Genomic DNA, 143727 nt, shown 5'->3' on the forward strand with positions numbered 1-143727 from the left:
GTAAATGCTTCATGTGACAGGCAACTCTCAGTTGAGATTTGAATTTCAAGCTACATTACACCATAGCCTCGCCGGGAGCTAGGGGGATTGTTTTTGCCTATTGCAGACCATCTTGGCAGAATAACTCGACTTCATATTGGTCCCTGTCTCCCAAAATCGGTATGATGTCCTGCCACTCAAGCAGTGAAGCCTCCTCAGAGACACATGCATAAGCATAATCCCTGCTATGGGCTTCCTTCCCATACTATGACACTGTCACATTATGTCTTGTGACTGATACTGCTTTGAGCTGACAGGATTCTGGGTCTATGCAATATTTTTTGCATGATTGTACTGTTCTCTTTTCCAACACAGACATACTAGGAATCCTTTTTAAAATTCAGAATATCACATAGTCCTACATGTAGGGAGGGACTTCCCTCTTTTATTAACACCGTACCAGCTCATTTTGATCTTCCACTATCCAGCCAAACACACCCTCCCCTTTAATGGTCTCATTACTGGACTCTTTTATTTTTTTCTCTAAATGGGACGATCCAAAATGAAAACCTGCTGTCAAGCCAATCCAAGTGGCAGGCAATAGCTGCATGTCCCAAGAGATTGTTCGCCACATGCGTGCAGTCGTGCACCATGTTCTAGAGTAATGGGACATGTTCTGCACACATGGTTTTATGGCTCTGTAGCCTGAAATACTTTATGGCAGACTAAAAGGAGTTATTTTTGCAGTTGCTCACCATTCATGGCCCATGTCATTACCATCATGGAGATATTTTGAAATATGTTAATTAAACATTAGTTAGTTATCAAATTAGGCATGCCGTTTTGCTAGTCTAATATCCCTGTCTTCTCCTACTACAGATTTCACTGGCATGGAATGAGGCTGGGATGAGGATTTGTGAGGGTAATATCTAAGTTCCTTTTTCAATTTTTCTCAAGTCCTTTATCTGTGCTTATTTCCCCATGAATTGCAGCATTAAAACACAACATAGAAAAACCCAATCTATTTCTACAAGCTGACAAAATAGGTTAGATGAAAACAAAAACATAATCCTGTTTCTCATTTTCAGGGAGATGACCTGCAGGTTAGTTGCTCTGGACGCTTTAGATTAGATCTATATTTTCTCAAGGGTGTGACAGGCATAACACAACACCACAAGTGAGAGGATGAGCAGGAATGATGTGAAATGGCAGGCTACTGTGTCGGCCCTTCTGACTGGGCATGTCCACATCAGGGCTTCTCCCTGGCTGTCAGCAACGATGTCGTGTTCCCCTCAGCTGCCGGTGACGGTACAGAGGTCCGGACAGTGGCTCAGCGGCTAGTTCATTCAGCCTTCTGATCCGTTCTTCTTCCCCTGACCAAACTGGAGTGCCACGGTCTCTGTGCCACGGGTGATAGCTGTCCCCGACACATCACCACAGGCTCCTTGAGCGATTCAACAGGTCCAGGTGGATGATGCGCAGGTCTTGGATATCGATGAGCCAGAACTCTTGCTCTCCAAACCCCCGTCTCTCCTGTCACCATGTGTCACTATGTGACCAGGCTCGTCACCCTGCATGCACAGCAGTGGTTGGTCAGCCAGAATGGACATCATCTGGATGGTGGAGGGCGTTGCTCAGTCTATCACGGTGGTGGCTAAATCTGGCAGACTTCCTCTTCCTTCTCATTATTTTGATCATCTGGCATCTTGCTATGCCCCCACCTCCTGGGGAATAAAAAGGCACCACTACTCTGGCAGTGATGCCTTCGCCTCTTGTGCCAGGTGGGTGGCCGCTTCTTCATTACTCCGAGCTGTGCTTGGGCAGCTTGGCATGGCCGGGGCACTCCAGGGGCAGCTCTGGTTGCTATGGACAGCTGGCTTTCTCCTGTAGTAGAATCGCCGTCTCTGGGGGACGACAAGGACACTGTGTGTTGAAGCCATCAGTGCAGGCCAGGTAAGTTCCTTCTGTAACAGCACTGTCTTCTGCCAGACCAGGCCTTCTAATCAATAGCGGATAAGCGGCCAGCTCCAGTTTCTGGAGTTCACTTTCCATTCTTCCCACTTATGAGATTGATGTGGTGAGCTAGCTAGAAAGAGATCTCAGCTATAACATGACTTTAATGCCCCATACACCACACAGCATTAACACACACATAGGGGGAGTACAGAAATGTGAATGAGAAGGACAACAACATCAACAACAACAACAATCCATTGCCATGCCGCATGCTGATAACTACAGTAATCTCATGCATATGGACATATTTCTGGGCTGCTTCTGTTTCAGCTATCTTCAAACAATATTTTCTTATGGTGCTATACCATAGTGGATATACACATTAATTCATATTTTACAAGCAGTGCACTTCAACCACTTAGTATAAATTAACCACATGTTAAAATAACCTCTTGTTAAAATATATTAATTGATCAGAAATATGATACCCAGACATGACTTTCTCCGTGATCTATTCCTATTAAAATGAGTTAATCCCAGTAGTGACTATGAAATTAGAGAGATAAATTAGCTAAAGCAAAACCAGACAAAATGCAATTTCTACTTTTTTTCCACTCTCACCTCCTTTCTTTTTGAGCCGGAGTGCTAATCACCATGCTCAGAACTCTAAGTGGGTTCCTATCATCTGCTGCCGCGTCCCTTGTCCTTGTGCTCTTGTCATCGAGCATAGCATTGCTTTTGGCCTCTCAGACCACCACCTCCTCAATGGAGAGGAGAGGCAGAATAATCACCATGGTCATTACCATTATCATCATTATGTTTTTTAACCATCATTAGCCTGGAAACAGAGAGAGAGAGAGAGAGCAATGATGCTATGTCTGAGCATCAAAACATCGCTACAACCAATTTGCATTGATTATGAAAAATGTGTTATATGTGCAATGGATTATTGTGTACATCAGTTTGTCTTGGACTCACACTGATGCTATGCCCTTACATTTTCATAAATGTCAGAGATCCTTGCTCTTTGCTTTCCAATCACAAGTTTTAAACTGTGGTTTGAGTACCTTCCATGATAACTGCATCATAAATAGCTATTGTTACTATTATTACTGCACACAATGATATCTGTGTGTGATTCATCCTCTGCCCATTACACCACAGTAATGAAACACATCAATTATACATTTGCATTTGAGCAGCTCCCTATGGTGATTGCACTAGATTAGTACATTACACAGTCTCAGTGGGCAAGGACACTTCCTCTGTCTTGTCAAAAACAAAAAGGGACACTGTTCATTCGGGGCTGCACACTGGGTATATCTTTGCTTAGCATCACTGATTTAGTACACATCAACATTTAATAAACAGGAATAAATAGAAAATAAATAAATAGCTTGCACTTTATTTACATTTATTTACATGAACAGAGGCCCTCGGTCATTATACCCTCCGCACAAATGACTGATTTCTGATTTCACCAAAGGCCCTTTTTAAGACCGTCCTTTGGCATAAACAAAGCAAAGGCTACATTTGCATTGCTACTCTAACACACCACATGACTCCAAACTAAGTTGTGGCATTCACGACGCTGTGGGCTGACTTGGGGTGACTTTCCGAGGTCCGAGCCACAGCGTACCTGTGAATTCCCCTCGAGCCATGCGCTGTCCACAAGTCCAACCGTGGCCACAATTTCCCCCATGTAGTCATGGTGGAGGCTGAGCAGCTCAGAGGCTGATGATATTAGTTTAGTAGTGTGGAATAAAAGTGTCTCGGGGGGCAGAGAGTGAGTGAGTCACTACCTCATCCCTGACCTCAGCCAGAGTCGAGTGATGTCACGACACAACGCGTCGGAATCTCTTCCATTTCAGAGCATCGAGGGACCGACTCATACTAGGCAATACACCTTCCCCGTTTTCCAAACGGACGAGCGAATAGATGCTATTTGCAGCCCTCGGCTCGGCTGACATGCAGCGCTGGGAGTTTCATGCAACATCTACTTCAGTGTTGATATGCTGTCATCAAAAAGACAGCCCCAACTCTTTTATGCTATTAATATTTTTGTTTATTAGACATCTGCAGGATGAGCCTCAAGAAAATGTATTCCTCCTGTGTAGTATATCGGCCACACAAGGCATACAATTATGTTTATATGGTAGTTAATAATTTAGCAACTATTAATAAATAAGCATTTTGTGCATATTGTACAGAAAATAACTCTCTCCAAAGATGTTCATAGACATGGTAAACATTAGCTTCAGTTATTAGCAGATAGACCTATAGATCTCCATCTCCATACATTGACGGATCATAAAGATGTTTTAAATAACTGACCGTCTAAACAGCTTGCTTACAATGCTGCATGGACAGTGGCTGATATTCAGGCAGCAGAGATAATCCAGCTCTATTACTATGGCTTCCTCCACCATAGCATTACTGTGGTCTCTTCTCAGCGTTATAACAGTGGTAAAATTTAGAGAGTTTTTAAACCAGAAATGTCCTCTGCTACTTTTAGCCTTTTCTGTCCTTTCATTGTCAAGCATAGCACAGTAAATTGACTGTTTTTCTTCTGTATATTCAGTAAGCAGCCAGTCGGTGGTGTTTATCCTAGCTCTCACAGGGGTCATTTTGTAAGAGGAAATAAAATCACTGAATTTTGTGTCTTTAGTCCACCCAGGACTGTTTCAGTTTTCTTTTTATTGTTGCAACTTGCAAGCCAGCTCATGTGCATAGTCATGAGTCTCCCGTGGATGTGCTTGTGAAATAAAGGTTTGCTTTAGTAAATACAACATTCATTGTGCATTAATTGAGTCAATTAGATCCAGTAATTAACTTTGCATTATGTTCATATTACGCAAATGGCATCCCTTGTGATGCTTCAGTGTACCATGATTCAGTGCGCCCATTATGAACACTTCCCCAAACAAACCCTACCGAGGGAGAAGGCAGCTTCTTCCAAAGTGGGCAGAAAAAGGTTCCGGAAGACAGAGCACAAAAGAGGCTGTACACAACCGCCTTCCAATACCATGATTCTTTTGTCTGGTTATTTTTAGTTGTATCTTTTCTTCTAGCATCTTGAAAATGTACATCCAGTCATGCAGTAGCTTTTCAGGACAAGACAGTCCAAGCCTAAGTGGGCCAACAGAATGGGAGAAAGACAGCAAACACTGTCACTTGGGTCATCTAGGGACCTACAGTACACGAGCATGTGTTTAAACACATGAGTATCAATTATCCATAACAGCATCATGCTTAAAGTGTGATGCATGACAGTGGAATTATCAAGGTCAGCACTTCCTCTACCCCTGGGAGCCCATATTCTGACACTATGTGTGCATTCGCTGCATAACAAGTCACTCTGGATCAAAGCATCCGCTAAATGACTACATGGAAAATATAATATGAAATGGAATGGATTAGCATAGAATCAGGGAGGCCGTCAGTCTAGATCTGTACAGTTCATACAATATTAAAGACAGAGGAGAACTGTGGAGGATAAACCTGTTAGTCCACACAGAGGGAGCTGCTTTCTGGTACATCCTCATTGGTATTCAGTTTGTCAAAAAGAAAGTGCTTTCGATCTAACAGATCTCTCCAAAAACCTTTTGAGCCACCTTACTGATTTGCCCCAGGGCCTTGTCCTGACCCAGTAAACATGTAACAAAATCGACATCAATCATCCAAGGTTTCAAAAGATAACACTGAATGAGGCTGAGAGTCTAGCAAAAAAAAGTTTTTTTCGGTAATTCACCCGGCCATGATATGTGCACATATCAGGTATTTTTTTGTTATTATTCTGGAAACTCCACTTAGTTTAGTTCAATTCATTGTAATTCATGTCACATCTAAGTATACCCATTGGCTTTTTTTTCTTAACAGTAGAGCTGCAGACTTCTTCCCTCGGGCTGAGTGAGACTCGTGTGCCTACACAGAAGAAGAATGTGGACTACTTTGGAGATCTATCATGTTTGTCATTGAGGGCTAAATGTGATGAAACTACTACTACTACACTCCCACTCACACCACCACTGCTTACCTGCCACCACCACAACACAACACTTAAGGCCATGTGCCTATACCACAGCCGGGGTTTTCAACATTTCTTTTTCATGAGATGTTTCGCCTCAAAAGATATACCTACTCTGCATTTTTATCGCTTGCAGATGTTTGATCGCACCAAACATCACATGAATGAAATACTGCTGACTTGTGAAATAACTAGTAAGCCCTGGATATGTGATGTGACTAAAGTCGGTGTGTATAATTCCAGCACTGCTGTCGTATCAGAGGAAAGACCACAAACTGCCAGCCCTCTCTGCCCTGCCCTGCATAAAAACTATGCCACAAAAATCTCTCAAGAGACAGACAGGGAGCAGAGCAGCACATTGGGGAACTCTATGCACAGCTCCAGAACTCAACACCTGAGGAGAAAAGAGCCATCAGTATGGATAATGCGACTTATTGCTACTCCACCGACTACACCCCACTAACTACTACTAAATCCACTCGCAAAATGGCGCATTCCACTACCATAAATATGGGAACCTCAGAAAAGGTCCCCAAGGACTACTTGATTTGGTCCCTTTGCAACACTCTGTATGTCAACTTCTGTTGCCTTGGATTCCTGGCTCTCGTCTATTCAGTAAAGGTCAGTCTTGTCATTTCTGTTACATGAAGTAGTGACTACAAAATGATAATGAATGTCTCGTGGAATACTGTGACAAATATCATTACAATGGATATTATGGGGGGAACATGCCAGTGATAAGCATATTTCACATTAACTGGGTTGTGTCTCCAGGCTAGGGACCAGAAGACCCTGGGAAACTTAAGAGAGGCCCGGGAGTGCTCCGAAAAGGCCAAGTGGTATAACATTCTGGCATCCGGATGGAACCTGTTGGTGCCACTAGTGCTATTGGCCGTACTGGTGCTTCTGCTACTTTACATGAGAAGCAATGAAGGAGCTCTTCCATTTTTTGGAGAGCATGGCTTGCAGAGCTTTTTCAGTCATTTTCAGTAGGTCAATCTGTCCAAAAATGAAAGATAACAATTCAAGTGAACATCTCAGAAATGATGAACATCTCAGTTGTTGTTTTTTTTTCTTTTTGTAACAACTGTTTCTTAGTAAAAAAAATAAATATATATATATATATATATATATATATATATATATATATATAGAGAGAGAGAGAGAGAGAGAGAGAGAGAGACCAGCCTTTCACTTCTGTAATACACAGAGAAAATGCTTGAAATAAATCGTAATCTTGGTAAGTTTGATTCTAATGCTGGGTCAGTCTCTATTGCCTGGTATGTATCCAAGTTCTTTTAAATTTAAACCTATGATGAATGGTAAACTGTACAACATTGTTTATTTTCCCCTTAATATTTAACGTTTTCAGGATTTTTTTTATTACAAATTATATTCCGCCTTTCAATTTTTCATAATTTGTTGACTGAAAGTTTCTTCTTTTCTTTGATCAAAAGGTAACATGAATGCAAAGTACATTCCCCAATACGTACTGTAGCTTAGTTGTAAACATGGACTGGCACCATTGTCATCAGTACTACCATTGTAACATTGTATCCTCTGAACGGAATGTGACTGTCTGATGTACTGTGTTCTTATCTATGCTTAACGTTCTATAAATTGATAAACACTTTTGTTTCAAAGGAATTTATTCTTTTCTTTTTGCTGTCCTTGGGCTATTGTTGGGCTTACAACAAATACATGAAGTATTTTTTGTTCTAACTTCCTTCAAAGCTTCACTGCTTTGTTTTGTTTGTAGCCACACCCATTCTTGGTACGATATTTAACTGACCTTAATTGTAGGCCTGGTTGCCAGCATACTATTTTTTCTCATGCCATGGATTGGTAGCACATGTAACTGCCTTAAATTAGTAGGTTGAGACCAAAGAAATGGTCTGAACTTAGACAGGAGAACCATTTCTTTTTTCAGCACTGTCTACAGCAGATGGTTGATTCCTGAAAGCAAAATTACCATAGTACTAAAGGACACCAGAGCTGAATTCATGTTCTATCTATCTATCTATCTATCTATCTGATGCAGGATACAACAGCAATGCTGTTGGCTGGCAGCAGTCACAAACGTATTGCATGTTGTACCCGAAATCCATAAAGGCCCTCCTTCCAGTACAACATGTGCTGGCAGTAGCCTGAATGTGCAACCAAAGAACCAAAGCAGCAAAAAACATCACCAACAAAGCCGCCTTACTGAACTTGCTTGTTGAGCATGTCTCTCTCTCTCTCTCTCTCTCTCTATCTCTCTCTCAAGGTATCAACAACAAACAACAAGCATAGGCTATATAGATTATACTATGATCACTGTGAGCTTTGAAATTTGATTTAAATGGCATTTGGGCAGAGATGTTGTAGTGCTTTGGACAGTTATAGTGCTTAAAACAATGTTGTTCTGATAGCATACATTTATATAGAAGTAATGCAGTAATTTACTGTAAACAAAACCAATCGTAGGCTAGAAATGCAGACCAATGAGAAACGGGTGTTTGATAGACGTCTAGACTGCAGCGTAAAGATGAAGAAATGCTGCTCTCCTTCGTCACTCTAGGGCACTGCAACCAAAATTATTCATATTAATACGTACCAATAGTACCAAATTATAGGGTAATTATGTTGATTTAGATATAAAAATGAGTAGGCCTATGACTTAATCTCCACAGAGACCACGCAAAATATGATGTTTTAATTTGCCATTTTCACGTGCATAATTAATTTTCAGGTCTGTAATTACTTCCAATTCTTTTGCCTAGAGACCGGTTTTTGGAATGCATATCTCTGACAAAACTTCCTGTGTGTGTGAAGGTTACTGGGATACATTCAGTGAATTATTATCCGATATCTGCTTGCATCTGTTAAAACAGCAATATCTACCCGACAACAGAAGCTGTCACCGCCTGTGAGCCATGTGACCTCAGTGGAAAAGAAGCGCGTCTCTCTGAATGAATAGAATAGTTCTCCAGACCTCTTATGAGTGACATGGCAGGCACTCAAGGTCATGCAGACGTCGACAGTAGTAGTAAAATTGATTGGAGAATTTCACAATTCATAACTCAACAAAATCCCCCAAATACCTTGGTAGCACACACAAAACACAGTTAGCTTTGCACAACAACTTTCCACGCCATTACTTAAATATTTTCGTTTTACGAAGGAGTCCTACGCATTAATTTAAGGGATCATCCCATCCATTCAAGCCCATCAGGTAGGCTACCTTTTTAATGATGTTGCACGTGATAGAGGTAGATTGCTGTTTCCCTTATCCCTCTTCGGCCAGCAGTTCTTTCACTGCTTGGAACGCAGCGATCAGTGTAGGTTGTAGCGCTCTTAGGAAAGCATATGGCATAGCCTATATTTAATTAAAACCATGGTGTTGCTTAGATCTGCATGGTAACACAGGCTAAAGTATGTTTTGAACTACTTTGGACAGTTTGGTCTCTCTACACGCACGATAAACTATATCGTAACAATTGCATTGGACGGAGGCGCGTAACAAGTGAGTTTACAGACGGAGCTGGATTCTGTACCTTCCTCTTCTCCGCTCTCCCGGAGCGCTTTCGCAGATTAAGATATGTCCTCTCCGACAGGGAATAACGCAAACGCTTGGAATATAGCGGGGTCGTCCATACCTCTGCAGGGAAGCACACCGTCTGAGCTGGAAATGTCCGAAAAGACATCTAATGCATTATATGACACTGTTCAATCTGGGACTCCTTGTAGCAAGAATACCCTAACGATTCCACAAAATCAAACTACCATGGGGAGAAAAAAGAGCATTGAAGACATCACTGTCCGCACAGTGGCGGGCCAACGACGGGCATCCCACCTGCATGGACTTAACCTCAACCCCCGGATGTCTGTGTACAGTACCACTCGCCCTGTGCTCACCAGAGGTTACGTCCAAGGACGCGTCTACAACTTTTTGGAGAGACCATCCGGGTGGAAATGTTTTGTATATCACTTCGCAGTGTAAGTCTCATAATGATGTTCTACTCATTTGTGAATTTGTTCATAACTACTCTTCAAGGTTTGAGTTGTGAGTTTCAGGTGTAGCCTATGTTCAATATCGAACCAAGCAAACCGATTGTTTTATATTTCCCTTTCGGATTAATGAGTGAAATCACTTGCATCGTACTGACTAGTGATTTAATTTGAAACTGGAGTCAAAATGTCAAAAAACTTTCTAAGAAAACATTGCTAACAAATACACCAATGGCTTTATCATTACAGCACAGGTATTAGCCATCACATGCAGTGTATGTATTACAGTAATGGCATGGATTGTCCTGACGCTTTATATAGGTAAATATGTTAGGTGTCCATACAGTTCAGTGGGGGGATTTGTAAGTACATCTGTGGTAGAGGAATGTTCAGAATGAAGTCCATGCTTGATGGTCATACCGTATCTCTCACAGGACAGGGGGTGATAGCAAGCGACTAAACTTGGCAGCTTGACGGTCCTGTGGAGCCAAAGGGCCTGTCTGGCCTGGCCACCCTGTGACTTGTTGGTGTTTAAGAGCGGTGCCAGCAGAGTGTGAGTGTTCCCTCAGCCAGACTGCCAGCCGGAAACTTAACAGAGGCATGAGTCAGTGGTACAGCCGTGATGCAGTAGTAGGGAGAGTAACCGGCACAAGGCCTTGGACATAAACACCAATGACCATTTTGGGAGCTTGGTAGATGTGCCATAATATTTATGAATGAACTGAAAGTCTATTATCGTAATTTTGCTTTGGAAAGGGAATATATGTTTGCTCAACACAGTAAAATTAACATTTGTTTTCCCAAAGTATTTCCAATATGTATGCATGTGTGTGTGTGTGTGTGTGTGTGTGTGTGTGTGTGTGTGTGTGTGTGTGTGTGTGTGTGCGTGTGCGTACGTGCTTGTGTGTGCGTGTGCATGTGGTTTATGACGTGTTTGCGTCCATGTGTATATGAATGGTTAGGAGAGAGCCAGAGTTTCGGCACACACATCTGGTCTGTGATGTTTGACAAAAATAGTCCTCAGAGGGGTCAACAACATCAACATTACATAACCCAATGATGACATTACAAATGGTGGTTTCCTATCCTCTCTCCTAACCTCCAACATGTATCACCCCAGTGGCAATGTCATAAAATGTATCAACATCTGCCGTCAGAAGAAGATCCTTGCTGGAGAATGAGCAAAGGAAACATTGCCTTTCGCCTCAGTGAGTGAGAGTGGGAGGCTAGCAGGGCTAGCCAAGAATGTGTGCTGCCTTATCGCTCTTCAGAGCTTCAGAGGGATATAGGGCCCTTTATCTGGACAGCATGACCTCTTCAGACTTCTGTGGTGTGTGTGGGCATGACAGCAGAGCCTACCACCTACTTTCATGTTACACTCATGTTTACGACCCTCACCACCAGTGGCACGAGAGATACACACAGAAAACTGGAAAGCAGAAAATGAGGACATCAGAGAAAAAGAGAAAGAGTCCATGAGCTTCAGTCCCAATGGCAGCTGTGCCCTTGGGTTGTGTGTGTAAATGCTGCAATGACTAAAGTCTAGCAGGGGGATTTTGTTGTCTGAGTGGAAGGTACTTGGACAAATGGTACCAGCACAGGTGGGTGTAAATGATCCCCCTCATCAATAATGAATAACTATAGAAATCTGCTGCCATTCAGCTGGGATGCATGCTGGTTAAGCCATGTAGTGACATAGGAAAGCTTTGTCACTGCAAGACACACTGACTTCTCTTTGACTTCATGTACAGTATGTCGTACAAAGTAGACCAGTCTGTCAATACAAGACAGCAGGTAATACATCAGTTTAAACTACTTTCATGGCATGGCACTGGCCTATACATTTGGAAGAATGTCAATTGTGTTGTTTTTATTGTTGTTGTTAATACAAGCGACATCCAAACCAAGAATAATAACAGCAATAGAACAACAACAATAGTCATAATAATGTCAGTATTGGAGGAGAACGAGCTAAGTGAAGACGACTTCCTTCCCTAATGAGGAGAATGCTGCTGGTCCAGCAGGTCTGATGGTGATGGAGAGCTAGTTGGTTTGTATGGTGTGTGGATGCTCACTCTGCCCAGGGCAAGCAGCCTGTTTGTTTTCAACCCACACCCCTCCCTCAAAGATCTTACTGAAAGCTTCAGTGAAAATGAAAGGCCAGTTCTCTTTGTTGCACCAGCTGTTGCCTTTCATGTGTTCAGTTTACCTTTTTCTGTCTGCATGTGAATTATCACTTGCATATAATGATGATATGCATATAATAATGTTGTTTAGTGCTGCAGTGTATCCCAGTTGCTGTTCAGTTACTAAGCCTACATAAAGTTACTATATTTATTTAGAATTACACTCATCATAGCCTTATCTTTGCTTTTTGAACTGTAATGTAGTTAACCTACATATGTGTGTTGGTGTTACATATTGCTGCCCACTGTAGCCACTATCCCATTTAACTAATCGTTTACCTTATCTTCTGTAATAGGCTATCCAAACAAATTAATGGCAGAGTAAAGGTGCAAGTGTGTACTTGAAATTATTTATGACTGTTCCTCACTTCTTTTTATGACTGTCTGTTTCTTTGATAGTCTAAGACATTAATATATTAAAGACATAATGAGTGTTCCATAAATCACAAAATCAATTTTTGTCAGTTTGTCAGTTTTGTTAAGGATGCTGCTGATCTGATGTTTTAAGTTTCCTACAGACTTCACTATGTATAAGTGATAATAGATAATACAATATTTGTGTCTTTATTCTTTGAGATATGCTGTTTAAAAACCAATGTGTGTGTCTACCAGTGTACCAGTGTGAGTCTACATTGGTGGATATGTGTGTGTGCTCACGTGATCATGTTGTGGCGGTTGTGTGCAGTTTCTGAGCTCACATGCGCTGTGGTGGCGGGTGTGTGTGTGTGTGTGTGTGTGTGTGTGTGTGTAGCTGAACTCACGTGAGTGTTGTGTCGGTTGTGTCTGACTGTGTGTAATACTGTAACTTCTGTGTCTGACTGTGTGTAATACTGTAACTTCTGTGTCTGACTGTGTGTAATAACTGTAACTAATACTGCACTTCCCTCTCCGTCCTTCTTCTTCTCCCACTTTCTCCTCCAATCACACAAGACCTATTCTCTCACACTTTATTATATTTATGGGCCAACATATTCAATGTTTCCCATAGCAATGATACTGCATCATTACCATTCATGCGCCAGCAATGTGTATATGTACTGTAGTGTTCTCATCCTGTTGTTTGGAGTGGGGGCTGTGCTTTCTTGATCTTAAGTTAAACGTAAAGCATAACAGTGATAAGATTCTGTTTACTCTCAGTTATTCCTGACTTAAACCAAAAGTGCCTGAGTGCAAACCTAGTGCTTTCATCCAACCCTTATTTCAAGTTCATATGCTTGCCTTATCAGCTGTCAGAAACATTTGGGCATATTATATCATAAAGAGGCCAGCACGTGCACGTAACTTTTGCTTCTAGGAAAATTATTACTCAGGTGAAATGGAAATGTGTGCACTCATATGTGTTCTGCCAGATCAGCCGTGTCCAAACAGTTCAGCCTATCTTTGAAAAGGAAACAACTTTATCTCAAATGTATTGAGGAGCTGCTGCAGATTGTATTGGTTCAGGCTGAAAGGGGCAAGTGACCTTGCTTGGAGAGTGAACTTAGTGATGTGTTTGACTTCAAGAACAGCTTGAGGGCAGCCCCCATGGACTTTCCCAGCTTTCCTATTTATTCTATGGTCTGATTTGCACTTATATTAGAGTTTATAGCAGACACATATACTAATATGGTTTGTTTGTTTAAAGTCCACTTCGATGTATTTAGGCCTGTTATATTTATAGGATATTTATAGTTTGAAATTTAGAACATTGTTATATACTGTAGATGTGTGTGAATTACACATAGTCAAAATATATGGTTAACCAAGTACTTTGCCTCGACATGCTAGAGGTGTAGACATTTGGTTTCATTTTTCCATGCTTTGTTGGTATGACCTCAGGTTGCATTGTCCACTTGCATTAAATGTCTCCTACTTCTGTTTCCAAGGTAATGAGTGTAGCCAGGCCACTGGGAGACTGGTGGTGAAACGGCTGATGGTGTTCAGCAGCTAATTGTTTGTTTTCTCCCTGGCAGGTTTCTCATTGTCCTGGCTTGCTTAATCCTCAGTGTGCTTTCCACTATCGATCAGTACCAGGCCTTGGCTCATGGAACACTCTTCTGGGTGGTGAGTGCTCCCCCTAATCCGCACAGTGTCCATTCACTGCAAAACAGGTGGAATTTCCTCTTCTGTGCTCAAGGTCAAACTCTGCTGACATTCAAGAGAGCTGTTGAAGTGCGAAACCTGTTGAGGTCTCTGTGTGTCTTTTCCCTCTTGTGTGCTCCAAAATGTGACCAAGGAATCATGATTCAAGGACAGATTAAGATCTTATCTCAGCATTGTTCAAATCTGATTCGAGGTCAACTAGATTTCGTGCTGGCAGCGTTATTGCACTGATATGCCCTATTTCTTGCTGACCAGTAGAGGGCGACCAAGCACTACCTTTACCAGAACCGTAGTCTCTATCAGTTTTTGTAAACTGACCTGAATGTGTCATGTTTACAGAGTATTTTTAAATTATGAGTTATATGAGTGCATGTGTTTTAGTTACCTCTACTCAGGTGGTCTGAAATCATCCAAACTCTCAGTCATCCAAACTCAACTCTAGAGTCTAAAATCAACGTTAACGTCAAAGTGTCTGCAAGTAGACTATTTTAGACACAGTTAATAGTAACTGTAACCAATAGTGTAGGCCACTAATGTGATAAGAAATTATGTGATGTGTCTAACCTTTTACATATGACAATTTTTCAGGGAAATATATGTGTTATAAATATTTTAATGAGTGTGTTTGATAAGGTTCAAACTATGTAAGGGTATTGCCATTCATTCCTAAAGTTGTTTTGAGTAGACATTTGAACAAGCAAACTACTAGAGGAAACAAACCAATAAACAAACATTGTTTGATAAACATGCCTAATCACTGCAACGTGTGGCTTTCAAGGGCAACCTGCAACAATACCCCATCTCTGAGAACAATAAGTCACTGAGTCAGTGTGAGTGATATACAGTTTGTTTATATTGGGCTCGTACCCCTACCCCTACCCATTTGGTGTTAGAATTACTCAGTGATTTCTGATTAGCTCAATACTGTAAATGATTGCAGCCGTGGTGGGGGATGGGGGGCGGTGGCAGTGGCAATTGTACTTGAGACAAAGGGGGATTTGAGCGACTCACAAATCAGCGACTCTGAGTGCCAGATGCTGGGATTAACAGGCCTCGTACTCACAATAATTTGTCTGTTTGTGTGGTAAATCTGCCTTTCTTCAGTCGGCGGAGCAGAGACAAAGGCCAGGGCTTGGACGGAGGGGGTGGGGGGGTTTGGGAGGGGGGTTCGTTTGTGGCCCCTCGCACAGCCAGCGAAAGGCAAAAGCAAAGGGAGGGAGATTAGGGGGCAGATTGAGCGAGGCTGGGGTTTGCCGGTTCGAGGCGCACAAGGTCAAAGTGCAAGCCAGCCAATGGCTAATGGGATTAAAGCAGCACGGTCGGTTCATTAGGCAACGCCCAGAATCACAAGTTAATCTAGCAGACTCGGGGCTTGGAGCAGGGCAGCCCCTGCAGGGATTAGTCAAGCCAGGGCCAGGAGTGGCCTGCCTGCTTTAGAGGCTCCAAGCTTAACCAAGCCTCACAACAGGTGTCCCCCCTTTTGTGCCACCGAGGCGATTCCGTCGCCAAATGTCATGAATCAGACCTCAACAGATCGCGTTTCATCAGTGAGAGATCTTACAGTGAGATTCCAGCAATGAAGACGTTATGTAGTGTTACAGTCCCAGACGCTGCAGGCTGTGGAATGCACACGTGTGGGGTGTTTAAAGAGCACTGTCTGTTCAGTTCCATTCAGTGCTGGCAGGATGTGTTTGTACTATAGCACTTGACCTCTGATAAACTCCACTTTGACCGACAGAATGTTCACAAAGAAAATACAGCTCCCATCCAAGCTCCCGCCAACATACTCCTCCACATTCTCCTCATCAGAGCCATAGTGCACTGACTCAAGCACTTTCATTTAAGATTTCTGCTTCTCTGAAGTTATAGTGGGTGTTTGCTAGGGTAGATAATTTTTCAAGTTTTCAATTGCTAATACTGATACATAGTAATTGTATATTTAGCTAATTATAAGACAATGCCTAATATTACATTATTTCTCTTGCTCTTTGCTTTTATTTAATTTAAGATAGTGGTCTAATTTTACTAAAGATTTTATTATGTTTTAAAATGTTGATTGTAGATTGATAGCGATCTGTCAGAGTTGCATGAATTTTGACATTTATACTTTATTTATTGTAGTTTGCTTTAATGCTGTAAGTGGCATCCCATTTCCAATTTAAAGCCCCTTCTGAAGCCATATGGTGATCCCAATCCCCCTGATCTCTTTTGAGCTAAAGATCATTGAGTACAATACTCTCAGCTGGATATTTGCTAACTACATTAAACTGACCTGGGTCACCATGTTTATTGCCCTTCTTTATAGTCCACTCGACCTCTAGGCTTCAGCAACACATTGCACTGTATTAAAAAGAGGTCTTTAGAGAGGAACTCATTTAGAGTCGTGCATATTTTATAACTATCACAAGGTTGAACTGTTAAAGCAGGACGCACAGTTGGGGAATTCCCCTACAGCTATTAACGACAGGCATGGATAGGTCATTCAATTTGGAAGCTTTGACATGGTCAACATGTTGTTTACACTGTCTCATGATGCTCCTTTGTTATTCAGGCAAATGATCACATTATGGCAGGGGTCATAAATCAGAGTTAGAAGAAGTTCAAATGCTAATTATTGTTAATGGGAATGCGCAAAAGCCATTTTCAAATTATCCATTGACCCACTTTTTAATGACTCACATTTCACTATGGATGTACAGCACAGAATTAGTTAGTATTCATGTTAGTATAGTTTTCCAAAGGATTGCTGTAGGGTCCTGTTTTTGACAATTGGCATCACACACACACACACACACACACACACACACACACACACACACACACACACACACACACACACACACACAAATACCAAATACACAGTTAAGGCAGCAGTGGTGCTGTGAAGATTAGCAGCTCATTGAGGATGTCTGCTCTATCTGAAGGTGTGACAGAATACGTGTAGGGTTGTAGAGAGTGACATGTCCAACAGGATGTCCTTGCTGGCGTGTCAGGCTCTAATGAGCAGTGACCCAACACTTGTGCAAGATAAACGTTGTCCCACTGCGATAAAACAGCACCAAGCCGTCACCCAGGAGAAGTCTCACTCCTTCCCCCTTCTTACAGCTGCTCTCACGTCAGTGACGCATGCAGAACTATGTTTCCTCAGCGTCTTAGTTTGCAAGTGAGAGAGTAATCATCACTGAGACAGTTAAGTGGCATGACTTCCTGCCCCCCACAGGGCAGGCATTGGTTCCATCTATCTCTGTCCTACAGGGAGGGGAGGTTAGGATCCAACGCCCTCCCCAGCTCAGCTCTGTCTGAAGGGTGTGGGGGGATTAGAGTTGGAGATGCTTTGGAAACCAATTTCAAATACACAGGAGACATGATACATTCCTAGTGCTATAGGCAGGGGATTTCACACAGTAACCAATCAACATTCAAGCCTATTTACCGTCAAAAACAACAACAAAAAAGCCATAAAGCTAAAGAAAGTGTTTCAGAGGCTGAATTTCAGATGTGTTTGAGACCTGAAACATTTTCTGTTTAGTCTGTCAAGCCATTTTACAGGATAATCAACCTAAATACTTTTCTAAATACGTTTTTTCTAAATACGTTCTTTAGCTCTTTCATACAGTAATTAAGAGAATAAGTCGGCCAGAAAAAAAGATGAATACAACTAGAGAACTTTACAATTTGTTGTCCATCTCTCACACTGAACACAATCTCTCATGTCAATATCATGCCTTCATAGAGCACATAAAAAGATTGATTACTTTTGGTCAGCCATTCCCTTTGTGTTGCCATCGCAACCCCCTGTGGTCAACCGACTGCTGCCCAATCCGCCCTGCTGCAGGTTGGATTGGAAATCACATTACCACGGCAACCCGGAGAAGCATTGCATCTGTTGCTTGATTTCCTGTACCCCCCCCCCCCCCCCCCTCCCCGCATCCCCTCCACCACACTCTTATGGCCAGAGGCGCCCTCTCTCTTTGTTGGCCACTCAGACTTTATGTCATGACAGCTGGCCGGTGGGGTCACTATGTCACTGGGCCAATGAGGTGGACGCTTCACATTTTTAACATTGAAATTAGCCCCATTTCTTTTTCTGGATTTAATGGAGCTCCAGTTCTCTCCACATTTGCATAAAGGACACAGTGATGCCCCTTGATAGCGTTACCACTGAAGACGGCTGGCAGTGGCGTAACTGGAACAGACAAAGTTATGTGTAGCCTTTCATGCCTTATATGCCCTGTGGCACCAGTCGTCCCTGTTGCCCTCCCTCTGTCAGTGCGCCCCGTTCTGCATCTGTCCACTGCTTTGTTTGGTCCACACCCTGTGTCGACGCGGCACACCAGGGCAGGTCCTGTTGCGGCTGGCCATTCTGAGGAGAGATTTGGACAAGCTAACCTTTGCTGCCCGTCTGCCCCTCTCCAGACGAGGCTCCCCCCTTTTCCCAGGCTGCTTGTTGGGGGACCTGGCCACCCCACCACCACCGCGCTCCCCAACACAGGGGCTCCCTGGCCAAGCTCATAACTCATACTTGTCTGAGGGTCTTCAGCGCTCAGTGGGGCCCTGGCCGGCAGACACCAAGGTCCCCATTGTTTGCCTCCAGCAAGTGGTTCAGCTGGGGTGGGGGGTTAGTGGTGGCTGGCCATGCGGGCGTGCTGGCCTCTCTGTGGTTTCACATAGCCTCCTGTCAATACTGTCTCCACGACTTCATCATCGTCCTCTAGGAAAGATCATTTCCATTATCACTAGGATATTGGTTCTGTTTGTTTTGTGTTTATGTAGCTGTCTATTCTAATTTCTCTCCCTCCAGATGTACAGTATGGTGCTTTCTTTAGTGGTGATGATACTAAACTTATTTTGGTTTTGCCTTACACGAGTAAAGGGTGAAATACATCTGTTATCTTGTAGTTGTATTCTTGTCAGATGTGTTGTTAAACCCGAAATTTCATTAAATATGCTGCCAATCAAAATCATTTCTTTTTTTTTCTCCTGCTGGGCAAGTCTGGTATTCCTAATTGAAATTCAAGTTGTCAGTTCATTATTGACTGTCACTGATAAAAATCGCCACAGGACACATCCCGGCATTTCATTATCAAACAAAACTTATTGTGTCTTCTATCTTCTAAACTCTACCCCAGACTCTGTCTTTCAGAAAGGCGCATAATTTTGTTTCCCTGCAGGAAATTGTGCTTGTGGTGTTTTTTGGCGTAGAGTATGTGGTCAGACTCTGGTCAGCTGGATGCCGGAGTAAATATGTGGGCGTCTTGGGAAGGCTGCGATTTGCCAGGAAACCCATCTCCATCATCGGTGCAGTACAACCCAATTACTCCATTATGGTTTTCACAGCATTTCCTCAAACTAAACGTAATGCTCTGAAATTGCATGCTGAATGTATTGTATGACTACCTCTTGTTCTTGTGTGGTGCTCGTAGACCTGATTGTGGTGCTGGCCTCTGTCGTTGTGCTTGCTGTGGGCTCCAATGGCCAAGTGTTTGCGACCTCTGCAGTCCGGTAAGTGTGCTGCTGACCTCAGCTGGCTCACTGTGAGTGCGGTCAGACTGATAGTGATGGTGGATGTGCTCACTCCAGGGGGATTCGCTTCCTGCAGATCCTGCGGATGCTGCATGTGGACAGGCAGGGGGGAACCTGGCGCCTCCTGGGCTCTGTGGTCTTCATCCACCGACAGGTTGGACCGCAACGCTTTGAGCCACACTACCACACTCTCCACATCACTACAATGCTCCCGTTCATATTATACTTACGAACATCTGAAAATGAATCAACTGAATAGGACCGCACCGATAAATAGAACGTCAGAGCATGTTTGAGCAACGGAGCATTTCTCTGTCTGTTTTCCTGATTGTGTGTTTTTTTTTGTTTTCTAGGAGCTGATCACTACACTGTACATTGGTTTCCTAGGCCTCATCTTCTCCTCCTACTTTGTGTACCTGGCAGAGAAGGACGCAGTGGACAGCAGCGGCGTAACAGAGTTTGGCAGCTATGCTGACGCTCTCTGGTGGGGAGTGGTAAGAGTCCTCATCCATCTCTGTCAAGATAATGAAGTTTACATGAGCCAAGCCTTCTCTATAGATAACCCTGGCTTATTTGTTGTATGTAATGTGTCTTATATCCAAGGTGACTGTCACAACAATAGGTTATGGAGATAAGGTTCCACAGACTTGGATTGGGAAAACCATTGCATCCTGCTTCTCTGTCTTTGCCATCTCCTTTTTCGCCCTGCCAGCAGTAAGTTGATGCATACATGTATTGCATTGTACGCTGATGAGAGTGAATGTGTCAAGCTTGCAAATGCAGAGCATCCCAGACATCATAACATGCTGAATGCTGAACACATCCTGGTAGATGGCCTCTCATTCACCCCCATCCTTATTCCTATGAGGAAGGAGGGACTGTTAGACATATCGTAAATGACTACCATATGATGGTGTGATTGTTATTGTATGTGACTAGTCAGCCTGTTGCTGTGCCTCCGCAGGGGATCCTGGGCTCCGGGTTCGCTTTGAAGGTCCAACAGAAGCAGAGGCAGAAGCACTTCAACAGGCAGATCCCAGCTGCTGCCTGTCTCATCCAGGTTAGACCGGCTCAGAAGCCATGATCACAGATGCAGGCGGACATGTTTGTTTCCCCCCCAGACATACAGAGTGCCGTCCTGAGAATCTTCATCTGTCCCTCTGTTGCTGTTTCAGTCTTCCTGGAGGTGTGTTGCCGTGGAGAATCATGACTCAGCCACGTACAAGATGTTTGTCAAGAGGAGGCCAGCGCTCCCCAGCTCCGCAATTTACAGCCCAAAGCCCAAGAAAACGGTACTTACTCAGCAGCAAACAAATAGTTTTCTTCAGTGCTACCATAATGATAGTAGAACAGCAAATGCCATTCTGACAAATTGATTGACTAAACTTAAAGCAAATATAATATAGTATACAGTGAAAATTAAGGATTTTTGAAGTGATTGATTAGTGAATCCCAATAGCATAATATTACAGTAAATATTCATACTGTGTAAACAGTATTCAGAGTTGTAAGATACCAAGTTGTCTGCTTTTTTGCCTGCAGGTAAAGATTAAGAGGAAACAGCGCAGCACGGAGAAGGACAACGGTCCCAGTTCTCCCACTGTGCCCAGCATCACCTACGACTTTGATGACGGGAGAGACGGCAGTGACGTGTACAACACACAACAGTCAGGTAGGAGCGCCCGTGTCTTTGACTCTGCATATGTGCCTGCCTGCTCTTATGCATTATTATGTATGTAGAAATACTGTGCATGTAGACTGGCTACAGTGATGCTTATGGGATACGGTCTATTCTGTCATTTGCTGATGATTTGCACTCTCTCTCTCTCTCTCTCTCTCTCTATTTCTCTCTGCTGGTTTGTTCCTTGCTCAGTGGGAACTCCTGCTATGAGAAGATGGGGTGAGCTGCTGCTTGTGTCTTCTGCTGCATGCTTCCTCCTCCTCACTTCTCTCTGTGGCCACAGCCTTCTTCTTTTCGTCATTATGTCCGTCCGCAGTTCTGTGTCTCGTGCCTTGTGCCCTGTAACTGGAGTATGTGAACTAACTAACCAGTCATCATGTGCTGGAGTTTCATGCTACATAATGCTGCTGTTGTTTTTGTTTTGTAAATCCGATTACAGAAAACTAATATAATCCCTGTGCTGCTCTGCAGTATGTTGTTCAAGGAAGTCCAAAGGGGCATAATGTAACATTTTAGCTAAACCAAAATGAGTGACTATATAATTGATGTTTTTTAAATGCCCCAAGACCAGTTAAGCCCACAGGAAGCCCTGCTAGTAGACATTTTCACCTCTTCCTCATCCTTCTCCCCTTCCTCCTCCTCCTCCTCCTCCTCACATGTCGCTAAATGGGAAGTTGTAATCCAATAGGAAGTTGTTTAAATTGTTTGAAGGGGTCAGTGGTGCTGGGTCAGTGAGCCGGTGGTCTTCACAAATAAAACAGCGTGTTTTTATCTCCATCCTCTCAGACCGGCAGTCATCCTGGACCTCCATTTCCTCTTTCCAGTTCTCCCCACCCCCAGGTAAGGAGCCAGCCCACCTAATCCATCACACCAAGCATATCCACGTAGTTTGTTTACAACGTTGATTGTAAACATTTCTAAGAGTTTTAAGATTCTAAGTGGTGAAACGAATTCATGATTATCTGTAGCTGTAGTAGTTTTTGGTCATATGTGCCTTTGGTTGTGTGTGTGCGTGTGTATGCTGTGTGAGTGTATGTGTGTGTGTGTGTGTGTGTGTGTGTGTGTGTGTATGTGTATGTGTGTGTGTGTGTGTGTGTGTGTGTGTGTGTGTGTGTGTGAGCAGTGAAGAAGAGCTCAGGGCTCCTGGAGGTGCACTCCCCTCCCCCACTCCAGAGGAACAGCAGCTTCCCTGATGACCTGGAGCTGGAGGCAGACATCCTGCTGCTGCCGGTCACTCATGTGTCCCAGTGAGTGTGTCCTGCTCAGCCACATCCCATCCCATCCCATCACATCACATCACAGTGGCTCCTGTCTGTCTACCTCCTCTGGGTTTGCCTGGAATCTTGTGCTGTTTGATTTTTTTTATGGCTAGAATGGTATTTCTTTTGTCATGGTTTGTTGTAGCCACACTGCTAATTGGTCAGTTACTGGAAGGAATAAATACCATGGTGTAAGAGTACTTGTTATTCGCACATTCAGCCTGTTACAAACTTAACCGTCATGGTGTGAAAAGGCATTACGACAGTGTGTGGTTTTGAGTCGTTTTTCCAAAAATAACACAGAGTTAGTACAAAATAGTCTTTTGGGATTCACATCTTAAATTAGTGTGTGGTGTGTGTGTGTGTGTGTGTGTGTGTGTTTGTGTGTGTGTGTGTGTGTGTGTGTGTGTGTGTGTGTGTGTGTGTGTGTGTGTGTCCACTCTCTCCTGGAGGGGGGGGGGGGGGGAAAGTGGCCGATAAGGGGTCTCTTCCTGCCCCTGAGGACTCTCCAGAGCAGAGCTGGCTAATGGGCCCGGGTGTGGATTGCATGCAGGGGTGCCATTAGCAGGAGGCCTGCGCCCCATTAGGCCTCAAACACGTGGAACAACAACGGTGGGCCCGCAATGTGCCCCCTGCTTTCTGAGTCTGCTTACCAAAACAAGCAGGGCCTGCCTGTTTATTCTTCCCACAGAGGTTAAGATGAGGAACGTCTAACATGGAGGAGCACGTTGCAGGCTGCCACCCCCCTGATTTTACAGGGACTTAAACTGAAATATTTTGTGAGTGTGTTGTGTGCAGCCTGTACCACAAGAGGGCAATGGAGATGAATTTCTGATGGAGCAGGGACTAATGGACTGTGACAAGGCATGATTTTAGGGAAGAGTTTTTTAGTAATCATAACAGTTCTTTGAGGCCTACCTGAACATATTTTTGAAAATAATTTAAAGAGCCTAAATGGCTTTAAGAATTATGAAAAATGTTTATTGCACACAGAAAGGGTGCTCTATTGATCATTTCCCACAGTGGTGGAGATAGGATTTAATGATAAACACATAGCACGCTCATGAGCATGAAAAAAACTGCACTTAACATCCTAACAATTAAAAAAGACAATTTGTGAATTTTAGACGTACTCTTAGCCTCGGCGGCCTCCCTGATATTCTGCAATGGAGAGAAAGAGAGCGAAAGAGAGGGAGAGAGAAAGAGAGAGAGAGAGAAAGAAAGAGAGAGAGAGAGCGAAAGAGAGAGCAATAGCTGAGCTCATGTGGAAAAACAGCAGAGATAGGAGATAAGTGCTGATTGCCCTGCTGAGTGACGCTCAGTTGGATTCCTCTATCGGAATAATTTGTGTCCCCATTAAACTCCTCAATGGGAGAGAGATGCCATTTATTGCCCCGGGCCAAAAGTGGAGCTCATCAGCAGTGAATGCTTATTTTTGGGGGTGGCTTGAAGGGGCATTTTTGTATGGTGCTGAACTAAAGGGCTGTGATGGATGATCTGGATAGCTTTACTAATGGACGTGATAAGACGGCTGTCATGGTAATGGAATGCCTTTCTCTGCGCGGTATCAGTTCATCTTTGCGTCTGGGGCTGCTCTCCAGCAGCAGGAGGAGATGCTGGCCCACGTCCGTCCCAGGCCTGGCCGATAGAGAGAGAACGAGCTGTGATTGAGAGGGCTTAAGATCTGCTGCTTCCTCTTATGTGGTGAACCAGGAGGAACTGTGTTTTGTTCTGTTTCGATATTTCTCTGCTAACTGAAAAACGGATGTTAGATCCTGGTGAATATACTCTATGGTCAATAACTTGCTGCTACTGCAAATAAATGACAGCTGTAAACTATTACGGATTACCAGGAAGCTGTTGTTGTTGTAGTTGTCATTCTGAAAGCTTCCACAACAGAGAAGGAAGAAAGAGAATTACAGAAGAGAAAATATCTAGAGAAGGAGAGAACTGAAAATATCTCTGGACTTGCTTGGGCTCTGTTAACAACAACTTTTTCATTTCATTCATCCACTCATACTTGCAGTCTTGGTGGATTAATGGTCAATTTTTAATTATGTATGTGTTGCCTAACACTACATACTTTGATCACATTGATCATAATCATTTATGAATGATACACATTCATGAATTATTCCTCTGTGATAAGCCATCCAACACAATAATTGTGGTATATTTATATATGTTTATATGAGTTTATACTATACTACAATACTCTAATTAAAGCACCCCATTTAAAAAAATGACCACTCCTATGGATTAAGAGACGGAAGTTTTTTAAGAGACGGAAGTTTTTTAGTCATCCACTCTAGGCTGTACCATCAGATTGTTGTTGGATGGATAAATCCATTATTCTGTTTGTGTTATGCTGTATTTACAAAAATGAATGTTTGTGTTGTTGTTTTGAGATTCTAGGACATTCTGTCTAAATGCAAGTCCAAGACCCAAAAGAGCATGAGTGCTTATCTTAGCATAGAATGACATGTCAGGAAATCAACTTTAAATTGCACTCAAGCCTTTTCCTATGTGCTTTATGTCCGTCTGGGAATGTCTGAGGGATTGTAGCTGAAGCCACAAATCAAGCCTCCCATCCCCCCCCTACCCCCCCACTCCACCATTTGCTTTATAAGTTGTGTGGGACCTGAGCCATGCCGTTCTTGATCTGTGTTCAGACAATTTCCGGCAGTCTGCTCCATGTCTATTTGTGAACATGGCTGTAGGATTGCTACAAATGCCTCTCCTGCCACCCGTTCCATTCAACACAACATCACAGGAACCCTTAACTACTGTTTTTATTTTTTCTGTTTACCAAAGAACTGTTGTTGCTGTGTTTTCTCTCAAAGATTGTTGGTACTATTGAAGTCCTTTTTTTGTCAAACAGAGAAAAAATACATTGTCCCTCTTTCATGTGCTGGGCCTCTCTGGAGTCTGCCAGGGCTGATATATGGTTAAATGTTTAATGGGTCCTTGTTTAACCCGCACTAGGATGCGAGCTGTGTTTCAGAGTGGGCTGGGAACAGCTGGGCCTCTCCCTTGTACTTTTGTGTGTTTGTATTTGCATCTCACCAGCGCGCTGAAAAGCCGGGTGAGGAGTCCCCGCTCGTCCTCTTCTGTCCGCTCTCAGGCGCTGTCCATCTCTCTGCGCAGCTCTTTACTCCTGCGCTGACCCCTGACCCCAGCCTGTTGACTCAAGAGGTTAAAGGAGCACAATGGGCTCCTCGTGCCTAGAGCTAAAAGAGAGCCGAGCTCCGATGCGCTGCGCTGCGCTTGGAGTCGGGGTGGGGGTGGCTGTACCAAGGGCTCAGCTTAGCCTGCGCAACTGTGTATGTGTCAGACAAACACACACTCACACCCTGCACTCTTCTACCACTGACAGCCATTGTGGTCTGTGAAAGAAGAGAAATGTAACCAGTCGGACCAAGCAAACATTTGCTAAAAATAAGAGAGAGAGAGAGAGAGAGAGAGAGAGAGAGAGAGAGAGAGAGAGAGATATAGAGAGAAAGTTTTCTCTGTGCGTGTGTCTCAGCTGTGGGTTTTGTTGGCTTTTATATGTAATACACTTTCAGTGTGGCAGTGGCTGCGCGGGGAAGGAGAGGAAGTGTTGGCTGAAAAGACAAATGTATGCCACAAAAAAAGAGAGAGAGACTTCTAGTGGCAGACTATGCCTAGTAGAATGGCTCTCGGCTCTGGTGAGCAGACAAAGGGCCATTGTCTCGGGCCCTACACACGCCAACAATAGGCTGATTGACAAGCACCCCTAGCCCAAGGGCTTCTGGGAGAGGGCTGCAATGGCAGCTTTGTTAGTAACACTCTTATTGTAAGAAACAATCACCATAGCGCAAGCACGTCCTGCCATGTCATGCAAGGGTTTTATCCACATTATTAGAGATCTAGACAACATTTTTTTAAACTCATAGACTATTCCACTTTCCATTCATTTCATGTTTGGGTGGGTGCTGTCAGAGAGTTAACACAGTTTAATTGAACCTTCATGCTGTAATTTACAGTGGTTCAGTGCCTTTGAGGACTTATCTGAACTTGAGGTAAAAGAGGTTTTCCTCATTTGCAATATTATGCACTCAGACGGCTCTGCAGTGTGCAACAGTTACATGAGACCCTTTATTCAGCATTCAGAGTGCAACAGTACACTGTCTGTGCTGCACATCAAAGGTCCACTGTTCACATAATGTTTGTTCTCTTCACCTTTCCACATCCACCCACGCAGTAAGGCCAATTTACTCTACCCTCGCATAGCAGACATTTGACTGGGCACAAAAGTATAGCTGCAATGCACTGTACAGATCAGTATCACAGAAACACATGATGTGTTGTTTTAATGTAAATTCACAAGTCAAAGCAAGTCTATTTATATAACACAACGCATACACATTGGTACTTGAAAAGATAAAAGAACATGGAAAAATAAATGAAAATGAAACACTAAAAATGTTTACTTGTATTAAAAGGGAAACTCAGGGGCCTTGTGACAGTTGAAAGGATCTACGGCAAGAGTTTCTGAGAAATGAGGCCCTCTAATGCTTTGGTTTTGTCTTCTGTCAGCACAAGTGTCTTTATTTGGCTTCCCCCTCTTCCTCTTCAACCGTAATTGCATTTAGTTAGTCAGTTGACCCTAATGAGGAATATTGCTGAAAACACAACAAGAAGAACAGGAAAGAATACAAACAAGAATATCTCAAGAATAGAGTTTATCAAACTCTTTCATATTTCATGTTCATTTACATCAACATTAGATGTATTATTTGTGTAGTATGACTCTGATGATTCCTCTCTCTAAGTACCTGTAAAATGTTTCCACGTGTTTGTGTGCTGGTGTGGTGTACCGTGTGTATGTTGATGTGTGTCTCCGGGACAGCTGGGTCACAGCATTCCTTGAAGGCTGGAGGAGGCAGTGGCAGTGTTGTGCTCGGCTGGAGTTTGTTTAGCCGCTGCATTGTGCACTAGCATGTGAAGCAGCAGGCGCCAGACGTAAGCCGTTTAAGGTTTGCCACTGGATGTCAGAGGAGGCTCGGGATTCTGTGCAGCGATTCTTAATAAAGATATTTAATACCATCTGTCAGAGCACAGGCCTTTGATGATGCAGATGAAAGAGTGGATCTCCCGGTGTGAACCACAGGCATCACAGCCATTGCCTGCAACATGAGGGGAACTTTGGAAGTGTGTGTGTGTGTGTGTGTGTGTGTGTGTGTGTGTGTGTGTGTCTGTGAGTCTACATTCTCCTCCCCTGGCAAAAAAGCCAAGGGTCCTGATGGTATGCTGTCATACTGTCTTATGTCCAGCTCCTGGTCAATCATTATCTCTCATTATGGCTAAAGGGGGTGGTGAGGGGGAGGGGGCCTATCACCGAAGGCCACTTATTAAAATGTCATTGAGACATTCTAGCCTGGAGATGGAAAGGGCAGATAGGGGAGCTTTATTGCCCCAGGACCCTCGGCTCCATGGCTGCGGTGGCTCGCTGGTGGCGTTAATCGGCTTGTCGCCCCTCTCTCCCGCCCCAGAGGGATATTCTTAGAGGGCTGCGACGCGCTCGGGGCCTCCTGGCGGCTGGTGCCATGTGCAGGGGCCCCTGTGGCTTAACACCGCCGCGCACAAAAGATCTCCACTGTTGCCTCATGGTGACAGGGGCAAGGGTGCAATCCTGGCGAGGGGTCTCTCCCTCGGAGGAAGAATGCAGCTTACAACTTGTCACATGATGGTGCTCACCCGACGTTGCGCCCCTCTCTTCAGGAATGTATTGATTTTGCAGTTTTAAGGTCAATTAATTACACATTTGGCGTCTGGCCTGGTGTGGGCCACTGGGCTTTCTTTGGTGACTTTGTTGACAGTTATATCTGTTGCTACAATATTTATGTACAGAATGTACATTGTAAAAGCGTTGTGAGAACTACCAAAAGCGTTTTGAGAACTACCAAAAGCTTTGAGCCAGTTTGACCTTGCGGTCACCATTTGCTACATCCACCATCACAGAGTGTGTCTTGTTCATGTTTTCTCAGGCTTGGTGAGGGTTAATCTTCGGTGTATCTCGCCCCAAATAGAGATAGCCCTGCAATTGTTTTCTTTCCTGTTGATCTGGCCCTGATTGCTGATGAGTGGTCTGGGTGGGGGGAAGGGAGTTTCAGTGTCGCTTTTGTACCGAGCCACTCTCAAAACAGCCTCCTCGGGCGCCTCCCACTTAACCTGATGAGTGCAAACAGCAGTTTAGGTAAGGCTCTAATTGAGGTGCCCGTGTTGGGCTATAAACTTTATGCCATGCCCAAACAGATGATAGTGGAGATGAGACTCTGGAACCCCCTCCCTGTCATTTGGTTATATCAGCAGCATATCTGCGTGTTTATGTTTTGCCATTTCCTTCCCCGTGGTGCCCCTCTGAAGTGTCTGTTGTGTTTACTGGCCCGTCCAGCGGCACTGCCAGTGGGGCTCTAATCAGCCCTGGAGATGCTCCCAACACGGCCTTTGTTTTTCCAGCCACGCCCCGTGCGTGAGGGCTTTCCTAATGAGGAGCGAGGGTGGGATTGGAGGGGTGGGGTTGGAGGAGGTGGAGGACAGACGGAGGGAGCTCTCTTACACTCGGGTGTTGATTGCGCTTGCGGCATGGCTGCTTCCTGCTTCATCGCGCTGCCGCCTTTCATGTGGCTTTTTCGTGTGCAACTGTGAGGTTCATTGTCAAGCGTATTCCGCTGTGTTAAACGCCAGCACGCAAGCCCTGACCTCTGCTCTAGGACGCTTGTCTGAAGGGCAAGGTTGGGTGCTCTGCTGGTGTTGATGATGTAGCCACAGCGTTTCTGCCAGTGGAGAGAATGGAGAAATGAAGCAGAATAGCGATGAATTGCTCATCATAAGCTTACTGTCATTCGGATTAAAGGCTTAACTAGTCAAGCAAAAGTACAACCCCAAATCAGAAGAAGTTGGGACGTTGTGTAAAATGCAAATAAAAACAGAATGTGATAATGTACAAACCTTGTAAACCCATATTTAGCAGCAAAAAGGACATCAAATGAAAATGTTGACTATTTCATGGAAAATATGTTAATTTTAAATTTGATGACAGCAACATGTTTCAAAAAAAGTTGGGACAGGAGTATGTTTACCACTGTGCTGCTTCACTTCTTCATTTAACAACATTCTGTAAATGTATGGGAATTATGGAGACTAGTTTGAAATGAAGTCCCATTCCTGCCCAATTTCAGTTGCTTAACAGTATGGGGTATTCTTAATCAATTTTCATACCCAATCATGTTGCCAGTTACCCTAATAAGTGTGAAACATTCCTCATTTTGTTTTCTTTATCATCACACAACTTTTCCAGCATTTTGTTGCCCCTGCCCTCAACTTTTGAAATGTGGTATAAAATTCAAAATTAACTTTTTGATTTTTTTAATTTTCCATGAAATAGTCAAATTTGTCATTTTTAACATTTGATATGTTGTCTGTGTCCTTTTTGCAGCTAAATATGAGTTTACGAGATTTTTAGATTATTACATTCTGTTTTTATTCACATTTTACATAACGTCCCAACTTTGGTTGTATTATATGAAGTCCACTAAGGCTTTTAAAGAGTCATTAAAAGGCCAAACAAAACCGCACAACAACAGTATTACAATCACATAGCTCTCACAATCTCTCCAAAATGATCTCCTGGTCTGGTTAAAAATAGGCCAGTCTGAGGGTGGTCATGAAAGTGAGTTTGTGTCTGAAGTAATGGAGCCAGTGTGTTTAGTATGACTTATGAATCAGGCCTCTGGAAGGCATTTTAACTATGGCTCATTTTCCAGACTCGTATTAGCTTTTACTTTGATGGACGCCAAGGAGGTATGCAAAAATGAAAACACAGTGGTTTGTTGATAGACAATGACGGTAAGATTGCTCGGTTGCTCGTAAACTCTGTGTTTATGGAAGCAGAGGTCTCACATAGCAGTCATGGCTTTGAAATGGACAGGAATAAATCACATTTGCTATCTCAGAAATGTTAGTGGCCCATTTATGGAGAATTCTGTTGTGCTTTGCAACATCTTTAAAAGACACCAACTGAGTATTTAATGTACATGATGAACATAGTTATTCATGCTGTTAAGTGATCATATGGTCATAACTCAGTCTTTCCTGAAGTAATAGATCAGAGTAAGATTCCCTGAACTACTATTACTGAATCTCAGAGTTTAATCGTTAAATTATTAACTTTCATCATTACAATATAGTGAATTATTTACCATAGACAATACTTAGTCATGAACCATTTAAGTTAATATTATTAATGATCTGTCAAACTGTCATTGTAATACTGAAGTAGTTTGGTCATGTGTAGCTGTGCATCAGCTAATCATAATCAAGTTAAATGGAATGCAACAGTCTACTAGTGTAATAATCTTCTTGAAACATCGTCATGAGGGAAGATGCTGTTTTGTAGTGATTCAAATACCATGTCAGCTGATGCTTGAGTCTCTGCTCATCCTAATTAGTTTCCCTGTGTAGGCGTTAGGTGTCATTCACACTGTTTACATCTCTCCACGGGTGGTTAACGCGACTGACACATGACATCTCTGAGCATGTGTGCTGTGCCTTTCACATCTGCCTGCCACTCACACAGAGCGGATAGCACAGTGCAGAGGAACGGGGGAGGAAAGAGGAGAGGAGAGGAACGGGGGAGGAAAGAGGAGAGGAGAGGAGAGGAGAGGAGAGGGGAGGACAGGAGAGGGGAGGAGGTGTTCTGAATGGGACGTGCATGGGGAGAAGAGCAGGCATGGTTTGCGTTGGCTGACACAAAGGACAGGCTAATGACCTTCTTGAGTCCTGTGTCCAGCATCACTGATGCCACCCCCCCAAACACACACACACCAGCAGAGGAGGAACTGAGGTGGCAAATAGCCCTTACCAGAGGTGGGACCAAGTCACTGTTTGGCAAGTCACAAGTAAGTCCCAAGTCTTAGCACTCAAGTCCAAGTCAAGTCCCAAGTAAATACAGAGAAGGGCAAGTCGAGTCCAAGTCCAAGTCTCATCAAAGCCAAGTCGAGTCCAAGTCCAAGTCCCAATCTTTTTCAAGTCCTGAACAAGTCATCAGGTACTCTTCACTTAATAATGGCATTATTAGACTATCGATCATAATTTTAACACTTCCATCTAATCCACAGATTTTTTTTTTTATAAATACAGATTAAAATATGTTCAATGTTTCTGTCTTGAAATCTTTTACGATATATGCATGCGCATACAATATACACATGTGCATACCTGAGTAATCTGTACAAAACGGATAGCTACATGACAAATAAAAATATTGTTTTTCCAAATTTCGGAGCCCACTGTAAGGATGAGTAATAATTTGACTGATGGCATTTCACTGCGCTAGGCCACAGATTTGCCTGCAAACAATTTATTAGGCTGTCTGCCAGTGGCGACTCATAAGGGAAGCCAAGGTCAACACTTTTATATTATTTAAAAGATAATAATGACACAGTAATTTTGTTTTAAAGTATTCATTTCTTAAGAAATACTACACATTTGATGCTGTTTATCTCATTTGTAAATGGTGCACTGTCACTTTAAGCCCATTGTGTGCCACTGTCCACACATTCTCATAATGATCTTTTTTACCAGCTCCATTCCTATGGCTAGTCCACAAACTCAAACATTGTTTGTGCCACATGAATAGCACAATATTAACAATGATAAGCATTATATTAAGTTGGCACAAACAGCTTTCATTCCTTTGGAAATAGATGCATGTATGACATGATGCTTGCTTGACATTTTCTGTTTGCAATTAAATGTGAATTATGAGCCTGGTAGCCAGTAGCCACCTAGCTAGCTGAGTGGAATGCGTTTCAATCGGCATATCAATGTGCTTCATGTAAACAAATTATTGAATAGGCCTACTTCAAGACTCACCATTTCCATTAAACAAAGGCAAAGACAACTCTTCATATTCTTGTCCACTTTCCAAATCACAGTGAGTGCAGCCTATGTCATAGTGACCTGGATCTCATAGTTTATAACAGTAGTGAGAACCGGATAAATCCGCAATTTCCCCTAATCTCGTATTTGTTGCCTTCATGATTTTCTTTTATACGTTTCTTATATTTAAAAGAAAATATCAATCATCATCAACAATGACAAGCCAGCTGGAACCTGCCACTCGTTTTCTCTCCCTCTCGTGCGTGCTTAGATGGGGTTCTCAATTAAATGGAGTAGGCTAGCAAAAGTTCAAGTTGGATCTTAATGGAGAGGACTCGAAAAGTATCATCTTTATGTAACATGCTGTTGGTGCATTTTGACATTGTAAACGTTCTCTAACAAGAGTGCGAATCAGTTTGCAGTAAAGCTACTAGTTATTAGCTAAATGTTGGTCGTTTCTCTGTCTCTTGGTGCCCTACACACAGTGCGTAACGCATGTGGGGGTAGCGGCAGCACTGAACTGTGCTCTGGACTGGCCGCTTGTCTCCGCTATTTTTTTTTTTTTTTAGTCGCGGAGGGAAAGCATCTCTGGGGTGACTGGTCCACGATCAGGAAATTTAGTTTTTGACTCGAGACATGTCAAGTCGTCACAAGTCAAAGAGGCAAAGTCCGAGTCAAGTCTCGAGTGAATAGTATTCAAGTCCAAGTCGAGTCGCAAGTCATGCCGAATTTTATCAAGTCAAGTCTGAAGTCATTAAAATCATGACTCGAGTCTGACTCGAGTCCAAGTCATGTGACTCGAGTCCACATGTCTGGCCCTTACACACTGTACACTGGAGAAGCTTCCTCTACAACACACACACACACACACACACACACAGAAAGTCCCAGGGGGGCCGTCCCCTGCAGTTAAAGTTTGGACAGCCATGCGGTGAGGTGGGCTTTGTGCTGGTGCCAAGAGCAGATGGTGACCCCGTGAGGTCATGAGACCATGGTCGCCACTCGTGCAGAGCCAGGCCTGGAGCAGGAAGCACTACCCGCGGGACAGATGGGCCCGTTCCCATGTCCTGCTCCCTCTCTCTCTTCCTCTCTCTCCCTCCCTCTCTCTCTTCCTCTCTCTCTCCCTCTCTCCCTCACTTGCGCCAAGGCAGGGAGGCAGTGGCGGGGATGTGCCCCTGCTCCCTCCACACTCCGCTGGAATCCCAAACATGCCTGGCAGTCCAGCTCCAGAGAGCGAAATATGTGCTGGCGGTCAGGTCTCGCTCGTCCGCCCCCCCCCACCCCCCACTCCCTCCATTCACTCTCTTGTCTCCTGCTCTACAGATGAACCCATCTGGATATTATGAGTCATGATCAGAACAATGTGTATTTTTATGCCAGAATTTTACAGGCACAGGAACGTCTGTGCACTTTGAAGGCATTGATAAAAAAGCAAGCAGGGAACTCTCTTTGTTTTTTGAGTGCTCTATCAAAAGCATTAAATCAAGTGGTACTTTTTAGCACTGTGTACTGTTGCTGAGGCTTTTTCATATGGAGTCAACTCCATGCTCATCCACCATTCCAAAGCATACACTTCTATGCTCAGTGGGAGTTGAAATCTGGGGGTTTCTTCATCCTACAGTGAGCCAACAACTTTCCCGCCTCACAAGAAGGTCAGACATGCTTTCCAAGACACCTGTGTTTCACACATTGTCTGTGCAGTGTTGTCCGACTAGATTCTCTGTCGCTTGTTTTCATTTGGCATTCCTTTGGCTATGTGTAACTTTTTTAGTGGTTCCTCTTTATTTGTTCAGATTGTGGCCTCAGATAGCACAGTGTGTGTGTGTGTGTGTGTGTGTGTGTGTGTGTGTGCCGGGAACACAACAAGGACACCCGGCTCACGCAGACAGACACATATCAGCGGGCAGTCATCATCAGAGATAACACACACAGAGACAAAGATGGAGACGAAGAAAGAGGGTGTGGGGCTAAAGATATGGCAGTGATTCTGGGTGTCGTAGAAAACAAATTGGCTTGATTGCAGGAGGTTCAATCTCAAAAGCCCCAGAAGCCTTTATCAGAGGCCACAGTCACAGTTTTGTCTTACTTTGTGAACATTTCTAGTGATTTCATTTTTCTCACTTATCCTTTTCTCAGTTTCTTTCATGTCTGGTGCTGGAGATTCCGAGGTTTTCACTTAGGCCGTGTTCTTGAAGGCGCCAGTCAGAACACCAGCAGCACATAAGTGCTCCACTTTCCACTGGCGCTAATCCACTCAAAAATGTCACGCAAATGAATGGTAAACACCACATCCCATTTCTGCTCAAGAATGCCAGACCGACCTGTATACACAACAGCCACCTCAAAGGGGCATTTGGAGAAGCGGGGTCTCCTCGTGTTATTTCAGTCAGCGTTTCGCTCACTCACACTGCATGGGGGGGACAAAAGCTAGGGAGGAGGACGTCGAAACCTGATCCTATGAAGTAGTCGATCGTCTCTCCTTACCCCCCCCCCCCCCTTCCCTCCCCCCAAAAGCAGCTCCCACATCCATTAAGTTAATGAGCCCTGACAGCCTGCAGTCGGTCTGCTGCTAATGGTCGTTAAAGGCCCCGTCTTGAGCACGTTCTCTGAGGAGGAGCTGACTGCCTGGCTGGCTGAGTGACTGGCTGTGCTGTGTGCTCGGTTGTGGCTGAGGGGGCCGCTCGTGTTTCACAGCCCATACATCAAAGCCTGACAAGGGCTGGGACGAAAAAAAGCCTTCCCGAGCATGGAGACGTGATGCAGTCAAAACAAGATTAGGGCTTTCTTCATGAAGAAAATGTATCGGGTGCAACACTGCAATGCAGAGCGGGCCAAACCTGAAGCCTAAACATCAGGGCCTCCCCCCTTCACCACTTATCAGCCTGAAGGGCCCACTGTCTGCAGGAGAACTAATTGGGTTCCAGGTGAGCTTATGAAGAGTAAATGTGAATTTACTAGTATGTAGTTCATTCACTGGTAAATCAGACATGGGCTATAGTGGAGAGACTTGTGGCACGACAATCTGTATTGTTATTTGACCTACATGTTTACAGGCTGTGTAGGCACATGTAGTAGGCTGTCTCTCAGCCCTGCGTTTCCAATGCTTGATAGAGGCTTGTCTGACTTGTCTTGGCTAATGGATGCTCTAACCTGGTAGTGACCTCCCTACATGGAGCAGTCCTCGCTGGTGCCATCTGGAGTGTCTCGGAGTCCCACCTGAGGGGCTTTTCACAGCAGACGAGATTAGCTCGCAGGTGTGCGCTTAGCCAGATGGATGGCATGTGGTGCACAGGGTGAAAGTGAATTTGTCGAGAATGTAAGGACTGTATGCCAGTTGCACCAGGTATCATGTATATGGATCAGATTCTGTGCCACTGTGATCGCGGGGGTCGACTTATATAAAATTACATTTACATTACATTTATCTATTTAGCAGATGCTTTTATCCAAAGCGACTTACATAAAGAGAATTAAAATGAACACATCTATTTTCTCTGATGTTTAAATATAAGCAGACTCCCCAAAATGCTGTAGTTGCTCATATTAACAGTATTATATCACTCTTGTTCCTGACAGGATGCGGGACTCTCACAGAGTGGCCATTCGTGTGATCCTGCGTATGAAGTACTTTGTGGCAAAGAAAAGATTTCAGGTGAGACCAAACACATTTGGGACTGTGCTCTTACTTTTTTTATTTGATACCTTCATTTCTCTCTCCCTTCTCCAGCCATCATTTGTTTTCAGACTCCTTTTTCTGCCATTCCACTCCTCATCCCACTCCTGTACACAAACAGCATACCCCTGGGCACACACACACACACACACACACACACACACACACACACACACACACACACACACACACACACACACACACACACAGTGTTTGTCATGTGTCACCACCATGTGACAGCAGCGACGCCGTGGTGTTTTGCAAACAGAGCTGGAGTGGCTTAACATAGATCACTTTTCTGTTGTTTACAGCAAGCACGCAAGCCCTATGATGTACGGGATGTCATCGAGCAGTACTCTCAAGGCCATTTAAACCTCATGGTGCGCATCAAGGAGCTGCAGAGGAGGTAGACACCCTGTCTCACGCTGCCCCACACTGCCCTTCAGGGCCTCAGAGTAATGAGGCAATTATCTGCAATTCCCAACAAGTACCAGCCTCACTTTGATGGATTTCATGAAATATTACTTGAGGGCTTGTGGAATGGAATTAAATTACATATCTGAAACTCCAATAGTATATGAGACAAGTCTGGACTTGCTGTAAATAAATATTAGGTCAAGATCAGGATAGATGTCTGGTGGTAGTGCCATGCTGTGGGCTTCTCAAACCTACACTTAATAAATACAGAAAAACATACTGTAGTCTACAGAGGGTGCAAAATGCTAGTGTATGGGGGTTACATTTTTGAGTGATAACATGCCCTAAACGCGATACTTTGTTCTTGCAGATTGGATCAGTCACTGGGGAAACTGTCTCTGTTTCAAACCAGTTCAGGTACCACCACATCTCTCCCTCAAATTCCCCGTCTGAGGGAGGTCATTAGAAAGGCCTCAGGCCCAGATACCAGTGGAGTCAGATGTGCTCGTTGGGAATCTTAAAAGCAAAGACGTCTGAGCATTCTCGTAACTCAATGACTTAATCTTGCATTAATGGTAATTGGTGAATGTAGAGAAGAAAGAAGACTGATAGCAACATGTTTTTCTCCATTTGAATCTGCTATTAAGACTTGCTACTCTTGTTTGTTAATCTTCCTGATAAGTGTGGTTAGAGAAACCTTGTCCATTTAAGAATTTTCCCACTTTCTGTAGAACGGGCTAAAGACAAAGGCACCAACACTATTGGCTCCAGACTCAACAGAATGGAAGATAAGGTAAGCTCTTCAGGAATGAATGTCATCATTGTCATTTAACCTTGTCTGAAGAGTTCCACATTTTTAACCGGTCAAACTGCACACAATAGCATAGCACAGCGTAGCATACACAAATTCTGTGTGCAAATTCTAAGTCAACTCCTGAGATCCCGCATAAGGGAGGCATAGAGGAACCTGAGCATTAAGAGCCCAGCCAGCTCTATCCTCCTGCTGGCAGCGCTCCATTATTGAGATCATTCTGGCAGATGATGGTGACTGGAGGTACCAGCTACTTGGATTCTCTAAATCTTGAGTGAGACTCCCCTATAATCAAGAAACTTACCGGAGGGTAGTGTGGTTTAGCCACATTGTTTCTGATTGTACAACAAAGGTTCCATGTAATTATATCATGAGGCTAATTCCAGGTTGTCATACAATATTAACTTACTCTGCACACTAATATTGTTATAAATGCTGCTGTCAAAGTTTTCTATTAAAAATATCATGTAAATGTATAAAACACTGGGCAAGAGTTAAAAGTTGATGAAAACATACTGTAAGCAAAACCATGAGCTTTATTCCTATAGAGAACATTATGCAAGACATATAATATTTAGCGTATAATACCACTTAAAGAGCTACATATGGCACTGAAATAAACTGTTCTTTTTTACTTTCAGTGGCATATTGTTTTATAATATACTGTACATCCCAATGAATTACTTCTGCACTAGGTGCAGGACCACTGTGAGACATGTTGGCCACTAAGTCTGTCGGTTACAGTGTATGTGCAGAATTACAAGTACATTCCCAGGGCTCTCATCAAATCCTATGAAAGGAAGGAATTGTGATGTGATGAAGATTTCCCGACAAGAGCTCTCTGCAGTCATAATTACCTCAACCCTTAGATACTGATGCACCAAGCAGAAGAATTAGCCATTTCCTGTTTACAACAATTTGCAGATTCTCGTGATGGCAGCCTGAGCAGTGAGACAGATGTAGGAAAGATACGCTCACTGTGTGACATGCAAATAAGCACACATATTTACTGTAAATAGACACTGTGTCTACAGATTTATTAGACGATGTTTGCAAAACGGTTGTACCACTGGACTAATGTTGTTTGCTAAATGTTTTTACTGGCTGACTACAAGGAGCATCTACATTTTCCATTGCACTGTATAAATGTTTATGATAATACTGTATAACTCAGTAACCAAACTTGTGTTTGTCATGTTTACCTCTACTGTATTTTCTGAGGCACTGTGTCCTCTTGATTTCTGCTCATGTGCCACCCAGAAGCATTACATGTTGGTACACTTTGGTTGCACGGCACTGTCGTAAAAGCATGCACAAGCTTCTAATCTCTTGTGGATACACTCATAGCATTGTCCTTCTTTAAGCAAGTTTTTTCTCTGGCTATCTGTCTTTGTGCATCTCTTTCATACACACATGGTACACACAGATGCAGTATGGTTTAGAGATAATACAGGCTACAGTTTTCTTTTGTTTACATACTGAGAAGCTTGAAAATGCCCTGCGCTGCAGTTTTGCCTCTGAGTGGTGTTTTAATTACAGGGTAACTGTCTATGCCAAGTTTCACTCTTCACAAACATCAGCCGCTCATCCAGACTTTAGTTCATAATGTCAAAACACTTCACATACATCAGAAATTGCTTGATGGATGTTTAAGGGTTGCACAACTGACTATTGAGGTGTCAGTATAACATACTATTGAATGGAGGAGTCCCTTGGCATGAGTGGAAACTTTTTTGGATTGGACACATGAGTCCTAAGGCACACACTAGTGATGACAGGAAGTTCAGCCCAAATGGTGTTCCCATCCATTTGAGGTAAACAGGAACAAACAGGCAGGGCTTTGTACAAACACCTCCCAGATCTGCTTTATATGCAGCCACACTTTTTGGAGGGCTGAGCCTTGCTCTGACCCTATGACCCTAATCTCATGTCACTTCATCAGATCAGCACATGAAAACAGCACACAGCAATTGTAAATTAAACTGCTGTGTGTGTGTGTGTGTGTGTGTGTGTGTGTGTGTGTGTGTGTGTGTGTGTGTGTGTGTGTGTGTGTGTGTGTGTGTGTGTGTGTGTGTTTAGTGCTGGGGAAAGACATTGCATATTGTGGCAAAATGTTTTCTGTTTTCCACTCTCCCCTCCTCTGTGATTTTGGCTGGGCATCACATTTTATTTATTGATATTTTCATATATTTTAATATATTTTAGGCTCAACTGTAGGTGTCTTTGAAATGGATTTCACTTTTCAGCTCAGTCCTGTGGCTTGGGGAATTTCAGAGCCCAGTGCTGGCAAGCAGACCAGACTCCGCAGTTTCATGTCACTGGCTTGTTTGTTGTCCCTTTGTGGTTTCAAGTGTGTATATGTGGAGATGTTTGTCTGTGTGGGAGAGCCCTCATGTGTTTATGTTTTAGTATTTGTTTGGGGGGATGGTGAGAGCATATGGTGCTGGGTGTGCAGTCGGCTGGGTCGGCCATCTCTGGTGCTCTGGAACAGGACAAGATGTTCTGGAGCGAAGGCCTACTGAACACATATACACACACACACACACACACACACACACACACACACATTTAGGAATGTATAGTCCTTTGTTCACTTGGCTTGGAATCCACACAACACCCCAATCTTCAGCAAAAGTAGAGATAAAGGCCACACTATCTTCACAGGACCTTGTGTAAGATACTGTATATTTTCACAAAGACAGATTTCCAGATGCGCCCGGAACAGATGTCTTTTCTTTTTCTTCTTCTTCTTCTTCTTCTTCTTCTTCTTCTTCTTCTTCTTCTTCTATCTCTATTCCAATGTTTAATTTTTAAGCATAGCTGAATATGCCAGGTGAATATGTCCTTCGGTAAATACATTTACACAGTGATTTTAGAGTAGCCACAGTTGTCTAAAACAATGAGCGTAAAAAAGTAGACACTCACTACTGTAACCCCCACAGATCACGCGCATGGACCAGACGCTCAGCCGCCTGGCCGACTCTCTCAACCTCATGCTGGCCGGCATGGGCCAGCAGGCAGGGTCTAGCCGCCGGGGCAGCAGACAGGAGGACAGACTCGGCGTCTCCCCTCACACCCTCAGCGGCCCCGCGCACGCCTACGACCAGCTCCCCGTCCCGCCGGCCCCCCCCTCCAACGAGGAGAGCGCCTGAGGCTGTGTGAATGACGGGATCTTTGCCCCCCGGTGAACCCTGTGTGTCAGACGGCGTAATTAGCACAATGATTAATCAAATAGTGTGAGAAAATCAGACGCAGTCTTATGAAATCAGATGCCTGTAAGGATATGTCATATGGAATGTTTTTGTTTTTGTTCTTTGATCAAGTGCTAGCCCAAAATGTGAATACATGCTTTGTAATGCATTTGCATTCATATATGTTTAAGAACCTAGGTTCTGCCATATGATGTGAATGATGTATAGAAATTATATTTTGTAATGACTGAATAATGCCTATGGGAATGCTCCCAGTGGAAATGATTTGAGATATGTAATAACAGAAATAGACATATTCACAAACCTCTGCCTGCATTGTGTGCCTTAAAATTACCCGATTGCCTGAAGACTTTTTAAGTTGTATGTTAACAATTTAAGAAACTATACTTTGTTAAGTATACAGAGAAATATCATTGAACCTCCATTTTATCTGTGAACCTTCTGTTGACAACTAATTTATAGTATTTCAGTTGTAGTTTCCCCCACATTTTCTCTATACAGAACTAATAAAATCATTGTTTGTTCTTTATAGAAATTATGTGCAAATGCAATGATGATTTTCATTTCTTTATAAGTTAGAATTTAATATTTTGATGGTCTAATATTTTGCTGAATTATGTCACTGTTTCTTGTAGTTATGTGTATTAAACTCTGTGATTCTGCTCTCACACTCTGTTACATTATGTTCATATATGTTTTGATATCAATGAGCTTTCAGTTCATTTGAAGTTATAATGACAAATTGCTTCCAATAGCAATAAATTCTGTTTCCCAGTTCCATCCCTTGCCATGTATCTCTTTGCAATGTAAGATGTTTCATCACCAAGACTATTCTCTCTCTATGTGTAAGATTTGATATGAAGATTTTGTACTCAGTGTGGGTTGACACCTACTGCATAAGGGAAAAAAACATGCTCAGTTTAGTTCTGAGATGATTCCTTTTACCAAATTCAATTTACGTTATAATCCACCTACTTAATTTATTTGGGTATCTTTTTTCGCAGAAGATAGAAACATGCACAGCCATATTGCACCAGTGCCACACCATCACAACTCAGTCCTGTGCAGCACCTGAGGCCAGAGAAAAAGAAGAGCAGCGGTCCAGTGAAAGAGCGGAGCTCCAAGAGAGCCAGAGCAGGGGCCAGAGCAGCAGGCCGCGCGTCCTGGCAGCCGTCACTGGTGTGCAGAAGTGCTGTGGCGGGGGCCTGAGCCATGTGTTGGCAGATAAATGATAGGCCTTTGTTACGCGTTTAAAAGGACAGCATCGCCGCCTCATTCACGGGGCCCGCTAAGCAAATGCGAATGGGTCCAAATGGTATTAATTCAAGCTAGTGAACCCATAGAGGTGTACCCAGCCTTGAAGGAGACGTTTGCCAGGATCTCAGAGATGTGTGAGCCAAGCGCTCATGAAAAGAAAAAAAGCCATGTAAAAAAGACAGAGGGACATGGGATGCTTGTGGAACAGATAAAGAGGTGACAGTAGATGTGCTGAATGCTAACAGCACTGCTCAGAGAGAATCTGCTGACAAAATCACAACAGATGAAGAGGTTACAGAAAATCTGCAATGTGTGTTTTATGTTCTGTGGCCAATGTGTGTGTGTGTGTGTGTGTGTGTGTGTGTGTTACACTAAAAGGTTTTATAATTTGCAGTAAGTATGTAGCAAATTGTGGCCATACATGTTGAACTGATATGTAGTAAAAGTTCAGTGATTCATGCAATACTCTAGGAAATGCCTTACAGTATTTCTGAGTAATGATGTTCATGATCAGTGAATGGAATGAATACAACACAACACACAATGCTTTAGTATCACAGACAAGTTGGACTCATCCTTGAGCTGAATTCTCCTGTGTATTGGTAAAGTGGACATGTGGCAAGACAGCGGCTGTGCTTAAAAAGTCCCCTGAGTATTAAAAGATAGCTCATATGGGGTGGAACATGCCAGTAAAGCCTTCCCACAGGAAACACATGACAATCTGGAGCTCATTATCTTGGTGTAAAGCACAAATGATGAGGTCTCAAACAGCTGTGGATGAGCATGATGCAACTGTTTGTTTAGCAAATTAAAGAAGTATATGGATCAATAACTCGATAGATGAGCAGAGAGAGAGAAAGCATTTCATTTTCCAATATTTTCACTAAAAGGTTTAGGGGTGTAAATGTTCACATAACCTGTATCCTTAAGCTAAGTTAAATTGGAATGCCACATAATATACACGTGCCACTGATGTTGGATGAGAAAAAAAAAGCTTATTAAGCTTTTAAAATTAGCCTTGTAAGCAGACATGAACTTTAAATGAGCCATGAACATTTCATTTAAACTGACAAACCGTCAAATCTTTTGATCAAGTTTTTTTTCCCTTTAACTTGTCAAACTGTTGTCTCAGTCAGTTTCTGAGATAATGACAAATCATTTATCAGAGAGACTTTTGAATATTAATGGCAACAGATATAACTATTAAAACCAAACATTATTTTAGCTCACTCTTACTTAAATTATAAGAAACATTTATTGCCAAAAATATCTGTACAAAATGTGGCTTTGTGTCTGTTATGGTGCTTCTGTGAGGCTAATGCCATTCAATGCCTAAATGGGGGTTCCATTTCAGATTCTCTAAATTCACCCACTACGTTCATAAAAATAGGGTGCTGCAACACCAAGTACTCAAATGCATTAAAAAAGAACCAGCACGCAAAAACATCTCAGTTATATTTATAGTTTTTGGCCCAAGCAGCACCTTGAGACAAATCACCCAGAGATTAAGGTTTTATGTATAGAATCACACATTCTTTCTTGTGTGTGTGTTTTGCCAACCTAAATTTAGATCTGGTAATTTTTCTGATTCAGCAGTCCCTTTTGGTGGATTTAAATGCCTATTAAATGCTAACTTCTGGGCATATTTGAGATGGAGAGAGATTTCTCCAGCTATACAATGAGATGGATGCAGATGGGGTGTGGGCAGATGGCTGGCTTTTGTAGGTTAATGCACGTTGTTGCCAAGGGCTTTAATGGTGTTTGTAAGTGTTTCTGAAGAGAAATTGTTGAGTGGGGACTGATAATGAGGGCTTCTGTATGGACAAAGCAGGGTTCCTAAGGCACCTGCTTCGTTCATTATGGAGAGAAAACGGCATTTAAAAATCTCCCTATAGCTCGCAGCTGCCTTCATTCTCAGAATAGGGGTGGGTGTTGCGGTTAGCTGCGAGAACCTAATTATTTGTTTTATTTTAAGTGTAGGTGCTCGGCCAACATGGTCCTTTGTATGATGTAGCTTATATTATGAAAAGTTCGAGCATCACAACAACGTTGATTGCAAAAACTTTGGAAGATTATTAAATGTAGGAACCTATACATGAATCATGAAGCAAACGACAGCGATATGGGACAAAATAATATTTATTTCAATATTAATATAAAAGAATAAAAATAATTAAAATCATATAACAAAATATAAAATAATTAAAACCAAACCTCTCCGCCGATTCAACAAACTGTTTACAAACATACAGTACATAGAACACATCAACAAAGGTTGAATAATAAGAATAAATAAAGTTTAAGTTAATACATTTATAAAGAAAATAACAATTAAATAGGAAATAAACAATACAAAACGCGCTAACATTTAATTTCCATCGCTACGTCTCAGCCACTTCAAACTGTCTTTAAGACACAACACTATAAGCAGCAGTGCCAGTGTTTTGCTACATTTATCTGGACTTCAGGGTCCCGTTCACCGTCCATCCTCCTTCTGGTTCTTCGGAGTGCCATTCATCTGCGCTGCAAATTATGAACTCCTGACAGCAAGGCCTCTGAAGATGATACACATCATGGTTAGTTTAAAAGCCTTCTTGTAAACGTTATACCCCTACTATCTAAAATTCAATAGCCTGAAATAAAGTAATAGGCCTAAATGTATGACAGTCTATTTGAAATTGGTTTAGGACAAAGGCATTTGACTTCATGGGTATAAATACAAATTTAAGTTCTACACTTGAAACATGACGTACCTTTATCGTATTCTTTTACGAAGTGTTTGTTCTGCAGAAACTGGAACACCAAGATTTGGTGATGTGCATTCTGTTTCCTTTCCGGCATATGTGCGTTTTCTTTTGTGGAAAAAATCTGAAAGAAGAACAACAAATATTTAGGATAAGGTTAGGGGTAAGTTCCAAATGCCAGAATTTCATACGAATACTTAAGGCATTATAAGGTTGTTCCTACCTGTGACTTGTGTGGAGCTCAATTTTGACGAGTCAGACGATTGTGTGTTTTTCCTGCAAACAGAAGGTGTAGACGGGCATCCCTTACTCCCAGAGTTTACATTTTCATAGCGGTTCTCCTGGTTAATCCCACTGCTGTTAGCAGAGAAAACTCTCACGTTGCTCGAAAGGAGTTCGTTACACACTGACACCTTAGCATCTTTATAGTCCACTGTTGTCGATTCTGGGTTTACTATTTCATTCTCTGATAGACCAGATTGTTTTCTCCCGATTTTCAGACAATCCCGATAGAATGCAGGCCCTATTGTTGATACATCTTCCCACGCGTAATGGCCTGGTAACGGTGTGTCTTCCTTAAAATTAAAATTCCAGCGCCTCTGATCCCGTTCAATAATTTCTCCGAGTTTTCCTCTCAACTCAACGCTTAGCTCGTCGTGATCAACCGGTCCAAATAAGTTCCGACAAACGCCGGTACGCGCGTGCAAAGGGAACGTTCGCCTCGCAACGAGTCGTTCCAAAGTGCCAGAGAGCTGCACGTTTGACATGATGAAGTATAAGTCCGACAGAGGCAAAATATGAGAGGGATCAAGACGATAGTCCCAGAGATACAAATCCTTTCTTATGTGTTTTCCTGCTTACTTCAGTCCCACCACTGTAGGTATCAACAAACATAACTGAGACTCAACCATACGTATTCCTATTTAAGGTTTCAGTGCGTTTGTGTGGGGTGCATTTGGAGAAATCCACCATTGGTCGAAATAAGCCCCGCCCAATAACAGCCTCACCCCTCCCGTGATTCTTACTGAATAAGAATGGTAATTGTTAAGGTGCCAGCAGAGAGGGTTTTATGATATGAATGAAGTTCTATTATCTTAGCTTAGCCTATGAGAGAATTGCCAAGTTTAAGCAACTTCTTTCGTTGGGCACACAACAACGCCAGCCTATTTGAATAGATTCATCCTGTTTCACTACAGTATTTCTTTTGTTGGAAACAGAAAGAACAATCATTAATTAAAAATCATAATCCTCATATTTCAAAATAAATAATGCACTTTTGCAAAAATAATGGACTAATAGCCAGTAAATAAAAATATCTTTATTATCAATAAATTACGGTGTAGCCTATTATATATGCTACAGGTGACTATTTTAAACCCTGCGAGGCGCGTGGACGTAATGCATTATTTTAAAGAGTTGTAATGCCACCTAGTGGACGAGTGAGATAAATACAGGTTGTCATGTGCGCCAACACATTTACCTAGACAGTCGGCAATTATTTCGGAACTCGGAAGTCTTTCTTGGGTGGTCGGACGTGTAGATTTGCGGTGTGTGTGTGCGTGTGTGTGTGCGCCTGTGTGTGTGCGTGTGTGTGTGTTAACTAATTGTACTTTAAAAATACCATCAGCCTTAATGTAGGCTATGGCTACACTCAAAGAGGAAACACCGCATTGGTTGACCAGGGAGTGGTCAAAATGAGATGACGTCTCCCACTCCCAGGTGAACTTCAAGCCTGATGTAGTAATAAGATAAAGGCCGCTGGAAAGAGGACCTCAGACAAATGCTCATGAAGCATCCCACATACTGACCTATCGCAATGCAAAATCTGGATGAAAGTCCCTTGGTGAGTTCTTAATTTATTGATTCCTTCATTCCTTCATTCATTGCATTTCTTCACCTCTTCCACACTATAGTTGGTTAAACTAGCGGCGAAGTAGATGTGGCATTTTGTTTAGAGCAGAAGGCCTGTTTCTGCTGTAAATGTATTTTGAATGGTCTTAGTTAATGGAGGCTATACTCTATAGTCAAGTATAAATCTGTGATGTGATTTGTGTGAATTCTGATTCACACAAGGCAGGTAGAGTGTTTTTACTAGTTATGAATAATGCTGAATAATATGCGGCACAGAGAAAAGTCCCATGCTCATGATCTCACACAGTAGTTCATTCCCAAAATGGGCAATTATACAGTTTATAAATATAGAGAAAATATCATCTCTAGGGCCTTCAGGCATTTCTAGTGCTATCATTAATGGCCCCATTATGCTAAGTTCCTGTGCAATGGCAAGCACCTACATAATACAAAATAAGAGGCATGTTACATCATTTGCTTGAAGTATCTTAAACAGTAATGAAAGACTAAATACAGATAAATGTATTATCACACATATTTTGTGATAATACAATCAAATAAGTGACTTTGAACAAACTTAAAAAATAAAGGGAAAGGACATTTAAACTGTAGAGGAACCATGTATGTATGTACATATGTATATGTGTGTACAGTATGTATGTATGTATATATGTATGTATGTATTTATGTATGTACATGGTTCATATACTCTCTCTCTCTCTCCCTCTCTCTCTCTCTCTCACACACACACACACACACACAGAAAGACACACACATAACCTATGCAATGATGTAATTACTATTCCCGAATGCAAATATTAGTTTTGCATGACGATTGGTTGCTGAGGCATCTGTAGCTCACACATCCTGCCCTATTCCCTAGTCAAATAAACTCACCTCAACCCTGCTGCCCCTTTATCTAAAAGGCTCGGGAGAGGTCATTTCTCATTCCAGAACTACTGAAAATGAGATTGTGTACCACACTGGCTGTAGCTGACATGGGAAATAATGATCCCAAAATAATTGCTTCTCTGTAAATGTATGGTAGTATGTGGTTGTGGCACAAGGTACAATGAGGTGTAGCTGTAGGCTATTAGTTAAGCTATGCTCTATGCATGTTCCATTCTGTGGTGAATTGGAAGAAATGCCCTGGGTCTTTATCAACTTACTGTCAAAGTCTTAAACTAAAATACCTTACCTACTACCCACTTATGGCTTCTCATTTATGACAGCTCATTTATATGGTACACTGACTTGTAATAGGAGGAATGGTGTCTGACAGTGCAACTGAGTGCCTGGTATTTCACTATAATGTCTGTGTACTGTGCAGGAGCATGACTCTTATCGTCTCTTTTGACCCGCTGGGTTCCCCTGGGAGGGTGGTCCGATAGACTTTTGTGGCCTGCACACTGAAAAGTGATGCTTAAGGTGTACCCAGTATGTTGAAAATTGATGCTAAGACATAAATACCAAATCTTAAATCATGTCGCCATTAAACCATTTGTCACCATTAGGTTTATGCCGGATGGAAGTGAAAATGTCTTTCCCATGGTGAAAGAATTCTGTATGTATGTATGTCTCCTTTATCATTGTCATTTCACCATACTGCCATGTATAGTATGAGAGGTGTGTACTCCTTCGTGGCAAGGGTTTCAGTGAAATGAGATGCAAATTGCCCTTCAAACTCACCAGTGGAGGAGACTAGACAGAAATGACAATATTTGCATGTGTGTAGAGAATGGAAATAATGTCTGGATTGCACACAGAGACAAGTTCTGCAGCATGTGGTCATCTGTCACTTGTGTCCACTTATCATCCATTTCAAACAGTTGATAACGCTTGTGCTCTTTTTGAATATGACTGTGTGACTATGTGCCCTGTGCCAGCAGCACCTGTTGCAGCCCCGCAGACAGTGCATACGATGTGGAGGAGAGCTGCAGGTCACACAGGCACAGAGGTAAAGAGCAGAGTGAACCCACATTCATGGGCCTCAGGATGGGAGAGCTGCAATGCCAGAGTTACTAACTATGCCTGTGTGTGTGTTTTTCCTGTGTCTGTTGGTAACTATGCCTGTGTGTCTGTTTTCCTGTGTCTGTTAGTAACTATGCCTGTGTGTGTGTTTTCCTGTGTATTTTAGTAACTATGCCTGTGTATGTGTTTTCCTGTGTCTGTTATTAACTATGCCTGTGTATGTGTTTTCCTGTGTCTGTGCCTCCTAGCAGGACTCTATATATATGCAGGTGCTACTCTAGACATGAGATGGCTGAGGAGAGACTGGCACTCAGAACTCTAGGCATGGCGAAAAGGGACATGCAAGAGAGGGGCCACTGGGCAGCAGGACGGGTTGGGGACATTGATTTTGTTGGATCCAGCCGGACCAGAGGAAAGGTAAGCTCTAGACCAGTGTGCATGGCCCTGTCTGAGTTTGGATTGGAAGAGACAATTGCATTATTTGTAAATGATGTTAAACATGTGGTAGAATCTACTAGATATACCCAACATTTATCATGACCTTCACTTTTAGAAACGTTTGTTTGTGAGAACTTTTCTTCTTCAATTACACCTCAATGTCTTGAATGTAATAATGATGAATGTTTGTTTAACAATATAGTCATTATATATACTATTATGCAGTATACTGCAGCTTAGTGTAGTGTACACTGTAGTGTTACTGTGTCTGTCTTTTGCATACAGTTTGTGCGGGTGCGCAGCTCCGCAGATCCTGCTGATATCTATGAGCTGCTCACAGAGCAGTGGGGGCTTTCCCCACCCCACCTGGTGGTGGCGCTGGTCGGGGGGGACGAGCTGGCCCAGATGAAGCCATGGCTGAGGGACACAGTGAGGAAAGGCCTTGTCAAGGCTGCTCAGAGTACAGGTGTGGCTCATACAACCGTTTACATTTTTACACAGAACACACTGATATACAGAATACAGAAATGTTTCAACTTCAACCTCCATCAAGAGTTCAGATGCAAAACCCTCTAAATCCGTCTGACCACTTTTCTTTTAAATTGGCTTTTTTTTATCAGGCTCTTTAGCCTCTTATAAGTCTTTGCCTACAAATCGATATTACAGACCAGGAAGAGAGTGGTATTTAGCGGGTTTTAAAGCAAAATCATTTGATTAACGTATGCTATATGTGGAGAGCATCATTATTTCATTTTTGACGGAGGTGGTGTTTAGAGGGGTTTGCACCTGAACACTTTGTTATGTTCCATTGTGGTGTTCATTTGCAGTTCAGCTGTCAGTCACACATAATGCAGGAGTCAGGTGTATCAGGATTTCTATTGGATGTGAGAGTTGAATGTATATTCACTCTTACACTGTTTAAGTTCCTGTGCATGTGTCTTATGCACCACCAGTGGCAGTGTTGTATAGCTGATCAACTGTATCTTTCCATAGGTGCATGGATACTTACCAGTGGCCTTCGCTTTGGCATTACCAAACACCTTGGACAGGCTGTGAGGGACCACTCTCTTGCCAGCACATCCTCCAAAGTGCGTGTTGTGGCTATAGGCATTGCACCATGGACCATGATCCATAACAGAGACATGCTGGTCACTGCCAGAGTGAGTCGTTTTCTTGATTCTATACACTGCTTCACAATTAATTTTTATGATTTTGACAAGCTTTTAACACTAAATTAATGAATGCCTCAGGGTAGTGGAATTGTGTGTAAATACCATCACTTTAGTTCAAGCCCTCAAACCACCTTCTGACTATTTGCTTAAATACTTAAGATATACAAATAATGTCCCTCCTCCTTTTTGTATTGTTCGGATTTCATCTAGTTCTTTGAGCAGTAGGCTACAAATGTATAGCTGATCTAAGGAAAGAGAGAAAAAAGTACTATACAGAGAAATTCTCACATGCTTCAAATGATATCAAAACTATGTGAACCTCATTAATAATATATTGAATAGGAAAAAATCAGCAGCATCTGTACCTGCAGAGATGCGTGGGAAAGAGAGGCTTTTTTCAAACCCCAACGAAATTACTGATGGTTTTAACTATTTTTTCGTTAATATTAGCTCTGATCTGGCTTCCAGTATATTGCATATTGATGAGAACCCTTGTCACTTGATAAGGGGGCAATATCCGTCTCTCAATAACTTTAGTCCTCCAACTGCACAGGAAGTTCTTGATACCATCATGGGACTAAATAATTCTGCGCCGGGGCATGATGGTATTAAGAGCTGTTTTATTAAAGAAACTGCTTATTATTTAGTTATGCCCATAACCCATATTCTTACTCTTTCACTTAACTCTGGGGTTATTCCCCATGATTTAAAAATCGCCAAAGTTGATCCCATCTTTAAAACAGGTGTGGCGGACGACTTTGGAAATTATCGACCTATATCCATCCTGCCTTGCATTTCTAAGTTATTAGAGAAATTAGTTTACACAAGACTATCCAAGCACTTAAAGCAACACCAAAGAGTTTTTTGTACCTTAAAATAATGTTTCCAAAATCGTTTCAGTGGTTCATCAACTTGTAACAGGGTGAACGGCACTTCTGCATTCGCTTTGCGGCCCTCTATCGGCTATAACCGCACTATGTAAGTTTGCCAGATCGGGTAGCGGGTCTGTAGTTCGATGGAATGAGACATAAGAAACTACAAATTTGACTTGCATCTGATGTCGCAATACATCGTACTTTCATAAATCGTGCAACATATTCTACCTTGTCTGTGGACATCGTTATTTGCAAAGCTGGTCCTGGATAAACAATATTGTGCGTGCGACAGAGGGAAAGTTATTTGGTGTTGCTTTAAATGAGAACAACATTCTATATGAGCACCAGTATGGATTTCGTAAGAAACACTCGACAGAACATGCGTTACTCCAGCTTACCAATATTATCTCATCTGCCATGGATAACAGGAAGTATGCCATCGGGATCTTCCTCGACTTAAGCAAAGCATTTGACACTGTCAATCACAGTGTTTTGATTGACAAATTAAATAGATATGGGATTAAGGATATTGCCCTGAGCTGGTTCTGAAATTACTTAAAAAACAGAGAACAATATGTATCAGTTAATGGTTATAATTCTACCAAGTCCAGAATTATTCATGGGGTGCCACAGGGATCTATTCTGGGCCTGTTATTATTTCTGATCTATATAAATGACCTAGCCATGACCTGTGAACAGCTTCTTCCTGTATTATTTGCTGATAATACTAATCTTATAGCAACTCATAATGATTTTAAGTATTTGATTGACAGTGTAAATGATGAATTATCTGTTATTTCTAAATGGTTTCAACTTAATAAGTTAACGTTAAATGTGAAGAAATGTAACTTTGTGATCTTTTGCAGCACAAATAAGTCGTACCCCAAAGAGTTAGCTAAAATATTTATCAGTGGAGCAGAAATCATGCAAGTAAAAGCAACACAATTCTTGGGAGTACTAGTAGATGAAAGACTTAATTGGACAAATTATATAGACCTTGTCTGCAAAAGGTCCACAAAGATGATGGGTATATTAAGAAAAGTCTGTCCTCTAATTCATCCCTCTGCTCACTTAACTCTTTACTACAGCTTTTTGTTTCCATATTTAAACTACTGTAACATGGTCTGGGCAGCTTCATTTCCAAACCATTTCAAGAAATTATTGATTTTTTTATTCAAGAAATTATTTCATTTTTTATTAATTTCTCTATTCTACCTATTCACAAACTGAATACTTACCAGATCTGTTTGTTCATTCACAAGTTAATTTACAGTAACCAAGATCTTTCGGCCTCCCTTCAATCTTTCTTTACCCGGTCATTAGACATACATTCTCATCACACTAGACACAGCCACAATAATAATTTATTTGTACCCTTCACCTGCTCATCCCATCACCAATTTAATATGCCATACAGAGGCCCCATACTATGGAATGGATTACCTCCCCCATTAAGAGCCATAGCTTCCCACTCTCTCTTTAAAAAACAGCTTAAAAACATCTTCTCCTGTCATGAATCATCTACTTAATTCCTGCCTGCTTCAATTCTTGTCATTATACTATCTAACATTTCTAATGAATCTTTCAAATCCATACATCTGCCACATCTTCTTCCATCCATTTTGGATGATTTTTGTATTTTTTTCTCCTGATTTCTGACATTGTCATTGATTATATTTGTACTTTATCTCCTCTCATGGTTTATTTGTCAGCCGTACATGATTAAGTGTGATTATTGAAAGGGGTGGAGCTCTGTACAAGCCCACTGAGCTTCGTTCCCTCCTTGCACCATTTAATGTTAATGTGTGCTAAATAAATAAACTAAAACTAAACTAAACTACCTGTATTGTAGCCATGTTTAATTCTGCACATTCCTTACCTATATTACCTGTATTGAAAACCTTTAACATAGTTGTCCTCATGAATGAATGGAGTAATACTATTGTTGGTGTTACTCCTCCAGCCAGATCATCCAGTCAGCTACCCCACAGAGGACCTGCCACATGGGGCAGTGTACTCCCTGGACTGCAACCACTCCCATTTTGTCCTGGTGGAGGAGGATCCCCAGCATCCAGGGGCCACCAGTGAGATGAGAGTCAAGCTCCTCAAGCACATCTCCCTGCAGCGCACTGGATATGGGGGTAAATAAAGGTTGCAGATTTGGTCTGAGTAATTCTGCTGTAAAATGTATTCTAAAATCCATGTAGGCAGCCACGAATGCCAGGTGTGTGGTACACCACAGACACACTTGAGAATGAGATGCAATGGTATACAAAAAGCACAACTAAGGCAAAGAATAGGAACCCCATCCCCATTTCCAGGTGCTAATACTGGTGTGCTCTGTAGGTACAAGCAGTTTTGAGATCCCAGTGCTGTGTTGGCTAGTTCATGGAGAGCCAAAGATCCTCCAGGTTGGTGCTTTCTTTTAATTAGTGCAGTAACTTCCATGAGTTAATTACATCCCCTGATTGAGCTAGTTTGAGGAGTCTCCTGCTGTCTTTTTTCCAACAGAGAATGTTCAAAGGCATTTTAAATGCAACCCCCTGGTTGATACTGGCAGGGTCAGGGGGCGTGGCAGACATCCTTGTGACGCTGATTAATAGAGGATGCTGGGAGGCTGACATGGTGCAGGAGTTGCTGCAGGACACTTTCCCCAATGGACATCACAGCGCTGACATCACTTCCTGGGTAAAGCTGGTAAGCCAGACACTAATTGCAACCCTGAAGAAGATGCCAATAAAACACTTGTCCCATCAGAATGTTTAAATTAAATTAAATCAAATTATAATAAAATGTCTATAACAATGTGTTAATAGATTCAGAAGATACTGGACCATGGCCACCTGTTAACTGTGCATGACCCCGAGCAGGATAGCTCTGAATTAGACACTGTCATTCTCAAAGCCTTGGTGAAGGGTGAGAATGTTGTTATATTCATGCATATCTCTTCTGCTGTACACTGACAACATTCCAACAGATTTTTTAATTATGAAGACAATGAACTGAGTCCATCAAACTTGTGTATTTGTCTCTTTAGCTTGCAAAAGTCAAAGTCAGGAAGCTCAGGACTTCCTTGATGAGTTGAAGTTAGCAGTTGCATGGAACCGAGTAGACATTGCCAAGAGTGAAATCTTCAATGGAGATGTGGAGTGGAGGGTACAATTACATTTTATTCATCACTTATAATAATAATAGTATTTATGTTTATTTTTCCTGTATACTTTTTGTTTCCTTAGCACTCTGCAGTTGTCTATCTAGATTTTCTAAAATGTATTCAAATCAAATTTGTTTAGTAAACATTTACTACACATCACTCATATCTGGTTACTCTTCCCTCTTTTGCAGGCTTGTGACTTAGAGGAGGTTATGATGGATGCCCTAGTCAATGACAAGCCCGACTTTGTGCGGTTGTTTGTGGACAACGGGGTGAACCTGGGGGAGTTCCTGACCTACGGGCGCCTGCAGGAGCTCTACTGCTCCGTGTCGGAGAAGAGCCTGATCCACTTCCTGCTGCTGAAGAAGCTCCAGGAGAAACAGCTGATCCTGGCCTCGGCCCGCGTCCCCGGACCCACCTACTCAGAACAGGGTGACCGCCGGACTCGCTTCACCCTCCACGAGGTCTCCAAAGTCCTCAAAGACTTCCTCCATGACTCCTGCAAAGGCTTCTATCAGAAGCTGCCAGCTGTAGGTTTACTTGCTCATAAATATCTGAATTACCAGTCGAGGATAAAACGTAATCTTGTTGGTAATGAATTGTTGACGGGTAATTCTCCCCATAGGAGAAAGGAAGCAAAAGTCGCCTCTTTCAAAGTCACAAGAACCTTCCAGATATGGAGCAGCGCAGTGAGAACCCCTGGAGAGATCTTTTCTTGTGGGCTATCCTGCAGAACCGACAGCAGATGGCCAACTACTTCTGGGCTATGGTGAGCACCTCTTTTGCATGTCTGTTGCTTCAAGATAATGTTCAAAAGACAATCTTATCTTCAGAAACATTATTCAAATGAAAATTCTGACAGACTACGAGGTATGCATGATGTATGGCCTTAATATTGAAGAATGCGCAGTGCTGCGTTGTCTGTACTGAAAGTGCTCAACTAATTCACATTTCTGTGCCTTACATGACAAAAGGTATGTAGAGTATATGTACAGTAAGACCCTTGTGTTCAATAGGGTCCTGAGGCAGTGGCTGCAGCTTTGGCTGGTTGTAAAATTATGAAGGAAATGGCCCACTTGGAGTCAGAGGCAGAGTCCGCACGAAGTATGAAGGAGGCCAAATATGAGCAGTTTGCACTGGGTGAGAAATGCACATTTCAAGCCAATCAAACTAGGACATGAATGGTTGAAATTAGTGTGTTAAATACATCAATTTTGCGTACTGCTTTGCACTATACTATGTGAACCTTAATGGAGCTATATAATAAATCCAGATTACAGATATGAAAACAAACTCACAAAACCACTGAAACTGTACTTTCCCCTCCAGATCTCTTTAGTGAATGTTACTCCAATAGTGAGGACCGTGCCTATGCTTTGCTGGTGAGAAAAACTCAATGCTGGAGCAAGTCCACTGTCCTTACGCTGGCAACTGAGGCAGATGCCAAGTCTTTCTTTGCCCATGATGGTGTACAGGTAAAAATGAAAAACATTACACCACAGAGTGCAAGGGGCTGTGTCACAGCAGAAGAAAGGACTAGGCTTACTAACACAAGCTTTACACTGGATCTGAATTATAGCAGTCACTTTATGACAAAGATATCCCTCAGTGTGTGGGTTAGTTTCAGAAGTTAGACAGCCCCCTTCTGGAGAAGAATGGTACCTGCAGCTCTTACCTTAAGAGACTATGCCCTATTACTACCTGCATACATAACACCTGTATTATCTGTTACACATATCACACATGAGTCATGACATATCAAATATTGCAGAAAATATGTATGCCTCGATTGTGCCTAGTTGGCAGATGCCCTAATATTTTCCAATATCAGGGCTACAGGACAAGGTTCCAAAAGTGTTGTCGTTGTAAATGGTTCCAAAGTCTCTCTCTCAGGCTGACTCACACGCACTGCACTAAGGTACAGCAGTCAACACGCACAGACTTTTAAAATGAATTAGTGATCAATGGACCAACATGAAGAATGTAGAGGGATGTGGGTTTTGGATGTGCACAAAGGCAGTTATTACAAGAATGCATATTCTTGAATATATTTCCATTGCATGATTATAAATCTTGCAGACCTTTGAATGTTAATCTCTGTTTGTGAAATAGTTCATAATGGTTTACAAATCTTGTATGGCCTAGGCAATGTTGACTAAGATCTGGTGGGGAGCCATGACCACAGATACGGCCATCTCCAAACTAGTCCTCTCCTTCTTCTGCCCTCCTCTCATCTGGACTAATCTCATAAAGTTTAGGTATGTTTAATCTGCGGATGTACAGCAGTATTTTGTCTTAATCTCTACAATGCTCCTTTAGTCTGTGCTCTACTCCACATGTGCTGATGTGTTTTAGTGATGACGAACTGCAGAATCGAGGCCGTGGTGAACAGTTCGGAGAGCTGGACAGCCTGGACACAGAAAAAGCCCTACTTCTGTCAGATGAGGACCCTCTGTAAGCAGCAGTAACTTACAAGAAAATGTTTTAGGATTAGCACAACAGTTATAACAACTATATAAGTTTAGAAATTATGCAGGTGGCACAATGATATTTGACACTGAAATATTCACCAAATCACATTCATTTACTCTGGAGATATGACTCCACAAACAAATTTCAAACACTGAACATATGAAGTGAAAGATAAAATAATAACTAAATTTGACACGTCTCTGTCTCATAGCAGCGTTGCGGCCGTGGGCGGCCGTAGCACAGAGAGCAGTGGGGCGACGTGGAGTCGCTTCCTCCTGCGCCGCTGGCGTCGATTCTGGAGCGCGCCCGTCACCGTCTTCCTGGGCAACGTCATCATGTACTTTGCTTTCCTGATCCTCTTCACCTACGTCCTGCTCCTGGACTTCCAGCCCCCGCCCCCCCTCGGCCCCTCGGGGGCAGAGATCATGCTCTACTTCTGGGTGTTCACCCTGGTGCTCGAGGAGCTGAGACAGGTGGGAGAGCGGCTGCAACTCTGGCATCGGTTTCTCTCTCGTCTTCCTTTACAGTATGCAGATATGCAGTGATTTACATCAGACGCATAGTGAATGCAAAATGTAGCAAATGAAGACTATTTCTATTAATATAGAGGAACGTTTCTATTAATATATATCATTGGCCAGTGTTACATATTTATAATGGATTCATAATGTACTTTTCATAGTTTGGACACAATGTGGTGACTGAATGTTCAAAAAATCATGTGACTTTGCCTCCTTACACAAAGGCAAAGGTGATTTCCAGTGACAGCACACTCCCTGTGTAATAGGGAACTTGAAAAGAACTTCCCCATACATAACATTCTGGATAGCATCCAGTGAGATTCTACAGTAATTTCTCTCTCCCCCCCCCCCCCCCCCCCCCTCTGTCTCTGTCTCTGTCTCCCCCTGATTCAGAGCTTCTTCACCGATGAGGACACCAGCATCCTGAAAAAGCTGAAGCTCTATGTTGAAGACAACTGGAACAAATGTGACATGGTGGCCATCAGTCTCTTTGTTGTGGGGGTGTCCTGCAGGTACTTCATTGCATTTCTCTTTCCCCTTTACTTTCCAAATAACCCTCCCACACAGAGAGATGTGTTAGTATTACAGTATGTATAAGTGTGTGCTGCCTTATTGATAGTAGCAAGTAGGTGGTGTTCCTTTTGAAAGACAAATGACCTGGGCTATCTTTATCTTCTACATCCAGGATGGTGAACAGTACATATGAGGCAGGGCGGACTGTCCTTGCATTGGACTTCATGGTCTTCACTTTAAGACTCATCCATATTTTTGCCATACACAAGCAGCTTGGGCCCAAGATCATCATTGTTGAGAGAATGGTGATTCTTTTTTTTCACATTTGCTTTACTGTCATAATGGAAAAATATGCCTTTACCACAACACATTCTGAGGTGTAGCTTTCCAGCCTCATTTGTAAACAGAAGGTACATGGCGAGCTTAGTCTTGGTGTCTCCTCCGCAGATGAAGGATGTGTTCTTCTTCCTCTTCTTCTTGAGTGTGTGGCTGATAGCCTATGGTGTAACCACACAAGCTTTGCTCCACCCCAACGACCATCGCTTGGACTGGATCTTCAGACGAACACTGTATCGCCCCTACCTCCACATCTTTGGTCAGATACCCTTGGAGGAGATAGATGGTGAGTCATAATTCATATCCATTCAACAAAGTGTTTCATTCCCACCTTTCCTGAAGATTTACTCACTTGTATTTACTAATTTAATCAAGGGACAATATAACACTCTTAATTGAATTTGCCTGATTCAATGACAATATATAAACACTCTAACACACATTTGAAAGAAAATATTGACTTATCAAAGTGAATATTTTGCTGATGGCAGTACAAAAACACATAACTGTCTACTAACCTTTGCTGTTGGACAGCGGCCCGCATGCCAGAGACTAACTGCACCACAGACGTAGGGGAGATCATTAGAGGCACCCTCCCTCCTTGCCCCAACATCTATGCCAACTGGCTGGTCATACTGCTGCTGGTCATCTACCTTCTGGTCACCAACGTGCTGCTGCTCAACCTGCTGATTGCCATGTTCAGGTGTGGTGGGGGGGGGGATTCATCCAGAAACACACAGGAGCTGAAGAATGTTTTGTTTTGCTTGACTTATCTGAACTCCAAATGGATTGCTTAATAATGACGTCCATCTTACAGAGAAGCTAGACCAGGCGTTTAACTGAAGCATTCTGTTCGCGTAGGGTTTTAGAAGACTGGTCTAATTTTTTTTTAATTTCCGCGCCGCTGTCACTTCTGGTGTAACAAGTTCCACTCATTTTAGTTTTTAATTGTTGCCACAGGCGCAACATGAACAGAACACTTGAGTTATGTAACCGGTGTAGCCTCCCTGTTAGTCAACATGCATCACTTGAAATCTCGGTTTGACTGTGTCATTTTGTTCCGTGATGGCCTTCATTCTCGTCTTGACCTCTCCACCGCAGCTACACCTTCCAGGTGGTACAGGGAAACACGGACATCTTCTGGAAGTTCCAGCGGTACAACCTGATTGTGGAGTACCACAGCCGCCCTGCGCTGGCCCCTCCCTTCATCATCATCAGCCATCTATCCCAGCTGCTCCTCAGCGTGTGCAACAAGACCGAGTCCAAGCAGGAGCATCTCGGTCAGTGGACACTCCGCTTGATTCCAGTTAGAAATCTATAATATTTACATATACATACATGCAATGCAGTGAAACTTTATAATATAAGTATATGAGATACATGTAATATATTTTATTTGATATAATATAATATATAGTAATATATTTTATAATAATATGTATTTTCACATAAAATTATATTTGAAATCAAACATAAACTATATTTATGAAAGAAAAGGAGAAGGAATGCTTCTCTGGGTCAAAAAAGTTGAGGCACTCCTGATAAAAATAAAAAGCCTTTAATCAAAATTGGCTACATGCCAACGTGTTTGAACAGGGCATAAACTATAATCCTAAACTACAGGGCATAAACTATATTTATGTTTGTGTGCAACTAGAGAGAGAGTTTCCTCCAGTACTGGACCAGAAGCTCATGACGTGGGAGACTGTCCAGAAGGAGAACTATTTAGCCAAACTGGAGCGCCAGCACTTGGAGAGCAGTGAGGAGAGACTTAGGAACACATCCTCCAAGTGAGCTTCATTTGATACAGTGTCCAGAAGCACAGCTGACCTCTACTTAAGACCCTCTTTTTAAATATGGTTCTGTCAGTGGATTGTGAACTACATGAAAGCATTTTGGATAAGGTTGAAAATACTGGAGTAATAACCTTTAACTTTATACATTTCATATTTTCTTTCTCAGAGTGCAGAGTGTACTGAGGACTGTTGAAGCATTCAAAGAACAGTTCAAACGTCTGTCATCTATGGAAGCTCAGGTATAGTTTGAGTTGTGTGTAATTGAAGTGATTTTGTCCATTGTTTATGACTAAAACTTGTATTAGTAGTCTCTGTGCCAGACCAAAATGAATGCTTATGACAAACCTTAAATACTTTAGGTAAAATACTGGATTACTGACTGTTTCGCTCAGAACACCTCTAAATTGGACAGAGACCCTGCAAAGGATCCACGTGAGACCTCTTATCAATCGCACAGTTAATAATGTTGGTTTCATATAGGCCTTCGCTAAAGCAGGACTCAGTGTAACTGGACTTGTGTATGTATGTTTGTGTGTGTTTGTGTGCTGCTTTGCAGGTTCTAAGGGTAGCGGCCCCACTGGTCCACAACCACAGCAAAGTGAAACGGTGAAAGAAGAGAGAGGGCACCTGGGATATGGTGCCAACAAGAAATTCCCCTACATCGATGAATAACGGACAGTTTTTGGGCAGTTCATGTTGATGGCAAGGGATTGCAACTGCATTTTGGGCACATTTCCTGACATACATGTACAAAATTGCGTTGGAATGTGCTGGAATGCAATATTAGTATACAGAACATAATGAATTTACCAGAAATCCATGGCCTTTCACTGCCAAAACACTTAAGTATGCATCTATTACACTTATATTGACAGGAGTTGTCGTCGCCTTGAAAAGAGCCTTCTTTATCCGTGCTCACTTAAAGATGAGGTACTTTAGCACAAAATGTTTATGCTGATGTATTTGCTAAGGAGATGATTTGATATGTTTATATTGATATTTTTTTTCAACATTCTTATCTTTCGTTTCTTGAATATGATTTAGTTTAGATTCAAATTAATTTCAATTATTTATTTCTATGGGTATTTGTATGTAATCTAATAATAATAATAATAATAATCATCATCATTATTACAGTCTTTACATATATATCATCATAATTTTGACATAATAAATCAGTGATATGGTGACCTGAGTAAAGTATTTTCCATTTCTCCAAATCCATTTTTGTCGTCTCCCATGTATGTGATAATGTTTTAATTTAAATATTCCTCTTCAAGTAGTTCATACTACTCAAGAGCAAAGCAGCAGCTGTGCTTTCAGTCCAGTAACAGAGGTATTACAAATGACAGTCATTCTGAACTTCTCTGGAAGAGGCACTGTGAATGAAGACACTAATAACAACTGCTTCCTTTTTCAAGCTTCCCTTTTTCACACACTCTACGCAGGCTTCCACAGACTTGCCTGTCTAATAGAGTTCAGAGGTCATTTCAATAATTCACCTATTTACGTAGGCTTGGACAAAACACATGACATGCTTCAATGGGAAATTACACGTTTCCCCCTTTAAGCTAATAGATAACCATGCAAATGCCGCTATTAATTCACAGAGCAAGGATAAGCTGTCCACAGCCTGGACACGCAGTTTCCAAAGAGAAGCTACTCTTGGTATGGCTTCAATAGAAAGTGAAACACTGGAATAATAGTCAGTTTCAAGACCCATCACCGTAACAGTGGTGTTCACTTGACTGATTCTGACAGGATGACCAGCAAGAAAATGCTTGCTGTTTATCGGATGACACAGATATAAGCCAACGAACTCCATTTGTGGGGGGATAATAGGTAAGTCTTGCAATGACTTTGCAACACTTCCATTTTTGGGAGTATATGATGAACAGGTTATTGTTACATATGCCTTGACATTATGTGGAGTAATTGCATTTGCTTTATTTGAGCCTGAGCATGAGCAAATATATGACAAAACATTTACAGAATGTTGCACTATATACACATACATTGTTATATAATACATATATAACAATTGTACACCATTAGATTCAATTTCTGTATGCATACACTTTGTATACTATTAATATTTGTATGCATTCATGTAGGTATATGATGGGATAAGATATCCCTAGTAACAGTGGTAAACTGACCTTCTTTCATGCGCAGCCATGTACATTGCCATGATAATAAACACTCAGCTCATGTTGCAATAGTTTGTATTTCTGTTCTTAGTAACAGGAAGTTAGTACACCACAGGAAGTGGACAGATAAACACCAAACCCACCTGCTACCGTTCATAGGAGCACTTCAGTAATCTCAGCACTATGGCACTAAAACACAAAAAAGAAATGCCTCACTTAATTAGCTGAATATATATTTAAATGATAATTGATACAATACAATTAACAACAATTTAATTTGCAAAGTAGGTTAATCTAGGAACTGTATTGCACAAACATCTAAGAAGAGTCTTTCCTAACCCGTGTTGAGGATGTTACAATTGTGGCTTGATATTGTCTCATTTGACATGTATACGCTGCAGTAGAATGAGTAAAAGACAGCATCAGCACAGTCGCTTGAGCGCTCCCACTCTGAGCAGTCTGCCCAGAGCCCCTCAGAGCCCCAGCACCAGCGTCATGAACAGGTGAGGCAAACAAACCCGCTCCCACCCAGAAAGGGACGCACTCCATAAATGATTAATCTGAAGGGGGTCTCAGTATGGATATTTTGTTGCTTATTAAGATATTGTACGGCCTCTTTTAACAACTGTTACTTTATATCTGATTTAAGGTATAAACTATTTCAATTCATTTATTTCTTGACTCAGAAAGTCAGTATGAACAGTATTACAGTGATAGGTACAGAAAAAAGAACAGTAACTTAAAAAAAGGAAGTGCTCACTTTTTGACACTTCCTAAAAATGTTCTTGTAATGCTCTTGTAGTGTCTGCGGAGCTGTGATCAAAGTGTTTCAGGGAGAAGCATTGCAGACCAATGAGCTTCATGCTTTAATGGAGAATATAAGGTAACAACAATATACGTAGTCTGACACATCATAGGCCTAAATGATTTCCAACTCACATTAACAAATCAGAAAAAAAGCATCACTGTCACACATGAACAACACATTTAACTGAATGGCTGTATCTGTTCAATATTTCAGGTGGCTCCTAAAGACTGAAATGGGCTCGTTCATCACTGAATATTTCCAGGTGCTCATTGAGATTTACATGGTTGTATCTATATGGCACTACTGTAACTTATATGTATCATCTTCTGTGTTTAGAACCAGCTCATTAACAAAGGTTTGGCATATATAGCTGCCAAGCTTCAAGGATGTGAAGGTGAGTGCTAAAATCACATTACCACGTCATGGAGTTCTAGTCTCGTCGACATTTTAACTCTGACTTTTTCACTCAGGTGACAGAATGCTCCTTGTCCTGTCTGAAACATGGGAGCAATTTTTCACAGAGATCCTTCCAACACTGCAAGCCATTTTCTCTCCACTGCAGGTTGCCACCCAGACATGAAACTTTATATGTCACCATTGATTGCAGGAGTTCCTCAAAGACAAGTGTCTCATTTCTGAATCACTGTTCCCAGGGCCAGGAACTGACAGTCAGGGAAATGGCTCTCCTCAGTTTCAGAGATCTTGTGCTGATGAAGCTCCCACTGCACGAGCTGCTGCCACAGGCCCCAATCCTACCTCTAGCTGCCATAACGCAAATGCTCCTTGTGTTGCAGGTCTGCTTGGGTTGCATTTATTTCTAAGACACAACCAAAGCCTACAATTTGTGATCGATCATTTCCTGGTTATATTTCTGCACTTTTAGCCTCACAATATTATTTTATCATTTACTATTTTCTAGGGTGTTCATGAGCCCAGAGGCCTGAGTTTGCACTACTGCAAGCTGGAAAACCTAATTGAGATGGTGATTACTCCCTACCTAAAGAACTGCCTTCACAAGAATCACACCACCAGCTGTACAAGTAAGATTCCTTATGAAAACAGTTGACAATTCCCAATGATTTCTTTCCAAACTGCTGTTCATCACAAATATTTCAGATTATGGAGAGAAAGAGACCTACATTGCAGTTTTTCATTCCTAAAGGGAGCGCGAGGCACTCACGAGTAGCAGCACCCCTGGGCCCTCCAGAGATCCAGATCACACAGTACCTCTCAGACAGCTCCCTGCTGGACCCTCTGCTGGAGCAGGAGGGGGAGGTCTACCTGGAGCGGATGGGCACCATGCGGCGCCACACGGTGGCCAATGCTCACTCTGACGCCCAGCTGCTCACAGTGCCTGTAGCGGGCAGCTGTGTTGCTGGAGAACCGCATCTCACAGTGGCAGAGCGGGCCCCTTCCCGCATGAGCAACACTTTTTAAACGTCGACCCAGGACTTTCCAAAGGCTGTGTAGCCAAAAGAATTCTCTTTCTGTGACCTACGAACAGGACTATTTCAAAACACCAGACAGTGGAAAAAACATTGAATTTATTATTAACTCAGCGTTAGTAAACAGTGACACTCAAAGCATAATTCCAGTGTAGGCACAGTGTCGTGATTTCTTTTCTGCAAGATAAACCCTGAAATTCAAGTTGTTGAAAATAAAGGCAAAGACAAACATAGTACATTAGTACCACAATAGTATATTAAGACACACAGGAAAATAGAAATGAAGTCCACAACAAACAGGAATAATCTCTCATTTAAAATGAAAAGTGCATGAGACCAACTTCTTTGCTGATAGGTGGCTTTAAGATTGCTTGTGGCTGGATTACATCATGTAAGAATGATTATTTTTAATCTAGGAAGGTTTTGTCATCAGGTCCTTCTGTATAACCTCACAGAGCACAATTTCATGACAAGCACAGAGAGATGGGTCTCATCACTAGGGCTTTAAAATAGCATATGAGTGTGTCTCTCAAGTCTCTGATTAGTCCTAATACAATTCATAAGACAGGCCCCAGTTATGGCATCATAATAATACATTACACAACAGAGGTGTAAAAGTCTGGCTTCAGAAAGTAAAAGTCCTACCATGTATTGTTTCTACCTGTGCATTTAACACAGGTGATTTCACTAATTAGCTCATCTATCTGGCTGAATTGTATTTATTAGATTCAGCTGATTTAGTGAATGGTGGGAGCAAAGATGTGGCCAGACTTTTACAACTCTGGCTGACAATGACAAAGACAATGCTGTTAAATATTGAGGAACATAAACACAACATAACAAATCTGCTGCACTACAGATCGTAGTTAGCACAGATGGAGTATGAAGATAAAGAAACACCACCATGGGCCATAAATAACATTCTACTGCCTATGGTACAACTGCATTATGTACAGCAGACACATCACACAGTATGCAAAGGACCTCACGTAAGACTTTCGTATTCCTGTGCCTTTGTTCTAAGGCGTTATTGACCATTAAAAACAAACAAGCTTACATGAAGCTTCTCAACGCATAAATAAACAAACACAGAAAATAAAGCTACAGACATTGCTGTCCAAAGACAAGAATGGCAAAAGAAAGAACCTACAGTGTGGATGCAACCACTTTATAATGGCATGTGAAGGGATGATTTCCCTGTGCATTGTGATCTTTTGAAGGGCCTTCTGTAAGCAAAATTAATACATCTCTTTTCTTCATGATGACATCATACCATTAAATCAATCTGCAAGCAAACTACAAAAGCAAAAAAAGTTAAGCTGTACCCTTTACCAATCATGAAAGAGATACTCTCCTCCACAGATATCATTACTCTGTACAAAACCCTGATTTGAACCATTGTTACTCCAGAAAGAAACAGCAAATAACCTGTGAACGACAAATTTGTAAAGTCAAACTGTAGATATATTCAGTCCAAGTACAAAAACTTTCAAGCTGAGCCCAAATGGAGTGTCTTTTGGCTTTGTAGAGCACATGTACGTGCATGATTCACATCAGGGACACCAGCACAGCGAGTAAAAAGAATCTCTCTAGTCTAGCTTCTTGCAAAATGCTTTCGTGAGCAGTTATAAGATAATCTGATTATACGAAAGGTTCTTCCATGAGGCCCAATGCATGAGAACAGGTTACTGAAAGGCGCACATGTCAATAACAGGCTTGTGCAGTACTAGAATGTGTGGGAACCATGGGGTATCATGGGCAGTATTCTTATATATGTTAAAACAAAACAAAACACATTCATTCATTCACTCATATTTCATGAAAATATCTGATTGTATTTCCAAATCTAGGCAGCCGAGGAAAACATATTTGAAAAAATGACATTGCACACATAAAATCGTGAGAAAGGCAAACATCACAAATGCACCGACACATTGGGCTTCACTCTTGGGCTTAGTCTTCCAGAGTACTTCACAGCTGTTTTTTTTTTTTTTAAATTATAATGGGATCCTCTCTGGACGTCGTCTTGATTGTGAAGGAAGGATGTCGGTGGAGCAAAATGCTTAGCAGAGAAGCAAGTTGTGGTTTTAAAAATAAAATCCTGTTGTGCACCAAACACTATTGTGAAGAATCAGTGAGATGATGGGGTGAGCAAGACAAATGTGTTCCCATTCAGACACTGAACCAATGATGACAAGGCAAGAGTCCAGGGTAGAGTGAACCATTTCCTCCCATCCCTGCCAGTAAGGTGCATCTTTATATGGACAATGACAGTTTGACACAATAGAGAGCATGGCATGAACACCATTTTACTTTTGCAGAGTTCTGAATTTTGATTCATCACATTGATGGAGAAACCAGCAAGTTGTGGCCTCGGTGATCTTTGCGTTGAGACAAAATATCTGGATGTTTCAATCAGAAGAAAGCTTAAAGGGCTGCACAGGGTGTCAAGATAGAAATGATTCCCGTCCTCAGGAAAATGCTCCATTTCCATCCTTGGTATGAATGGCAACAAACACAACACAGCTTAGTGGCGGGACTCTCCAAGTCTCCAAAGCTTACGCTCATCCAAAGGCCATCGCAGAGACTCTGCAAGGGCAGGTTTCAGAACTAAGATACCGCTCATTCACTTCCACAAACTGAGCCAAACAATATCGATCACTAGGTCATAAAGCATCATTGAAGGGACCCTATGCAGTTTTCACTGTTTTCTTGCTTTTTGCTCGCAGTTTTCTCTACAGAGCTCCCCCTACAGCTTCAGAGTATATATTTTACGACAGTTCTCGCTCGGTCAGTCTGTCGTTTCCTCTTCCCCTGTTCCTCCGACAACGGTTTACTCGCTTTCTGCTTCTTTTCGCCAGCTCTGTCATGACGAATGTCTGAGAAACTCCATTGCTGCCTTGTTGTAGCCGGTGCCTGGCGTGTATGTGTGTAGTGCCGTAAAGCAATTTGTTACATCGTGAGACTGCAACACTTTCTGACTCTAAGGCTGGCGGCTCATCGGACCAAAGTTGGTTTTTACGCTCACATAGGGGGAAGCAAGATGGCCACCATTCAACCCCGAAAAAGTCATATAAACATTCCAATGACTCCAAAGCTGTTAAGGTAAATTAAGCTAAAAAAACTGCAATTCCCCTTTAAACAAACATGTTCTGTCCTTACAGACAGTTTCATGAGCGTATAAGAGACAATTGGATGCACAATCCCCATTATATTTCCGTTCCACATGATTATAATGTAGTAACACATCTTTACAAAACACTGATACAATTGAGAACTTGAGACATTTTGTGGATGATGTCCATCCATCAGCAAGTATGCACTAGTTTTACTTACTGAGGAACCAAGCAAGTCTTCCGTAGTGAGCCAACACCAGCCAGACATCTCTCAGGTGTACACTCTGACACAGTCCCATTTCCACTATAGAGACCATTTCAGGTCACCAAGTACACCTACAGTAACCAAGCTAATGTCATCTCTAGATGTAGGTCATAGTAACCAAGCTAATGTCATCTCTAGATGTAGGTCATGTTGAAGTATTAAACAGTACTGTAAGCATTTTTCTTTGGTCCAGGAACTGGGTGTTGGTGAAGCTGCTGATTGATCAAAATGAAAGTCACACAGAATGACAAAAAGTGTTGATCATTATATCTAAATACCAAATGGCTCTTGGGAGATAATGAACAGCTTTAACTTTGCATTTAATCACCCACTCAACCTGATTGATTATTTTTGCTGACAAAGGCATTCACTGCGTCACTGGTTCAACTCTGGCTTGTGTGGAGATGAGGCACAAGACTACTTGCTTGTGCACACATAAGGCAAGGCCCCAAAGGAAAGTCACACTTTTTAAGAGTTAAGACACATTATTTCCACTGTCCTTGCAATCTGTGAAAAAACGACACGGGGAAATCTTTTGGGAAGTCCAGTTGTTTTCACATCCATGAATAGTTAAAAAGCTGGTTGCAGAAGCAACTATTCCCCCCCCACTATGACTATGTTGACATACCTATTTAGAAAGGAATTTAGATCGTAATGTTTAAATCTAGAATGAAATATTTCGAGTGCCTTCTGTTTTCTGTGAAACACATACTACATTCAGAACACTGGCACAGTCATGAAGAGTACTGGAATGGAGTTTACGGTGTGCGTGTGCCCTCGTGTTTTCACAGAGAGGGCTCGGGTCCGCGGGGCTGGATGCCCTCTCGACGCAGGTAGGGGTCAAAACGCGGCATGGCCTCGCAGCGCACCAGCATGGTGTCATCGCGCACAAATTGCTTCTGCTGCAACATGCTCAGGTGCAGGAAAGTGATGTAGCCAAAGCCCTTAGGGTTCTTGTGAGTGGTGGGCCGCTGGAACGCCTGGAGGTCTGGTTTGGTGTCCATCACCTCCACGTGGTGCTGCCCTTCCGCTTGGTCCAGGATGGCCAGGCGGATGGTGCCCTGGAAGGGCCACGAGAGCTGGCCGTCAAACTCCCCCTGCATGGTGTGCACGAACAGGGAGATGTAGTTGGCACAGCGGGCGGCGCTGGGCGTCTGCAGGTGTAGCCGCAGGCACAGCTTGTAGCCGGGCCGGCCGGTGTAGAAGCCGGGGCTGTGCAGGACGATGGCCTGGCCGGCCTCCTGCTGGCGCAGGTGGTTGGAGAAGCCCTCCACGCGCCACACGTAGATGCCCTGGTACTGCTGGGCCTCCAGCTCGCGCACCGTCCCCTCCAGCGAGCACAGCTTGCGCCGCGTCTCCGACAGCTGGGTGGCCTGCTTGTCGTTGTGGATGGCCAGCTCGCGCAGCTGCTGGTCCTGCAGCACCAGCCGGCCCTCCAGGAACTTCACCGTCTCGGTCATGTTGCGCAGCTCCTGTGCGCACTGGCACGGCTCACCCCCCCGGGCACCGGGCCGCTCGCCCGCCGACGCACCCAGCGCTGACGTGCTGCACCCGCTCAGGCTCTGCTGCCGCAGGTACTCGGCCATGTAGCGCATGTGCATCCCAGCAAACTCCTGCATGTGCTGGGCCAGGTCATTCCTCTGCATCTGCAAGACAGGAATGGACAACAATGTTCAAAAATATGAAACAGACACAGAGATTAATATACACTCAAGCAAGTAGGACGGTTTTTTTTTCCCCGCAGTGCTCCTGATTGACCTACCCGGAACTTTCGTGGTTAGTTTTATAAATAAGATAACTTTACGTGAGCAAGCCACTGGAAAGAACTGAACGGCAAAGTGCACTCCTCCACACCAAGTGGAAAATGCAGAGTTACAACTTTGGAATCAAAGATTGATGCCATTCCATCAAAGAAGGATGAACTACGAGAGACATCTCATGAAGTGAGTATAGCAACAACTGAGAATGGAGAAAATGTCCCCCGACAGGCTGATATCAGTGTTGATGAAGCATATGAATGCAACGACTCAAAAAAGCAAAATGTGAGTACACAGAATTGGCACAGGCAAGGTGGCAGACGCAAAAAACTAAATGCAAAAATAACTTTAATTAGCTATTATTTAATTATCTATCAGAAATAGTGAAATTGCCAGATCAGAAAACTACAACAGAGCTTGCAAGTCCTAAGGAAAACCCACAGCCAATGGAAGAGGAAGAGGAATTTCCCAGGGAACATCAAAGCGGACAGTGGTCAAACCACAACAATAAAAAGATGGACACAGACAAGAAGCAAGCACCTGTTCATCCCACAAACCTCATTCTTGGTGACTCAACTGTGAGACATTTAGAAAGGGAGAGGATGATTGTATGCTGTCTTTCAGATGCATCCATGTCTGACATCAAAAACAGACTTGTAGAAATAGTGTCAAAATATTAAACTCATCACATTACACATCGTCGTGCATGTTGGTACAAATGATATTCAGAAAGAACAGCTTTATGTCAAAGAAGATTTCACAGAGCTTTTCTCTGTTTGTTTTCATGAGCTAGGAATAATTCATCAGTGGTCCACTCTCAGCATGGGGATGTTTTATATTTACCACAGAGCCAAGCTTTCAAAAAATATTTTTTAAAAGTGGGGGGGGGGTTCTGGGATAGGGAAGTGAAATAATCCAGGCCAAATTATAGGCTAAACAACTCCCTGCATGGGCATTGGAATTTTTTCTGAGGGGATGTTAGCGACATTAGCAGGTGTACAGGGGTTTGTCCCCCGGGAAAATGTAGAAATTCTGGCTGCTAAACACACCATTTTAATGCAGTTTGGGAGTGACAGAACAGAGCAAGCAGCGCCCGCTTCTGTGTGGCACACAGGATGTGAACATTATCTACCTGCCATCGCTTCACTGCTTGACACTGCATGGAGACATAGCTCACCTTAACAATGGAGAAAACATTTCAGAAATTATGTTTTGTGCAAATGGGTTTGCACAACCATAGCTTTAGGTGAACGGAGATGCAGATCATTTCACTAATTTGTTTATTTGCGTATTTATTTGACCAACAGCCCATGGTCTGTGTTTACTTCAGCGAGACGAGTGAAATAAATGTTTTTTTTTAAGGGTAAGGCTATTTGCACCCCTGGTACAATTAGCAGTGTATGCTATTCGTACCCTGGTGCAATTAGAAGCGAATTCTATTCGTACCCCGGTGCACACAGCAATGTGTTCTATTAATACCCCGTCTGGTACAAATATCAGTGTATGCTATTTGCACCCCTGTGCATTTATTCGGGCATATTGATCACACAATGTAATAATAATTAAAAAAAAACAAGCAACATGTTTTTTGTTGTTATGTAAGAGGGTGTGAATAGCTCAGCTGTGTAATAGACACTCTGAATAAGGTATGCTGTTTGCATCCATGTATAGTTAGAAGTAGGGCTGTCAATCGATTAAAAAAATTAATCTAATTAATTACATACTCTGTGATTAATTAATCTAAATTAATCGCATATATAATTTTTGCTGTGAAGGTATTTTAAATATTTAAATTCAAATGAATCATGGAATAATCAGCATTAGTGAATTTAAAGTTCAAAAACTCTTTTATTATTATTTTCACTGTTCAAATAATTGCCATAATAATCTATGATATGACCTAATATGCTGAGGAAATAAATTCAAATGTGCTTCGGGAAGAAGTTTTTTTTTCCTCACATACAAGGCATTTCAGGCCACAGATATAACCTAGGGGACACAATGAAAATTAATTAACACTCCCCTCAATGTCAACACTTATTTCTTTGCATTGATGTGCGACTATAGAGTTGATGAACTCAGGTGATATGCAAATTCCTTGCTGCAGACATTGCAGAGGACTTTATTTTCAACACTTTATTTTTGATCAACACCATCAGGCCATTTTTTAAAAGTAAATGTTCCAATCAATGATCCAGGCAGCACGTTGTTTTCTTCTCTCTTCTTCATTTTACAGTCTAATTTTTACTGACTAGAACGGCTCAGGGGCAATGGTCATACGGAATAGATTAATCTGCACTAATTTTTTTAATCAGTTATTTTTTCTCAAATTAATGAATCGAAATTAATCAGTTATTTTGACAGCCCTAGTTAGAAGTGGATGCTATTCGTACCCTGGTGTATATAGTACTGTATGCTATTTACACCCTGGTGCATGAACTAGCTAACTGTTGCAATCAAAACTTCCGTTTGAGAACCGATTTCTTGTTCAAATTGTGCGCCTTCTCTCCAGAGACGTTGGTACACATGCACACTCACTCTGCCAAAACGCATCACATGGGAATCGAAACCTGGTCTCCCATGTGCTAATCCATGTCTGAGAACACTGCACTATCTTCTTCCTCAAGCAAATGGTGTTAGCAGGTAAATTTATAGTTTATAAGCCTGAACGTCATATTCACAAAATTTCTGTTAACTAACAAACTGACGGTTGTATGTGTTCAATGAACCAAGATTATGAAAATAAAACACAACTTTTCAATCTAAAACTTAATCTGAACAGATATTTGTGCCGAAAACTTTCAGAATTCTTCACTTTCTGCTGACGAAAAACGAATGTCCGCCATGTTTTTTGTGCACGTGAGCAATGTATTTTTGTTGTTATGTCACAAGGTGTGAATAGCTTAACTGTGTGGCCAAGGCTATTCGTACCAGGGGTGTAAATAGACACTCCGTTTTTTTAAAGCTGTGTCATCACCATATAGCTAATTTGCTACGATGCCTAGGCTACCTCTGTTACAACATTAAACGTTTCATTCTATAGTATGACCAACACAAGATTAGATACAGTAAATTAAACAAACTGTTCTTTCCTGGAACCCAGGCTAGGCCTATGTTATGATTGCATTAGGTGATCCATGGATTAACTACTTCATTCACATTAGCAGGCCTATATTTGTTTCATGTAGATCTGATATTCTTTCATTAGTTAACAGTGACAGCTTCTCCTTGTCCCGATCTGTCTCTCATACACACGCACGCACACACAAACAGACTCGCTCCTCTCCTCTGTACTAGCACGTGAATCGGAACAAACTAGATAGATAGATAGATAGATAGATAGATACTTTATTGATCCCTAGGGGAAATTCAAGAATTAAATTTTTTGTTTGAAGATTGAAGATTGTTGCAGCACAAATGCTGCCAAATGACCGTTTAGCTCGGTGTTCACTAAAGGTTAGCATCATCAACACCGCAGCGCAATACGCATGCATGCAAATTAACTAGTTTGTGCAGAGTCGGTGGCACAAGTATAAATTGTTGACGTCACATTTTGCAAAGTGTAATTGGAGCTTTTGCGGTTAGAAAATCGTGTTTCATCATATCGCGATATTATCGCAAATGCAATTAATCGGTTAGCCCTACTGTTAATTAACATATTAGTACACAGACTAGAACATTGGGTTGGATTTATAGATATAGTTATCAACTCAAATCATACCATACAAGAAAAGAGCTTGATGCAATCAGCAACTATTCAGTCGTTAAGTCTGATGTCACAGGCCCAACAGCTTTTTTGTCCAAAATCGTTTACTAGTGCATCGTTTTCACAACCTTCAAACCTTGTCAACTTCCCCTCGGTTTTAGTGAAGGTTTAAAAAAAATAGCTCAACTCTTGCATAGTAATTATGACCACCGCGCAGCGAAGCGGCTTTAGTCAGATTTTTTTTTTTTTCGCATGTCCAAATTTCCCTCAAGGATTCCCGGGACACTGAAAGACCGGGGTAGACGAAACTTGGTGGGCATGTAACCCCATATGGATAGCATGGAACCATCATTTTTCGTTTTGATCTGTAGCCCCCCCGCTGGACTGCACCCCCCCCCGAAAGAAGGGTAGGGCAGACACAGTTTTCTGTGAATATCTCGAGAACCGTAAGGTTTAGGAGGACCATTTTTTTGTATGTTGATCTCAAGGGGCCATGTCAACCCATTCCATAACCACTCATTTCATGTATAGCGCCACCTAGTTAAACACAAAAAAGTAAAAATGGTAATCGCAGGTATCTGTGACCTAACATAGTCAAAACTGCACAAAATTGGAAGTGTAGGATCATTATGACACCCTCTGAATGCACGCCAAATTTCGTGGAATTCCGTTTATGGGGGGCCACACAATAAATTAATTTATGTTACTATACACCAACTGGCCTGTAGGTGGCCGGAGACAGTTTTCTGTGAATATCCCGAGAACCGTAGGGCCTAGGAGGTCCACCTTTGTTTTGTATGTTGGTCTTAAGGGGGCATGTCAACCCATCCCATTACCACTTATTTCATGTATAGCGCCACCTAGTTAAAAATTAAAAAGCAAAACATTAGGTGTTTTCATCACAATATCTCTGGCTGACATGGTCAAAACTGCACGAAATTGAAAGTGTAGGATCATTATGACACCCTCCGAATGCATGCCAAGTTTTGTGAACTTTCGTTCATGGGGGGCCTTACAATAAAATAATTTATGTGTACATTTAGTGACCGTACACCAACAAGGATTCCCGGGACACTGAAAGACCGGGGTACACGAAACTTGGTGGGCATGTAACCCCACATGGATAGCATGGAACCATCGTTTTTCGTTTTAATTTGTAGCCCACCCCCGCTGTACTGGACCCCCTGAAAGGAGGGTAGGGCAGACACAGTTTTCTGTGAATATCTTGAGAACCGTAGGGCCTAGGATGACCAATTTTTTCAGTATGTTTGCCTCCAGGGGTCATGTTAACCCATTCCATGTGCACACATGTGCATAAACAGATACACACGCACACACATACATTCACAGTAATCATACGTATGACACATACTCACACAGTAGACATATGTACGCATGCATGCACATGCACAAACACACATACGCAGGCAAACACACAAGCACGCACACACACACACACACACACACATAAACATAAACATAAACGTGTACACGCACACATGCACACAATTCAAGAATTTTTCAGAATTATGAACAGGCAAGATGGGGGTTGGGTTGTATAAAATGAATTTTACATGTAAAATCTATGAACTAATCATGTTTTGGTACTTGTTGTCTAGCAGATACCAGTGAGAATTGAGTGTGGATAATGGAATTGGACAATTGGAATCATATAGGCCTTTCAGCGTGATTTATTTTTGTGGAAAAAATGTGCTGGACTGGGCGGCGGTCATATTTTGTACCGCTCTGCGGTACATCTAGTTAGTATAGCTATGCAGCTAGAAAATATAATCATGGGTAAAGTCCAGGCCTCCACAAAAAAATAAGATTTCATTAAGCTGAAGGAGCAAGTGAGTAGTAGAATGAAAAAATTCTCATAGGCTACTCTGAATAGCGAAAAAATTAGTTTATTTTACTTTCTATGGAAAATAATGAAAGGCTCTGGGACCAGTAGGACCCAGAGAAAGAATTAACAGCACATTATTGCATCACGACTTAAAGCAACACCAAAGCACTTTTCCTATGTCGCACACACGCTATTTGTTTATCCAGCACCGGCTTTGCAAATAACGATGTCCACAGACAAGGTAGAGTAAGTTGCATGATTTTACGTTTACGAAGTATGATGTATTGCGACATCAAAAGCAAGTCAAATTTGTGGTTTCTTATGTCTCATTCCATCGAACTACAGATCGGCTACCCGATCTGGCAAACTTACATAGTGCGGTTATAGCCGATAGAAGGCCGCGAAGCGAATGCAGAAGTGCCATTCACCCAGTTACGAGTTGATGAACCACGGAAACGATTTTGGAAACATTATTTTAAGGTACAAAAAACTCTTTAGTGTTGCTTTAACAAATCAGATACCACAAGGTTCCACAAGGGCCAATCTTGGGGCCACTATTTTTCACTGTTTACATGCAAGGACATTTGATTTCCTATCATAGCTATCTATCTAGCCTATCTTTTATGTATTTTAATTAGTGCTGTCAGTTAAACGTGTTATTAACGGCGTTAACGTAAACCTATTTTAACGGCGTCAATTTTTTTATCGCAAGATTAACGTTCTTTTTGGTGTAACAAACTTTGTCGTTTTTTCACATACTGTTGCCATAACTAGTAGTTAGAACAACTACAACACCACACTGGATCTAGCTAGACCAGGGGTCTCAAACACCCGGCCCGCGGGCCAAATCCGGCCCGCGTCCTGCCCAATTCCGGCCCGCGACGTATGACAAAATAATAATGTAATCCGGCCCTTGAGGCTATTAATTGCGACAAACAACGATACTGATTAAAATAGACGATAGATCCAGGTACGGTGACAAATCTCATTTATAGGCCTACTCTGCTCCACTATGTGCAAGACATCCATAGCTTGATTCAAACCCAAAATCGCTGCGCAAAGTTTTCAGGAAATACTTGTATTACACGCGAGAAACACAAAGACGTGCATATGAAATGACGCGGAAGCGATGCAGGCCATAGTGTTGCAGAAATTGAAGCAGAAATTAAGCAGAAATAGGCCTACACCAAATGTTGGTTCACGTGCGATGAAGTCTTAGGTAAGCTATGTTATTCACCTATTCTAATTCTGAAGGAGAATATCCTTTTGGAGATTATGATCGATCGTCTATGACAGTGATAGTCACGGTGCGTCTGTGAATGGAGGTGCGTGTATACAACGGTGTCCACTAAGCATACCATGCTTGTTTCGACCCTCTGCCCAACATAGCTTGGAGGTTGCAGTGGTAATCGTGATGATAGTGTCCGTAATGGATGTGGTACAGACAGCAGGGCTAGTAGAAATAGGGCTCTAAAGAACTACAAAGTCAACCGCAATATGATGCGAACTTCTGGGTACTGCAGATTACCCGCGATAGGAACTGTTTGACCAGAATACTTTATTGTAGGCCTATATTGTAGTAATCTATTACTAAACCACAACATATTAGGTGTTGGTATACATCTTAGGTGTTTTGCTGTTAATTTGTTATGTGGGTAATATGAAAAAAGGAAAGTAAACCTGCTTAAATATGTTCATCCAGTATTTACTGAAAGGTGCATAATTTGAGGTGCTTGCCATCCAGTGACAAATTACATGGGTAAATTTACCCCCTTCATAAACTTTTGTTTTACTCAAAGATTTTTACATTTACAGTAGGACTTCATCTCTGACCACTTTCAAGCCATGGCCTTTTGAAATTTTGATATAAAAATCCAATGGTGTGGCTTTCTTAACCCTGATGCCTAGTTTGCCAGGTTTAAAAAAGTTATGAGAGGAAATATTTTTATTTGGTGTGAAACACACACACCTGTTTTTATGTTTTTCATTTATTTTATAATTTGTATTAATATTTATTTTATCATTATTTTATTTATAAGCTAAGGTTGCTAGCACAGGTGTCTAAAACTAGATAAAAACACTTGCACTTTCTGTTTGCAGTTTTGTGTGGTATTTGAAAAAAAGAACATTGCATTTTCAGAAATAGCCGGCCCTCCAATCAGATGACGTTGGCAGAATTGGCCCCCAGCTCATTTGAGTTTGAGACCCCTGAGCTAGACCATGCTGAATGTACACGCCCCCTTTTAGGGGAAAGAGAGCTGTTTGGATAATGGAAACCTATGCTGCATCAAAGTGGGGAGCGAAAAGGGCTTATACTTACTAAATCTTGAAAAAAACATGAATAAAAGGCACAAAATAAGGTTGGTGTTAAGAGTTATCTGTGTGTTTATGGGATTAATGTGACCATTATGTTCCTATTTTTTGCTCTTTCCAGTTTATAGCCTACTAACAGGAGTGTCACGAATGTAGGCACAGTCAAACTGCCCGTGGCTGACTATAAGTTCGGCAAGCTTTACATGTCATAACATCAACAAAACATAAGTCACACATTCATTCTATCACTTGTAATATGAACATAGCCTTTTTCCTACAACTAGGTGAGATAATTGGCTATGCCTGTTATACTGAAGTTCCACAGTTAGATAGCTAGCAAGCTAACCATTTTACATGGGATATGGTAAGTGTAGCTATGTGCTGAATGGGTTGTAATGTACATAGTTTCGACATGAGTAAGTTACATACACATAATTCTTCATAACTGCCCTGTTAGTAAAATGATTGAATGGCCTGTAAATTAACTAGATGTAACATCAAGGTGTGATTAGGCTAGCTGTCTTTGGAATCAATGATATAATGTTAACTTGTTTTCCGCTAAAATGGGGCGTGATGCAGATTAAATGTAGCCTATCTTTATGATGCTACGTAAAGGCATGCTGCACACACTTGTTTGGGCTTACGAGCCGGCCAAGAGTAGATTCGTATAATAAACACCAACAGCAGTTCTGAACTCCCGGTCAGCTGAATGGTGTTTTAAATTGCTGTGGACACCGATGCCAACATGAGTGCGATGCACTCTGCTTTCGACATTCATTTACTGTACATTAGATTCCATTCTTTTCAATACAACTCTGCACACCAGCATCGCACTTTGGCGCCGTGTAGGCTAAATCACGATTCAGTTATATTTGGTCGACGCCGCTCCATAAAATCCATTGTTCATCCAGTGTTTGTGTGTTAAAAACTTCGGCGCTGATGTGTGTGGCAAGTGACAGTGCACCATAGACTGTAAGCCTATAAAATGGCAGTGCACTCATGTTGAAAAGTTCCTTATTTTCAACTGAACTCAAAGATAATGAATATAGTATTTTATGTTTGTTATGCCCTTTATTAGCTATATTTCTGAAGAATATATTGTGTTGCCTCAGGTCTGCTGCACATCTTTTGAAATTTGATTTGAAATAATCAAATAGACCTACGTCTTAAAGTTAAGTTAATTAAGTAAGTTGCTTTGCTTTCATTTGAGTCCTAATCAAGATACACAATAATTGCTTTATATTGTTAATATGGACTCCTGGAAAGTTTAGCAATGCAAAGTAATAAAATTGCTCTCATCAGAGAAGATGACCTTACTTCACTCCTCTATGGTCCAATTCTTTTGCAAACCTCAGACTGGCTCTTTTCTGCTTCTCATTGATGAAGGGCTTTTTTCTAGCTTTACACGACTTGAGCCCTGCCCCTAAGAACCTGTTTCGAACCGGTCTCACCGTGCACCAGCTGCCATTTGCCATTCTTTTTGTAGGTCACAAAAAGGTCTTGATGTCATTCTTTTGGTTGCTGAGAGACATTCGAATGAGTTGACGTTCATCCTGGTCAGTGGAGAGTCGTTTTCACCCTCTTGTTCTTATGAACTGCTGTGTTTTTTAAGGATGAGGAGCAACCTGACGCTCGCTGTATCCCTCTGTCAGTAAAGCCGGAATTGAACCCTTTTCCTCAATGAAAAGTTTTCTTTTCAACTATTTTGGTATGTTTTTTGATTGCAATTACTTTTAAAGTAATACTAGCATTGTTTTTTGCAGCTGGTCCTATTGCAAGAGGATAGTGATGACCACAGAAGTGTTTTTTTTTATACTTTTCCTTGTTAAATAAGAGTTCATAAGACATCACCTAATCAGTAAGTAGAATGAGGTGAGCTTGTGTTGGAATTCAACAGACACAAGAATGTATATACATTCTTGTGTCTGTTGAATTCCAATATATACATTCTTGTGTCTGTTGAATTCCAACACAAGCTCACCTCATTCTACTTACTGATTAGGTGATGTCTTATGAACTCTTATTTAACAAGGACTCATACTCATATATATAAAAATAAACACACACACACTACTGGTCAAAAGTTTGGGATCACTTAGAAATTTCCATTTCACTTTCCACTCCAATACTTTTTTTTTTTTAATCAGGACAGCAGTTCTCAGATTACATTATGAGTTTACATAATTGCAGAAGGGTTCTCGACTGTGACCTTCTCAAAGTAAACCGTAACACTAAAGCAAGAGGCTACACTGAGATTCTGGAGGAAAAGATCAGGCAGTGTGCCAAGAGACCGGCCCCTATAGGCATCATTGGACCATTAAACCATACAATGATCCAAAACATACAAGAAATGGTTAACAGAGAACAATGTCAACATTTTAGAGTGGCCCAGCCAGAGTCCAGACCTCAATCAGTCAAAAAAGCACAAGGCCAAAGTGATGGCAAATAATCGTTCCTGCCTCAAAACCCAGATTGCAGCTAAAAAGGTGCGGTCTACAATCATTGTGAAGACATGGAGAGGCTTGGTAGGTATTATAAAAAAACATTTCATGAAAATAAACATTACATCAATATTTGCCAGGGGTATGCATAATTTTGTTCTTAACTCTATACACACACATACTGTATACACACACACAAGCACACACACAACATGTATGAACTATTACCCACCTTCTCTGTACATCCAAAGAAACTGAAGGTGCAGTCTACAGGGGCTTTCAGGCAGTCGGTATTAAGGTGTGAATCCAACTATTATGGACAAAACATAAAAAATACCTTTAGTGTATTGAACATCCTATAACACAGTAAAAGCTGCAATAATACATCCACCAGATTATAAAACAGTGAAAGGTAGCATTACCTGGTCCCGAAAAAGCTCATGACTGCAAAACTGACACACAACATTGGCAAAGGGACAAACTGTCTCATGAACCTGCAGATAAAAGCAAATGTCACAACAATGCAACAATTCATCACCACAGCCACTGCAAGCAAAACTGAAACTATACAAGACAATCCCAATTCTTCACCTTGCTCTCCTCAAAGAGATACGGTTGAAGACAGTCAGGACATGTAATGATGCGACGAGGGCACTGCTCTTTCGAATGCTCGTCCTGCTGGGTCTTCTTCACAGCCTCCCCACAGTGAGGACAGGGCACTGTGGCAAACTTGCACTCCATCATATGGTTCTAGAGGTGAAAGGAGGAAGACAGTTACTTCATTCAAAGTCTCGGTACCACTCAGAGCCGTTTATCTATGCCACTGCTTTGTCCCTTATGACACCAAGTGAATGTTAGTTGTACTTACATCCAAATTGCGCAGCTCCATTTTATCGTGGCAGCCAGTGTTGGGACACCGGACAGTAAGGGAGAGTATCTCTCGCTTGGCAAAGTTATCTGGGAAGAGCTGGTCCTCTAGCAGAACTTCATTATCTACTGGACACTTCTGTCCCGTATCCCTGTTAAGTAAGCAGAGTGTTAGCTTAAGTTAGTCATATGATATGAAACAGAAAGAGATATTACTGCGTCCCATCACCTAAATAGTTATATATTCAATAACTCTATAGTGCATTCACAAAGATCAGAGAGCATACCTGATCGACTTCTGTATGCAACAGCGACAGAAGCGATGCCCACAAGGTGTCTGCACAGCAGACCTCAAGGCCATAAGGCAAATGGGACACTCATACTTGCTCTCCAAAGGTGGATCAAACTCCACATCATAGCCCTGGGCCTCCACATCATAGCTCTGAGTGGGACTCCCTATGACTCCGTATGAGTCCCTCTCCTTCTCCATCATGGCTATAGCACATGGGGAACACTCAGCACCACAGTAGTCAGACTCCAGACTGCCCTTCTCTGTGCTCTCACAGCAAGCCATCTACAGAATGAAGAGAACACAGGAATTCATTAATGTATTATAATTATATTAATGTGACTAGCACTAACTTCAGGGATTCACTGAATCCAGCAGTAAGCAGTTTGTTTTGATCAGATTACTTACTTTGTTATGAGGTAAATGCAATGGTGAATACACTACATTCGATTCAATCAAAAAAACATCCACTAGATATACTGGGTGGCCCTGCAATGAACACAAAATTAAACTGCAGACATTAATAACGTTGCCTTGTTCAAAGGGATAGGCAACATGATGCGCTGTCAAAATTCCCATGACCATGGTCATGGTCCTTTTGAATCTTAAAAACTTCCACACTAAGTTTCTAACTGAAGTTTCTCCAAAAGATGTGAACTTAATTACCATCGCTTTTAACTTCTCATAGTGCCAATATTATACAATAACACACTACTTGCGTGTGTTAAGAATTAGGTTAGAGGAGGAGATATGTTTGTTAACATTTAACAGTAGGCTAAGTCAAGTACAAGTTGATGTTAGCCTCGATAGAAAGCATCAGGGTGGGGCATGTGATAAAACACAATAAAAACTAGGATACATGCAAGACTAACGTTTTGTAACTAACTAATACAAACATAACGTTCATCTGATTTATATAGACACATGTTTTTATGATCTTTAACAAATGCTAAAATGTCACTTTTGTCATGACGTTGGCATAACGTTAACGTTGACTCACTGACTCAACATTAGCCTGATAACTAATTAAAACATGTTTGCAAGAAAGTACACACAACTGCGACAGAAATAAGAGTGGCTAACGTACATATAAATCAAGCAACTGTATTATGTGTTTATTGCCTGTGTTTGACAAAAAAATAATCAAAGTTACCTAACGACGGGTTGATTTTGCTTCCTGCCGGGGTAGACTTTTTCCTGCAGTTTCTGTGAAGTTTCTGTCATCATTGCGTCTTCGAAAATTTAGTAGTGTTCTCTTTTACTGACCTCTACTGGATGGAGGTCAAACTAGAAGCAGATGTGTGCGGTTTGCATGACAATTATTTGCTCTGAGTGTAACTTTATAAACAGCCAGGCAGTTAAACATATGCATCCTTATTATACAGTGTGTGATATCCACACAGGTTAATGACTACTGTATGCCTGTAGTGTAGAGGTAAGTCGGTGCAAGCAAGTATGTCTTTCTGCACAGGAAGTCAACGTTACTTTTTCTCCCCCCCTAGTGGTCGATGTTGTAATTGCATAGCTTTGCAATCGCATAAGAAAAATGGCGGACTTGGCGAGAAGGAGGGATAGTAGCCTATGTAGGGATATTACCTTACGTAGTGAGAGGGATAGTTGTGCGAATGTGTCATGGAAAACATCGTTTCATGGAAGGGTATGCATATTATTTTGCGTGCTGTTGGTCAAGCCCGGAGACGCTACTACTCATTGGGTGGTCACAGAGGATGGAAAAATTCAACAGCAGGTAATGCTAGGTCACCAGACTGTCCCGTAGCGTTACTGATAACGTTAGCTGGCTAAACCAGGCTAGCATTCAATCTATCGACGTCTAGCAAAGAAGCCAGCAATACTATATTCCAGCAAAGTTTACTTATTTTTTAACCGCACCAATCTGATAGACAGCATCTAAGTTTGATAAGATATTGATGTAAGTTAATGGGAAGCTAAATGGTATGATAGCCAGCCATGTTTGTCATTTCGTGGATGCCAAGACGCGTTCTAGATTTTAGATTTTGACAGGTTTACATGCACAGGTAAATGTTATGGCATATGTAATGGTAGTGCAGTCTATTTGCTAGATCCCAAGTTAACGTTACTTTTAATTGTATTGTTAATGTGTAATCCATATCAATTGTTAATGTGACTTAAGTAACGTGAATAATCGTGAAAAACTGATTGGAAATGGCTAACGTATTTGATATTACGTCATGTCTGTCATAGGTCATGAAAAGCACCGGGCATTAGTTGGAGGGAAGCTTACTTATTCCAGCTACCTAGCCAATTGCGTTCTAAGGTAGCTGAAGTTAATGGTCAAGACAACAGCAATGTCAGCAGAGGTTCAGTATTTTTTGTCCTGTGTTATTGTTGTTACAGGTGGATTCACCACTCAATTTGAAGCATCCCCATGATCTTGTTATTTTCATGAGGCAAGAAACTCGTGTGAATTACCTCAAAAAACTGGAGGTAATTAAAAATATGAAAAACACCCAAAGGATCTTTCTACAATATTGTCAATGTTGAACTAATCATATTGTTACATTATTATTTGTTAGACAGGCTACCTAAAGACTCTTTGGTAATGTGCAGAGTGAAACGTGGACCTTTCTGTTTGAATGAGCCTGATGCTGTATGTAATATTTCATACAATTGTATTCTCTATGTGAATTGGACTTATAGAAGCAGTTGGTTGCTCAGAAAATTCATATAGAGGAAAATGAAGATCGGGACACTGGACTGGAACAACGGCATTACAAGGAGGATGCAGACTGTGTAACCGCCAAAGTCCCCCTGGGGGACCTAGACCTATATGATGGAACTTACATCTCCCTTGAGAGCAAAGACATAAGGTCAGCGTGTATGGAATAAAACATGTGGTGTGTCACAACTATTTTGTTCATTGTTTGGCAAGTGTGTTGCTCTCTTTTCTCGTGGGGCCAGTGAGACTTATGTCAATCTTGTAAGAACATGTGAATATGCAATGCTGAAAGATTGATTGCTTGTGTATTCCAGCCTTGAGGACTATGTAGATCATAGATCACCTCTGCCACCTGACCTGGAGAAGCCTGACTGTGCGAAGATCCTTGACCTCCCGTATAGTATTCATGCTTTCCAGCACCTCCGGGTGAGATTTTGGTTTGCAAATGAAGTGGAGACTTTGGCCACTATTGATTTGGTGCAGTGCATTCACAGGCTGTTTGAATAAATGTAAATGTTTCTTTCACTTGCTTTCAAAATCATTTTAGGGAGTGCAAGAGAAAGCCAACCTGACCTCTCCTTTACTGTCAAAAGAGGACCCCATTTTTGGATCTCTGTCCTATCATTTGGGGCGTAGCATGGACGAAGTGGGACACAGAATATATCAGGGCCTTTTACGTGTAAGTTACTCATAATCAAAGTCCTCAGTTACTTGTATGCCATTAAATGCTTCAACATTTCTAGTCTTATGCTGCTGTCATATGTTCTGTTTTGGTCGTAGAACTCTTCGTCTTGGGTACTGTATAACATGGCATCCTTCTATTGGCGCATGAAGAATGAACCAAGGCAGGCTATTGATTGTGTGGTCCGTTCCCTGCATTTCTCACCAAGGTAAGAAAATGCAACTCAATTAAGAAGTTCTACATTAAAATGTACAACACTTTGATTTTATGCATTTGTTTAACATATGGTGTTTATATGAGTTTATCATATCAAATGGACAATGGCTAGACAATATGACCAGATTCATGGGCAAATGGCTCTCTTTGGAATTACTCCTTTCAGAACTAGGGATAAATACTAGATACAGCTATACTACAAATACTAGATTGTGTCCCTGTGTCTTTTCTTTTTCTTTTTGTTATTGGAACAAGACAGGCCAAGGATGGCCATATCTCAGCAGTAGCTGATTTCACCAATGGTATCATTTTGTTTGTTTTTATTTTCCTTTAGGGCCTACAAGGATATCGCTCTGGTGAACATGGCCAATATCCTGCACAGAGCCCATTTCTCTGCAGATGCTGCTATCCTTGCCCATGCTGCTCTGGACCTCACCTCTGATTTCCTCACCAGTCACTACACCTTGGGCAACATTTATGCTGTAAGCCACTGTTCACTCCACCACCTTTAATTGTGATCTGTGAATCAGTAGATTGAATGACATTGAATGACATAAAATTACATAAAACACGTGAGATGAAGGCCTGCGTGAGGTCCGGTTAGTCACATGGCCTGGGATTGCTTTGTGCCCGTCAGATGCTGGGGGAGTACAACCACTCGGTGCTGTGCTACGAACAGGCCCTACAGGTGCTGCCGGGCTTCGAGCAGGCCCTGAGACGCAAGCATGCCGTTCTCTGCCAGCAGAAACTGGAGCAAAGACTGGAGGCCCAGCACAGGTACACACACACGCACACCTGCCCGCAGTGTCAAGAGAATGAGACAAGGCTCCTCATTCCTCTTCCTGGGGGATATTTGATAGTGTTTTGATTTTATTGTTATTATTATTATTACTTTTATTTTACTTTTATTGTTATTATTATTAGTACTACTTAACTCTACTATTACTGCTTAATGTAGGCTGTTTCAACTTTATTTTGAAAATATATTTTTTTCTTACTAATGTAATGTTCCTGTACTGTAAGTACCCCCCACCCCCACCCCCAACACACACACAAAAAACACACACACTTACATCATCACTGTCATCACCTCACATACATACAGCACACTGCTTGCTACAGTAAGCCTCCTTTACATACTTGCTGCACACTGCCCCCCCCCCCCACCCACATACACAGCACATTGTCTTCAGGATCTTCTCCAACACACATCCTCTACATACTTACAGCACACTGCCCCCACCTACCCACACACACACTACACACACACACACACACACAGTCACTGCTCCACTCTCCTCCCGCCCACACGCACATCTTCACTGTCATCACTCACATACATCATACATACAGTACTCTGCTTTGCAATAGTAAGTCCCTTCACCATACTTGCAGTACACTGCCCCCCCCCCCCCCTCCCCTACATACACAGCACATTATTTCATCAGGAAGCTTCTCCAACACACATATTGCACACTGCCCTCTCCCCACATACACAGCACACTATCCCATCTCCCTTGTCATCCCCCAACACACACACCAAGACCCCTGGCAGTTGGGTTAGCCCCTTGAGCCGTGGATCTGCCCAAGGTTTCTTCCTTAGTAAGGGAGTTTTTCCTTGCCCCTGTTGCTCTTGGGTGCTCCTTGTTGGTGCCCCCCCCAATCCCAATCCTCCCCCACCTTTCTTATGCAGCCCTTGCCACTTAATCTACTAAACCCCTCTTCTACTGCACTTTTCTACTGCACTTTTTACCCCCCCCCCCCCCCCCCATAAATGCACAAATAGGCTGACACAATAGACATAATTTCACTGCATTTCTTACATCCAGTAACTATATGCATGTGACTATAAACTTCCTTGTATCCTTGTAAAAGTTGTGTAACAGTGTGTTGGGTTGCCACTCTGTCAGGTCCCTCCAGCGCACACTGAATGAGCTGAAGGAGTATCAGAAGCAGCATGACCACTATCTCCGTCAGCAGGAGGTGCTGGACAAGCACAAGCTCATCCAAGAGGAGCAGATCCTCCGCAACATCATCCACGAGACGCAGATGGCAAAGGAGGCGCAGCTTGGTGAGCGAGAAGGCAGAACACACACACACACACACACACACACACACACTCTTACATACATGCTCAGACACAAGCACCTTTGCTAACAGTGTCTGCAGTGAAAATTGTTTGTAGCAGACACCAGTAGTGAAGAGATTGTCTCTGTGTCTTATAGGGAACCACCAAATGTGTCACCTGGGTCCGCAGCAGCGAAGCCTCTTCTGCCCATTTGATCTGCCAGTGCGCTACCATCGTGGAGACCTGTTTGAGAATGTACACTACATCCAGGTGAGGTCCAGGCCTAATCGCAGTATATACACACACAGGTTACTTTTGTTATTCATGTGGTCAGCTACAATCTGAATGTTTCAAAAGTTAACGTGTGCATCCTCTCCATATTGCCCACTCAGTTTGGCGAGGAGGTGTCTGTGGCGAGCAGCGTGGCCCTGGTGTCAGAGATGAGCGCCAACGAGAGCCGCAGCCCACAGCCCTACTTCTCCGTGTCCAGCGGAGAGAACCCAGCGTCCCTTTGGGGCCAGGAGGCCGCCTCTGCCACGGTCAGCTCCCTCAGCATCTGCCAGCCCACTTCGACTGTTACACTGCAGTACTTTTCCCCCTCTGTTGAATTGGCGTAAAATACTTTAAGAGCTCTGCATTCAGTGTTTCCCACAGAATTGAATTCTATTTGTGGTGCTAGGTTTTCAGAATTATCTCCAATGCAACAGTTTTTAACAAATTAGTGCAGCACGGTTGTGATTCTAACCAGATTTAAGCACAAATCATTGTGTGGTGGTCAATGTTGATATTGTGGTGGGCCGCCACAAATAAATCAATGTATGGGAAACACTGGCATTGATTCAGACATGCCAAAATCCAGCAGTTGACTCCAGCTAAAATAGTGGAATTTCAGCAGTGGAGCCTGATAATATATTATCATTTGCTTTTCAACATTGTCAAGGTCAAATGCCACAAAAATGTAAATAGCTGATCATCTCTGCATAGTTTTTTGCCATCATGGTGCAGAGTGAATTGTGCCAATGACTGTTAATGTTGACTGACGTGTGTGTTGGAAGCAGGCTGGTCTGTCTGTGCTGTGGCCGCGGAGGTCAGACTGCACTCAACAGTACCCCTTGCTGCCCCCATCTCATCAGCTGCCCACCTTCTACCTCCCGCCAGAGACCAGGGGCTACGGGTGAGTTTGCACGAGCCGATGGAGTAAAGAGTTTGAGCTTAACTAGAGTACACCATGCTTGTGTGGTATCAAGGGCATTCATCAGAGAGAGAGAATGTTTCCATGTTGGTTACTACCTGCAACCTGCTCCATGAGGGTGTGATTTACTACCCTCCAGCAGTAGAAGATTAACTTGGGTCAGTGTTTTTCATGACTTAATGACTTAACAGCGCAGCTAGAGGTATGAGAGAGAGTGTGTTTAACCCTGGAGGTAGCTGTTAACCTGATGTGGTATTGTGCACAGGCTCCAGAGCGCTCTGTATGAGACCAGGAGCCCCCCTCTGTCTGCGGAGCTGCCCGACTGTGGCCCCGGCCCCCAGGCCTCCCCACAGGACGCTCTGGCCTCGGCCCTGGAGGGGAAGGACCTACCTGACCATCATGCCACACAGGTGAGACCACGGACACAGTCATGGTGTTATAGCATAGTATTAATTTGACCCATGCTTCATGATTAAACTTTGTTAAACTTTATTGAACACAGACCCTCACAGGTTGTTAGCTGTTGATCGATACGGTTGCCTTAAGAAGACAGTGGTAGGCAGTTTTCCCCCTCAGGGAAAGTGGGTGTTCTGTTGGCCTTGTGTTATTGACCTCTGACATCTGATTATTTGTGCTTGGGTATTTAGATCTTATTGACCTCTGACATCTGATCATTTGTGCTTGGGTATTTTTTTTAGATCTTACTGTCACGCAGTGGTGGGTGGAGCTTGGACCAAACAGGAACACTGATAGCTCAAGCAATGGAGAAGGTATCCCTCAATGGTTTACATTTTGGAGAATTTTGTTATCATTTTATATTTCCGTTTCCTTGTCCATCATTGGCTTGTAGGTTTTTAACGGATATAGAAGCTATATGGATGAAATCATATTGGCCTGTAATGACTTCTGTTGGGTTGATAACAGTTGGCTGTTGTTCTGCTTTCAGAAAAGCGCCCCCCGCTGGCTGGTGCAGAACGAGGCAGGGCTTTTCTGGCGTGCCAAAGGCAACGGGACGCGGGCGCTGCAGTGCATCCGCAAGGCCCTGAGCACCGCTCCGCCACAGCACCGCGACCTGCCGCTGGTCAATGCCGCCAGCCTGCTGATGCACACTGGCCAACCACACCAGGCCCAGCAGCTGCTGCAGGAGGCCCTGCAGCTCAACTCCTCCGAGGTACTGCGCACCGCAACTCCCACTACCCACCCCGCCGCACTGGGACCTGTAGGGTTAGAGTTACAGGTTAACGTCCCATATTCCATGACCATTGATGTTACTGGCACCAGATGTGTTTGCCAGGTTGGGTATTACCCATAGCATGCACTTGGCAGGGATAAACATGGAAGCATGGGGGGGCATTCTACTCTGTTTGCATTACATGTCTTAAAGGAGAAATCTGGCAATTTTTCACATAGACCTCTGTTTTTTGAGGCCACCAAGTACTGTTGGTACTGTCAGTGCATAATTCTTAGCACACTGAGCTTATTTGGACCACAGAATTAAGATTTCAGAACTCCTATCTCACATTTTTCTGTCACAGGGCATATAACTGACTAAATCTCAAAGACTACTTCTCCCTCCAGTTGAATGCATGATGAATAATTGTTAGTGAGGCTCTGATACCACAGCAGGTTATGGCAGAGCTTTTTGTGAAGTAGTTTTGTGTATGAATGAGATTAGAATGGGTTGCTAATTCCAGTGTTTCCCATACATTGACTTATTTGTGGCAGCCCACCACAATATCAACATTGACCACCACACAATGATTTTCCAAGTTGTACTAAATTGTGCTTAAATCTGGTTTATCATAACCACGCTACGCTAATTTGTTAAAAACTGTTGAATTCAAGTTAATTCTGCAAACCAACCCTCACAAATAGAATTCAGTTCTGTGGGAAACACTGAATTCACCAGCATCTGTGTGTATTTATGAATGAATGAATAAACGAATGAATGACTGCCTGGCTGTAATATTCTGTGAATGTGCATTTACAAACCCCTGACTCATCTTGGGCAGTTCCAGACAGTTGTCAGGAGGCTGAACTACCTCAGACTGCAGGGGAGAAAAAAAACACTTACTCTGCAGTTTGGAAAGGGTGTTGAACTTTCCCTTGGATTGTCCAGCTGACTGTTTTCTCTGTCTCCTCTCTCACCTTCTTTCTCTCTGACTGGCCCTTCACCCCATCTCTCTCTCTCTCTCCCCCTCTCTCCCTCCCCCTCTCTATCTATCTATCTATCTCTCTCTCTCTCTCTCTCTCTCTCTCTCTCCCCCCCCCCCCCCCCCCCTTCTCTTTCTCTGTCTCTGTCTGCCAGCCCCACTCAGTGTTGAGTCTGGTCAGTGTGCTCCTGTCCCAGGGCAACGTGACCGGGGCTTTGTCCCTGTTCCGCCGTGCCCTCAGCCTGAAGTCCAGCTGTGCCCAGTGCCACGCCAGCCTGCCCCTGCTGCGCTGCCTGCAATTCTACCCCTTCCTCTACAACCTCCAGCGCCCACCCTGCACACGTCAGTCTGCCCACTGCTTTCTCTCTCTCTCTGTGTGCTCACTGTTTATTTGTCATAGTGTCTGTGTCTGTATATTGGTCTGAATTGCTTCGGTTTGTCCAGTTTTATCCTTTTTTATTTTTTTTTATTTGCCTGAAGCTGCAAAACAGCTGTAAGCAACCATTCATCATCGTATCGTGTGCGTTGACTAAGGTGGATGTTTTTGCCCACCGCTAGCCTCGGTGAAACACTCTTGAGTGTGTTTTTGTGTTTTTGAGACCTGTGGAACACGGAGGGGATAAAAAGGGCGTAGTTGGTTTCCTCCCAGCGTCCATCAAGCTTCTGCCACTCACGCGTCTTTATTTAGTGTGGCCACCGCTGCACTTTGTCCCCCGTCAGAGCAGAGGTGCTTATTATAGCCCAGACTGCGCCTTCTCAGCTCCTGATTTAGCTCCACTCCTCTGTTGTGCTTTTCTTTGCAGAACTGTGAGCGCTCCTTATCCATCTCTCGGCCTCTGCGCATACTCAGAGCAACCAGCAGAGACTCCCTCCATCCCCTACGCCTACCCCAACCCCCCCCCCCCCCCCCCTTCTCGTGTCGAGGCTAGCAAGAAGGCAGACTTTGAAGTGGAGATATCAAGCACTCAATAATTTAAGCAGCCCCAAAAATAGAAAAGACTTTGTGTCGTACAGACAGAATTGCATTCTCGTTCTGTACAAACACACCCTTCCGCTCGCAGGCTGCACACACCCGTGGAGCTGAGTTGGTATGTCTGCTGAGTCTGCTGCACGGTCTGCATTTTCTGCCCTCATCCTCGGTCCCAACATGACCTCCACAAGACATTTGAAATCAAATGCATTTCAACTACATCAGTAACGAGCAGTCAATCAAACTCATCTTGATGCATGTATGCAGTTTGTATTTGCTTTTGTGTTTCCTGTATTACGTTATTTATATATATATATTTTTATTTTTATTTTATTTATTTATTTATTTATTTATTTATTTATTCCACTGCTTGGTTGAATTTCCCATTGTCCTATGTAATTTAGAACGACCATTAACCGTATGTTATTTGCACACCTATGAAGTAGATCCATTTTTTTGACAGTATCACACTTGTATATTAATTCGCCGAACTCGTTGTGAAGTTTAAATGAACAGTCACGTTGCATCTGAGCTGTAAAATGCAGACGTTCAGAACATTGCAACATTGTAGCATATGACGGAGGTGGCTTTTAGCTAGATGGATGACAGCAGGCTAGGTAAAATAGCGATGCTTCAAAACTAAAGTTCATCAGAATCTTGGGATACGCCCGCCTGACAACGGGAGAGAGATAGAACTAACGACTGGCCTTTGGCCGTAGCAACCATCCATTTAGAACTAGTAACAGCAGTTTGTCCTGTGAGTTGAGAAATTAGTTGATATGTGTCGGAAGAAATTAGTTCTACAAACAAGACAGTTTTAGCGATTAAAACGTTTAAATTGTAACAGGAAATGAACACAACGCAAGTGGCAACAGTAGAATAAGCGGGATAATGGTCTCCACGATGGTCTGTTCACAGAAGTTAATGCACTTACGAGGTTTAAACGGCCCTCCGCTTCGCGTCCTCGTGCATTAACTTCTGTGAACAGACCACCGTGTCGTCCATTATCCCTTACATGTCATATGTATGTATAGGCTGTAGTTGAACCCTGTCCAGCTGGTGTAAATGTAATGTGCCCTGCTGTTCTCTCCTCAGAGGACTCCGGCTGTGATGGTGAGGAGGAGCTGGACCAGCCAATGGAGGACTGGGAAGCCGGCAGCAATGACCGGCAGGACGGGGCAGAAGGGCGCCCACTGCCCATGGCTGCTGTGGAGGACTCCCTGCTCTTTGAGAGTAAGGGCTTTTGGGCACACCTCAGCAGCTCTGCAGCGTGCAGGCCTGAGCAAGACCACCAGAGGGCCCTGGCCAACTAGACATGAGCTTAGCCCAGCTCAGTGGACCCTGTGGCATGCGGGTTATTAGTTAATTGTAAATATAAGTGTACCTGTGCAGTTGATCATATTCTCCCTCTCCCTCTCCCTCCCTCCCTCCCTCTCTCCAGAGGTGGTGCTAGATAGTAACGGCTCTGGCGAGGCCGGGCAGCAGGAGAAAAAGGGCGGAGGGGAGGGCGTCCCCAGGGAGGGCAAGAGGCCCGGCGAGGAGGAGGACTGGCACCTGAAGGAGGAGCTCATGGGAGCGTTTGAGGGAGCGCTGGACGTCGGCGGGAAGAGGGGCGACCTGCGGGGCATCCGTGTGCTGAAGAATGACCGGGTGATGGGCGGCCGCACCGGAGGCCCCTGCTTCGGTAACTGTGAGGACGATGAGGGGGCAGAGTGGGTAAGTGGTGTGTGGGGAGCATATAAGGTACAAGTGACCAATTACCTTCAACTGGTGTGCAGTATTCATACACATTCATACACATAATATACCGGTACTTCTCTGCACTGTTAATACTGAAGCCTGATAATATAGACCACCTATACATCTAGTACCAGCTTAGACTGCCTTTAGATATCCCCCCTCACCCAACAGGTAGTTAAGTGAAATAAATGAAGCTAAATGTCCCAGTTAGGCGGCGTCTCATCCTGGGTACTCTGTACTGTACTGCACAGATCACATTCCAGGTGAATCGCGTGAGGAAGCCCAAGGCGGAGGCTGCAGATGGCTGGATACAGGATGAGGGCTTCCACCAGGGGGAGCCGTCAGCTGCTCACTCCATCCTGGAGATTAGTGGACCCACCATTCCATCTCCCGGACCCGCTGGTATGCTTTTTTTCTCTTTGTGTGCCTCTAAAAAGGAAAAAAAGGATATACATTCAATTCTTAAAATAAACATACATGTCACCCTCGACCTAAAAGTGTATAATCGTTGACTTGATGAATGTGAATGAATACTTGAATGTGTAAGATTCCTGCCTGCGTGCTTACATAGTTTTGTGTGTCTGTGATGCAGGCCGCTGGCGTGATTACACTAGTCTGGGCTGGCCCGGTCCGGAGGAGTGCCAACGCACGCGTCGAGTGGACCTGACCACCGTGGCCAGCACCTGGCTCGCCGTGTCCGCCAAGAACATCGAGTGAGTGGCTACTCCCATCCCAATTCACCAACCTCCCCAGAACCTCTTCTCAGTTTGGTTCCCATCACTTGCACTGTTGTCCCCATTGCCGTGTGACAGGGAAGAGCTTTCCTACTTCCTACTGTTGGACTATGTTAATAAATATCTCTCTCTGTCTCTCTCTCTCTCTCGCCCACAGCATCACAGAGCACATCGACTTTGCCACCCCACTTCAAGAACCGGCTGTGGAGCCCGTGTGTAACGCCAACCTGCCCGCCAGCATGCACACGCTGGACCACCTGGGAGGGGTGGCGAATCGTGGAGGCATCCATTACACCGGGGAGAGTCAGCTTCGTGAGGTACCCGCCCTTGTCTGCCATCCCGTGTCCGTGACTCATCGATCTGGTGTCGTGTGTATGGGGAGACTGGACTTCTGAATGCAATTTTTTGTGCGCTCTAGGTGCTGCAGAATCTTGGCAAAGACAAATATCCACCTCAGTCTTTTGAGCAAGTGGGCACCCGCATAGCCAAAGTCCTTGAGAAGGTAAGGCAGACCCACTAGGACTGGGTATGCACTTTGGGTACTACACCACTGGAAGCAAAGGAGGCCTTAGCATGTCCATAGATACCTTCTACACCATACTGTAAACTGGAGTTTTCCAGTAGTAATAATGACCATAACCAGGAAAGCTGTTAAAATGATTAAATAGACAACGTTTTTATTGTGAAAATCAGATCAGAGAAAAATGAATGGAGTTGTATCATTTGCACAATTAGCACAAAGCCAACGTGGTACATCAGTTTTTTAGGAACTTAAAGGAATATATACTGGTCTCATTCCGTTTAACACAAACAGTGTTAGGCTGTCTGGCTGCAGGATAATGTCAATAGTTAGGTCAGATACAGTATATATTCATTTATTACATGGCTCTTTAATGCTGAAGAATGCTCCATTCACTTGAATGGGCCTTCCCAACGTTCGATGGTCTGCTATTTCTCGATAACAGACCATTGCTAAGTATAACAGACCGCTGTCAAGGAAAATGGGTTTTGTGCTTCTGATTCACATCTTTCATATCACTACGCAAGGACTGGAACTTCATTCAAAAGTGAAAGCAGACGTTTGATCAGCTGTGTAAAGAATGTTTGATTCAAGTTCAATGTGTGCTGTTGCAAACTATTTGTTTCTCAGCAAAAGCCACAATGAAACGGTAACAAAAAGGCTATAGCCTAGGCTATGTAAGCTAAAGAGTCATATCATGGGGAGTTTATTATTTCTTTTGGTAAGTAGCCGTGTAATAAGCAGGATAATGTATAGAACGCCGGCCATTATCGGGAAATAGGTCCCTTCAGGGGACTGAACAGGGTACAAACATGCAAAGGACATGTTGTATCTTTATTAATGTCCTTATTGGGTGTTTGTTTGTGTGTGTGTGTGTTCATTTTTATCAGAATCAGACATCATGGGTCCTGTCCAGCATGGCGGCACTTTACTGGAGGGTTAAAGGTCAGGGAAAGAGGGCCGTTGACTGTCTGCGTCAAGCACTGAACTACGCCCCACACCACATGAAGGTACCGTAGCCTTCCTGCACTATTAAGGCTGTGCTCATGAACTAGCGTTTACTTCTAACGTTTTATCAGAGTTTCTCTGTTGGGTTCTCTCTTGCATAGTGGCTAAGACTGCAGTGTTGCTTTACTGGGCTTCGGCCTCATCCTGGCCGGCCCAGTCTGTGTCAGGGTTGCAAAAACTCAGGATGCCTCTCTTCTCACAGGATGTACCCCTCATCAGCCTGGCTAACATCTTCCAGAATGCTCGGCTTTGGGAAGATGCCCTGACCGTGGCCCGCATGGCCGTTGAGATCGCGCCGCATTTTGTGGTCAACCATTTCACCCTTGCTAACGTCTACATTGCAATGGTGAGTCTCAGCAGTGAACCCAAAAATGTTTCACATCACTAGGGTTCTGCTAAGAAAAAAAGATCTTAAAAAATATAAGTTCTTATATTTGCACATTCAGTCATAGTAAGTTGAGTAGGGGATGCGGCATTTCTCATAATGGGGTCATTCCGTGTGAAATCAGATAAGGTTGTTGCAGCACCGTCTCAGATTTTGTTCAAACCTTGTCTATATCAAGAATAGGTCCCAAAGCCAAGGCCTGTAAAATAGTTCAAATCCTATGTCCTATGTTATTTTCAGCCCTTGAAATGACACCAGTTTGACAGCCTGAAAATCACATTATCTGGGAAGCAATGTTTGGGCATTAATATCATGAAAAGTATTATTCATAGGCAGCCCAAACTTTGTAGGGTGGAAGATAAACATGTTCTTAGTATGACTGAACCGTTAAAAGTTTGCTACAAGGCCTACCATTTTGAAAAAAGTGCAAAAAGAGTGACATTAATAAGGGTAGTATAAACTTGTTGTTTTTGTCTTTTTTTTTTTTACATACTATATTTTATTAATGTACCAATATTTGAGCTCTCCACATAAAATGGGCTTGAAGAATTAAAAGGATTAAACAAAGGGAAGTCGTGTTTTTCGGTCATTTTCATAGAATGAAAATAGAATGCGGGGTAGCTAGTAGGCACTTGAAAATCTATGTGAAAGTAACTCAGTGGGGCGAATTCTCCCATGTGTGTAATGGTGCGTCAAGTAAAAAAAAAGGTCACTAAGCGCTTTACAGCCTCCACGTATTCTCCCCTTCACTTAAAGGAATTATCCGGAGTAAAATGCACTTTAGATCGATTTACGGATGATTGGGAGTACATACGTTGAGTTGACATCCAAATCATGTCATTCGGATGTGTTTTGAGAAAGTTCGATGTTACCGTTTTTAGTCAAAGCTCGTTAGCGTGGAAGTGAGAAGGGCATATTATTTCGCCGCTACAAAACGCTATTTTTATACCTCTTCTACAGTTCCAAACAACATTGCACTTACGCGGTAGTGAGTAGAGGGTCCCTAAAGCCAAACCGAAGTGTCCCGAGGTCTTTATGTGGTCGGATAGAGAGTCCAGAATGAATTTCATCAAGCCAGTACCTTTCCGGAAATGTTGCCATCTCGATTGCCAAGTGTGCTCTGGAAATTCACAATTTCGTCGCCGTTAAATTTTTTTTTAAAAAAAACATAGTCCAGTCCATACAACTTTTTTTCTTTTAAACGGCGACGAAATTGTGAATTTCCAGAGCACACTTGGCAATCGACTCCTACGGACTTTCCCCTTAAGATGGCAGCAAAGATGGCAACATTTCCGGAAAGGTACTGGCTTGATGAAATTCATTCTGGACTCTATCCGACCACATAAAGACCTCGGAATACTTCGGTTTGGCTTTAGGGACCCTCTACTCACTACCGCGTAAGTGCAATGTTGTTTGGAACTGTAGAAGAGGTATAAAAATAGCGTTTTGTAGCGGCGAAATAATATGCCCTTCTCACTTCCACGCTAACGAGCTTTGACTAAAAACGGTAACATCGAACTTTCTCAAAACACATCCGAATGACATGATTTGGATGTCAACTCAACGTATGTACTCCCAATCATCCGTAAATCGATCTAAAGTGCATTTTACTCCGGATAATTCCTTTAAGTGTGTCATTTACGCGCCATGGAGCCAGTTACGCGCTTTGGGAGCTACTCCAAAATCTGGGCGTTTCTTATATACACCTCTCGCACGCATTCTGCCACTGACTTAAGCACCTTTCCAGCTACGCGCTCCGGAGGGCTGTATTAAGGTTGAGCGCCACTACAAGGTGAAACAGCATATTGCTCGATGTCGGCAGTAGGACTAGTTGTACACAGGACGTTACAAATTAACATTACAGTATCAAATTTGGTGCTTAATATGCTGATACGGCTTTATGTTTTTCCCCATTACGGTGTCACACGGTGGCATATTTCCCGACATTACCTTATCCATGAGGCTACATTGTTCAATAGGGAAAACCCTGTTACAATCACCCACTTTGGATATTGGAGTTTACTGACTGTGCATCTTCAGTTTTAAGTTGACGTGAAGTCATAATCCCATAGCCTACTTCGTTCGAATCTGTCCATTTCTTTCCAGCTTGACCAAAGTCATCCATATATTTGCACAGACGTCTGCACTATTGTCGAGCAGCATAGTTTATATCCTCCTGTCTCTTGATTAGTTTGTAATGGATGTTGGTATCTTTTTGAAGGGGGAAAGAAGGAAAATTGTGCTAAGCTCAGTTTCAGATGACCTTGACTTAAGCTAGATGAAGTGGTGCATGGTGTAACAGCGATAACGTCACCACCGGACAGTCGGTCAACCCAGGTTCTATTCCTGAATCTGCTGTTATGAGTCTGTCGCTTTGGATAAAAGCATCTGCTTTGACAACACACTTTACTCACCCCTATGTAACTGCTACATAGAATAGAATATTTGGTGAAACTTAGAAGTGATTGAGGCTTATGTTACGTTGGCTGCTTGTATGACCGTAGCCATCTGGATTTAAATCCGTGTGGTTTCTTTGTGTTTTGGCAGGAGGAGTTTGAAAAAGCAATGCACTGGTACGAGTCTACCCTGAAGCTTCAGCCGGAGTTCGCCCCCGCTAAAGATCGACTCCGCACTATTCAGTGCTACCTGCTCACCAAGAGGGAGCGGCGTGGCCCGTAAGACTGGACCGCAGGGGACTGAGAGAGGGGCCAAGTGGCCAAACCTATACTTTCTCTTTCATGTCTCATCCATGGAGAGTCTCATCCAAACAGTTAGACACAAATACGCACAAACACTTAAACACACATACACTACAGATCCAAATAAGAATACATACGCAGACCTGTTTTTAGATACCCTTGAGAAATGAAATGTTTGATTTGTTTTATTCAGAATTTGTGCTTAAACTCCATAATATCATATCATATTGTTTCAAATGGCTTTTGGGGAAATTCTTAAGGGCAAAGAGTGTTTGCTCCTCCTCTCTTCTCCTAATCAACTTAAATAACTGTTCCATGTCTTCAGGTTTTCTGATGTAAGCTCATCATTTGCACTGGGTGGTGGATTGCCCTGTGGACACTTACTGACTTAAGCAGTGTTCAGGCACAACGTGCAGTAATGTTATGGCACTCATAGAGGAGTTCAAAGATGCATGGGCTGAATGTGCAGCCTCCTATGTCCAGAACATACTGGCCATAAAGCTCCAGCCTTGACCTTCATTAGACAACATTGTTCTGTCTCAGAATGCAACCTTTTCTAGGTGCTCAGACTGCTCCTGGTGTGATCTTGGTCTTTAGGGGTAGGGTGTAGTTACTAGAACCCTTTCATGTGTGCCAAATGGGGTGGCGTTCTGGACAGTTGGGCCTCCGATTCCTCATTTCCCTCATTTCCTCCTCTCCAACCAGGCCCTTTGTTCCCATCCGTGTAAAGACGGGTGCGAGGGATGTGAATGTGTATTCAGGAGTTAGCAGTATTCTCAAGTCGGCTCCCACCACTCTCTCCCAGGCTGGAGGGCTGGGCTTCTTGCACAAACATAAATGCCATAGTGAGACTTAGTTGGATTTCCACAGAGGTGCTCGCACCACCCCATCCCTTGACATCCCCCCCCCCCAATCGGTTTAGCATGGAAAGTTGAAAAAGTGTCTCAGGCATGACCACAGACCAGCAAGTTAATTTTATTAATTTTAAGAGATGTATGTCTGTATGCCAGTTTCGGCAGTCGCGGTCATGGTGTAAAAGGGATGTTTACAATTTAAGCCCAAATTAATAGGGAAGTAATAAAATAATCTGGTTTGATCATTTCTGTTAAGATCAGCACACAATATGCAAATTGTTTTGGAAACTGAAATGGTTCATCCTTTGGAGTTGACTCAGATTTCAGTCTAACTGATTGCGCTACATGGATTCATGAGAGTGAAAACCACAATTCTACTGCTGCTGTTGGAACTTGAAAAGGGGTATTGGTTATCATGTTTGCACCCATTTCATGATCATTCCATGGGTATGTGGGACCTAAAAGAGTGAACATGTGATGTTGGCAGTGATGTTCATGCATAACGTTAAAGAAATAATGTGCTTTTCTGTTTGCTCTTATTTAAGAAACTGAAAAAAAAAACTATTGGTTGCTTTAGATCATACAAAAATGACTTAATTTAAAATCTGATTTACAGTGTTGTATGTATTTAGACAGTGAATACCTTTTTTTCATTGGCTAAAAATTCAGTGTATCCATTGTCTTTGTACGAACATCAAAAGCTTGTTGGAAAATAAATACCAGGGTTTTTCCAACCCTGTGAGTGGAGGAACGTGCAGGAGTGTGTTTTTGGTGTGTGTGTGTGACAAAGTTGCACATTATTTCTGATTAAGGGCCTAAGGTTTGATAATGATGTAAGAAAATATTGATACACTTGAGTATTGTGTTCTCATGCTTTTGATACTGTAGATTGTTCAAAGTGTTTCATTTAAGTTAACACACAAGATTTGTGGCAGACAGTGGTTCATTGCAGTGATGAAATCCTGACTGCTATCCAGAAAGACACATTTTGATTGCATACAAAAAACGTTTTCCATCAGACTTTACGCACGGTCTTCACATAATGACACAGTCTAAGAGAACGGTCACTGCGACTTGCTCAACATAGTCTAATATATTTTTATAATAGTGTTTTCCTTCATTGTTCGCCAGAGAGCTTTGGACAGTGAGCCATCGAGACTGCAGGCACGATTTTCACATTCCCCTCTCCTGCACAGGCGGACTTGGAGCCCCTCCCTCCCATCTCACCGGCTAAATTCATTTGTTACTATTTTTAAAAATCTGGGTTTCTAAGGGAAACGTAATGACGCGTTGACGCCATCACTTCCAAAAGCATGTCGATTGGTTGCTGACTAGCCGTGTAGTATCTAAAGAGGCATAACTTTTTGGAAACATAAAATGGCATTCTAATAAAGAAGAAAAAAAGCATGATTCGTGAGATTCATGCACAAAGCTAAATAAAACCCACAAAAACACGGAAGGAAACGTGTCTTCACGATTTAGCTGGCAAGGTGCGCGGGAGCGCTCTCCTTTACCTGACATTTTATAAGCTACTCACCCCAATGCCCAGTGACATGTCCAAAACAGTTTGAGGTGTCCCCACCTCCCCACTTCAATCTAATACCCCAATTGCCTGTACATTAAAAGGCGGTGCTACGGGAAAATGAAAGGACCGGCATGGACGTCCTCTGATCTTCTTTCAGCCTCGTGTCTGTTTCCAGAGCTCGAGTCTTGACTAAGGTAAGACTTTTTAACAATGGCATTTTCATGTCTCAGTTAACAATGAATGACACGGTTTATAAGATACACGGAAGCCTGGTTTTGCGCGCTGATGCCTGCTTTAATGCTTTTGCTGGAGTGTTGCTCTTAACTTCGAAAGTGCTCATCCAGTCTATAGTCTCCTGATAAGTTTTTTTTTTAAAGGACACGATGTTGTTTGTCACAGAGTATTTCTTTGAATCACTCCTGAGAAGCTGAATGGATCAAGTTGGCAGCTTGTTCTCCTGCGCATGCAGTTCATTTGTAATATTTGTCTTTCCTAAAATCAGCGCATTCAATAATAATTTGAACTGCTTACTTAGTACATTTTGCTCATAGTTGTGGTACTAGGCTACTGCATAATCAAACAGATTTCGAATTGTGTTTACACAACAGTGCTTCAGAAGAGCAGAGCACACTGCAGTGAGGTGTTGCGTCTGCCGTCTATGCAAGTTACCGCCTTTAGTTTCAGCACCATGGACAGGGATGCAGTGTATCGCTTGAAGTTAAAGTGCGTACGGCTCCTTCTGGAGCTCTCTGTGTCATTTTCTCCGTCCAGCATATCAATTAGCGCCCTATGTATGGGTGCTCTTAATAGTACAAAGAAAGATGAATTACCAATTTTCTGATATCACTTCATGTGAATCTTAGTTTGTTCAGTTCAAAATATTTGTTACCTACCCTCGGTATAAATCTGATGCCTGCCCAGAGCCCACTCTTCATGAAACCTATCGTGCAGGGAATGCCATTCATGAATCGCGCACGGCCATTGTTGAATGGGTGCCAGTGTCTCTGCAAAGATGTAGCCTACTCATCTTGGCGTTAGACCGTGAGTCTCTCTCGGGTTCTGTGTGCGTGTGTGGACCTCTGCGCTTGTGTTTTGAACACCATATTCTCTGGCGACATTGTGCGGTGAGCCTTGCATATTGCAGGCAACAAGAGGGCGGCTGGTTCTTTAGTTTAGAAAGGTCGTGTAAGAAATTCTTTCTTCTGAACTGTTCAATGCTATTAGAGGACCCTCGCCCTGTACACTCAAACTGTTGCTTCCACTGTAATGAAACCTCGCTAATTCAGCCAAACACACATACACACACACACTCTCTCTCTCTCTCCTCTCACTATAATTCTGTCTCTGAGAATTATTTAGTTGATGTAAACTATAGACCTAGTAACATTGCAACTGTGGCATACCTAGTAGACATTTGAGACTCACAAAGTAGTTTCCCTCTGTCAGTATAGCCTGCAATCGCACATTCTAATGTCCACAAATGTCAAAAGCGGTTTAATCACGGACACTGTAAGGTGGGAGAATCTAAACGTGACGTCAATGCTGGGTAGCTGACGTAGTCATGAAAGGTGGGGGTAGGGGGGGTCTTTTTCTCCCCCCCCCCATTCCCCCCTCAACTGCACGCCTTAATTACAGCATGCGTGAATCTGTCCTCAATGCGAAGTTGTATGAGAGGTTGTGTTCAATAAGGCATGTTGTTGCTATTTTTTTTAAAGATGTGTCTATTTATTGCCATCCTTCCTATTGGTACAGGTGTTTGTTATTCCCTCTATTTGCTTACATGTTGCTCAGCCGTGTATATAAGAATGTGGATCGTCTAAATGTAGATGATGAAATGGTAGCGTACAATGAAATACAGAAAGCAGTGCCATAATATATAGAAGGACATTTTGAATTTGAAAGATCGTTTGATAGAAAGTAATTTTCCTCCTGATCTTCTGTCGAGTATTTGGCCATTGTGGAGAGGAGCATTTGCATTCAGTACGCACCTCTGAGTAGATGTGAACGTGCATGTCATGCGTTACACGTAAGAAAAAGTCTCCCAAGGAGGGTTGTGAGTCTTTTTTCCACCCTTGTGCTAAAAATAGGTGTGGAGTTTGATCGAGATCTAGAAATAGACGAGGGGTATCACGACTATAAAGACAGACTGATTTTCAAGAAACAAAAACAATGGAAATATATGGAATGTGGTGTTGGTCGCGATGTGTCTCAACAGTAATTCATTGACATGTATTTAATAATTTCATGTGTTCAAATGTGTTTTCCTTTTGGGTAAGGCTTCCCTATATGGATGAGCAAATTCTGCATGTAGGCCATGTAAAATGGACCAGGCACGTTTGTGGAAATCATCTTTGTTGGAATCCGTACCTATGCAAAAGACTTTTTAAGCACGACTCATCCAATGTTTTACGAATTGCTCTCACTCAGTTATGTGGCAAATTCCGAGTAGTCTTACGTACATGAATGGTCGAGATGTGATCTTTATTAAACCAACTGAGCATGACTATTCGCCAAATGACTTATCAACGATATCAACAGAGTTGTATCTGGTTGGAACGGATAATTGAGTGGAAATGGAGCTGTCCATACAATGTGGTGCTGAAAACAGTGAATGCTGCAAAATATTCTACAGTATCCGAGACAGGATGGCCTGCCATTGCAATTGCTTGTTTCAGGTTCCCAACCTTACGTCAGTTGTCATTGATTCTCAGGAGAATGGAGAACTATATCTAAATTAAGAAAACAGCCGTGTCTGTCAATGAAGATCAGTACAGGGCTAATGGCGGTAGTTTATAGCAGTCACTGCCGTTTTTTTTTTTACATTACTTCCTTTTTATAGGCTGTTTAAACTCTATAGATGGTGCTTGCCTTGACTCTCCTCCGGCTTTTCGCATACAGCTTATTCTTATTCTCTGTTGTCGATCAGCTTTATTGCTTTCAGTCCATGATTATTGGAGCAGGATAATTCAAACGCAACTACACATGCCCAGACTGAGCAGCAAAGATTGTTGTCCAGATAAGAGGACATTTTTGTATTTGACTGCAATGTTGCTCATATAGTGAGATGGTGTAGCAATAACTACACGCCATACTTTCAGGAGATTCTTAACGTCCTCCATATGAACATCAATAAATATCATATTTTGGGAAATGGAAAACGCCAGTGTTCAGTAATGAACCTGTTTACCATGTTTGACCGAAAGGATGAAGTGAAGCTGGGTAAGCTACTGTTGGGTAATTCATTTCTGGCGTAGGGTTTGGTTGGGAACGGCGCAGCTTCTGGAGTCGTGACTGCTAAAGTGAGTAATGCGCGTCGGCTGCGTCAGTAGAGGCGAGCACTGTGCTCCGGAGACAGATGGAGGGAATCGTGACTGACTGGAGACATCCACAAATCAGACGGCAACCCAATCAAAATCACATCGAGGGAAATGAAACAAAGCTTAACATGTTATCTCTAGAACGTTTTAAAGAAAGCTCTCGCCACTGACCTTCAGTCCAGGAGCTAATTTTAACACATTGAGAAAAATGAAAGGGAGAAAGGGAGTGAGGAGTGGTGGTGGTGGTGGAGGTGGTTGGGGATAAGGGGGTGGGGGGCGGTGGGGCACTTATGGTTCTATGACGGGAGGAGGAGGGGGGCATCCAAATATAGATCCTGATCCTCCAACTCGGTGAATTAATGTCCATATTCTATGAGACAGGGAATGCTGGGCTTTTGTGATATTTTCAGACACTGAGCAGGAATCTGTAGAAACCTTGCGCGATCGACAATAGGATATTATAGAACACGGTAAGTGTAATCTATCTATTTATCATTTGGAATTGTTTTATCCTCGAAACGTCTTGAAAGGACTTGAATAGCTATAGTATGAAATACATTATTTGAGTTTGTTTATGGACAAAGGCATTATACAGGACTACTATACCACAACACTGACTTGTGTTGGTCGAGAGTGATCAGATTTCATTATTATAATGTGCTGTTGGAAGCTATGGGAAGTGTCTTGGGCTTGTGTCATATTTAATAGTGTGCTTGTCATTATTGGTACATGAAGTAGTATAGCATCTCAAAGTGTATCAGTTTTGTGTACATTTGCACATTTTGTGACTTTCGCATAGCATTCGCACAATCTACTTTCCTTTCTTTCTAATTTCTTCTTTTTTTCAAAAAGGGGGGTTCCAATGGTAGAAAGACACCGATTGGTGGGTGACGACTTTTTATATGCTCCAATGAAATCCTTTGCTGCTCTCTATTTACTGTGAGCTGGAGCAATGTAATCTTCTTCCGTCGGTAGATCCATCGACTGACAACAGTAGATCAGCTTTCCTGAGGGCGACGCTACCTATAAGAATATGTGCCTCTGTAGTAAAATAGCAGCCACAGATTTAGGCTTAGCAGATGAGGAAATGACTACAGGTAAACCAAAACCATCGCTCATGAGAGAAGGATGGTGAATAAGGTGGATATCTTTTAAGCTTGCTTGAATGACATCTCTGGAAAATATCGTTTTAATGGTGTGAGATGGAGCAACGGATACCAGAAAGAAGCTTCGGAGCCCAGAACTGTTGGATATACAGAATACGGGTTAACAATAACTGGAAAGCACTGCGACGAGCCCATGGATATTTTTTTTTTTTTCATTGAACCAACTGGATTTTGGACCACCTGTCCTTTGCGAATCTTTTTGCGGTCTGGGCTTGCTGTTCTAAGCAATCAAATGGGAAGCCCTTACCCCAAAAAGCATTTGCGAAGGACACATACAGCTATTATGAACTTCACTTAGTCAAAAATGATAATGATGAAGGTGATGATGATATGATGACGACAATGATGCACGACATTAATTGAACCCTTAATATTTCTTAAGTAAGCAACGTTTCAGAAGTATCTGGCATGCCTAACTTCACTGTTGTACAGAATTATAATGCCACATATGACCAGGAGTATATGAGCAACCACAACGTTCATAAATATGTTTATCATGAAAAGTTGGGTAATTATTTTCTGAAGCAAATCATATTTCTTTGGGGGCCACAGTCTCACTGGAAAAGTGAGTTAGAATTATATCTGTCAATAAATAAAATGTAAGTATTGTGAACTGATGTGTACTTAAAAGGTAAAGATGTCCAGTGAGTAAAGGTTGTGACTGGTTGAAATCTGTTATGACATCTAACTTAATAATTTCCTCTTCTGTTTACACTGAACTAAAGTGTCGGATTTGCAAATTGGATGTTAATATTATGTTTGTATTGAAAACAGATTGTTGAAGATCAGCAGTAATGTATCAAGCTACATTATAACAGGAATGCACTTATGTGCTATGTCATGTAGGAGTGTTCCAGATGAAATGACATTTAAGAAAGCAACTTTTTTGTAAAATACTTTTGTTAAATTATCGTAACACATGCAGAACATGCATTACGAGCTTACAAAACACACCAGTCCAACATTACAGAAGTAAACAAACCAAGCAAAGGCGTAGAAGACCCAAAATAAATTAACTTAATTGTAGTTGAGTAAGGAAGCAACGAGTTTCATTAGGTCACATATCTTCCAAAGAAAATGGTATGGCATAGAACTTGTTCGTTTTTATTGAAAAGCAGATTATTTGCATGATATTTTCCTTTGGGTGTACATACAGAGTGTATTTGGGCATTAGCCATTTTGCACACAATTAAGTTTATTAAGAGTTGTGTTTGTTCCCTTGCTTACTTGTGTGTTATACAAGTCTAACAATAACCTATTTTGATGTAAATAAAAGTCCTAATAAACATGATCAAACATTTTCAATAACACACGTGTATGTTTTGTCATTGTTTCTGCTCCACAACCTAGGCCAATTTAATATGCTAATATTAATACTCCTACAGGGTCCAACTGATTTATTGAAGGTGTATTGAAGTTGTGCAGCAGTCTGTTTAGGAATATTCCTGATGTAGTGTAGTGACTCTAGTACTGACTGTCTCATGATCTGGAATAAAAAGTGGTGTGCAAAACCATATATATTTTTACCTGACACCGACATTGTCTTCATTAAATCAAACGGATGTTGTATGGTGATTACATCACTAAATGTTAATTAAAAAATCTAGATCATAAATAAAGTCAGAGGAGTGATTTACAATAGGAAACCATAAAATAATAATAATGATTATTATTATTAGCTCAGGCATTTACTGTGTTTTATATGTTTATGTAATAATTTTTCCAAATTACCTTTCAGGTATCCCATATCCTTTCCTTTAACACTTTTCCATCCCTCATTGATCATAAATTACTGTTCACTCTAGATAACTACTGCTTTTCTAGAGATGGTACTCAGTTCATAAAAGGCTAAAAGCATATTTACTGGTTCCTGTCGGGCAGTGGACTTGTTCAGATATTATCTTTCCTAGTGTGTCTGCAGGTGTGCTCACTTAACTCTTTAGACTTATGAAACTCGTGTAGATTTTCAGGCATCACCTCAATGATCTAAATGTACACCAGTCCAGTAAACCAAACCTGTTACTAAATATGATCCGGTTCATACAAACACAAATACAAAACACACATCCATTTGTTATCAAACCACATCACTCAAAATGTCAAATTACTGACAGGTGGGCAGGAAAACACAAATCAATTTCAAATAATGAATTGAAAGTATTGTAAGACTTTTATTCACTGCCCTCCATTTCTGTGTTTCCTTCCTGAGTCTCTGGACTGCCTGTGGCCCGTGAGTGGCTCAGGAGCCGTCCCTCTTTAACTGGACCACCATGGCCTGTGGTCTGTTCCATGTTACGCAGCACATTTATTTCAGATGATTCACAGCCTCTATGAGTTTGGAGTACAATAGATCAGATCCATATAAAATGCTATGCATCTTTTACATTACTCCTAATTGTGCATTTCAGATGAGAGTTGTTTGTGATAAACTATGCACCATGTGGTCTAGGCTGATACGATACACCTTTGTGTCTGTCCTTCAATGTATAATCTTTGGGACATTACAGCAGAGGTTTTACCTCAAATATAGTAGTAGTGTACCAGAGAAAGCTGTAAAATCAATTGGAACATGTAACAAAGGATAATCCTAATATTAGCCATGATGAGTGTTAATGTATCGTTCAGATCCTATCCTTCTGTAATTTGGATATAGTCTGTCATGTCCTTTTTTGGATGCTCTGAATTCACCACTATATAAATACATATTGAACTATGATGACGTTCATGAAGCTTTCCCTATTTCCCCTATTATTATTTTTTTTTATTTAAAAAAAAAAATCCTGGTCTGGTATTCAGTCAGTATTTATTATGTCGATGAAGATGTATGGATGGTGACATGGTAACATTGTCTGTTTTGTCTTCTGCTGGTCTTTGCAACTAATAAAAAAAAATACTCACAAAGCCGTCACTGATTATCTGTTTATCTGATTATCTGTTTTGCACATAGAGGCAAAGCATGATAAACATGCAGTGAAGAATAAGCCTCTGCTAGGCCTAGTAAAGGTGACTAATCCTACATTTAACTGAGGATGTTTCATGATATCTGATCTCACTCTGTACTCGGGAACCTGGACAAACACATCCATGCACCCATCCACACACACACACACACACACACACACACACACACACACAAAATCAACATACACAAACATTTCCTTCTATCACTGTCATTCAAAGGATTTTTTTAGTTCAATTTCAGCCACTTCCGTTATACCTCTCTTCCCCTGAGTGGATTGGAGTGGAGTGGGGAGTACCCAGGTGGGGTGATGGAGGAAAATGCAGTGGTCTGACACTAAGGAGGAAAAGGGCCCAAAATACTGTAGTACGTATTCATTTGGAGTGCCGTATGAAAAGCACAATTTAAAATATGCTGAACAAAGAAGGCAAATAAGAACTCACACATTTTCTCACACATCTGACAAATTATTTACCTAGAAATACTTTTACTCAGAACAGCTAACTTATAGATATAGAGGAGAGGACACCAACAGCAAGAGCACTACGATACCAAGTACACAGAATATAAGTCAATAAATCCGGCCCTGACTGATGTCACGTCCAAAGTGGCTTTATAGTATTTGTTTGTCCTTGAAGTGCCACATGTTAATATGAAAAGTGAACTGTGCCATCAGAACTGAGACATTCAAAAGTGAGCTCAACTGAGGTGTCCAGCCGATGTAGATATTATTGTAATGTTATACTGACAGAGGGAGACAGTTATCTGAAAACTTCTAACAAATAAAATCAGTCCGGTGACTGCAGTTCTCCTCTCTATGCTGTAATGTTAAAGAAAGTGAAAATGTCTGAATGATCACGTAGGAGGACACACACACACACACACACACTGCAAAAAGTGTTATTAATCTTATATAATACCATAATATAATAATGATTTTTTCTATCTTAATATAAGGTTAATAACACTTGGTTAGATAAGCAGTTTTTGCAGTGCACACACACTCACACTCACACACACACACACACACACACACACACAGGCAGACAGACGGATATATCCGATTACTCTCGAGGGCAATAGAAAGCATAAAGACCTCAGAGTAATTCAGATCGATATTGTTAGGTCCCACATTCAATACAGAGCCTATAGAGAGCATAGGCCAATTAAGAGTCAAATACTCTCCTACTGTATCACATCACACAGCGCTTGTGCAACTTGCACACTTTATTTAGGGTCTTGCAGTGGGCTCCGAGGCACCTAATCGACAGCGCTGTCTCACACAACCTCATAATACACTCAGTTTTACAAATCAGGCTGGAATCCAGACCACACAAAAATGCTGGCCAATGCTTTTTGAGGGTTTATTTTATCTTATTTATTTTTTGTTTCCATAACCTGATTCTGTTGGAAATCGAACATTAAACCTCACACATAAGAACACCTCAACATGAAGCTCAGTTGTTTATAATTAAAAAGTATTGTTAAACAGAGCTATGCTTACGAAGCACTTGTGTCTCTAGTGGCACATGCCTCCAATACATATGATAAATAAATCAAACAAATGATCAGCTGTTGAAATCCTGTCTTCCAAAATAATAAGCGACTTCGAGTTAACAAATGAGTACAAATCTATCAAATAAAAGTCTGAAACAATGACTGTAAAACAAGGCAAACATCAATGGGTGGAATGAGCCCATGTAGAATATGATTAGAATTTGAAACATTTTTCAGGATGACAAATGTTCAACTTCTCTAACAAGAAAAAAACAAATGGCCCAGGCATAACTTAAAATCTGCTGTAAAAAGAAAAGTATTTCTGCTGGGTTTTAATAATTCACAACACCAGTAATTTTACAACAACATGGAAGCCTGTTATTGCCTGTTCAGGAACACAAGAAAAACAGTGGGCTAGAGCAGAAAATGAAGTAGAGGAATGTTAGTAAAATATGCAGTTATGTTCTGCTGAGGTCACCGTACAGTAGGGGTGCAGATTACAGTAATGTCATGGTGAGCGATTATGCTATCAAACACGTTTTAAGCTGGTTATTGAAATATCAAAATAGTCTGTTTAAAGGTTGACAACAACCACACTTACAGCTTGCAGAATAGATGATCCTCTTGATAATCAACTGAATGAGATGTAATTCTTTTGTCTTTTTGTGTTCCCTCTTATTTTCTGGACATGGGACAAGATGTAAAACTGAGATTAAAAACTGTATGCGATGACAAATGAAAATGCATGTATTTAAGATATACTACTGTACAGAAATATGTTTTCCGGTTGCTTAACGTAGCGTAACATCAAAAGTGTTCCTAGTTAGCAAAACCTTACACCCAGGGAGCAAATCATCAGCCCAGATTACATCAGCCTCACACTTTTTGCCAAACACTGCACACATTGTTTTGCATCACACTAAACACATTTCTCTACTTCTCTACACAGAAATATCACATAATGTCTTCTCTTTGCAATTTCAAGGCACTACTTTCCAAAATACCACACTCAATTGATCAAACACAACTATTGGGTGCAAATACACTCAGGTGCTGCATAATAGTAAACTCAACAATCAGTCCTGACAGGTGAACCCCTTTCTTTAACAGAAATTGAAGGCAATGTAGCACTGAGAGGAAGAGTGTGAGGAAGAGAGAGGATGAGAGGGGAAATATGTAGGGGAAGAGGTAAAGGGAGAGGAAGAGATAGGGGTAGACCTGGAGGAGCATGTGAACAAAGACAAGGGCCATTTGCAAATGTATGTATCAGATGAGATTTGAGCAATGCAGCATTTTGAAATGGATAGATATTTTGAGTGATTTTACAATGTAGAGACTAGAGAAACAACGTATTCAGTGTAAAAGTTTAAAAAAAAGCATACAAGTAAAAAAGTAAAAAAGCATACACTCAAGGAAATGCAATCAGCTGAGTAATCAGACTATATGATAGATTTGTTTGAGATATGACAACAACATAGTTTTCATAAATATATGTATAGTTTTGACTGAAGTGTTTCATTTTGCAAAATATCTGAGGGATTATGCTACTTATGGTGTTGGGTATGGTGTTGTGTTAATTGTGTGTAGTGTTGTGGAAAAAATGGACCCTGTTTTGAACATTGTTTGAAAAAAAAAACTGTAAAAAGTATCAAAATGAGTTTTTCAATTTTTTTTTCCACAGAAGCAGATCATGAAGTTGCATGGTGAGAAACTAGTGGGAAGGACAGGTCCTTCATGGCTGTGCGATCAAATCTATTTCAGGTTATTACATTATAGAAAGAACACTTTAAAACTGTAAAAAAACCCTACATAAATCTAACCAATTGACAAAAATTAACAATCCATTGCGCAAATTGTGTATCATGAAAAGATCCACAAAAAGTGTAAGGAGCATGATAACCTGCACATCATTACAACTTGCTCAGCAATTTATTCTGATGCCATAACATGACAAAATATTTCTTACAACTCTCAAAACAGGCTAATATGAGATGTCAGAATGTAGTCAATAATTTAGTAAATTACATAATTTGGGCAAAGGACAACAAGATAAATACATAGGCAAACAAACCACAAGCTAAATGTGAAACATGCACTCAAAACCCAATATATACAACAAAACTTAAACAGTGTGAGTTAGTGTTTGTGTATGAATGCTACAGGCCATTGTCTGAGTATGTTGAAAAAGTCATCATACATTGCAATCCCTCGTGTTGCTCTTTTCCTAGCATGTATTTTGCAGCAAGAGTTGGGATAGAAATGATGAGAAAATGTTTTTAGAACATTTTTAGAAAATGTTTTTAGAACAGTTTTAGAAATAGATTTCTTGAATGGGTCTGTGTGTCAGTCTAGTAACCACAGTCTATTTGTGGTCTTTCTCTCTCCCTCTCAGTGCATGTGTCTTTGTCTCTCTCCTGCATTTCTTCATTTTCAGAAGCACAGTCACACACACACTGACATCTCTATTGTTTGTACAAACTAACAGAAAAGCACATATCTCCTTTCGTCCCCTAATTAACTCACCGTTAATCTCTACACACACACACACACACACACTTCAGTACCCTCATATGTGCAATATCACATATGTGTGAGTACCCTCATTGGAAAAAGAATACTATGAATAATTTACAGGAATTTACCTCATTTAAATCACTTTGGAAAATTACTACATATTAATGAAAATGTCTACAATATCAGCACTTCTTGTTACGGCAAACTGAGGAGAAAGTGAATGGATTTGTTATTCATTGTCATTCATTGCAATGAATTTAACCCATATTGTAGATTAACCTAAAATATTTTCAGCACTAGATAATACTTTACAGTGCTGACATTAATCAATTGTCTAATCAGCTAGTCATTATGTCTTTCTTAAAAATATTACATCAAACCAAGAGCTTTCTTTTAGACCTAAGATGGTGGGTGTGTCAAAAAGTAAATGTGTTGAAGTTTGGGTCTTGAGATATTAATTGTTGTTTCATCAGCAAAAGTAATTTATGCAATAGTACAGAATTATGTCAAAGTGACAGTGTATTTAGAAAGTATTCAGACCCCTTTTTTTACATTACATATTGCTGCCTTATGATTCAATCCTTTGAATTATTTCCCCCTCTCATTAGTCTACACTCAATACCCCATAAAGACAAATATCTCATTGAAACAAATATTCAGGCCCTTCAGGTGCCTCCCATTGGTCCTAGGAGTCCACCCGTGGAAAATTAAATTGACTGGACTTGCACTGTAAAAAATTACTTGTCGTTTTAATTTGAAAAAATGGGTAACCTGGTTGCCTTGTAAGTTCATTGAGCATCATATAAGAAGGCAATTAAGTTGCATCAAATAAAGATAGCATGTTGATCTGACTAATATTCTAAATCAGAGAAGTACAATCAACTAAGGCTTCTTTGTCAACACAACATCATTTTTAGGGAATGTCACTTAAGACTATTTTAACTTGAGTGGAAGTTTTTCCCCCCAGAATACCCCAGTCAACATATTCTTAAAGAGATCACATATCACCTTATTGAAATTTGAGTACATTGAAATAAAATACATCACTAAGTGACAGTGACACTAAAGGCTATACTGTTGTTGTCATGTTGTCCTGTAATTATTCATTGGTGCCACAAACCATCAAGTAGATGACCATCCACAACAGCTTAACCTGTGCATAGGGCGTAAAGTATTGCATGTGCTGGAGGCAGGAACAGATACACAAACTTAATTGTGAAGTGTTTTCATTGTGAATATAATCTCTCTTATCAATTCGTAGATAATGTATACTGTCCAAGACCCTTCATCTCATAAGGTGAAGATCAAATCCATCCCAGGAGAAAGTACACAGACACATAATACAAGTAAGCATTCAGCGCCCAACTTTGAGGCACCTCCAAGTGAAAAGGGCAATGCTAATTGAGAAAGTAGTCAATTTCACACTGAACCCAGAAGAGAGGTATGGTTACTTTCTAAAATGTCCTATACATTTCAATAATGGTCTTCTCCTTAATGGTAATCCTGACAATAAATCTCTTACACACTAATTTTGCTCATCAGTTGTTCTACGTCATACACATCCAAAAAACCCACAATAAACAGTAATAAAGAAAGAAAACATTATAAACAAGAAAGTAGCATTTACCCATAATCCCTAACGGCTGTAGTTAGGACCATAACTTACAAATTTAAGTACAGCCCACATATTATTGAGTTGACTTCAAAATCAAAGTTGAAACACTGTTAACTCATGAAACTTAGTTGAAACTACATTACTTATTTTTATAAGTTGAAGTAACTTAAGAAAAGACTTTACTAGACTTATTTTGAAATGGAAAATGGTTAGGACAATTAAACTTTTCCCAGAGCTGGCCACTCAGGAAAACTGAGAGATTGAGAGAGACGAGCCTTGGTAAGAAAGGTGATCAAAACCCCATGGTCACACTGGCGGTGCTACAATGGAGATGAGACAACAATTACTGCTGTAAAAAACACTTTTCAGAACCAATGAGGGAACTGGAAGTGTTCGAAGGAAATTGTGAAGCTTTCCGCACGCTGTTGGAAATATAACTATTGATTATAAACCCCTGTTAAACATAATAAACCTGACTCCGCTTAATGTAGAAATGGTTCACTTCAATGTAATATTACTATCCATAGTTGATATACCCACAATATAGACTGTGAGAATGCCTGACTCATCTTCTTATTAGGCCTACACTCGTTTAGTTCTAGGAATAATGTTCCTCTACTGCCGGTTAATTCTATGCTCTTAAAAAACGAACGTGTTGAAAACAAAACCACACAACTTGCGTTGTTTTTAACACATCTCTGTGTCCAGATAAGGACAACACAGTTTGTGTTGTTTCCTTATGTTATTTGTTACACAATATGTGTTGAAAATAACACAACTTGCATTGTTTTTTTAACACATTCAGAGAATGAACATACCCAGCTCAGAGGATAATGACTACACACCTGTGGTGTGGGAGTTCTGACTACAGAATGGCTCCTCGAATACTGTGTCAACTACCCTTAAATAGGCTAGCCGGTTTGTGATTGAAGCAAGGCCGTAATCATAATATATACGTTGAGGGGGACATAAATTGTTGGCTACAGTGGTATCACTCACTGTTGTGCAAAATAATCACTTTAACTGGAAAATGGTATGCTAAATGGTTAAACAATATCTGACAGTTAAGGGAAAAAACTTTACAGAGACTTGCAGGAAAACACTGACTTGACTTGTACAATAATCCTCTTTTGAGCCATCACGTACTATGTGAAAGTTGTAGAATACCATGGAATTATAAAACACCAATTTAAAAAGCAGATATACAGATTGGTCATTATTTCTGAGAAATGACGCTCTTCCCTCTTTCTCCGCCCTTCGTCTCCTGTAGCCTTAGCTACCTAAATTAGTTTGAATAACCAAATTGTCAGTGATGTCCCAGGCCGGCAAAATATAATAACTCCATGCCTCAACACTATCATGTCAGTTAAAATCATTAAAGATTTAACAATGACGAGGACCATTGGGAGGGCGAAGGTGACCCATGCAGTAGTGGTCATATTCCTTGAGTGCTCTTTTTAAGTTGAACTAGGGTAGTGCTTAACTACTAGCTAATACAAACTATTGGTAACTAGACAAACATTCTATACAAGACCATATCATTTACTATCTTATGTGATCATGTTAACAATATTCAAACCAAAATAATTGCACCTAACTAAGACTAAGCTATTTTTAACTAGATATGCCACCTTCCCCTCTCTTTAGGCTGCTCTGAATGCATTACATGATCACATGGAACCACGGTAATATAGCCACACAAAGGGATACCCAGAAAGCACATGCAGATGTTGCACAACCAAGTTTTTGAATATTTGCTACACAATATCAGGGGTTATTTTCTATACCAATGCATAGATTTATTTTCATAGTTATGACTGTAATTTGTTCAACCCTCAATGGCATAAGATATAATGGCATATGAAAATGAGAAAAACAGTATTATTAGACATTATTGTTTAAAAGAAAACATACTGTATAAACATATCACATGTGTTCATGAATTTGTACATAACGCACATTTAAACTTAATGTTTTGTGCGATTTACACCCTGAATCTCTATGGTAATTTGTTGTATGAAAAGCATGGTTCCTTGACTTGAGAACATGCAAAAGCTACCTCAGTCAACGTCAGTCAATTTGTAAAATGATTTCTTAGAACATGTGTGGAAAGATAGCATTGTCTTTGCTTCATTCATTTCTTTTCAGCTTTATTCATTCACTTTTATACACAGAATATCATGTGCATTACAAACTTACAGAGTGTGTGGGTTTATGAATCATTGTTGTAAGAAATAAAATTGCTGACATTTGGCTTGTTAGATGATATATCTATTGTGCATTTTGATGCCAGCAACATGTTTCAAAAACGTTGAGACAGGGGCATGTTTTCCATTGTGTTGCATCGCTTCTTCTTTTAACAACAGTCTCAAAACATTTGGGAACAGAGGAGACCAGTTGCTGAAATTCTGAGAATGAAATGTTGTCCCATTATAGCCTAATTTAGGATTTCAGTTGCTCAACAATCTGGGGTCTTCTTAGTCATGTTTTTCTTTCCATTATGCTCCAAATGTGACAGCTCTGGACCAAATGCAGGCCATTTTAGCATCTAGACTCTTCTACTATGAAGCCATAGTGTTGTAACATGTGAATGCAGTTTGGCATGGCTTTCCCTGAAAAAGATGTTTGTCTGGATGGCAACATATGCTGCTCAAAACCTGTATGAATCATTCAGAATTCATTTAGCCTTTCCCAGATGTGCAAGCTGCCCATGCCATAGGCACTACAGTCATTTCCTTTGTATAGCCGCATTGTGTTTAAACCGCAGAACCCTGTTTTACGCAAACGGGGAAAACAAGAAAAAGTAAAGTGTTAACCACAGCCCGTGTATTAACCACAGTGCCCAATAGACCAATGAATCAAAATCAGATCATGCTTTAATCATAAAGAAGAAAGGAGGAAAGAGATGCATTGACATGTGTAGCCCACACCCTTGTTTTAACCTCATAACAGAATAGCTTTTGCAAAATGAATGTATAAACCTTGGTTAGTAGGGAAATTACGAAAATACTGCTTTATTTGATGTTAAGGCTGTTTGAACTAGCCTAAATGGAATGATCCTTACTCAGTCTAAAGTGTTAAGAGCTTTCCATAGGCTACATCCATGTCAAATATTTATATTCTTGAAAGGTAGGTTTATTTACCGGCATTGGGTTATGCTGTAGGCCTAATCTAGAGTGCAATAATATTCAAACAACTGCAAGTGACTGGTGTCATGGCAGCCAACAGTGATCAGGGATTGAAATGCTGAGGACACATGGAACAATTGTGTGATATCAAGAGCAGAATACACTATGACGATGAATGCAACTAAGCAGCAAGATTGGAAAGAATTGATATTTGTTTTGCCCATTGTCATTGAAAGTGACCTACAATTGTGCTGATACACCATTCTGGATGTCAACATACTGTACAAGGTAAAGAGGAAGCATTTCCTGAAGTATCTGATGCATTTGACTTGGTGACTCTGAGACATGCACTAACCTTCTTCCCCATGATAAGGTTAACAGGATGTAGGCTAAAGGGTAGGCAATGTGGTGTGTCATGGAAACAGCCAAGGAAGATACATGGGAGCGCTTTTGAAGAGATGCAATTCAAAGTTATATGTGAAAAGGTGTGGCATAATATCCAAAGACTAGGCATAGGCTACTGCATGAATGACTGTATGTAGGCATTAAGAAAGAAAGCATACAAAAAAACATTGCTTTTTTCCCCGATGTAGCCCCAAGGACTTAAATGTAACAATCAACTTCACATGAATAAAATTGACATGGTTAAAATCCTGATTTTCCTTTTTCAAGGAATAAAATCTTATTTTTGACAATAGAAACTACACACACTTTTAATGAACAGGTAAGAATTCAACGGCCAACGCAAGGCGTGGAGAGAAATTAGGTTAGGCCTATTTTGTTGGACATGGAAATCCACCAATCGTTGTCCAAGCAGGTGAAACGTCGAACGGAAGTGTCTACTGACACGCGGAAGCAATCTGTCGGAGCAAGCACCACTGACAGGAGAGGGAAGATTTCGCGAACCGGTTCCATGCATCAGTAGCAAGTGCATACTAAGAAGCTGTATGCAACGTTAATTGAGCCAATAATTGGTTGCATTTAAATAGCGGGAACTCATATGCACGTAACGTTTTGAATTGTACTATGGAGTCCATACTAGAGCTCGTGAAACCAGCACTGTTTTGGCTAGGTGCTTTAACTGCGGCCTGGTTCTCTGTCTGCTCCGTATACCGACTCTTAAACGGCCTGAAGATATGGATATTGGGTAATGGAAAGCTGGTTTCACCCGCTAAACTTGGAAAATGGGCAGGTCAGTATAATCGCACATAACGATGTAAACAAGAATGTGCAAGCTAACGTTTTCCTGCTTAAACTGGCAACCATGCAGATAGCATTGCTTCAGTAGTAAGCCGGGTAAATCCGGGATAACACTCAAATGTGCTAACTGCCTTGCTAACTAGGAATAAGGTCTTCTGAAGATCTTTGTTAATAATTCCAGACACGTTTTTGTCTTGTTCTCACTGTAGATAGCTTGCCAGAATCACTGCAAGGCTGCTTATCTAATGCGAATACACAGGAATGTGTAGCCCATCAACTTAATCTGATTCAATTGTCCTTTCTAGGGTGTGATTTCCAGATAGCTTCCTGAATAAAGGAAGGACTTGGCCAAATTGTTCAACTGTTCACACACAGTGTGCACACTGTAGGTCTGTCCGGTGTGTCCTAGTTTTCATTTCTAAGGGAAACGTAACGTTTCTTCTCCCTTATATGCTTAATGCAATTTAATGTAGGCCTAGCAATACTTACCAGGCGAGCATAATTCTTATCATTAGTGAGACATAATTCAAACTAGAAAGTGGTGACACTCCCATAAGAGACCGTGGAAAAAGATGGCAGCTTCTGTTCCAGTTTCTAGGTTATGGAGACATTTTTGGAACTGGAAATGGCCAATCACTTGGTCAGTAGCCAATGAGTTGCTAAATGCCCTCCAGCATCCAGAAATACACACCACCCTCCTGTGATACAGCCATTCAGCACAGGTTTTTTGAAACTATTGATGGCGTAATCGAGTGTTGCAATTCTTTCTGACTCTGGGCCTGCCCAAGTAGAGGAAGTAGGTGAAATGTTGTTCAAAGGCCACTCATCAAGGTACCTGTAATCAAAGATCAGAATGAAAATGGTAGATTCTCTCCTATTAATTGCACTATCAAATAGAATAAATGTAGGATTCCTAACTATTTCATGCAAACGTTGTAATGTCAGGACATGATCCAGTATCTTCAACAAGTTTTATTATTGAGTCAAAATAGGGTCTTTAATATTGAGAGCTTGTGAAAAGATGTTCATGTGTAATAAAGTTTTGCAGTTGTGCAAAAGGAGTTCTGCATGTGTAAAGACATTTCGTACATGTAGAAATATTTTGTAGGCCTATGTGTGAAAAAAAGATGTACCTGTAGAAATATTATGTACTTGTGTGAAAGAAATGTGTATCTGTAAAAATATTTTGTACACGTGGGGACAAAATATGTACCTGCACAAATACTTTGTACGTGTGTGAATCTCCTACGCTACGCGATGCTTTCCTGCGCAACACAAGTACGAGCTTGTGAAACTGATTTACAATGCGTACGGACTTTTGACCAAAGATTCTAGAACAGAGCGAATCTTTGCTTTTGATCCTAATTTTACTGCCTTTCAAAAGAGCCAATCAGCACATTGCTTACTGCCAACCAATCAGCGTTTCCCACCGACCACCCAGATTTTGGTGCTAAACAGATTGGCTTCATATCAAAGAGTATACTCAAAGCCATTTCCGAAAGGGTGATTCAGTGGTGTCATTTATGATTATAACACAGTAATACTGTACACACATTTATGTTTATCTGCTACTATTATTTGATATGAGAATACGTTTATTTTATCACCCTTTGCAAGCCTATAATGGCCTAGTGGACAGCAAAAAGATGAATCAAATGAATGTGTTAATGGGACATCCACAGCTAGGAGATTATAGTGAGATTTAACCGTAGTAATGCCCTTCCAGGACTGTTGGTTTATTGTTTGGAATACAACAATATCCCATTTTCTTACATAGGTACATTTTGTTTTGTTTTCTTTGTGTTTCGGGAGTATTTCAACCACAATTGCACGGTTATCTCGTCAGTTTATAAAGCACAGCAGCGGTTGCTATAGCAACCATAGACTGAACAGGACGGTAGACTACCTAGCAAGCAAGCGCTTAAAGTCTATGGCAAGATCTGAATGTAAATGGATAAACCCGTTCAAGCGTTTTCTTTATTTCCTTATTTCAAGCGTTTTCTTTATTTCCTTATTTCCTTCGATAAATGTCAGCTAGGAGGATGGCAGCTACACTTATCATTTCATGTTCTGGTATGATATTCTTAACTTTTTGACTATGTTACAACTGATAAAAGCATGACAAATAAAGTAACCAAATCGCTTTGCAATATTTTAGTCCAGAAATACTTATCGGTGTTCATTTACAGTAATGTTACGACCTATCTGCCCTTGCTGTTACCACCGGTTTTAATTCTAGATCTGTGGTTTAGCGGCAAAATCTGGGTGGTCGGTGGGGAAGGCTGATTGGTTGGCAGTAAACAATGTGTTGATTGGCTCTTCAGAAAGGCAGTAAAATTAGGGTCAAAAGTCCGTACGCATTCTATATCAGTTTCACAAGCTCGAACTTTCAGTGTTGTGCAGGAAAGCTTAGCGTAGCGTCGCGTAGGAGATTCACACACATACAAAGTATTTGTGCAGGTACATATTTTTTCCACACGTGTACAAAATATTTTTACAGATCCGCATTTCCCCCCCATATATGTACAAAACATTTCTACAAATACACATTTCTTTCACACAAGTACATAATATTTCTACAGATACAAATTTTATCACACATGTACAAAATATTTCTACAGGTACGAAATGTCTTTGCACATACAGAACTCCTTTTGCACAGCTGCAAAACTTTATTACACATGTTAACATCTTTACACAAGCTCTCAATATTAAAGACCCTATTTTGACTCCATATTTGATGGCATAACTCTGGAGTTAGCTTGATTATACTGTATGATTTCTGGCCTACAGGTGCCCAATCCTGTTCTTTCAGTATGATTCTATTCTTTCAGTATGATTATATTCTATCATTAACATGTGCTACCTGCTGCTTTGGTTGAGCTTCATTATTATGTTATTCTATGTCCAAGGCCATACATTTAAGGATGAGGTGAAACATTTGTTTTAGTTTATTATCTGTATGTTTGGGTTTGTCCTCCTCTCCTCTGCTGTCAGTTCACAATGACACTGGAATGGTGAAGGACAGTTTAGCTAACACCAAAAATTTCAACATCAACACCCTTTCACCTGTGCATGCTTGTGCAGAGTGCAGAATGCTGTGCATACTTGTTCTTCAAAAACTGGAAAAAAGTAGCTTTATAGAATAGCTAATATATCATGTTACATGCTATTAAGTACCTTCAAGAGAATTATTATTTCTTTGATATGAGGTTTGGTCACAGAGAAAATATTTAAGCACATCTCCCAGTGCTGCTTCACTTCCCCTAAGGATAGGGCTCAACTGCATGAATGAGTACCTGCTGGAGCAGCCCAGTGGTGCGTGAATCCCAGGAAGTACGCTCTTGGTGGGCATCACTGAGATATATTAGATTTGGAGAGCGCCTACTCCCACCGGATGAATGGGTTCCTGGGAGCTCTGCTATGACGCAGGAAGTTGCAGAAGTGCGGGTTGACTTGGTTGACATTTCACTAAGGATGACTGGTGCTGAGGTACAGAATACACTGATCTTGGTAGAGCAGTTTTGGACTACTATGTTATGAATTAGGCAGTGGCATGTGAGCAAAATATATTTTCTATGCTAGCAAGAATGAGATGTTATCACAAGTTCATCTTGAATAAATAATTTGTGTATTTCAGATCATTTTTGAACATGCATCATCTTAACCTAGTCCTGGGCAATAGTTTATACTCTTAGTTTTATGGACATTATGCGTAGAATGTATATTGGCATTGACAAAGAAAGAAATACTTTGGTTAGCATGCTAGCTAGCATTCTGTGGTGCCAACTTGGCTGTTTGTAGTTTTCTTAGGACAAGTCTGTTGGGTGTTCCATAGAAAGGTGCTCCCCATAGAGGAGTGCTACTCCAGGTTGCTTCTTCATTAAAGGAAAATATTTGGTAAACTAATGAATATAAGTAGGATTTTGAAAACAAAGTGTTTTTTCCTCATGTAGACACCTTGAATGCCTGGACAATTGACTTATGTCAATGGCAAACCACCATGGTTCAAGATGGTTGTGGTCACCACTAGAGATGCACCGATATGGAATTTTAGGGCCGATAACGATAACCGATATTTATTGGTTTGTTGTGGCCGATATGATAACAGATAATATTACTCTTGAATTAAAAATGTGAAAAGTGATTTGGGGAAAGCATTTAATAAGCATAATTTTATTGCAGTAATTTTACCTACCACCAAATGATGGACAGAACTCATAATAGTCCTCAATAGTATGGCAGTCAACAACATAACAGTAGCCTAGCCCTACAGTATGTGTGGCTCTTTTAAGTGAACCTGACGTCAGTAAATTGCGAGTGAGTGGCTAGAGAGTTCTCGTTTTCATCGTTTTCATTTAGGACTAAACGCTCATAAACGGCTCAGCTTGGAATAAGCTACAGTATAGCGACCAAATCAGAGTTTGTGAGGGAAACTTAGGTTTAGTTTCAACTGCGGGTAACTGAATAAAGCTGCAACTCCTCATACTGTATCTTATGTCCGTCTACTCTGTTGCGCACAACCTGCTGCAGCAGAAATGAAAGGCGAAGCCCTGAAGGTTTTAATAACATATTATGATGACATGTCTGGAACTGAAGCACGAATGGTTAGCATATTTCTAGGTAATAATACAAAACCCAAGCTAAAGTAATGCAAATATAATACTAAAACACAACTTAGAACTAGGCCTACTTATGTACTCGTCCCACTAACGAGTTTGTTTATTTGTTTCCCCGACCAGCGCGGTAAAGTTAGCGGACCGATAATAATATTTCTGTTATCGGACCGATAATAATATTTTAATTTTTTCACTTATCGGCTAATAATATATCGGCCGCCGATATATCGTGCATCCCTAATAGATACTTCTGCTGCAACGGATTGCATGTATTTCCAAGCATTTGTCTATAGGGATAGTATCTTTGTGAATGGGTGCTTTTGTCACACCATGGCCAAAGTAGGCTCCTTGTTATGGCTTCCCTGGGCGGCAAGCTTGTGATTGGATGGTGGTTTTCTGTGCGTTCTCTGTGAATGGAGTCATCTTGTGATGGGCACCCTCCGAGACACGTGCTGCTGCTCTTCATTTTACATACAGTACCTCCTCCCACTGAGCCCTCCGCTCAGCATCATGCCTCGCTCACCATGCCATGCCCTCCCCTCCCCCATTATGCATGCGTGCTCGTTCACTTCCTCACACACACACACACACACACACACACAAGAAAAGTTATGTCATGCAGCATCCTTCTGCAAACCCAAAAACCTCTTCTGGTTCATTCAATATGTAGATTTTGGATTGCAGTTACCCGTACCAATCACATGTTAAATCCTATGAATGCCTGTACCACCACAACCAAAACTGTTATATTATTAAACCAGTGGGTTAATAATAGAGCATAAGTTATGGTGTTGACAAGGATGTTGAGCCTCAATCTGTGCATGCTGATTTTTGCAGCTTAGGCTTTTTCCTGAATGTAGCTTGGTCATAGAAGCACTAAGAGGGATTCTCTAGGTGTAATGGAAGCTTAAGAATGGCTCATTAATGCGTTTTTATGAATTAATGTACACTGGAGCAATGCACAGAGACATTCATGCCCCCCCCCCCCCCCCCATCCTCTTCGCTCAAATCCAGCCTCGGGGATACTAAATACATCTATGGACTATTTTTAGAGGAGCCAATTTTGAAGCCTCCCCCTTTTTTTGCACGCAGCCCTGATGTGCAGCATATAAAGCCATCGCGCAGCACGTGGCAGCCCATACTATTTAGAGAGGCATGTTTCTGTGAGCAGGGACCCAGGAGGCCCTTTGAAGTCTCTGCTGCAGCATCCAATGGAGTGGGAGGATCCCAGTGCCTGGGCAGAGCTGGATGCGTAGTTGCATAACTCTGCATACACGGGGAGATGACAACCACCCCCAGCCCCACCCCACCCCCCAACTACCACCACCATCACTCCACACCATTCACTTTTTGAAAACATTTTAGCCTCTGAATGAATCGCTTTGACATGTCTTGCAAATCTAAAAATAGAAGGTGCCATGAATATTAGCCATTGGGACCCAATGAGGAGGCTGCGCCTGTGGAATTGTGAATGTCCCATTCATGCGCACGCAGAGGACATGTGCCTCTGGAGCCACGGCAACACTAAATGGCTTTTGGCGCCGCTCGGGCAGGCAGGCAGGCCTCTGCTCACACAATGTGCAGATGCACACACAGCCTCAGAGTGCTGCACTGTACCCTGGAAGGAAGAGTGGAGTGATGGTGTGTGTGTGTGTGTTGCGTGTGTGTGCACGAGTGCAAGAGATGCCGGGGGCTGCTGAGAGTAGCATCTCGTTGGTATTCAAGTGCTGCGGCTGTTCCAGACAAGGCTGCAGTGGCTGCGTGGTATTTTTAATCTTCAGTTCTTTTTTTAGCCTGTGGAATATTTAGCAGCAGCAGTGGCAGCAGTATTTGCATCCGTGTGCAGTGTGAGAGGGTGTCTTTTGTTTTTATAAAATCACATTTCACTTGACCGAATTTCTAATTTCAATCCTCTCGCCTGCATCAGCTTGCATAGTAATCAACTCTCTTTGTCTCATTTTATTTTAAGAATAATTTTGTTGCGATTGACCATATTTACTGTTGTGTGTCATTTGCCATTAATATTGTGAGGATTATGAATGGCTTATGCTTGTGCCAAGGCTACAACCACATTCACAGACCTTGCTGGTTATACGTATCTCCTTTGGGATCAGCAGCAGTCCCTTATAGCTTTAATCGTGATGTAGGTCTTTACCTCTTGCTTTGTGTCTTTCCTTATGTTTTACTACACATTATTTTGACAGTAGAGAGCATCAGAAAAAGGCAGGGGCATGTATAGAGTGAAGTCCATCCAGGACTAGAGATATTAGCCACAGATCCTTTGTGTCTGGAGCAGCCTTTTATGAATGGAGTACTTTACGGCATGCTTTAATGAGATTAAGACAACTTTAATCACATTGACTTTGATGCTACTGGGGCCTGTGTTGGAGCCAACAACCTCCAGTGTCAATTGTGCCATGTTTTCAAGGAAATGTTCTTGCTCTTTGATAATAAAGCTTTTTCATCAGTATTGATGATATGGCTGATAATTAAGACATTATAATGGAAACGTAGCATCAGATGCCATTCACCTGTGAGATGAGAAGAATAAACTGCACAAACATTGTCAGATCCTTTTCAATTCAGGAGAAAACCTTTATTTGGTTTACTACTGGTCTCGACAAATACGGCAAATGTACAAAAATGGTGCGTCTCCAAAAGAATGTGCCTTTGTGCTGCGCACCCATTGACATTTGTGTGTGGCAGTCCATTTTAGAGATGCCTGACTGCATGAATCTCCCGTGCCTCCTCATGCTCTCTGTTTGCCGCTTGCCTTTCACTTGCTTCTTTCTATTTTTAGCTGCCCCTAGGATCTGTCCTCACTCTCCCCTCCCTTCTTGTCTTATTGTTCGTCATCCACCCCTCCCTCTCCGCCTGCCTGCATGCCTGCCTCCCTCCACCCCTCCCTCTCCGCCCGCCTGCCTACATGCCTGCCTCCCTCCATCCTCTCCTCTCCTCTCCTCTCTTCTCCTCTCCTCTCCTCTCCTTTCCTCTCCTCTCCTCAGCTCTCTCTTTTGTATTTCCAATGGAAGCTGGCTGCACATATTAATGTTTAATCAGCCAAGGGTTTTCTGACACTGAAGATGCAAAGGTTAAGGCTGGGGATGAGAGGGCTGTCCTTGGGGCTGTCCTGGGCTGAGGAGAGAGAGAGAGAGAGACAGACATGTCCTCAGTGAATGCATCATTTTTTTGTGTCTTCTTTTTTTGTTGTTGGTGTCTCCTGTTGCTGAAAATGCATACAGTTCGCTCTAGGCTGCCTGCCTTTTTTGCTTCCCTCCACGTGCTATTTTTAGCCGAGGAGCTGAAAGAGAGGCAATGTACCGAGCGGCTAAAAATAGCATCGCTATATTGGTAAAGCAAGAAAGGCAAAGAGAGAAATGCAGAAGAACACGCCCTACCCTGCTATGGCCCTTTGTCATTTCTGCAGCTCCCGGCCGCTATGGCAAAGCATTCTGACCGCAGTTGTAATATTCAATGTACCATTCATTCATTTTCATTGATAAGTTCTCCTTACACAACAGGCATGAAATGAAAGGTCATGAAATGAAAGGCTAGGAGCCTCTATCCTGTTCTAGCACAATATAATGCCTCCTGCATCCCCTGTTCTCTCTCCCATTAGTTGTAACTGGAGCCACAGATGGGATCGGGAAGGCCTATGCGGAGGAGGTAAGATTCCCGGGGTTCCACTCTTTTTTTTTTTTTCTTTCTTTCTTTCTTTTTTTTTTTTTGATGGAAATCACGATGAGTCATCAGCGGAGAGGTTTTTACCCAGAGGACTGGGGAGGCCTCTCAGTGCCTCGGTGCATTCACAGGCATCTAGCGGAGGGCTGCGTGTCCACTGCAAGACCCCACGTCAATTCAGGACTACTAGCGCATTCACCGCAGCTCAGTCAGAAGGATTTATTTGGAGATTTTCACAAATATATTGAAGAAAATAGACTGTGCAGGAATTCAGTCAGTAGAGGTGGATGAGTATGAAGCAAAATATGAGTCAATCTCTCAGTGGTTCTAAAGGAAGAGCAGATTGTTTTAGAGGTATGGTTTGAAAGCTAGATTTATCTTGGTATTTAACAGTCTGCAAATTTGTCATGTTCTTCATGTAATATGAAAAAAAAAAAATCTTGTTTTACAAATAAAGTTGCCATGTGATTATCTCCATATTTCCATGTCAGTGCGCTAGGAAGTGTATTTGGTGTTGATTGTTTGTGTCTTTTTTTCTCTCAGCTCGCACGGCGAGGCTTTGCTATTGTGCTGGTCAGCCGCTCACAGGAGAAGCTGGATGACGTCTCCAAAGCCATCGGTGGGTACTCGTCACACTCTGTACAACACACACACACACACACACACACACACACACACACCCCTCCATGGTGAGCTCAGTTTAAGGACCTCTGTAGGTAAATGCAGAGGATGTTGAATGTTTACACCTACGTTAGAAAGAGCAGTTCTTTGTAAACAGGTGAGGGCTTTTGGTGTGTTTTTTTCTGTATTCAGTAAGACACTCTGTTGTTTTGGTTAAGCACAGATGCGGCCTTAGTCAATTTTGTAGAGGTGATTTATATGAATGGGGAGTGTGGTTGGCTGTTCGGGTGAGGCTGTCTCTGTTCTTCAAATGTGTGTGTGTGTGTGTGTGAGAGAGAGAGAGAGAGAGAGAGTGAGATGGAATGGGTATGTGTCTCTGCTGAATGAATGTCAGTCAGGCCGATGTTAATGAGCACCGAGGGTATTTTTAGTGGCCGGCACTCTGCCAGCCGAGTTGCCTGGCTGCTGCGACAGAGCGGGGCTGCGCAGATGGAGGCGAACTCGGGGAGCATGTGACGTGACGTGACGCCAGGGAGGGGAGGTGGGAGAGGGACGCCGGGGTGCTCAGGAGCCAAGCGACTCCCAACTCTCCACTCAGGAGCGCTGGCACACCCCTCCAGCCAGATGTGGGCTTGCTGGTTAAAATGGTCACGAGCTCTGGCTCTGGCACAGGACTGTTTGCATTATGCAGTGTGGCCTTAACTGGGGCATTTGATCAAGCGCCCTTGATCAAGGTACACATGGTTTTATCGCTGGCATTGGTACAATTTGAACCATTGCAACAGCAACACCATGTTGCGTGATCGTTTTTTATAAAGACTTACATTTAATTTAATCACTAATAATAATTCTTTGTTGTATTGTATTCTTTATTTTAGTTATTTCTGTCATCTTTGCTGTAGTGAATATGGTTTAATGGTTTATCAGATAGGATTTATACAATTTAAGGATAATTTAGTTTTTAATTCCACCTCTTTCTGTTGGACTAATGTGGTGTTCAGGTGAGCTAGAGACAAAGGCTATTTTGCCGAGGGTTGTTAAAACGCTCAAATATATTTCTCAGTGAAGGGAATGTGGGTAGGGCTGAGGGGAAATTGTGAATGGCACACAGTGCCAGCAAATGGTCTCACTCTGTCTCTCTCTCTTTTTCTCTCTCCCTCTCTCTCACACACACTCACACACACACAAACTCTCTGACTGTTTCTCACATGCACTCACATCCACTTTGCTTCCTCTAGCAGCTCATAGCCACACACGCCCTACTCTCTCCCTCTCTTACACACACACTTTCTCTTTCGTGTTCACTGATGGAGAAGCAGATTTGGGCAGCGTGACTGCTGCTTTGACTCAGTGCTGCTAAAATAAGGACAAGGCTGTGTCAAATGTGTTTGAAGACCTCTACCCACTACAGTACGAAGCAGTGCCTTTAAAAATGTCTGTTCAATTTTGATCGAATAACTCTATGAATGCAAAAGGCATGGGTCATTCACAGTAACCTGTTGAAAAATGTCACTCTATGTATATGTTACCCACAATGGTTACCCACATTGGTGATCAGGGTTTCTCTCGCTTTCTTTACTGTGCTTCTCCATCACTCAAAACTAAAATATATACTGCATACTATGCTACATAAACATTACATAGTATAAGGTTCAACACAATGCCAACTAGATTTCTCCCTGGAGTGGCCTAATGTGTATTTTTATGCACTAACTTGATTCCACATACTTCTTTTTTTTTTTAGAAAGTAAATATGGTGTTGAGACCAAAACCATCGCTGCGGACTTTGGGTCTACTGACATCTATCCAAAGATTGAGAATGGACTGGCTGGACTAGAGATTGGGGTTTTAGGTAAGTGGCGTTTTACACGTCCATACTGTTAACACACTGTACGAAGGCGGAGTAGCTGGGGTTGGTGTTGGGTGATTCCATTGCAGGGAGCCTCCTTTTTTAAAGACACTGCTGCCACCTTGTGGCTGAAATTGATGCTTGAGAGTTGATTATTTCATCAGGCCGTTTTGTTTGAATCTGAATTGTGGGGCTACTTTAATTCAATGTTATCATATAGCATATATTATATTAAATGAAAATACACAGCATCTTCTCTTTGCCAATATCTCAGAATTCATGTCTGCATTCTCCCTGGGTTATAGATGCTAAATGTATTTTAGGTTTGGTTGGAGTTCACGCTTGTCCCCACTAAATACATGGGCTGTGCGATGAGCGGCCAACCCAACTCATTTACCAACGCAGGCCACTCAAGTCCATTCTGGGTCCAGAGCTCCTCTACAAGCGAGCCAGTGTCAGACCCTCATCTACCATTGGCATGTGTGTCTAGTATAGAATGTATTGCCTATGTTTACATTGCCAATGGTTAATTTGTTTGGCGCTATATGATGGCTGTTGCACTCCATACAAAGACACTCTTTTATACTTGCCTGCTTTCTGGTTAAATGCTAGCCAGAAAATTTGATCATAGTCTTCTCTCCATAGTAAACAATGTTGGAATTTCCTACTCTTACCCGGAGTTCTTCCTCAACGTCCCCAATTTGGACCAAGTAAGTATATCAAGACAGGATGTGTGTGCCACATTGAACAAGTTTATTATTACTGTTGTCTGGTCATAACTCAGACAGCATTGTTAATCCGTTGACATGACATTATGCCTATTTTTCTCCCTTTTTGCAGTTTATCGACACAATGATTAATGTCAACATCACCTCTGTCTGTCAGGTTTGTTCTTTTAGAATAATTGTGTTCTTGCTATTGAATATGAAGTTTACCTCTCCAACAACAATAGACCAAAAATGAGACATTCAAACTTCACATGCAGGTCTATTTGTTGGAATAAGCCCCGCCATTGCCATAATAATATTTCTGTTTTATTAGTTGTTGTTGTTGTAATCACTTGTTTCACCTTACTGGTGTTGTTTAAAGCTTCACAAACACAATTGGCCACATTCATCATTGTTACTGAACAGTGGTATGAATCACATAATGTTATTCTTTAAATTAAATGGCATCACCTGTATGTTATGAACCTGATTTAGTGACACTGGTGTGATATGTTGATACATATTATACTGAATCTTTCAAAAATGTAATTACTAAGATTAGATGCCACTCTATATTGGCAGAAAAAAGAAAGGAAAAATGGGGGACCAGGTTCAATGAAATGACGATGCATGCTGTAGGCACAACCAAAACTGGGGCATGGGGAGAGGTCACCCGTGCACAGTGCCCTAAGCACACACAACAGAAACAAAAATGTGGTCCAACCCAAAGCTGAAAGCAATGTCTCGAGTGTCCACGGTAGAGGAACATGACCATGTCAAGGCCACATGCCCAGTAGCCTATACCATAGGTTACCCTGTACCGGCCTCCCCATAATATGTCGTGTCTAATAGGTTAACTCAAAAGGAAACACAAGAAACAAACATTGTGCCTTCATGACAGAAGCAGCTAGAGTAGCCACCCTGCCCCACACCAGCATGGCTGCCCAGAGATCCATATTAGAGACCCTGAGTGACCACAGCTCCAGATCCAGCACACAGTCCACCTACCAAACCACACGGCGTCTGCTGCACTCGTTGAGTGTGTTCTCAAATCAGTGCCCACTGAAAAGTATAATGCACATCTAATAACTTTTAAGTATTTTTATTTTTTTTGGTAAATCATGTAAGTGTTTAAAAATGATATTAAGTGCTGTCTTTAAAGCAGCGCTTTGTGTATTGTGTGTTGTCTTTAAAGCAGCGCTTTAAGACCTTGCAAAACACCACCCAAAGCCTTGTAAGCACCGCTAGAAGCTTGTTGGCTAACTGACATGGGCTAACTGATGTCTTGGTGATGTAGCCAACAATGTCATGCTGTGAAAGGTATTCTTTCATTTTCGCAGTATGTTCCTACCATGAGCACTGAACTGCAAAGTGCATATCCTGGATGGCTGGTGGGAACGACACATGTTCTTCTGTCCTTTACATGACTACACATTATCAATTTAAAAATTATACCAAAATTAGTTGCAATATTAAGGCATACTTCAAAAAGTTGTTGCATAATTCTAATTATTAAACCTATTACAATTATTGGAATTGTTATTAACTCTGCTATTGAGCGTTGCATGTGTTGGATATAAAACGTTTTGGTTGTGCTGAACATATTTAGCTTACTTTGTTAGAGGAAAGCAGAAAAAATATATAGTTTAAGAAGCTGCAATCATTTTCCTTATTAATTGTTGCAGCCCTATATTTATATATGATGGTTGCAGCCCTATATTTATATATGATATATAAATATATATACAAATATATATGATCTATATATTTGTGCATGTAGCACTTGAGGACAGCAATTTTTCTTCTGGATTTCAAAACTTGTTCAGCTGTTCCCAGTAGGGGGAGTGCTGTATGCGTTGGAAAGTATGGTGAGGCAGGCATTGGCTCTCCCTTACAATTCTGCACTCTGCCCCTGTACTCATCTACCCCACATAGATTTCAATCAGGCATGTTGTCACGTGGTCAGTTCACAACATGGACCAGCTACATGATCATTAGTCGAAGGACAGTTAGAAGTTACAAGTCGTCCCTTTATTAGAGACCTTATGAGCAAAACAATGTCAGTGAATTTCAGTAATTAAAAGGAAATCCTTCATCAATTGATGCAAACTATATGTGTCTGCCATTTTTGTTTACTATCAATAACAGTCCCAAGAAGATGTACACGTTATGTACACATGATGCTGATATTACAGATTTATATAAATCTATAAACAGATCTAATTCACAATCTATCTTAATCCTGTACATCACTTGACCTGACTTATTGTCTCTGTCTTGCTTCCTAGATGACCCGGATTGTTCTGCCCTTGATGGTAGACAGGTGAGTTACCCATTTATCTAATCCACCCCATATTGCCACAACATCCTATTTCCTTAATATGTGTATTGTGTAGTTCTCAAGCTTGAGGTTGCTAATGGCATGTTTCACTTGAGTATAAATGTTCCATAGAAGAGCACAAGGGGGTGTATGTGTGTGACAGAGCTCTTCTGGAGTGTTTGGATTTCTTTTCAGTAGAATCTCAAACTGGAAACCAAAACCGATGATGGAGCTCTCAGTTTCTGTAGGTCAGTAGGCAGTTCCTGGCTGGGTAATGGATCTCAAAAAATATTGGAATCATTCCTTTGAGATCCTGATCCATGTTGAGATGATTACTCACGTCTGAGGAAGGGCTTGCCCCGAAATGTCACATAATTAAATATTTGCTTGGGAGCTGTTGGATGTGCGGACTTTATTGCTATTGAGACGATTGCATCACAGTTTCTGCAGATTTGTCAACTGCACGTTCATGCTGTGAGTCACCTATTCCATCAAACCCCAAATAAAAGCTGTTGGATTCAGATCTGGAGACTGGGTTTGAGATGACTTTTGATTTTTGACATGATTCATTTGTTACCTTACTGGTGCCATCAGAGGATGGGCGAGTTGTGGCCACAAAGGGATGCACACGGTCAGCAACACTACTCAAATACACTCTTAAAATGAATGTGCTGAAAACAACACAACTTGTGTTGTTTTTGACATATCTATATATCCAGAAAAGGACAACACAGTATGTGCTGTTTCCAACACATTCGTTTAAAGAGTGTAGGCTGTGGCATTCAAGCAGTGATCGAATGGAATTAAAAGGCCGAAAGTGTGCCAAGAAAACTTTCTCCAGACCAATCACTACCGCCACCAGCCTGGCCTGTTGACACAAGGCAGGCTTGGTCCATGGATTCATGCTATTTGCGCCAAATGACCCAACTGTCTGTGTGACTCCGCAAAAATGGAGATCCATCTGACCAGGCTGTGTGTTTCTAGTCTTGGAGTGTCCAGTTTTGGTGAGCCTGTGCCTACTGCGGCCTCAGATCAGCTCTCTGATCTTGGCTGACAGAAGTGGAACCTGATGTGGTCTCCTGCTGTGGGAGCCCAGCGGCCTCACGTTTTGATGTGTTGTGCATTCTGAGATGTTTTTCTGCTCCTCATAGTTGTACAGACTGGGCATCTGAGGCACTGTAGCCTTTTTGGCATGTCCAACCAGTCTGGGCATTCTCTCATCAGAAGCAAGGCATTGATTTCTCTCTCCTCAACAAGGCTTTTCTGTCATCAGAACTGCCGCTCGCTGGACTTTTTTCCCCCCACACTATTCTGAGTACATGCTAGAGACTTTTGTGTTAGACTTCCAGCGGCATCAGCAGTTATACTTTGTACAGAAATGAACAGCTCTTCGGGTACAACAATCATGCCACGGTTAAAGTCACTAAGATGACACCCCCCTCCCCCATTCTGACATTCTGATGGTTGATGTGACAACAAAACAGCCAGTCCAAATGGGTGTGGGGTATTTTAAAACATGTCTGAGGATTAACAATTATGTGTTCCCAAATGTAATCGTCTTACAGCAGAAAAAGCACCACAAAAGTACACTGTCCAGAACCCACAAGGGTATGGCCATCTCCACAAATGATTTGCTGCCAGGCTCTCACCACTCTTGATTTTAGCTGTGATGTTTTGATGATCCTGAAAATAAAATAACATGTCACAGCAAGCCATGGCAAGCAATGTTTGTCTAGATCAGTATAGCCTATCCAATACACATGGCCATTCTGAAGAATTTATTTAGGCCTAGCATTTAAAAATATGTGATATCCATTCGTTTTAATAATCTCACTTAATCTAAATGGAAATGCAACTTCATAGCTATATACTGAAACAAAAAAAACATCTTATATTCTCTGCTGAAATGTTAGTTTCATCAGACATTCTGGTACTTGCTTCAGTGTGACTTGTGTGAGATGGAGAGGTCAGCTCCATTTTCTGAGATGGAAACCTGTTTTTCTTAGTAGACCACTGTTCATAGTATACATTTAGTGATCTCAAGTATTAACTGCAACCGCATGTTGGGTTTGTCAGGTAGCTATGGCATTCAAACTGTAGGCTCGTGTGACTCCTTTCTTTTTTAATTAGGCGGCATTGTCTGAATAGAAACAACAAGAAAGACATTTCTTTTTGTTTATATCATGTAGCTTCTAACTTCTGTTTACTGCTGACTACATGTAATTTAAGTTGGATAAATTAAACCACTTCCTTCCATATCTTTAGGTATATGGAGTCTAACCTTTTGAAATACCCATAACTTGGCCCTGCTTTGTTGCTAGGCATAATGCACCACTCTCCCTATGAAGATTACATGATTCATTTTGCCAGATACAGAACATACTGTAATTCAGAACAGGGACGTGGTGGCTTGTGACTGGCACATGTAAATATTAAGAGGAAGATGTTGCTATATATACTAAATTCAAGACATTTCAAGACATCCCTCTTGGAGACAGTATGATACTTTTGCACTTCTGCCAAACAAAGCACCCCCTACCCCTTCCCCAGACTGAAATATGTACTGCTTCACACACATTACTATACAGTGGCTGTACAATAGTGTAAGACATGATTGGTCCAAGCGAAAGTTAAAGAAGCACTATGCAGGTCTGGTTATTCCTTCACTGTTTCTGGGATTTCACTGGATTTGGGCTCGCATTTTTCACTACACCGCTCCCCCTGCAGCTTTGGTAGCATGTTACTGCTACGCTAAACCCCCACTAGCTAGCGAGCTAGCCATCAAGAAACCAAGCTAAACACATACAGAGCTCACAATAAAACAGTCGAGCAAACCCATTGTTCAAGAGACTATCAAACCACATTACAAAGACGAAGTTCACCCAAGGGTAGGCTACTTACAATTTCAACAGCAACAAAGCCAAGTCGGCGTCCGTTTTGCAGTCTTCTTCGAAACTACAATCGGAGTCACATCCGGATTTACTCGGACCGGGTTCAGAAAGTTGCATATTCGTTTTTTCCGCGGAGAAGTGATGGGGGGGGGGGGGGGGACGAAGCACCCACCAAACGACCCAGAAAGTGTCAACCTGCATAATTAAGGACATTTTTGCTAAAGTTGTTGCATAGTGCTTCCTTAACAGGATGAGAATTCACATTATGGGCCACACCAAGGTCACCGCCAGATTTCACAGTTGCCTTGACGAGCTTCCAAGGCCATAGGTTTGATAAAGGCCTGTAATTCAACAAGGTGCCTCTACAGACACATTTGGTCCTGTTTTCTAAGCCAATCTTATTGGCATTCAAAACTGCAAAAAGGCAAAACTTTCAAGAGGACATTTTAGAGCCATTTTTACATGCAGATAACCTCTAATGTGGGTTTTGGCTTTTTTCCAGGTCGAAAGGGGTGATTTTAAATATCTCATCTGCCAGTGGCATGTACCCTGTCCCACTTCTCACCATCTACTCTGCTACCAAGGTACATGTGCACAAAAGACTAATGTGTGGGACTGATTTGCCTTTGATGCTTTTGATTAGGTTGTTATTATTGTGTGTGTGCATGTGCATAATTTGTCATGGTGGAGTACAGTGTGTTTTGTGTCTTGTGCTAATATAATTTCAGTATGAATACAAACTAGATGTACCGCAGAGGGGTACAAAATATGACCGCCATCCAGTGCTGCACATTATGTCCACAAATATAAATCACTCCCTACCCACATTTCGGGGGTGGGGGGGTGCGACAGATCAAAACGAAAATCAATGGATCCGTGTCATTCTTGTGGGGCTACATCCCCACTAAGTTTCGTGCAGCCCGGTCTTTCAGTGTATCGTTGACAAAAAATTACTGAAGGAAAAAAAAAATCCGGAAGAAAGAAACTCTGACTAATCCTATGACCGTCACTTTGCTTGCGCAGCGGTCATAGTAATTTTTTATACAACACAACAACACATTGCATTTACGTAGTGCTTTTCAAGGCACCCAAAGTGCTTTACAGTGAAGGGGGGAACCTCACCAACCACCACCTATTTGTCTATACACTAATTTGTTTGATTTATTATGACCGTCGCTCTGGCGAATATAGGTTTAGTCAGAGTTGGCTGACATGTTCAAAACTACACGAAATTTGAAGAGTAGGAACATGGTGCTACCTAGTTAAAAATGAAAAGGCAAAAATTAGGCGTTGTAATGGCAGGTATCTTTGGCTGACGTTTTCAGAACTGCACAAAATTTGACGTTTAAGATCACTATGACAGCCTCTGAATGCATGCTGAGTTTCGTGGAATTCCGTTCATGGGGGGCCATACAATAAATTATGTGGACATTTAGTGACTGTACACCAGTAGGCCTGTAGATGGTGGAGTTGAGCAAAGAGTTGCACACAAACACACGCACATAACCACACACACACACATAAAGACGCACGCACGCACGCAACACACAGACACCACACACACACACACACCATGACCCCCACACACACTCACAAGCGAACACACACACACAGAGAAGCGCACATGTACACAAAAGCACACACACATGCACACACTCATTTACCTGCAAGAGTAGAGAATGGAGTAGGAGATGGAGACAAATTGACGAGTGATTTATTTTTTGCAGAGATAATGTGCAGGACTGGGTGGCGGTCATATTTTGTACCGTTTTGCAGTACATCTAGTTATTAAACTAACATCTGTAGACAAACATGTTAGATCAATGGTTCAATCGAGATTTAATAATTTAGACTCATTTCGAGGATTAGGCCTTCTTTTTTCTCCCCACACAATTGAAATGCCTTCTTAACTATTTCATGCTGTAACTACTCCTGTTATGTCTACTAAAGCTAACATGCTTACCAACTAGAACTAGTCTGTTCGGCCTCCCATAAGAGGCTGTGAGTTTCTGTAGTGATGATGACAGAAAAGGGTGCGATCACAGGCATAAGCCCACACGGTCAGAAATGATGTTTTTAATAACTAAAGTCCCATCCAGTCATCCAGACTAATTTTCAATTTGTGGAGACATGGAAGTACAGAGCCACAGAGTGTCAACCCAAAGCAAACGGCTCACTCCGCATGACTGCACTAGGCTTCCATCACCTTAGTTACCCATGATGTGTGGAGATGCAGTTGATTGATGTGTGGAAATCTCCTCTGCGATGCCTCCTGTCTCTCTTAGGCCTTTGTGGATTTCTTCTCTCGTGGGCTTGAAGCTGAGTACAGGAAGAAAGGCATCATCATTCAGGTGAGATCAATGCAGGCCTCCTCTCTGTGCCCTTATAGACCAGACCCACAGCAGAATGACCTTGAACATACTGTACGCTGCATCTTTCATCCGTTGAGTAATGCACTGGCTCCACCTCACATTATCTTGTAGCCATATGTTATGCTATAGTCTCTCTTCCCTTCAAGGAAGATTTACGTAAAGTTGCGTCTTAGACTATATGGATACTCTTAAAATGGTACAGGCCCTCAACAATGGGTATACTGCAGTCTCTATAAACACAGAAATGGGTGTAATTTAGCTCAGTGAAAGTGGGGGAGTGTATCCCCGAGGTTTGGCTGAACAAATTTAATCAGCATGTACAGACAAATAATTAATCAGAGTGAGTATAAAAAAAACAGTGTTACAATAATAATGAATTTCAAAGAAATTTGAGTGTCAATCTGTTAGACGGAGGAACTGCCAGTGCTTTGTCCTGTCTATCTCGCCACGAATTCAAATAGATTGACGTACAATTAAGAGGGAGTATATCTAACCATTACACCAGGGGTGGGCAAACTGCGGCCCGCGGGCCGAATCCGGCCCCCAAGCACATTCATCCGGCCCGCCGAGCATTTCATTTGGTTATCAGGCTGCTCGCTATTTTTTTTCCTGTGATAGACACGACGTTGGTTAGCTTTACTGCAAACTGCTTTTCACTCTCCTTAGAGAACGTTTACAATGTCAATGTCAAAACATCATGTTAAATAGAGATAACATCATGTTAAATTAAGTTAACTCTTAGTTATCTCCTTTGCAGCAGATCTAACGTGAACATTATGCGATCCATTTAATTGGGAACGCTTAATTGGGAAGTTCCCACTACTGACCATTTAAAAACTGTGAGAGGGCCCAGCCGTAGGTACAGCACTAGCCATAGTGGAGCAGGCAGAAGATCAGAAATAAACGTGAATTAAAGCGACTGTCTTAAAGCGACAGTGCACAATTTATACATTTGTTAAACAGCATAAAATTAACAGTATTTTTAAGCAATTCATATTTTAAAAGAAATACTTTTCGTACTAAATTATAGGCTATAAAAAATGTTTTTTTTTTGTATGTATGTGTGTGTCGTTGGCCCAATGTTGCCCTTGAGCCAAAAAGTTTGCCCACCCCTGCATTACACCATTAAACAATCCTTATTGTAAAAAAAAAACAATTATTTTTTCGTGCTCATAACATGTCATGTGAAACTGTTTTATCTTTGTCATCCTTGTTCTGCCTGATATGTAGGATTGAGTTGTGCGCATGTGCCATCTTAGTACAGCTAACGTTAGTTTCTGCTTGGTGCCTTGGCTTCCTTCCAGAGTGTGCTGCCATTCTTTGTGGCGACCAAGTTGAGTAAGATCAGGAGAGCGACTCTGGACAAGCCCACTCCAGAGCACTACGTGGCTGCCGCGCTCAACACTGTGGGCCTGGAGAGTCAAACCAACGGCTACCTGCCCCACGCCATCATGGTGAGTCAATCGCTGTCAAAGTTAACTCCTCGGAAGAAGAGACTGTATGTATGTTTGTGTTCCTGTGTGTGTGTGTGTTCGTGTGTATGTGTGTGTGTGTGTGTGTGTCAGAGAAGTAGGATGAGGAAACACAGTGTATTAATGCGAAATGAACAATTCTCCTGGGACAAAAGTGTAACTTTGCGTCAGCTCTGTTTACACCTGTATGGCTGCTGGGAATTGTTAGCCTGTGGCCTGCGCTGTGTTGACGTGAGGTTTTGTCCCCCCTTTCTCTCGCCCCAGGGCTGGGTGACCACCGCGCTGCTCCCTGCCAGACTGCTCAACCAGCACATCATGGGCTTGCATCTGTCCCAGCGCGCACGCTACCTCAAAAAGCAGAAGCAGGGCTAGAGCCCACACAGGCTGGACAAGACGAGGGAGGGGAGCGCACTGGACACCCAGTGGTGAAGAGGCTGACCATAAAAAGCCATCAGCATCACCTCCACGTTTCCTCCTCTGCTCTAGAGGGACCAAGAACAGGCGTGTCCATATCAGTCTTAATATTAGGGGCTCAAATGAGGTTTGTGTGAAAGTGGAATTGAAAGGATGAGGTGTGTTTTTTTTTTTTTTTTTTTTTTTTTTTTTTTTTTTTTTTTTTTTTTTTGTCATGAAGTTTGTATCAGCACTTAACTAACTTACTTTTTTTTTAAAGAAATTACTACTGATTGAAGAATTAATGCTTTACAGCCAGTCCTTTTTGCTATAGAGAAAGGACAGTTGGTTGCCTGCATCACTCACTGTATCAAAAACATATGCGTATTCCAATTTAACAAGAAAAAACATTTACTTTGTGCAAATTACTTCGACACACGAGGAAAAAAAGACAATGTCAGGAACCTCACATGTTTGTAACATACTGTCCATTTAACGTGTGATGTGTTTTTTGTTTCATAAATGTGAACTAACTTTTTTTTCTTCAGCTTTCAACATAGACAAACTTTTTTTGTTTTATTTCAATGTGAAGATGTGAAGTTCAGTGTTCAACTCATATCCATGGAAACAGTGTAAAACAGCAACTCAAATCTGCTTGACTCTCAGAAACCTGTTCACAAGAGTAGATCCAGCTGAGACGGGCATGCCATCTGTCTTTGAAGTACATTGCAAAGCAAGCATGTTTCCCCCCTATTCTGGGATTTTGGTCATATACATTTCTGTGTTTCTAGTTTTAGATGCTGTAATGTTAGGGCCTCCGTCTTTGAATGTGTAAATTCTCTCCAGTCCGGTTGCATAATGCACTCTCCTGCTGGGATATGCAGGGCATCTTATCACCACATGGTGTTATCAGTCACACTTTTAATGGATTGTTCTCAGAGACATGCACTTCTCTTAGTTCGCACTACATCTGTTTGAAAGAGATGCTGGTGAATCTCACTGAAATTGGAGTCTTTTATATTTGTCCTGTCCGTTAAAATATGATTGTTGTTTTTCCAAGTGTTGAGGAACTGCAGGCATTTGTAACATAATAGCAACAATTTTCCCTGTGAATAGTTGACAGATACCCACTCATTCCAAAATTGTGTACTGGAAACATTGTAATGACCAAAAATTTGTCACAATGGATGACCTTTATTAAGGGGCTCCCTTGAGCAGCATTATGAAATTGGCTTGAAACTGATTTTTGAGTTTCATCTGTATGATGCTTCTTTATATCAGTTAACCCCCAGTGGTGATTAAAGTGCTTTGAAAGTTATGTCTGTTTTCATGTGCTATTTATTGGTTGTGTCTAAATTTAATATGCATGCAAATGTAAATGCAAATATTGTTATTGTTATGCAGTACAGTCACATAATGGATTGCTGACATCAGGTAAACAATGCACTTGACTCTGAGGAAATGACTGAAATGTTGTTGACCTCTGTGGAACAGCTGCTTCATAAGATGATCTAGTATGTGGCCTTGGCTGGTTCATTGTGTGCATTGTGACAAGAGAATAATGCAGTGCACACCAACCCAAATCGCTGTTGCTGGTTTTTCATGAAGGACTGCCTGCATTCTTTTGCCCATCACCCTGAGGGCCCAAGGTCCCGGAGATGGAGGGGACCCTTAAGGCTGCTCCCAGACTGAAATATTTAAAACGCTATATATTGAAAGTTCTGCCAAAGGGTTTTTTTCCCTCCACTGTTACAGCTCCAAGGGCACCATCCCACTGGTGGAGATGATTCAAGCACAGTCCCCACAAGAGGTTGCTGCTCTCTGAGATTTTCATATCATGGGTTTTGCATACATGAATATGACCACAGCTTCTTGATTAATACAGAAGACTGCTCTATACTCAACATTTGTGTTATGGCTAAGCAGCCTATTGCACTATTACACCATTCTGTGCTGATCATTTTCTTTCATGACAGTCTCATCCTTTTAAATAATGCAGACCTATTTTTTTATTTCAAGGACAATTCTATGACCTTTCCTCTCCTGTTGTCCTTGTGCATCTGCCAGTGAAGGCTTTCCCATACTAAGGGATTATCACGACAAGGCGAGTGGCAGCAATTGTTAGAGCTGCTCGAACGTGCTGCTCTGGCAGATTATTGTATGTTCCTGTAGCTAAGGTTGGCTACAAAAATGCAACCTTGGTGTCCTCGGGTGAAAAGGGTTGCAGTTAGACATGGAAATGGAAGATGTCCATGATCCACTCTGGTCATACGGCATTAAGCTGCACAACACGTTTTCTAATGGCTGCCACAAATCCCACTGGCCTGTGGCAATCTTGACCCCTAAACAACTGGAAGTGCACAATGTGCCCCAGTGTGATCATTCTATCTGTAGCATCAAATGTTCATTTTGTCTACTTATTGACATGATTAATTTTTATCATACTTTATGTAACATGGCAACATATGGGTGAAATGAACCTTAAGTGGCATCAGTATACCCACCAATACAGATATGTTATCTAATGGGTATTGCTTGTTGTTGTGTGTTGGGATTTGAAGTAGTCATGTACTGGCCCAGCCCCATTCCTGTGGTTTGCAGACTTGGTCAGACCCTTGTGAGAAATTTGGAATTAGTCTGTCATAGTTGATCATTCTGTTGACAGGAAAACAAACCAGGGGAAAGTGATGGCTAAACCTTTAAGCATTGGCTATGTGAGGCTGCCAGGCTCTCTGGTCACTGGGGTCTGCCTCTGAGTGTGTGCGCTGTACATCCACTTACGCACCTCATCCCTGTCAGCTGGCCATAAAGAGACGCTATTTGATATCCATGGTCCTTGAGAGGAAGGGTCTAGAGAGCTTCCTCATTGAGAATCTAGAACGCCACCTTCTGGCCCTCCCAACACGTCACATATCCACCAGTAACATGCGCCATCCTCTACTCCCTCGGCTTCAAGTGTTTCTTCTGTTGCTGGCACCGACTCAAAGAATCCTGCTCCGCAACCAGACTGTCCCAGGGAGACAGCAGAATTGCTGCGTGTGCACTTCCCGCGTAATTGGCATATGGATACCCTGCAGGGAGCTTATCGGAGCCAAGTGTACACAAATACTTTAGTCACCTCACTTTAAAGCACCGCCTTAGACTTGTTCATAGATTTTCCTGGCTACATATTTCATTATTGAAACACAGCGCCGTTTCATCTCACCTGACCTGGGGTCAGTGTTTGGTGATCTGTCCATTAGAGTAGACTGTACAGTACTGACAATGAGAGATCCTCCTTGTTTGCATTGTTGCCAAGACACACTTAATGTGTTGCCTTTTATCGCATTAGATGAGGGTTTCCGTAATTCGTCCCCCCTCATCTTTTCCGAGCCGTCCTCTCTCTACTGTTACTCCGTGAGAGGCTTGCCTCCCCCCTGCAGCCAGGGGCCATCTGCACCCTGCCTCCAAAATAGGACTGAAGCTACAGCTCACCCACATATGGCCCCAGGTTGTTTGAGCAAGAGTGCATGTTTGCATATGTGTGGGCGGGAGATACTAGCTGCTCTTGTTTTTTTGGTTGTTGTTTTGTAAGAATGAGCGGCATCACTCTCTCATTATCTTCTCAAGTAGCCCTCTGATGTGTTTCTTCTCATTGTTCCAGCTTGTCGGTGTTTTCTAATCCAGCTCGATAGTTTCTGTGGTTGCCAAGAAAGCTCCACCGGCACATCCCCTTGCTCTTTGCTCGCTCAGTGCATGTCTATTTCTGGGCCTCGATTCCGGAGGATGAGAATGGAAGCCGGAACTGTGACAGCGCGCCGAGAGGAGGGGCCTGCCAATGGCAGTGCGTCTGAGTGGGAAGCTGAGGCCTATATAAATCCCGGCTGGTGTAGGGCACCACGGAAAAAAGCACCGGCTGCTCCTGAGAAACAAGTGTGACTCGTGTGAAGAAACGGAAGAGAGAGGGCAGCCACCAGAGAACTGCAAAAAAAAAAAGCAAAGAAAAGTCTACCGTGCTGAAGAGAGAGCAGCTGCGAGTGCCAGAGCACATTGTGGTGGGAGGATCAGACACGGTGAGGACAGCACTAGGACCTCAGAGACCACCTCCTCATTGCTACTGCTAATCTTCTGGGAGAGGAGAGTAACGGGGGTTTCGCCACCTCCAGTCCCGCTGAGATCCTTGAAATCTGGGTTAAGAACTCTTTTCAGGATCTCATTTATGGTCAGATGGAGACGACTAGGTTAAACGCGCTGCCTGCTCGCCTCACAGCTCTGGCCGTGGAGGAATTCCCCCAGCGCCCGCACGCGGCCAAGGCCTCTAATTGGCACCAGGAGATGCAGTTCACCTGTGCCGGCATACCTGAGGAGGAGGAGGGGGTTTCCAACTTGGAGGAGGAGAGAGCGCGGCGCTCCTTCCAACAGAGCCTGGAAACCCTGTGCAGGGGAGCCCAGTGGCGCCACTGGCAAGAGTGGCAGTCCGGTGCCCGCACACCTACGCAGGTCAGCCTGGACTCCAGCGACTCGGACTGCGTTTAGCGGGGGGCTGCCATATGGGCTGCGCCACCCGTGCACCTGCTTCAAACGCGGAGCCAGACTTTCAGGGCGGGAGTCCTGCTCTGCCATTCTGGATGTAGAGAGGTTCCTCTGCCTGTGCTGAAACACTGACATTGAAGCCTATTTTTGAGAGAGAAAATGTTATGCAGTGTTAGTATATTTTTGATGTGATGATTTATATCTTGCCAAATGCTGAATGTAGCATGTTGCATTTGCTAACAATACTGTTTGCAGTTTTTGGCATGCAAACTGCTGAAGGATTTTTTTAAACAATGCCTTTTGTCCTCTTGTGTTTGAAATAAAATCCAAAGCAAACAAAAAGCTCTGTATTCACAGATTCCTTTTAATCTCAATATTGTCTGTACTTACTGAGCATCAGTCAAAAAGCATACAGAAATTGCTTGCTGTCAGATCAGAGGCTGACTTGGCCACCAAACAAATGTCTCAGCCAATTTTCTGATCATTTGATGGTGACATTCCCGAGACCTTTGAGAGAGGCCGTGTTCATAGTGCCGTATCTTATCAAAGGAGCATATGGAGAGAAGTCTCACGCGATCCTCTACTGCCTTATTTTTCATTTAGATAGTTCTCATCTATGTCCAGGAACTGGATATAAATTCTTGA

General features: G+C 42.0%; 7 protein-coding genes across 16 annotated transcripts; 5 read left to right on the forward strand and 2 right to left on the reverse strand.

Moving 5' to 3' along the window:
* The first annotated feature begins 9275 nt into the window (after positions 1 to 9275).
* On the forward strand, positions 9276 to 41425 carry kcnq1.1 (potassium voltage-gated channel, KQT-like subfamily, member 1.1). 2 transcript variants are annotated; one of them, XM_042062287.1, is made up of 18 exons: positions 9276 to 9940; positions 14091 to 14181; positions 19392 to 19518; positions 19644 to 19722; positions 19801 to 19897; positions 20097 to 20237; positions 20347 to 20457; positions 20708 to 20803; positions 20919 to 21035; positions 21286 to 21415; positions 21617 to 21643; positions 22211 to 22264; positions 22548 to 22671; positions 36166 to 36241; positions 36574 to 36668; positions 37050 to 37096; positions 37411 to 37472; positions 40433 to 41425. In XM_042062287.1, exons 1-18 carry the CDS (start codon positions 9543 to 9545, stop codon positions 40640 to 40642), a joined length of 2082 nt encoding a protein of 693 aa, XP_041918221.1. In that variant the 5' UTR covers positions 9276 to 9542; the 3' UTR covers positions 40643 to 41425. The 2 variants fall into 2 exon arrangements, with proteins under 2 accessions (XP_041918221.1, XP_041918222.1); XM_042062288.1 differs by lacking the exon at positions 21617 to 21643.
* Positions 41426 to 44123: 2698 nt separating this feature from the next.
* On the reverse strand, positions 44124 to 45607 carry LOC121682152 (cyclin-dependent kinase inhibitor 1B-like). Its single transcript, XM_042062191.1, has 3 exons — positions 44927 to 45607; positions 44713 to 44827; positions 44124 to 44514 (listed from the first exon to the last, which is right to left on the reverse strand). Exons 1-2 carry the CDS (start codon positions 45468 to 45470, stop codon positions 44715 to 44717), a joined length of 657 nt encoding a protein of 218 aa, XP_041918125.1. The 5' UTR covers positions 45471 to 45607; the 3' UTR covers positions 44124 to 44514; positions 44713 to 44714.
* Positions 45608 to 46528: 921 nt separating this feature from the next.
* Positions 46529 to 60893, forward strand: trpm5 (transient receptor potential cation channel, subfamily M, member 5). Of its 6 annotated transcripts, none has more exons than XM_042062187.1 (26): positions 46529 to 46546; positions 48444 to 48511; positions 48774 to 48942; positions 49249 to 49429; positions 49957 to 50123; positions 52974 to 53151; positions 53357 to 53421; positions 53522 to 53707; positions 53827 to 53926; positions 54048 to 54166; positions 54356 to 54694; positions 54790 to 54933; positions 55181 to 55304; positions 55494 to 55639; positions 56310 to 56422; positions 56520 to 56618; positions 56848 to 57109; positions 57551 to 57669; positions 57843 to 57975; positions 58118 to 58292; positions 58541 to 58709; positions 59108 to 59286; positions 59664 to 59796; positions 59969 to 60041; positions 60162 to 60234; positions 60359 to 60893. In XM_042062187.1, the coding sequence occupies exons 3-26, from the start codon at positions 48814 to 48816 to the stop codon at positions 60472 to 60474; spliced, it is 3522 nt and encodes a 1173-aa protein (XP_041918121.1). In that variant the 5' UTR covers positions 46529 to 46546; positions 48444 to 48511; positions 48774 to 48813; the 3' UTR covers positions 60475 to 60893. The 6 variants fall into 6 exon arrangements, with proteins under 6 accessions (XP_041918121.1, XP_041918124.1, XP_041918122.1 ...); XM_042062190.1 differs by lacking the exon at positions 46529 to 46546 and adding an exon at positions 48100 to 48122; XM_042062188.1 differs by lacking the exon at positions 46529 to 46546 and having other exon boundaries at positions 48377 to 48511; positions 48777 to 48942.
* Positions 60894 to 60969: 76 nt separating this feature from the next.
* On the forward strand, positions 60970 to 64438 carry LOC121681340 (proline-rich protein 5-like). 3 transcript variants are annotated; one of them, XM_042061036.1, is made up of 10 exons: positions 60970 to 61470; positions 61564 to 61644; positions 62354 to 62455; positions 62755 to 62835; positions 62974 to 63022; positions 63097 to 63154; positions 63231 to 63322; positions 63414 to 63554; positions 63680 to 63800; positions 63923 to 64438. In XM_042061036.1, exons 3-10 carry the CDS (start codon positions 62358 to 62360, stop codon positions 64195 to 64197), a joined length of 915 nt encoding a protein of 304 aa, XP_041916970.1. In that variant the 5' UTR covers positions 60970 to 61470; positions 61564 to 61644; positions 62354 to 62357; the 3' UTR covers positions 64198 to 64438. The 3 variants fall into 3 exon arrangements, with proteins under 3 accessions (XP_041916970.1, XP_041916969.1, XP_041916971.1); XM_042061035.1 differs by having other exon boundaries at positions 60970 to 61644; XM_042061037.1 differs by having other exon boundaries at positions 60970 to 61644; positions 62357 to 62455.
* Positions 64285 to 82211, reverse strand: traf6 (TNF receptor-associated factor 6). Of its 2 annotated transcripts, XM_042061033.1 has the most exons (8): positions 81959 to 82210; positions 81214 to 81294; positions 80804 to 81090; positions 80518 to 80668; positions 80241 to 80399; positions 80072 to 80143; positions 79882 to 79959; positions 64285 to 69232 (listed from the first exon to the last, which is right to left on the reverse strand). In XM_042061033.1, the coding sequence occupies exons 3-8, from the start codon at positions 81088 to 81090 to the stop codon at positions 68372 to 68374; spliced, it is 1608 nt and encodes a 535-aa protein (XP_041916967.1). In that variant the 5' UTR covers positions 81214 to 81294; positions 81959 to 82210; the 3' UTR covers positions 64285 to 68371. The 2 variants fall into 2 exon arrangements, with proteins under 2 accessions (XP_041916967.1, XP_041916968.1); XM_042061034.1 differs by lacking the exon at positions 81214 to 81294 and having other exon boundaries at positions 81959 to 82211.
* A 104-nt stretch (positions 82212 to 82315) lies between these two features.
* Positions 82316 to 99471, forward strand: ttc17 (tetratricopeptide repeat domain 17). Its single transcript, XM_042061032.1, has 25 exons — positions 82316 to 82552; positions 83182 to 83271; positions 83485 to 83654; positions 83818 to 83929; positions 84051 to 84182; positions 84284 to 84393; positions 84736 to 84883; positions 85039 to 85178; positions 86312 to 86472; positions 86627 to 86739; positions 86862 to 87008; positions 87528 to 87643; positions 87927 to 88071; positions 88360 to 88431; positions 88608 to 88832; positions 89970 to 90156; positions 91880 to 92017; positions 92226 to 92500; positions 92776 to 92926; positions 93117 to 93237; positions 93416 to 93575; positions 93677 to 93760; positions 94669 to 94788; positions 94989 to 95132; positions 97719 to 99471. The coding sequence occupies exons 1-25, from the start codon at positions 82352 to 82354 to the stop codon at positions 97848 to 97850; spliced, it is 3594 nt and encodes a 1197-aa protein (XP_041916966.1). The 5' UTR covers positions 82316 to 82351; the 3' UTR covers positions 97851 to 99471.
* Positions 99472 to 117303: 17832 nt separating this feature from the next.
* On the forward strand, positions 117304 to 139888 carry hsd17b12b (hydroxysteroid (17-beta) dehydrogenase 12b). The gene is made up of 11 exons (XM_042061952.1): positions 117304 to 117637; positions 125884 to 125930; positions 126489 to 126564; positions 128311 to 128418; positions 129061 to 129125; positions 129256 to 129300; positions 131411 to 131445; positions 134836 to 134917; positions 136619 to 136684; positions 138010 to 138159; positions 138442 to 139888. The coding sequence occupies exons 1-11, from the start codon at positions 117472 to 117474 to the stop codon at positions 138547 to 138549; spliced, it is 948 nt and encodes a 315-aa protein (XP_041917886.1). The 5' UTR covers positions 117304 to 117471; the 3' UTR covers positions 138550 to 139888.
* Positions 139889 to 143727: the final 3839 nt, after the last annotated feature.

Source organism: Alosa sapidissima, chromosome 14, assembly GCF_018492685.1.
Source record: "Alosa sapidissima isolate fAloSap1 chromosome 14, fAloSap1.pri, whole genome shotgun sequence".
Taxonomy (NCBI): Eukaryota; Metazoa; Chordata; class Actinopteri; order Clupeiformes; family Clupeidae; genus Alosa; species Alosa sapidissima.

Bases quoted from the DNA above. Each gene is read 5' to 3' on its own strand.
- kcnq1.1 (XM_042062287.1), top strand. From the start codon at position 9,543: ATGTCCTCTCCGACAGGGAATAACGCAAACGCTTGGAATATAGCGGGG. The intron at 14,182-19,391 runs GTGAGTGCTCCC...GTTTCCCTGCAG, and splicing joins ATGGAACACTCTTCTGGGTG to GAAATTGTGCTTGTGGTGTT. The intron at 36,242-36,573 runs GTGAGACCAAAC...TGTTGTTTACAG, and splicing joins TGGCAAAGAAAAGATTTCAG to CAAGCACGCAAGCCCTATGA.
- LOC121682152 (XM_042062191.1), bottom strand. From the start codon at position 45,470: ATGTCAAACGTGCAGCTCTCTGGCACTTTGGAACGACTCGTTGCGAGG. The intron at 44,828-44,926 runs GTAGGAACAACC...TTCTTCTTTCAG, and splicing joins GAGCTCCACACAAGTCACAG to ATTTTTTCCACAAAAGAAAA.
- trpm5 (XM_042062185.1), top strand. From the start codon at position 48,564: ATGCCAGAGTTACTAACTATGCCTGT. The intron at 57,670-57,842 runs GTACTTCATTGC...TTCTACATCCAG, and splicing joins GTTGTGGGGGTGTCCTGCAG to GATGGTGAACAGTACATATG. The intron at 59,287-59,663 runs GTCAGTGGACAC...GTGTGCAACTAG, and splicing joins GTCCAAGCAGGAGCATCTCG to AGAGAGAGTTTCCTCCAGTA.
- LOC121681340 (XM_042061035.1), top strand. From the start codon at position 62,358: ATGAGTAAAAGACAGCATCAGCACAGTCGCTTGAGCGCTCCCACTCTG. The intron at 63,023-63,096 runs GTGCTCATTGAG...TTCTGTGTTTAG, and splicing joins TCATCACTGAATATTTCCAG to AACCAGCTCATTAACAAAGG. The intron at 63,555-63,679 runs GTCTGCTTGGGT...ACTATTTTCTAG, and splicing joins AAATGCTCCTTGTGTTGCAG to GGTGTTCATGAGCCCAGAGG.
- traf6 (XM_042061034.1), bottom strand. From the start codon at position 81,090: ATGGCTTGCTGTGAGAGCACAGAGAAGGGCAGTCTGGAGTCTGACTAC. The intron at 80,400-80,517 runs GTAAGTACAACT...TTTCACCTCTAG, and splicing joins TGGAGCTGCGCAATTTGGAT to AACCATATGATGGAGTGCAA. The intron at 69,233-79,881 runs GTGGGTAATAGT...CCTGTCTTGCAG, and splicing joins TCTTTGGATGTACAGAGAAG to ATGCAGAGGAATGACCTGGC.
- ttc17 (XM_042061032.1), top strand. From the start codon at position 82,352: ATGGCGGACTTGGCGAGAAGGAGGGATAGTAGCCTATGTAGGGATATT. The intron at 83,655-83,817 runs GTCAGCGTGTAT...TGTGTATTCCAG, and splicing joins CTTGAGAGCAAAGACATAAG to CCTTGAGGACTATGTAGATC. The intron at 88,833-89,969 runs GTACTGCGCACC...TCTGTCTGCCAG, and splicing joins TGCAGCTCAACTCCTCCGAG to CCCCACTCAGTGTTGAGTCT.
- hsd17b12b (XM_042061952.1), top strand. From the start codon at position 117,472: ATGGAGTCCATACTAGAGCTCGTGAAACCAGCACTGTTTTGGCTAGGT. The intron at 117,638-125,883 runs GTCAGTATAATC...CTCTCCCATTAG, and splicing joins TAAACTTGGAAAATGGGCAG to TTGTAACTGGAGCCACAGAT. The intron at 136,685-138,009 runs GTGAGATCAATG...GCTTCCTTCCAG, and splicing joins AGAAAGGCATCATCATTCAG to AGTGTGCTGCCATTCTTTGT.